The sequence below is a fragment of the Ahaetulla prasina genome, chromosome 4, assembly GCF_028640845.1.
Source record: "Ahaetulla prasina isolate Xishuangbanna chromosome 4, ASM2864084v1, whole genome shotgun sequence".
NCBI classification, from domain to species: Eukaryota; Metazoa; Chordata; class Lepidosauria; order Squamata; family Colubridae; genus Ahaetulla; species Ahaetulla prasina.
Genome location: NC_080542.1, coordinates 29,701,559 through 29,845,737, shown reverse-complemented (window position 1 = coordinate 29,845,737; position 144,179 = coordinate 29,701,559). Strand labels below are relative to the sequence as shown.

Below are 144,179 nucleotides of genomic sequence, written 5' to 3'. Positions count from 1 at the left end.
TAAGGATTGCCAGCAACAAAGTTACAGTCATACAGTCATAAGTAGAAAGAGATTGGTGATGGGAACGATGAGAAGATTAATAGTAGTGCAGATTTAGTAAATAGTTTGACAGTGTTGAGGGAATTATTTGTTTAGCAGAGTGATGGCCTTCAGGAAAAAAACTGTTCTTGTGTCTAGTTGTTCTGGTGTGCAGTGCTCTATAGCATCGTTTTGAGTGTAGGAGTTGAAGCAGTCCTGGATGTGAGGGATCTATAATATATAGAGTGATTTTGGATAAAGGACACATAATTATGCTTAATATGAATAAAAGGACCTCAGAGTAGATACATTCTGCCACACATTTAAATTTTTCAAGTAAAAAGATTGAGATCACATAGTTCTATACATTAACCATTTTTTTCATTCTTTTTTCATATTCAGCTTCACTTCTTTTTGAAAAAGGTATCATTTAACAATAGTGTTGGAGATAAAATTTCTTTTGATAAGTATAGAAAACTGATTACAGGACTAGAGATTGAGAATTGGGTCACTTTCCCTAACCAGTCCTTCCATCGAGTGAAAGTTGGGAAGCTGGATCCCTGGGCTGCTGAAGACCAAAAGTTCACCATTCATGAGAAAGCCATCAGCTGGCCCAGCACTTTCAACCAAGTAGGTTCTGCATGTAGGTTATTTTATTTGAAACAATTGGGATGATATTCTAAGAGTTAGTGTACACAGACAGTACTTCAAATACCAGGAAGAATTTTCAACAACGTAAAAATACAAAATCTCTGAAAAAAACATTAATTACATGAATTAGTATTGTTTTTCCAAGCATATTTTGGTGTTAAACTTTAAAAGACAAGAAAGATATATAAAATTTTTACACCAATATTATTTTAAAGGATGAAGGCCAGTTTAGTTTAATAACTAAGCCACAAGGGTAGAGTCCTGTCTTGGACACAAAGACAGTGGCAGGCCTGAAACCATCTTTTACATTGGATCTTCAGGCCTGCCAGACAGGGCCTGTTGTTTTCTCTCAACCAGGAAGAAGGTAATGATAAGGCAAAATTGTGTGTGTGTGTGAGAGAGTGTGAGTGTGTGTGTATTCTCCAACACTTCACTTTTAATTTATCACATTTTTAACTTCTCATCTCCCATAGGAAGACTGTTAAGAACAGGCAAAGCTTAAAAATATGCTTTTACCTAATTAATATTTTAAAGTATTTTATTAAATTTCAGAAATGTATAAAATGTAAATAACAAGAAAATTATCTTTAAGAGGAAAGAAAGAATGATATAGGGAAAGAAACCAAAATAGGTGGTACAGACCAGAGGAAAAGAAAGCTCTAAAGAAAAAAAAAACTATTGACTTTCTTCAATACAGATATAAGCAAAAAAAATATACTAACTCTTTAAATTACAGTAGACCATAACACAAAGTACTTTTATAGTCATAAAGAGTCTTAATCATCAAATACCAAGGTTAAATTTGATTTTTTCATTTCAAGCAAAAAATCAAAAGTGTTTTCAATGTAGCAAAAATGTTAGTCTTTGGTTTGAGCAGAGCAATCAATTTTATCATTTCTGCCAACTCCAGTAACTTTATTATCCATTCTATGGACATTTGTAAGTCTTTCTATTTTTAGTTGTAAAGAAGCTTTTCTGTTTTTAATCATGTATAAGAACAAAGTTCCAGATTTTTTTTAAAAATACTTTTTGTCCACCAAACCTAAAAAAAGTTATTCATATTAGAATATGTTGTAAATCTCATTATTCCAGAGATCAAGCATTATATTATATTTCAAATTTTATTACACATTTAATCATATACACTTTGACATTCATTTACATATTCATTTTCAACAATACTTTATACACTTTGCAATAAAATATTCATCATAAATTCAATTCAAATTCAGTCAGTGATGAGTCCCACTAAAATAATTTCAGTATTGGGGAATGGTCTAAGCGTGACATATTTTGCAGTTTCAAAGAGAAATACTACCTATATAATTGGTAGAACTGAAAAAAAAGAATTCAGTCTTCTGTAGTTTTGATGATTCGGTTGAAGAAAAAATCCCAAATCATTACAATTAGCATGCACGATTGGTCAACAATGATTTTTATTTTATTTTTTTGAAATACATGATTAAACATCTTCCTTCTTTAATTTATTGGATAGACCTTACCTGTTTCCCTGTGTACTGAGAGCTGCCCCCCTGGTAATTTCAGGAGAAAGCAGGAGGAAAAACCATTTTGCTGCTATGATTGTCTTCCATGTCCCAAAGAGAAAATGTCAAGTCAGAAAGGTAAGCAAGCTTGTGAACAAGCTGAAAAACATTTGTGCAGATCACTCGAGACAGATCCATGAACATAAAAGTAAAGGAGCTGAATTATATTCTTTGTGCATTAACAAGTTTGGATGGTCCAGTACATACTAGCACATAATAAGCACATTAACTTATTTTGAAAACACCTGAATTTTTTTACATTATTTCCCATTAAAATTTTGATGCAGTTTACAAAAACTCCAAGGTATTAACAGAATTGATTAAAAAAGAACCACTACAGGTCATCACTGAGTGGGCAGAATTGGACTGGCCACTCAGTTATTTAGTGAAACAACTGTGTTTGCAATGTTACTTCACCTTTCTATTTCTCTACATATCAGTAGCAAAGGACACGATGGCTCAGTGACTAAGATGCTGAGCTTGTCGATCGAAAGGTTGGCAGTTCAGTGGTTCAAATCCCTAGTGTTGCATAACGGGGTGAGCTTCCGTTACTTGTCCCAGCTTCTGCCAATCTAGCAGTTCAAAAGCACGTAAACATGAAAGTAGAAAAATAGGGACCACCTTTAGTGGGAAGGTAACAGTGTTCCATGCACCTTCAATGTTTAGTCATGCCATCCACATGACCATGGAGATGTCTTTGGACAGTGCTGGCTCTTCGGTTTTGAAACAGTGATGAGCACTGCCCCCTAGATTCGGGAACTACTAGCACACGTGTGAGGGGAACCTTTACCTTTACCTTACACATCTGTAAAGCCTAAAATGAAGAAATTGGTTGCAAAGTTCCTTTCTCATTAGTTTTGTAATTGTGAATGTTAATAAAACCAGAAAATCACTTAGAAAAAGTACATATGTACATTTTGCCCCACTTCCCTACCCTTTGGAATGCTTATCCCGGTGCTAGGATACTTAGCTAGAAGAGAACTGATGTTTGCATTTACATTCATTGAAGAGGAACAGATTACAAGAGGGTGAGAAATTATACAATGAGATATATGCTATATATAGTGGGTCTATCTCACTTAGGAATCATTTAGGAGGCAAAAAAAATGGCTAGCATGTTGTCATTGAAGGGCTGCAGAGTCATCCCGCTGGAGGGTTTTAATAAATTAATTAAGATCACAGAAGAGAGCTTGTTATTTTGCAATCAGCACTTTTAGGGAAGTGCTGGGTTGTAGAAAAAAGGAACTGAGGAAAAGTTTGGCAATCTCTGTGCTGTGTATGGAAGGCTAACAAAAATAGTTAGGCACAGTAAATTGACTGTAAGGTATGAGAAGAAATACTGCAATAGTCATAAACATCGGTATTGGTCAAAAAGTTACTTTTTTATCACTGACATAATTCTGAAGTGACATTGCCTGAATCAATTACTAAATATGAAGACTACCTGTAGAATATTCAATTTCTCTTACATCGGGATTATGGTTTCCTTTTAAATGATATATTACACTAACTTTCACAAAATCTATTCCACGTGATTCAGAAAGCGTCCACAATTTTTCTTATAAGGAGAAGACCTTTGAGCCTTTATTTTCAGCAAAATATTTATTTATTTATTTATTTATTTATTTATTTATTTATTTATAAAAAAGTTTTATTTTTACATTCATATCCAACAACTCATACAGTCATATACAATTAGTCGGGCTTGCCCAGTCACTACCCCCTCCTTTTAACTCTCTTCCCTCTACTACCTTCTTCTACTTTCCAGACCTTCCTCCCCTTCTCTTATCTACATCCTCTCCTCCCTCCACCCTATACCTTCCTTCTCCCTCTTCTACCCCTCTTCCTTCCTCTTCTCCCTCTTTTACCCCTCTTCTCCTCTTTCCTACCTCCTACTCTCTCCTCCTTTCTCCCTCCCCACCATTCTAAAATGGTAGCTGGGCAAACCCGACCCTACATTAATTATATTTATACATCTTCAATAATCCCTGTACATTAACCATCACTCCATCCTCTACCCTTAACCTCCCCAGTTTCCCCCCTCCCCCCCCCCTCAACTTCCCAGAACAAAATGGAGAGTATCAAAACTAACAATCATAATCCAAAATAAATCTTAAATTATAATCTCTAGTCACTCCACACATAATCACAATCTCAATTCCCCTCTCCTTCAAAAATATATCTAATACAAAATATTTCCTAAATTTACTCATATGCTATCATATTTTTTTATCTGATACTTATTTTGAATATAATCAATCCACATTTTCCATTCTAAAATATATTTTTCTTGTGTATAGTCTTTCAAATAAGCAGAAATTTTTGCCATTTCTGCCAGATTTGATACTTTGAGTGCCCATTCTTCAATTGTAGGTAATTCTTCTTTTTTCCAATATTGAGCAATCAAAAGTCTTGCGGCTGTTATTAAGTTCAAAATCAATTTAGTCTCTCTAGCTGTACAATCCATAATTATTCCTAGTAGAAAGAACTGTGGAGTAAACTTAATCTTCTTTTTCAGAATGTTCTGCATGATCAACCATACTTTAATCCAAAATGCTTTAACTTTTTGACAAGTCCACCATATATGGTAATAAGTGGCATCTTATTACCAGCAAAATATTTATTAATGGATCTATTAGTTTGATATTTTCATACAGAAAAACAAAAATGTAAAATATTAAACAATGACAGTGTTGTTATTTTTATTTTTTATTCATATTTTCAACAATAGTTTTTGAGTTCCTTGTTAAAAATTGATGTAACAATAAAACTAAAGAAATACGTAGCATAATTCAGAAATAAGTATCATGAAACAAAATCATGAATTAGTAACATTATCTTCTATAGCACAGAATTCCCATATTCCCCTATGCTCTCTTATGTGCCAAATATGAGAGAAGAAATTCAGATGGATAATATCAAGACCAGTTTTGCTTTCAGAAAAAAAAATCTTTTGAATGATACTAATAGGATGGATATAGAACAAATGTATATAAGTTTATATATTTAAATTCTAGATATGGATGACTGTCTGAAATGCCCAGAAGATCAATATCCAAATAAGGATCAAGATTCATGTCTTCCCAAGAAAATATCTTTCTTATCCTATAACGAACTAATGGGAATAAGTTTAGCTGCTCTGGCAATTTTCTTTTCTCTCTGCACACTTATGGTGCTGGCAACATTTTTGAAGTATCACCATACTCCCATTGTCAAGGCAAATAATCGAAATCTCACCTACCTTCTACTCATCTCCCTATTTCTCTGCTTCCTTTGCTCACTGCAGTTCCTTGTTGCACCAAGTAATACAATATGTCTCCTCCGACAAATTAGCTTTGGCATCATCTTCTCAGTGGCTGTGTCTTCTGTGCTGGCAAAAACCATCACTGTGGTTTTAGCTTTCATGGCCACCAAGCCAGGATCCAGGATGAGGAAATGGGTGGGAAGAGGACTAACTATCTCCATTGTATTCTGTTGTTCCTTGATTCAAGTAGGCATCTGTTTGGTGTGGCTGTTCACATTTCCTCCTTTCACTGATGTTGACATCCATTCAGAAAATGAGATGATTGTATTGCAGTGCAATGAAGGCTCAGCTACCATGTTTTACTGTGTTCTTGGATATATGGGCTTTCTGGCAGCTGCCAGTTTTACAGTAGCCTTTTTCTCCAGGAATCTTCCCAGCAGTTTCAATGAGGCCAAATGTCTCACTTTCAGCATGCTGATCTTCTGCAGTGTGTGGATCTCCTTTGTCCCATCCTATTTGAGCACCAAAGGCAAATACATGGTAGCTGTGGAGATTTTCTCCATTTTGGCATCTAGTGCTGGGTTGTTGGTCTGCATATATTTCCCCAAATGTTATATAATAATTGTTAGGCCAGAGCTAAATAACAAGGAACAACTAACAAAGAGAAAATATTTGTAATCCATGCACAAACATTCCCTATTTTCAATATTCCTCATTTTAAGTCTCTACACATTTAATCACTGAATTTGGGACTGTGGGAGAAATTATTAGTATAGTTTTTTGGTATGTTAGTAAAGATGGGTAAAATTAGTCCTTTTTCAATTAAAATTTAAAATTGGAGAACTGAAGAGAGTATAGGTCTATTTAGGAATGCAGCTTGATTTTTGAGGAATACTTGATTAGATTAAAGTTACTTAAAAAAATTAAGATTCAGTCTCAGAAAAAAAGAAAAGCTTGTTCCTAGTCTAGAAAGTATGGGCATTAAGAATCTTGTTTTGGACTGCTGTTCTCTGAGTCTGCACTAAATAGCAAGGGACAGATAAAAAAAGAAGTGTATTTTTAAAGTGTTTTATTCTGATTGTATATATTTGTTGTGTTGTTTTATTTTTTTTTAACACTGTAAGCTGGCCAGAGTCACCTTGCGAATGAGATGGGTTACAAATAAATAAATTAAACAAATAAGTAAATAATAAAGGAATAGTTAAGAAAAAATAAGACTATTCATTAAAAGGAATTTCTCGATCTTATTTATACTGCTCTGATGAAGCAAAGCACATACAGATACAGTAGTTCTTGATTTACAACAGTTTATTTAGTGACTGTTCAAAGTTACGATGGCCCTGAAAAATGTGACTTATGACCACTTTTCACAGTTATGACTTTTGCACCATTCCCATGGTTATGTGATCAAAATTCAGATGCTTGGCAACTGATTCAGATTTATGACCGTTGCTGTTTCCCAAAGCCATGTGATCATCTTTTACAACCTTCTCACAGGCAAAGTCAATGGGGAAGCCAGATTAATTTAACAACTGAGTTGCTAATTTATCAACTGCAGCAATTCATTTAACAATTGTGGCAAGAAAGATTGCAAAATGGAGCAAAACTCACTCAACAAATTTCCCACTTAACAGAAAATGTGGGCTCAATGGTGGTCATAAGTCAAGGACCACCTGTACTGCATATTGGTTCTACAGGGATATAGTATCAACCCTGGAAACAGAGGAATATTGTTCTGTTGTCAAAGTACTTGGCTGTCCTGCAGGTACATTTTAAAAGTTTGAATAGGCATGGACTTATGTTTCTGCTTTAGGAAATCCATGTGAAAATATAGCAGCAAACATCTCTGATGTATAGATTGTGCTGGATTGTGATGCAGACAATTACAGCTATTTATTAATTTTAATTCCTAAGCAAGCTAATGACTATACAATGTGTTACTGGCTCAGATTTCAAGCCATTTGCCATTGTTCCAAATTCTGGAGGTCTGTATGGTCTCTGATAGGGTGCAAATATGCTTTCCAGAATATGTCACCACATTTCAAAAAGCACATAAGAAAAAAAAATGGATGAGTGCCAATTAGTTAATGTCACACTTCCCTAATTGTGATATTTATATTATCATTTCCGAAACAAATAGTTGTATGGCATCTGGATGCAAAGGTAGTATTCAAAGATTTTAATGACTTTTTTTTTATTCAAAAAGTTTTACAAACATTTTTACCCATACTTCCCACCTCTGCCTCCAACCCTCACCCTGTCCCCTCTCTCCTCCCACATTCACCCAATCCCACCACACCTGAATCCCGGACTACCCAGAGCAAAATACAGGATATGTCACCTAACAATCATAAACTAGAATAAGCAAACAATCCATAAACTTCCATCCCTCCCCTAGTACCTTAACTCCCCTTATCTATTCAAAAAAAGAAAAAGAAAAAGAAAAGAAAAGAGAGCAAACTATTACAATTACATTCTATCCATTCTTAGCTTTTCAGTCCTTCTTTTCCATTCCAATATTCTTTTGTAGACAGTCTTTTAAATACACTAAAGTTTCTGCTTTCTCTTTTAAGTTCATTAATTTTAGTATCCAATCTTCAACAGTATACAATATTTCATCTTCCAATATTTCAGTAGCGAAAGTCCAATTGCTGATATTAAAATTAAAATCAATTTACTCCCTATTATTCTTCGAAGTAATATCTTGTATAGTCCACCAGATTTATAGATCCATGACACATAATAATAAATAATATCATTTTTATCCAATCCTCAATACTCCATTTCTTATTCTATTATTATCATTACTATTTTGATTATCAAAAATCATTACATTATTTTTTATCCAAATTAATTTAGATTTTAACAAATCCACATATAATCAACTAGCATTACTACAATCACTCCAACATTTAGAATATAAATTCAAACAATACCATTTACATTTAATCCCACTTCTCCCCCATATATCCAACACTATAAATTACCAAATAATTTATAGCCATTTTCATACATTCCTTAATTAAGTCCATTTCTTGTTCTGTTTTTATCAAATAAAATAATCAAATAATTCAGTTGTTGACAATTCAACAATATATAAATAAATAACATCACTACAATCACATCTCCAACATTTAAATTATAAATTCGAACAGATACAAATAAGTTTTACAAATTCCAAATAACTATTCTTACAAACATGTATAAGTTAACGAAAGTTAATTATAATTTAACCTTTTCCATAAAGAGAAACTCTGTTCACTTGAAATTGTTGCTTCTTTACTCCTTATTCTTTACATTTAATAACCACTTGACTCAATCTTTTCTCCTTTACATCCCCTACTTTTTCCAATGTTTCTTCTGCATCAGTTTTATTCCCAACTATTTAATATGGACTTCCAGCCTTTAATACATTAGTATAAAAATCTCTTGCTTTAGGTACTGTATTAAGACAATATCTTCTTCCTGTATGATTTACTGTTAAACCAGCTGGAACATCCCATCTAAACCATATCTGATGATTTCTAAGCTCATCCACCAAAAAAGCAAAATCCTTTCTACTTCTTAACATTTTAACAGGAATTTCTTTCAAAATTAATATCTCTTGTCCTAATATTTGGATTTTATTTTTATAAGATGCTTGTAAAATTTCATTCCTCATCCTCTGGTTGTAAAATAAATCACAATAACTCTTGGAAGCTGTTTCTGTCTGGCAACCTTAGAATTAACACGATATTTTTTTCCCCAATTTGAATTACAACATCTTCTGGTTGCTCTCCAGTCACCTGTGCAAAATCCTCTGCAAAAATTTCTTTTAAATTCTCTTGCTTATTTTTTTTAGTCCTCTAACTCTCAGAGCAAACTCCATTGATTTAAATTGCAACACCACCAATTCATCCTCTACCTTCTCCACCTTTGTCTGAACTTCCTCTATTTTATTTTCCAAATTCAAATTAACTTGATTAATTTCTTCTACTCTTTCATCCAACTGAATCACACATTCACACAGTCGTTTAAATGCTGCCAACATATCATTTTTTATATCCTCATTCTGATCTTTAATTTCCAGAATTTCCTCTTGAATCTGCTTAAATTTTTGATCTATAATTAAAAATTATGACTCCAAGGCTTCCTTTAAAAGTCCCTTTAAATTTTTTTTCATATCTTCCTGTAGCTTATGTATTTGAAATGATGAGACTGCTCCGTCTTTAACATTAAACTTTGTATCTTTAAGATCCATTTCTCAGTTTAATTTTATATTTTGCAACAATTTCAGTAAGTCTGTAATCTTTTCAAAAAAAAGGAGAATATCTTATTTCACTCCTTATAAAATCTTCGTGTAAGTGTAAATTCCAACAAGTTTAAAAGGAACTAAGAGCGCTAGCCTTGTTAATGAGAACTTCCTTAACTTTCGCTTTCACGCCCTTTTAGATAGAAACACCATTTTCTTATTCTTCTTAAGTACTCTTCTCAAGTACTATTTAAAAATGGAGTTAAGGTCTGGTACTTGCATTTATCCACCTTCCTGACATTGCTCTGTCTGCATTGCCATTTATCAATATAAATTATCATATTGATCGCAGAGTTGGTTGCGGTGATTTGGTCTGCTAAAAAGCAGACTCGTCCCGGATCAGGAGCTCTCAGTCTTAAACAGGGAGCTCTCACCCTCAAGCCACTAGAATCACTCCTGGGGCTTTCTGGGGAGCTCTACCTCCGCCCGTACCCTCACCTTTCCCTCTTCTCCCGAGGGAAAGGTTTCCGAGCCATCAGAGAGCTGATTTGCGCTGTCTAGACAACTCTAACGTGATCTCAGGGCTGGTGGTCTAAAAAGACCATCTCCATCACCAACAGAGCGAACCAGAAGCTGAAGATTTTAATGACTTTTGAGCACATCACCCTAAAGAAATATTTTTATTGTGTAGTAAGTAGTTCAATGGTATAACAAGGTCTATAAAATTTAGTATGAAATTTAGTATGAATTTTCCGTAATTGCCAAGCTGTTATAGAAATTTTTATGACTGAGAAGCAACCAGGTTTTTAGACATATGTGGAGGACATTTACCTTGTTATGGTGCAGGATAATGCCAGTAGGGGATATATAGTGGCCCAAAAGAGCTATGGCTCTATTTGCCCTGTCTGATGCTTTCAAAAGTATTGTAATAAAGCCTGAATGTGTTTTTCATGTTTAGAGTAGAATAGAGTATGTCAACCAGATAATTATAATATGCTGGTCATGTAAAAAATCATTCATAAAATTTTGAAAGATGTTAGCAGCATTACATAGATTAAATGTTGAAACGTGTTGTAAGTGTTGTACCTTGATGAAGGTATCTTTTCTTTTACGTACACTGAGAGCATATGCACCAAGACAAATTCCTTGTGTGTCCAATCACACTTGGCCAATAAAAAATTCTATTCTATTCTATTCTAAATGTTGAAACCATGTATTCAGAATAATCAAATCTGATATAAAATGTAGCCTTTTTTATATATCCTTTCTGAATATGCACTGTAGTGTATGCCCTATGTATTCTGCTATTCATTGCATGTATTCTACATCAGGTCAGTTTCTCCAGCTTTGGTTTCACTGACAGTGGGTGCACCTGGTCCTGATGAATGCTGTGTATATCAACCTCAGCTGTCTGAATGATTGGAGATTTCATTCTTGGAATGGGGTTTTTGCAGTTCTCCCTGAATATTTTCCATGGTCTCAGATCCCTCTGAACTGTAGTTAGCTGTGACAATTACTAGTTGTAAGTAGTTTGAAAATAATATCTGTCTACAGGTCAGTATGCCTACTACAGAAGGTCAAAGTCAAGGATGACATTTCTGTTAAATCTAAAATAATTCTTTTAGGATAAGTTATGTTTATTAACCTTTAACAATGTTAAACATCCAAAATGTCCCTCCCGTGTTGAGTCTCCAAAATTATACAAAGTCAGTTTTGGGAAATTCTAACTGAGCACAAGTTTGTTAATATAGCAACATTTCTCAGATTTTTACATTTGAACACTTACAGCCTTGAAAGAACAAATCACAAAGATGTGACTTTTACATTACATTTTCCAGGATTGAAGTAATACTTTCATGGTATTTGACTTAAGTAAAGTGGTAGAAAGAAATGTCATAAACTGAATGTCACTGCTCTGCTTTGAGTTGCTCAAAAAGAGGCAGAGTGAAATTTATTTGGATAGCTTTAATAACCTCGTCCATTATTGGCAGGCTGTGTAGAAAATTGCAGTGATGATATAGAGAAGTGAACAGGAGTAACAAAATTGATATTTTATTCATGTATCACAACAGAGTTTTTTCCCCAATCACAGTATTTCACATTTTTTCTGGTCATGATTTGGACGACTATCGGATAGATTCGAGTTGCTACCACTCATCTTGGGATGATTTGGGAATGGGTTTCTCAGTCAATCTCTGGGATATGGGATATCAAAAGTCTTCCAAAGATCCAAACAGCCCTTCTTATCATTCTTCTTAATAATATTAATTACATTAGATCAATCCTAATATTGATAAGACTTAATTTTAATTTCATTTGTTTGCTTTGTTTGAATGTGTTTAAGAAGAGAGGCATTTAAGTGTAAGCATTTAAGTGAGGCATTTAGAAAGCAATCTTTTCAGAAACCTAAAAACCAACCAATCAAACAAACAAACAAACAAACAAACAAACAAACAGAGTTCTTAAATGTTATCACTCAGCCCTGTTCAGGGTTTTTTCCTAATTATATCATAATCCCAGTGAGGCAAGAATTAAACAAACAAGAGCACCTCTTAAATTTATAAGCAGACATGCTCAAAATAAAGGAATGGTAATCTAAATTTAAATTTTCTACTTCAAAATCCTGTTTGTTGGCAACATTAAGCATTTTAATTGAGTTATAGGTAAGGACTTTATTAAAGAATAGCAATAGCAATTCGGTTCGGTTCGGGAGAACCAGTAGCGGCGGCAGAAGGAGGCTTTGCCCACCTGTCTGGACACTTCTGTACAAGCGTCGTGAGAGCAAACTGGTAGCAGACTACATTGAAAGCCACTACTCCTTCACAGTGCTTTTACGGACCTCTCTTAGTGGTTTAAACAGTCAGCATATTTCCCCCAACAATCTGGGTCCTCATTTTATAACCTCAAGTCAACCCTGAGCCAGTGAGATTCGAACTGCCAAATTGTAGTCAGCTGGCAGTCAGCCAAGTATTCTGCAGTAGTGCATTCTAATTACTGTGCCACCGTGGCATTCTAAGAATGAGAACTTTTCTTAGAATCTCATTGTACCTGTTAAAGAAACTGCAAGGGGAAATGTACCTTGTTGCAGAAAGATACTATATTTATGCCCCCACATTCTGTGAAACATATATTTTTTCATCTAAATACTTTTGGCTTTAATTTATAATGCAGCAGGAATTTCTCCATCTTTGCCAAGTTTAACTACTCATCTGTAAAGCTTTTTCTTCATTCTGTGAGGATTGTGACTCATTCCACAGTTACCATTCATTAAAAGTTAAACTTGAACTTGAAATTTAAAGTTTACAATTGTTTTCCCCTTATAATTATCAAAAAGACTATTATTAACTTTGCTGTGTCTCAAAGTCCTGAGAAGCAAATGATTATGCTTGGAAGAACAATGACTTTAATACTGCTGGACAATTAAACATTTTACAATTTAGGGACAGGTAAAATAGTCAGAAAGGATAATTAGAATTGTAAGATTCAGCATCAAATGAAGATCATGTGAAGAACAAAGGGAGATCTGGTTCAAGCTTGTATAATACTCAGGATTTCAAAGCATTAAATGAAAATTAGAGAAACTTTGTTAAACCTGGATTAATATTTATCATGATGTTATTGCTTCTACTGCTATTGCCATATATGACTTGCAAGATTCAGCCAATAAAATGCAACATCCAAGATCCTATTCCGATTGATCATAAATATTTTCAACCCGGTGACCTAATCGTTGGAGGCATGACTTCTTTTGTCTTCATAAATAGAGATGTAGGAAGCTTTGAGAAAGATCCCCATTATTCTACTGTGGGTGAATCTCTGTAAGACATCACTTTTTTCAATAGTTTATATTGCTCTAGATAAAATTATTTAGTATATCGTTTCTATATGCCATAATTAGCTATTGTGATTTTTAAAAAAATTCTAACCATTGAATGATTGAAGGAAACTAACTGCTAGAACTTGTGTTACTTAAATAAAATTAGAGGAAAATTAAGCTAATCATTGCTAGTAGATTTGGACAAGAAAGTGTCCCTTCTTTTCCCTCCAGTCCCTTTCCTTGACATAGGAATTACAGCATCACCCTCTAAACCAGACTTTGCTGATGATGCAAAATTGCATTGAACCATAGGAATAATAACTCTTCAAACAGAATTGCATACATTTTACATCAGCAAATGAGACAAAATGCAGGATTTTGCAGGAATAATATTCTTTTTGAACTCATTTTTCCCCCCAGAATATTAAAAGGAACCAACTCAAGTGCATAGAAAGATACACTTGAATATTTTGGACTGGATTCAATTAATTGGATTAATTGAATAATTAATCCAATTTTATTTCCCAGTTATTCAATGCTAATGTCCATGTTACAGGCTTGATAATGATTCTGGTGAATTTCACATAATTAGAATTCATTACAAACAGCAAAGAGATTAAAAAAAAAAAAAGCCTGTGATTATTCCTTTCAAATATATTTCTGCCATTTTTATAGGTAGTAACAGTATAATGGGAAGTGGAGTCTATTACTTTCTAAAATCATTTTAATGGAGCTAAATCTATTAATTAGATAACATGAAAAAGTAATTATTGGTTTCTTTTTTTTTTCAAGGAGTATAGTCATATTGCCCTTTTTAGTTGCAGAATTCCATTTGATACATTATCTAATTTTCTTTGCAGAGTCCTGACTAAATATTATCAGCATATTTTGACTATGATATTTGCTGTGAAAAAGATCAATGAAGAGCACCAACTCTTACCTAATGTCACCCTGGGCTTTAGAATCTGTGAAAGATATGCTGGCTATCATGCCAAAATGGAATTTTTCTCCAGTCAGAATCGATTTATTCCAAATTACAAGTGTGGCATCCTGAACAAACTCACCTCAGTTGTTGGGACTATTGATCCTGGAATCTCTTTGATAGATATTTTAGACACTTATAAAGTCTCACAGGTAAGATTAATTGGATTTTTCTTTTCAGATTGCAGTGGAAGGCAAGACAATAAGACATAATTAACTGCCCTGAACATTTCTGTATTTTTAAGTAAAGATATAGAATATATCATAAAATAAAATAATATATCTTTGAGTTTCAAAGATTAGTCATAAATGATCATTACAAGCCGATTTGCTGAGAAAAAAACAACTATACAATGTTTATGAATATTATTTATTTATATTTTATGATGACATTAGATTTATATCTTGTTTTCATTCAGTGGTTAAAGTTGCATAGCTAGCATTTTATTATTTTAGAGGTAGTCACTTATTGATTACAATTGGGATTGGCAGCTTTATCACTAAGTTCCAGAACTGCTGACTGGAACAACACTTGATCATGTCAGATTTAAAACCTCAGCTCTAATTCCATCATTAAGTGAATCAACAGAAAGACATCATTTCATGTCACTATTATTACTTGGGATTTCATATCTGTGTTCTCCATGAAACCCGGTTGTTAATTTTGTGAAATGACAATTATGTGACTTTTGATGGTCATAAATGTGCACTAGTTCTGAAGTTCCCGATTGGTGATCATATGACTGCAAGCCACTGTGATATTTGTAAATACAATGATTTGCAGAACTTTTAGAATGCCAAAGAGTGGCTAAATGAGACAGTCAATAAGTGAGACTGTATATAAATTTATCTATAACTATGTGATGAGTTAGTAGTTAAGTTAAGAAAGTGGGATTGGCTAGAACAGAACAGAACAGAATAGAATGGAATGGAATTATTTATTGGCCAAGTGTGATTGGACACACAAGGAATTTGTCTTTGGTGTATATGCTCCCAATGTACATAAGGAGAATAAAATACATTCATCAAGAATAAAAAGATACAACACTTAGTGATAGTCATGGTTACTAATAAGCTATCAAATTGTACTAGGAAACAAATAAAAACAATATAAATTGAAAGATTCAAGCAACATGGTTATCCAAACATGGTTATAATAATAAGTGGGAAAAGTTAGATACTAGTAAGGAAGAGAAGAATAATAGTTATAACAATCTTAGTAAATTATTTGACAGTATTGTGGGAATTAGTTGTTAAGCAGAGTGATGGCATTCGGGAAAACAACTGTCCTTGTGTCTAGTTGTTCTATAGCATTGTTCTGAGGGTAGAAGTTGAAACAATTTATGTCCAGGATTTGAGGGGCCTGTAGATATTTTCACAGCCCTCTTTTTGACTCGTGCAGTATACAGATCCTCAATGGAAGGCAGGTTGGTAGCAATTGTTTTTTCTACAGTTCTAATTATCTGTTGAAGTCTGTTTTTGCATTGTTTGGTTGCAAAGCCAAAACAGACAGTTATGGAGGTGCAGATGACAGACTCAATAATTCCTCTGTAGAACTGGATCAGCAGTTTTTTTAAAGTTATCCAATGAACAATCATGGTAGAAAACAAGTAACAGGGTCTTCTTAATCTTTATCCAAAGTTTACTCATATTTCTTTGAAGCTGGGGTCATCATGATAGGGGTTAACAAAGAATATACCATTCAGTCAGGGAGAAAGTTCTTGTGAGAAATGAACAAAGAGAGGTATTCAATCTCTAAACCTTGATGAATGATACATTTTAGTAAAAAAAAAGAAGAAGAAGAAGAAGAAGAAGAAGAAGAAGAAGAAGAAGAAGAAGAAGTAGTAGTAGTAGTAGAAGAAGAAGAAGAAGAAGAAGAAGAAGAAGAAGAAGAAGAAGAAGAAGAAGAAGAAGAAGAAGAAGAAGAAGAAGAAGAAGATATCCTTGAATTTAGAACCATGCTGAATTATTACAGGAGATGCCATGAAAGCAGAATCAGAAGCCTCATTACTATTAACAGTGAAGAATAAAACTATTTCTTCTCCCTAGTAATTCCTCCTTCATGTTTTGTCTCTTTCCTCCAATATCTCCTCTTAATTTGAGTTGATGAGATACGTGAAGAGGAATTGACAGGACTATTCTTCAGAATGCAGTTATACTGCATCTTGAAGCTGTGAAGGCTGGGAAGGAAGGAAGGAAGGAAGGAAGGAAGGAAGGAAGGAAGGAAGGAAGGAAGGAAGGAAGGAAGGAAAGACATATATAAATAATAAGCCAAAGTAGGGATTCTTTATGGAGGTAAATTTAGGGGATGAATTCACAAGATAAGATTGTAGTTTTCAAAGGGAAAATAAGTATCATCCAATCCCACAATAGTCTCATTAGCATAGAAATTATGTGAAAGCATATGATGATGTATTTCAGAACTCTAAACTTAAAGTGGATACATATTTTACTTTGTCAATCATATTCCCCCCAACTAGTTTTTTAAAATTTGTTTATGTATCTAATTTTCATTTCCTAGTTCTCAACTGGCTCTTCTCCAAATGAAAGCCCTTTCTACTACCACATGGTTCCAGGTGAAGAACTGCATTATATGGGAATTGTTCAACTACTTTTGCACTTCAGATGGACTTGGGTTGGGATACTTGTTTATGGACTTGGGGGAAGAACATTTCAGCACCTAATCTTTTCATTATTTGCTCTCCATAAAATCTGTGTTGCCTTCTTGGAGCAATTCAGACCAGTGTATTTCACCAATGCTTTAGAAGGCATGGAATTGCTTGCTGAAACTTTTCACCTTCTTGTTAAGAGCAAAGCCCAAACTGTCGTAATCAGTGATAATAATCTTTCAAATTTAAGGTGGTTGTTGTATCTACCTGAAATGGAAATAGTTTCTATAAAGCTCAAAGGTAAGGTGTGGATCATGGCTTCTCAAATGGGTCTTGCATCATTCTTTTATCAGAAAAGCTGGAATATCCAAGTCCTCCATGGTGCTCTGAACTTTGCAGCTTATTCAAATGAAGTTGCAGGATTTCAACATTTTCTTCAGACAAGAGATCATATGTCCTCCAAAGAGGATGGTTTCTTCAGAGAAGTATGGGAACAAGCATTTGGCTGTGTGTATCCAGATCCATCTGCGAATGAGGAAATGGAGGATGTTTGTACAGGGAGGGAGAAGCTGGAGAGCCTTCCTGGGACCTTTTTTGAAATGAGGATGAGCAGTCATAGTTACAGTATATACAATGCAGTGTATGCCGTGGCACATGCTTTACATGTGAAGTTGAGCCAAAAACATAGGCAAAAATTGAGTGGCAAAAAGTTTGATCTTCAGAATCTTCAGCCATGGCAGGTAATTTGATGAATAATCAAATATGTTGGACATCAGATTTGAGTTCTACTGACTTGCCAACATCTCTCAAATTTATGAACACAAAGAGTAGTGAGATGTAGATGGAAAGTTAGTAAAGTTTTTTTACATTTCCTCTTTATCTCTTTTTTCCCCCTTTATGGTGGTAATCTTGGTACACTTTCTTTGAACATTCCATCTCACTTACTCTCTGCCTCTTTCTTGAAGGCTGTATCTGTTGGGATATGTCCTTTGCCTATTCTCTCCCCAAACCCCACATCCATATCGCATAGACAGGAAATATTTATTGTAACAAGCTTTATTTTTTGTAGCATTATAAGAATTGTTTGATTAGGTTAAATCTCAATTGTAAGAAACATCCTCAGAAGCATTTCAATCAATAAGATTATGGGCTTAAAATAGTGAATACAATAGGAAAGTTTCAGGATGTGTAGAAGCTGGAAAAATTAGAAAATTCTATTTGGTGTTTCATAACGAAAATACTCCTGAGACCACAGGTGACTGATCCATGCATGCAGAATGGACACTATAAATGACACAACAGCAGGAATTCTCTGTCTGGGGTGTATGATTCAATATTTATTCATCTATGAATTGAAATCAATCCATGACTATTTCAAAATCCTTACCGCACTGTGTGAGAAAAGATATGTTCTCAAAAAGATATGTTTTCAGAAGAGTACGAAATGAGAGTATAGGATAAGGTCAACTGAATTAGTATGTGAATTAAATACAAGAAACAAGAAAACATCTTAAAGGTCAGTTTATATACATATAACAGAAATATTTATTGTTATTATTATTATTTTTATTATTTATTTTTTTGAAAAAAATTATTTATTTTTAAACATAAAATAAAAAAACCTCATCAAATCAATTCCATTACAACGTGCTGTAAGGGTGTTAACATATCTTCCTGTGCATTCACAAAATAATCATCTCTTCCATACATATATCTTATATTCATTTTTCTTAACATATCTTTCCATTTAACCAATTATAGAATAAATCCCATATTTTATAATATTGTTTATCATCTTGTTCTCTAATTTCAAATGTTAATTTACTCATCTCTGCACATTCCAACATTTTTCTAATTATTTCATCTTGCAAAGGTGACTTTTCATTTTTCCAATTTTTTGCAAATACAATCCTAGCTGCTGTGATAATATTCACAATCAAATATTTTATATCTCTAGTATATATCTCCGGTATAATTCCCAACAGAAAGATTTCTGGCTTAAAGTCAATATGCTTTTTGATCATTTTTTCCAACCACGTGTGTATTTTAGTCCAATATCTTTTAGCTTCAATGCATGTCCACCATATGTGGTAATATGATCCAGGCATCTGATGACCTTTCCAACATTTTTCAGATTTGTCCTTAGACATTCTAGCAATTCTTGTCGGGGGTAGATGCCACCTGTAAAACACCTTATACAAATTCTCTTTAAATGATGTTGACATCGTCATTTTATAATTATACATCCACAATTTCTGCCAGTCATCTAGGTCTATCCCATGAACAAAATTCCTCCCCCATCAATCATTGTCTCTTTAACCTGTTCTTCCTCCACCTCTAGTAAGTATCCATACAGTTTATTTATCAAGTGGTCATCTGAACCTGTTAAAATCTCATCAAAACTCGTTAGGTTATTATAAAAGCCTTCTATTTTAACATCATTATCATATCTGGATTGTATTTGCAAGTATGCAAACCAATTCATTGTTATATCATCTGCCTCTAATTCTAATTTGGATTTTAACTCACCCTTTTCATTCAACAATTCATTATATCTAATAATATGTTCCTTTTTAAATGTTATTGAGTAAGAGAATGCCTCAATGGGTGAAACCTACATTGGAATTTTTAAGAAGTGATTATTATTATTTATTAATCAACAGCTTTTTTCCATTTGTTCTTAGGAGTTTAACCATGGTAGAGAAGGTAGATAAACTAACCAGCTTCCATCTAAATTGTATTTCTCATGCAATTGAAAGCAGACAGTTGTGTATTGTGCAGAGATTTATTATTTATCTATTACATTTTTATCCCATATTTACTGCCTTATAGTTCTATACGTTAATCTTGCTTTCTTTTCACATATTTGTTTCATATTCAGCTTCACTTCTTTTTGAAAAGAGTCTCATTTAACAACAGTGCTGGGGATGAAATTTCTTTTGACCAGAATGGAAAATTGATTACAGGTCTGGAGATTGAGAACTGGGTCACCTTTCCCAACCAGTCCTTCCATCGAGTGAAAGTTGGGAAGCTGGATCCCTGGGCTGCAGAAGACAAAATGTTCACCATTCATGAGGAAGCCATCAGCTGGCCCCAAACTTTCAATCAAGTGGGTTCAATCTGAAATGTGTGAGATGATATCCTAAAAGTAGTGCTAAACCTAAATCTCTGGAGTTGTTCCTCCTGTTATTAAATCCAATTTTCTAGTACCATTTAGGAAGTGACTTCAGAAACATTTCCCTACATAAATTTGTTTTCACTTCAAATTATTATGTAATTCAATATTTTTTAAAAATTGTAACCATTTTAAAATAATCAAAAGTACATGTAGGTAAACACATATGTAACTTAGACATTGTGTTGCATTTTGACTGTAGAGTTTTTCAGGTTTTTGGTCTCAACATTCCTTTAAACCTGAGATATTTTGTGATAATATTTATAACTGATGAAGTCTATTAAAATGCATTTTTTTCTATATTATGAACCATCATTTCCAACTTAAGAAGAAGGAATCAATTAATAAGGTCCTATAATGGTTTTCTTTTGACACTTCTTTACTTCTTAAGATATTAAAAATAGTAAAGAATGTTGAGCTAATAATCATCATATGTTTTATAAATGATTTGAAAATTTAACGATACATTGACATTTATCAGGTTTACCCTTCATTAAATTTATCAGATGTAATAAAGACTTTACAAAAGTCATTTTACTGTTGAGCAATGTTAGTTAAAATTTAATTATTAAATTCATTGATGGGATTCAATAGAGCTTTATTAAAGTCTGAAAAACAGATTTCCCTATCTCTGTATCACTCCACTTTCTAAAACCTTAAAACATATTTTTTAAATACTGCAAACTATTTCTCATTAGCAAATTAAAGAAAAAGAATCTTTTATCTTTCCTTTTTTAATTTGTTAAGTTAACTATTAAGAATTCCCACTTAAAAATCCAAGTTGTACTTATGGTTTTAATTGCTCACCATTGGGTATAAATTTGACTATTGCCAGTAGGCTATTGTTAATTTCCACAAATTCAGTTTTATTCAACATTTGGCATCTCTTTTCAATATGATGCCTACTATCTTTAGAACTATCACCTTCTTATAGATTTTTTTCAAATATTTAATTGTATTCTGCGTTACATTGTTTTTCATTTAAATAAAAGAATTCTTAAATAATTCTGAAAAATGTATTTCTCTTTAATTACGGTATATTTAAGTATTTGTGTTATGCAACAGTAAGAATAGATATTTTCCAGATATTTCCCTTTTTCTTTTAGTTCCACTGAAATAATTTCAGTACTAGGGAATGGTCTGAGTGTAACATTTTCCAATTAAGGTTACCTATATAATTCATAGAACTGAAAAAAAATTCAGTTCTGAGTAGTTTTGGTAATGCAACTCATGAAAAAAATAATCTCAGATTCTTGCAATTGAAACTTTATTTATAGAATTTCAATTGTGATTTTCAACTTTTTTTCCAAAATATTGATTAACATTTTCCTTCTTTCATTTATTGGGCAGACTATACCTGTTTCAGTGTGTACCGAGAGCTGCCTACCGGGATATTTTAAGAAAAAGCAGGAGGAGAAGCCTTTTTGCTGCTATGATTGCCTCCCATGTCCCAAAGAGAAAATGTCCAGGCAGAAGGGTAAGAGACATTGTAAACCAAATTTCCTTATTGTTCTCCAGGTCACTCCAAGCAGATCCATGAACATATGAGTACGGGACATGAATTATATTTTTATCAATTAAGATATTTTGCCCTTTTGATAAAGAGAAATTTTCCAACTTTTTCAAAGAAAGACTGCCCACAGAATTAAGAATTTAAGGGATTTCACTGGTGTAAACTGTGAAAACTTCATATAAATTTGGCACGTAGGTGACTCAGCATATATCATTTCCAGGGCATATTGATTAGTTTTCGGATTTATCTAAAACATTTGTATACAATTTTCCATTTAAAAAAACCTTGATAAATTTTACAAAATCCCAAGCACTTAACAGAATTTATTTTTTTTAAAAATGCATGTTGTCATTTAGTGGCCACAATTGGAACTTGCCAGTTAAATGAAACAACTGTTGTTAATTTTTTATTTCAGTTTTCCTTTTCTCTACAGATCTTTAAATACAGATCTTCAATGTAAGGATTGGTGATGATGATCCTTTTTTTATTATTATTTATTACTATTGTAACTAGGAATGGTTGCTAACCAAGGCAGTCACTTAACAAGGACTATCTCTGTCCTCTTTTACTCATTCTCTAATTTTAAGAATAATTATGAGCTGTGGTGGCACAGTGGTTAGAGTGCAATTGCAGACTACTTCTGCTGACTGCTAGGTGCCTGCAATTTGGTAATTCAAATCTCACCAGGCTCAAGGTGGACTCAGCCTCCCATCCTTCCTAGGTCAGTAAAATGAGGACACAGATTGTTGGGGGAAATATGCTGACTCTGTAAACTGCTTAGAGAGGGCTATAAATTATTATGAGGCACTATATAAGTCTAAGTGCTATTGCTATTCCAGAACTGGGATAATTAGCAAGAAAATACTTGATGTTTGCACTTATATTCATTGGAGAAGAAGTGAATGCAAGAGCATAAGCAGGCACACAATGAGCAATGTGCTTTGGAAAAGGAAGATAGTTTGTCCAGTTAGAAGGAAAATAAAAGCCTTTAATATCAAACTGATTTAAGGTTTATTGGTGTAAAGCAGCAGTGTGAGCCATGTGGATGCTTCTAATCAACTAATTAATGTCCAGAGATGTATTTCTTAATAGTGGTTAGCACTTTTGTAGGACCTCAGGAAACAACAGCTTCTTCAAACAATTCTGCTCTGAGATGGGATCAACTTTCTCAAAATCTCCAAATAATCTCCAACTTTCACAAAATCTTTTCTATTTTATTCAGAAAGCTTCAGAAATTTTTCATGTAGGGAGAATTTCATTTCATTTCATTTCATTTATTAAATTTCTATACCGCCCTTCTCCCGAAGGACTCAGGGCAGTTTACAGCCTACGTAAAACAGAATTCATACAATATATATAGATAAATTAAAAACACTGTAAAAATCTGATTAAATTTTGGCTAACAATTAAAATTAAGTTATAAAAATCAAATAATAAAACCCCAGTTAAAACACAACACATTAGGCTAGCCCTGCGTGATGAAACAAGAGAGTCTTGAGCTCACGTCGGAAGGTCTGGAAGTCGGGGAGAGATCGTAACCCCGGAGGAAGTTCATTCCAGAGGGTATGAGCCCCCACAGAGAAAGGTCTCCCCCTGGGTTTGCCAGCTGACATTGTTTGGCTGACGGCACCCTGAGGAGACTCTCCCAGTGGGAGCGCACAGGTCGATGGGAGGCTACCGGTGGCAGCAGGCAGTCCTGTAAATACCCCGGTCCTAAGCCCTGGAGCACTTTAAAGGTGGTTACCAACACCTTGAATTGCACCTGGAAGACCATCGGCAACCAGTGCAGCCTGCGCAGGAGAGGTGTTATATGGGAGCCATGAGTGAATCAGGGACACCTTTCCTTCTGAGCATTAATTTTGCTTTATCATACAGAAATATAAGAATTGAACATCTGAAAGCAAGAAAACTCTGATATATTTATATTTAGTAATATTTTATTCAAGACTTTGTTGAAGATAGAAGTAAAATTAAATAAATAAATAGAAAATGAACAGAACAAGGGCCTCTGGTGGCTCAGACTGCTAAGTCTGTCTGTTATTAACACAGCTGCTTGCAATTACTGCAGGTTCAAGTCCCACCAGGTCCAAGGTTGACTCAGCCTTCCATCCTTTATAAGGTAGGTAAAATGAAGACCCAGATTGTTGGGGGCAATAAGTTGACTTTGGATATAATATACAAATGGATGAAGACTATTGCTTAACATAGTGTAAGCCGCCCTGAGTCTTCAGAGAAGGGCGGGATATAAATGCAAATAAAAAAAACACAATAAAGTTGGAAGAGACCTTGAAGATTTAATTAAATAAAAGTTTAATAAAAGTTTAATTAAATAAATAAATAAATAAGATTTGAAGCATGAAAACAAAATAAGCAACATGAAATAAACCTAGGAAGAACTGATATTTTCCTATATTCTCCTATATTCCCTTATGTCCCAAATACAAGAGAAAAAGTAAGATAGCAAGAGCACTTATATACTGCTTCACAGTGCTTTACAGCCCTCTCTCAGCAGTTTACAGTGTCAGCATATTGCCCCCAACAATGTGGGTCCTCATTTTATCAACCTCAGAAGGACGGAAAGCTGAGTCAACCATGAGCCTGGTGAGATTCAAACTGCCAAATTGCCGGCAGCTGGCAAGCAGCAGAAGTAGCTTGCAATACTGTATTCTAACCACTGAGTCAATACTGCTTCTAGAAATAACCTGTGTGATAATTCTAATAATAGTATGATTAATAAACAAATATTTATACATTTATACTTTTATATTTGTAGATATGTATGACTGTTCAAAATGCCCTGAAGATCAATATCCAAATAAGGAACAAGATTCATGTATTTCAAAGAAAATATCTTTCTTGTCCTATGAAGAGCCAATGGGAATAACTTTACTTACTCTTGCACTTTTCTTTACTCTCTGCACAATTATGGTACTCGCAATATTTTTGAAGTACCACAATACTCCCATTGTCAAGGCCAATAACCGAAACCTCACCTACCTTCTACTCATTTCCCTCATCCTCTGCTTCCTTTGCTCACTGCAGTTTCTTGTTGCACCTGGCAATATAGTATGTCTTTTCAGACAAATTAGCTTTGGCATCATCTTCTCAGTGGCTGTGTCTTCTGTGCTGGCAAAAACCATCACTGTAGTTCTGGCTTTCATGGCCACCAAGCCAGGATCAAGGATGCGGAACTGGGTGGGAAGAGGACTGGCCACCTCCATTGTTCTTTCTGGTTCCCTTATTCAAATAAGCATTTGCGTGGTGTGGCTCTTCACTTTTCCCCCTTTTCCTGACATCGATACCCATTCAGAAATGGAGGAAATCATTCTACTGTGCAATGAAGGCTCAGCTGTCATATTTTACTGTGTCCTGGGCTACATGGGCCTTCTGGCAACTGCCAGTTTCACAGTAGCCTTTTTCTCCAGGAATCTCCCCAGCAGTTTCAATGAGGCCAAATGTCTCACTTTTAGCATGCTGATCTTCTGCAGTGTGTGGCTCACTTTTGTTCCATCCTACCTGAGCACCAAAGGCAAATATATGGTAGCTGTGGAGGTTTTTTCCATTTTGGCTTCTAGTGCTGGATTGCTTATCTGTCTATATTTCCCCAAATGCTACATAATTATTTTTAGGCCAAAACTAAACAACAGAGACCAATTAATAAAGAAAAAAATATTTTAATATCCCATAGGAACCTGGGTGTTAGCAAACAATTATGTGAATATGCTGTGTATACATTTGTGCTGTGTCATTGTACAGACAATTGTGGCAATTCGTTAAGTTTAAAATCTAGGTGGGCTTAGACTAAGAATAATTGCCATAGAATCTGGTAATTTTCAAGGACTCAGCAGACAGAAAAGGCTCTGCAGATTTTTTCTAGGCATTCAATAATTAGGATTTCATCAGCTAAAGCTGATGATTACCATGGACCACATAATGCAGTGCTTCTCAAATAGTGGGGCGGGCCCCCCCGGGGGGGGCGCGAGGCTCCGTAAAGGGGGGCGCGTTTGACCTCGGCAAACATACTAACATAACAAACATGATACTATTTACAGTCGCACGGGGGGCGCGAAAAATGTTTTCTTCTTCCTAGGGGGGCATGACAGAAAATAATTGAGAAGCACTGACATAATGTGAGGTTTGTGATCGTAGATATACTCAAACCTCAGCAAAATGGGAATACGAGATATGGAACTGAAGCGATAATAAGTTGAATTTGCAATTCATTTTTCACTCAGCCAGAGTTAGAGACTGTTGGGATTGGCCATCCATGATTTCAACAACCAATGATGATTGAATGGCACATGAATAACTGATAGACCATTTGTCTCTAATTGTTTTTCTCCACCCAATATGTTCCATCAGAGTAGGTTTTATGTTGCCTCCATTAAATATTGCCATCATGTGTCATCTAGGATTCATGCATTCTTTTTTTTTATTTATGTTGTCATATCAGCATATATAGGCATTAACATGAAATGAAATAGCTATATAATATATAAGCATATATATATGAGCATAAGTATGTTATAACTATATTAATTGGATATAATGAAAAGAAACAATAGGACAGGAAGGGTAGGCACTTTTGTGCTCTTATGCATTATTATCTTATGCATTATTCTGTCTTGTGGTCCCTCAACATGACTCCTAAGTTGATGATGATGCCCCCTTTCCTAGGGTTCTTTGAAAACTTGGCCTTGTCCAAGACCTGGGTTTATGTTTATTTGATTAAGGCCCCAGAGTTTGTTTGATGGATTTTGATAGAGCACTGTAGATCAGCCTATTGATTTAATGTCTTTATTTTCATGCTTCTTTTTTTTTTAGTTTTGTGCACCATCAGGGTCTACTGCAGAAAGTCAGTCAATAATCTTAAATACATCTATCAATAAAACAATTAATAAAAAATGTGAGATTCCTTGCTTTTCTGAAAATCTTCGCAGTAGCTTCTAAGCTCAACCTAGCCTGGGATTGAAAGATTGATCTCCTAAGTATTTTCATTAGGATGAAGACCCAAATGCTTGGGGAGAATTGCTCTTCAGATATGAACTTGAGTTGCAAATATTTAAGCCCAGTCCTGTAGCCTATCTATGTAGGGCAGGGATATCAAACTCAATTTCACTGAGGGCCTCATCAGGTTTATTTTTGACCTCAGGGGCAGATGGGCATGGTCAGGGGGCATGGCCAACTCAACATTACTCATGTCGGGGTTGTCTGTGGTGGTCCAAGCACTATGCCAATGAAAATGGAGCTTAGGAGGGCTGCACAAATTCCATTTTCATTGGCAGAGGGTTGCAGGAGGCCATGACAGCCAAAATCAGAGCTCAGGAGGGCTGTGCATGTCCCTCCTAAGTGCTGCTTTTGCTGGCAGAGGCACCGCAGGCTGGTCCTTTGGTGCTTTCAGGGTGACCCTGCTGGCCACATCTAAGCACCCTATAGGCTGGATCCAGTCCAAGGGTCTTGAGTTTGACACTCAGGTGTAGGGCAATGCTGATTTCCTGATAGAGTTGGGTTTCAGCAAGCAATATGATACTTAAACATAGGCCATTGTTTAGTCTTCTTAGCAAGAGTATTGGGTGGCTGGACACTTCCACTTGCATTGACAGGATGTGATGGACAGTAGTTTTGTGTTTGTGAAAGAGAGGCACCTTAAAGAAGCATCTTTGGGAGAAATAGAATATGTAAAAAAAGTCAGTGATCATATGAAGAAGTAAACATAGGTAACCCTAAAGCTGATTTCAAAGATTAATTTCCCATTTCATTAATTAATATATTGCTATTTAAACTAAGGTTATGGAACAGAAAGGGTTTTTTTTCATTCTAGCCTCATAATGAAGAACAAATTAAGGGCACCAAGAAGAAAACATCTAAATATATCCCAGAGTAGACCTTCCATCTTGTATTATATGCTCTCAGATAGTAAGCTATTCCAAGGAAATTGAGCTTTAATGTACAAAAGTAATTTATTGGATTAGATAGATGGCAATCCTAATGAAAGGCTCCTACGGATATTAAATGAAAATAAATCTTAGAAGATAATAATGACAAACAACATATATAATTGCAATGGTTTTATTGAGGGACATATTTCCAGTGAGAACTGACTACTTTCTGCTTAAAAATGTGTGTGTAAGAATAATTGATCAGCATTATGTATCTGCCTTATACGATCATAGAATATACAGCACTTAACACTTAGACTTATACATCACTTCACAGTACTTTTGCAGCCCTCATTAAGCAGTTTGCAGAGTCAGACTATTGCCCCCAACAAGCTGGGTCCTCACTTTATTGACCTTGGAAGGATGGAAGGCTGAGTCAACAATGAGCCAATGAGACCTGAACTGCCAAACTGGTGGCAGACGGTGATCGGCAGAAGTAGCCTGCAGTATATTCTGTCCATTGCGCCACCACAGTGATTCGTATATTACCATACTTTCTTAATAATATTAATGAGTTCCCCACAATATTTGATGACAGAGTCCATGTAGGAATGGATAGAGGTGCTGGCAATGGAGGAGGGTAGAGAGCCCTGAGGCAATTGGGGAACCCAATCCTAGGGCGGGAGTCTGGATGTATTGTGTGTTTGGAGGCAGATTTTTGCTGCTCTCCACAGAGTGAGAGTTGGATACAGAAGGTGAGTGAGTGTGTTCTCTCCACTGTTGGCCAGTGAGAAAGACCAGCTTAGAAGACAGTAGAATGTGTGGCAGGGTTTGGAGGGTGGACTTTCTTCTGGCAGTGAAAATATGAATTGAAGGGCCTCGGGGCCTCTTTTTCTCCTTTCTCCTCTCCCTTGTAATATTAAATGAGGGGATGGCCAAGCCTCTGCTTCATAGAGAATGGTCAGGGCTGGAGAAGGAGGATCACTTAGGGGGATCAAGGGCAGAATAATATATTCAGATGTTGATAAGCAAAGGTTGTTAGGGGAGCCTGAAGGCAGACTGTTATAGGGAAAGTTGCCTCAAATGTTTAATACCAATGTCATGTTCTGGCCCCCTGAACTCACACCCAGCTCCTGCCCAGCAGACTATCAGAAGCTTGGGTGTTCAAATGCTGCTGGTAAATGCAGTTCTCTTTATTCACGGCCACCTTGGAGAAATGCAAGCTGACCTGGCATTCATCACCAAGTTCTGGCTGACTCTGGAATCCTCCTCTTGGATGGTTTAGGGTTTGACACTATCTAAGACCCAAAGACAGTGGGAGGGAGTAGCAGCTGACATCCAGAAATCTCTTTTGGCCTTCAGAGAGCAAGCTTTAGTTGGGATTCTTGATTATACCAGCCTAGCAATCTCCATCCCTGATATGCTGAAGGACATCTTGGAGGGTGGGGCATAGAGTTCTCCAGGCCCTAGAATAATTCAATCTTCTATTCCTAGAGTTGGTCTCAGATGTGACTCAGGAGTCTATGGCTACCAAGGCAGCCATGAACCTATCCCAGATCATCCATGGTCTGATTCAGGACAGTAACTACATTCAAGATATGATTTTCTTGTCAGAGCAATGCAATGTAATGGGGAGTTCCTGTATCCTTCTGTCTTGTTCAGCTCATGCTCTGATGTTGTCTTATGTTGATCTCCTCTGCAGAAGGGTTGGACTCATTTGGTGAGTCCTGGTAACTGATGGTTCCCAAGGATACTGGGGGATATGGGATATCCTTGAAGGTTTTTTGGGTTTTTTTGGCAGCAATCTCTTGCTGCAACCTGGAATCAGAAGACATCTGAGACACTGAATCAAATTGCACATATGGTGGTCTCTTTTGATCCATCTCTGTGACTTAAGGAAGAGTTCTGGACCATGAGAATCCTAGAGTGCTGCTGGAGGAAAATGAGGGATGAATCTGACTGGACAAGGGTCAGAGTTACAATTAAGCCTTACCTCATGGCAGTAAGTAATGAAATATTTTCTCCATTCTTATGCAAGAATTCTTCATTCATGCAATGGCCCTGTTCAAAGTCAACTGGTTTCTCCTTGGAAAAGACAGCTTGAATGTCATTTTAATATTGTGCAGAGGATTACATGAAACACTTGGCAGACAAAGTTTCTGTTCCCAGTTGGAGTCCAAGTTTGGATCAAATCCATTTGAGATGCTCAGGGAGTGACCTTAATGAGTTATCTGGGAACAGTAAGATCCAGTTGGACATGCTGAGGTTGAGAAGGTGCCTAATGCTACCTTTCAATAGATCTGTCTATGTCATGGTTGGTGAAAGCCTCCATGATAGTGAACTCCAGGTGGTTTCAGGCAATATGATAAATTGATCACTGCACTACCATCCAGGGGTGAAATCTAAAAATTTTCCCTACCGGTTTTTTGGGCGTGGCTTAACTGGTGGGCATGGCTTGGTGGTCAGATGACTGGGTGGGCATGGCCAATAACAATAAATAATAAAAATAATAAACAAAGTATACAAAACAATAAGAGGTACCAAAAACCAACTTTCACCCTTTACACACAAAACACAACTAACTCACAGACAATGTAAAAGCAGCTGCACTTCACCCAAAATGACCCCTGCAACAAGCAGGAACCTCACACAGCCACAAAAAGCTCAAAACTTTCACACTTTACACAAACATAACGCAACACAACACAACTGACTCCCACACAATGTAAAAGCAGCTGCATGTCACCCAAAATGGCGCCTGCAACAAGCAGGAACCTCACATAGCCACAAAAAGCTCAAAAACCAACTTTTACACTTTACACACACACACCACAATACAACACAACTGACTCTCTCTCACACACACACAATGCCACATAGAGCTTTGTGAGATTTTTTGTGTTTGTGTAGTTAGAGTGAAACACTACATAAACACACCAAATCTCAGAAAGCTGCACAAATATTTTATTTTATTATTTTATTTTATTTATATTTTTTAGATCAGGGGGTCTCCAACCTTAGTAATTTTAAGTTTTGTGGACTTCAATTCCCAGAGCTCCTCAGCCAGCAAAGCAGGCAGATTAAGTTGCTGAGTGAGGAGATGGATTTCAGGCAGATGGAGATGGATTTCAGGCAGACAAATTCAGTTGCTAGCTGATGCAAGCATGGCTTTCCCAGCCGGAAAGGAGCAGTAATAAGATAAGTGCTTTGTTGCAGCCCAGAACCTCTTAAAAGGAGGTTTTCTACAAGCTCTTTGGCTGAAGAGCTTGTAGAAAACATGTTTTTTAAGGTTCTGGTGATGAGGAACTCAGCTGGGATAAGCAAACAATCCATAAACTTCCATCCCTCCCCTAGTACCTTTACCCCTCTTATCTATTCAAAAAAAAAAAAAAGAGAGAGAGAAAAAGAAAGAAAGAAAAGTAAAGAGAACAAACTTATTACAATTACATTCTATCCATTCTTAGCTTTTCAGTCCTTCTTCTCCATTCCAATATTATTTCGTAGACAGTCTTTAAGTACACTAAAGTTTCTGCTTTCCCTTTTAAGTTCATTAAATTTAGTATCCAATCATCAACAGTATACAATATTCCATCTTCCAATATTTCAGTAGCGAAAATCCAATTGCTGATATTAAAATTAAAATCAATTTACTCCCTATTATTCTTCAAAGTAATATCTTGTATAGTCCATCAGATTTATAGATCCATCATACATAATAATAAATAATATCATTTTTATCCAATCCTTAATACTCCATTTCTTATTCTATTATCATTACCTTATTTTTTATCCAAATTAATTTAGATTTTAACAAATCCACATATAATCAACTAGCATTACTACAATCACTCCAACATTTAGAATATAAATTCAAACAATACCATTTACATTTAATCCCACTTCTCCCCCATATATCCAACATTATAAATTACCAAATAATTTATAGCCATTTTCATACATTCCTTAATTAGGTCCATTTCTTGTTCTGTTTTTATCAAGACTTTTATCAAGACTCCCCAAATCAAATAATTCAACCATATATAAACAAATAACATCACTACAGTCACATCTCCAACATTTAAATTATAAATTCAGATACAAATAAGTTTTACAAATTCCAAATAACTATTCTTACAAACATATATAAGTTAACGAAAGTTAATTATAATTTAATCTTTCCCATAAAGAGAAACTCTGTTCACTTGAAATTGTTGCTTCTTTACACTTGACTCAATCTTTTCTCCTTTACATCCCCCACTTTTTCCAATGTTTCTTCTGCATCAGTTTTAATCTTAGCCATTTGATATGGACTTCAAGCCTTTAATACATTAGTATAAAAATCTCTTGCTTTAGATACAGTATTAAGACAGTATCTTCTTCCTGTATGATTTACTGTTAAACCAGCTGGAACATCTCATCTAAACCATATCTGACGATTTCTAAGCTCATCCACCAAAAAAGCAAAATCCTTTCTACTTCTTAACATTTTAATAGGAATTTCTTTCAAAATTAATATCTCTTGCCCTAATATTTGAAATTTATTTTTATAAAATGCTTGTAAAATTTCATTCCTAATCCTCCTGGTTGTAAAATAAATCACAATATCTCTGTTTCTGTCTGGCAACCTTAGAATTAACACGATATATTTTTTTCAATTTGAGTTACATCTTCTTGCTCTCCCATCTCCTGTGCAAAAACCTCTGCAAAAATTTCTTTTAAATTCTCTTGCTTACTTTTTTTAAGTCCTCTAACTCTCAAGGCAAACTCCATTGATTTAAATTGCAACACCACCAATTCATCCTCTACCTTCTCCACCTTTGTCTGAACTTCCTCTATTTTATTTTCCAAATTCAAATTAACTTGATTAATTTCTTCTACTCTTTCATCCAACTGAATCACACATTCACACAGTCATTTAAATGCTGCCAACACATCATTTCTTATATCCTCATTCTGATCTTTAATTTCCAGGATTTCCTCTGCTAAAATTTTTGATCTATAACCGAAAATTGTGACTCCAAGGCTTCCTTTAAAAGTCCCTTTAAATTTTTTTTCATATCTTCCTGTAGCTTATGTATTTGAAATGATGAGACTCCTCCATCCTTAACATTAAACTTTGTATCTTTAAGATCCATTTCTCATTTTATACTTTGCAACAATTTTAGTAAGTAAGGCTTTTAGTAAGTAAGGCTTCCTTTAAAAGTCCCTTTAATTTTTTTTTCATATCTTCCTGTAGCTTATGTATTTGAAATGATGAGACTCCTCCATCCTTAACATTAAACTTTGTATCTTTAAGATCCATTTCTCATTTTATACTTTGCAACAATTTTAGTAAGTCTGTACTCTTTTCAAAAAAAGGAGAATATCTTATTTCACTCCTTATAAAATGGTATCTTGCTGCGCCGGTTGGAGGGATTGGGAGTGGGAGGCACCGTTTATCGGTGGTTCTCCTCCTATCTCTCCGACCGGTCGCAGATGGTGTTGACAGGGGGGCAGAGGTCGTCCCCGAGGCGCCTCACTTGTGGGGTGCCTCAGGGGTCGATTCTCTCACCTACCCTACCTTCATCTATATGAAGCCGCTGGGTGAGGTCATCCATGGTTTCGGGGTGAGTTATCATCTGTATGCTGATGATACTCAGCTGTACTTTTCCACCCCGGACCACCCCAACGAAGCAGTCAAAGTGCTGTCCCGGTGCCTGGAAGCTGTACGGGTCTAGATGGGGAGAAACAGACTCAAGTTCAATCCCTCCAAGACGGAGTGGCTGTGGATGCCGGCATCCCGGTACAGTCAGCTGCATCTGCAGCTGACTGTTGGGGGCGAGTTAGTGGCCCCAAAGGAGGTGGTTCGCAACTTGGGCGTCCTCCTGGATGGACGGCTGTCCTTTGATGAACATCTGGCAGGAGGGCCTTTTACCAAGTCCGCTTGGTCCGCCAGTTGCATCCCTTCCTTGACCGGGATGCCTTATGCACAGTCACTCACGCTCTGGTTACGTCTTGGTTGGATTACTGCAATGCTCTCTACATGGGGCTGCCCTTGAGGTGCACCCGGAGGCTGCAGTTAGTCCAGAATGCGGCTGCGCGAGTAGTAATGGGAGCCGCTCGTGGCTCCCACGTAACACCACTGCTCCGTAGTCTGCACTGGCTTCCTGTGGTCTTTCGGGTGCGCTTCAAGATTTTGGTTACCATCTTTAAAGCGCTCCATGGCTTAGGACCCGGGTACTTACAAGACCACCTGCTGTTACCCTATGCCTCCCACCGACCCGTACGCTCTCATAGAGAGGGTCTCCTCAGAGTGCCATCTGCCAAACAGTGTCGGCTGGCGGCCCCCAGGGGTAGGGCCTTCTCTGTGGGAGCATCGACGCTCTGGAATGAACTCCCCCCTGGCCTACGTCAAGTGCCTGATCTTCGGACCTTCCGTCGTGAGCTAAAAACATACTTATTTATTCAAGCGGGACTGGCATAATAGTTTGATTTTAAATTGGGGTTTTATTAATATTCTTAAATATTTTAAATTAATTTTAATTATTAGCCGTTTTTGTAATTTTGCTATGTTTTAATTTGTTTTAATTGTACATATTTTGTATTTTATCTCCAGCTGTACACCGCCCTGAGTCCTTCGGGAGAAGGGCGGTATAAAAATTCAATAAATAATAATAATAATAATAAATAATAAAATCTTCATGTAAGTGTAAATTCCAACAAGTTTAAACAGAACTAAAAGCGCTAGCCTTGTTAATGAGAACTTTCTTAACTTTCACTTTCATGCCCTTTTAGATAGAAATGCCATTTTCTTATTCTTCTTAAGTACTCTTCTCAAGTACTTGAGCTCTCGGGTTTAAACCGGGAGCTCTCACCCTCAAGCCCCTAGAATCACTCCTGGGGCTTTTTGGGGAGCTCTACCTGTGCCGTATGCTCACCTTTCCCTCTTCTCCTGAGCGAAAGGTTTCTGAGCTGTCTGATAGCTGATTTGCGCTGTCTTGATGGCTCTAACGTGATCTCAGGGCTGGCAGTCTAAAAAGACTCTCTCCATCACCAACGGAGCCAACCGGAAATCCTTTTCTTTATTTGATGACAGATAAATAAATTAACAACAACAAGAACAACAACAACAATGACAACAACAACAACTATAATAATAATGATGATGATGATGATGATGATGATAATAATAATAGTAATAGTAATAATAATGGTAGTTGGTGGTAGAGTCAATGGAATTCAAAGTGAGCTAGATCTTTTGTGGACATGAAAGGACTCAAAACTGATGACTCTGTTGAGTCTTCCATTGGGCTCTGCCTGGGAATTTCTTACAAAGCCTTGAAGAAAGGAGTCAAACCAGGCAAGACTATTCCACCCAGCCAAGATCCCACAGCAGCCCAAAAGATCACTTTAAAGGTCCAGGGCATGTCACCTCTTGCAGTGATGAATTTATCACTGCGTGAACCCATCTAGAGGTCACTATCTTTTCAACAACCAGGAGGGAGAAGGATCTAATTGACAGGTAATTTGTGCCAACAGCATCAAAGACTCCCTAAACTTTATCAATCCCAACAGGATCAAACTGTTTACTCCCTGGGAATATCAGATGGATGTGCCTGGATTCCAACTGAACAAATTCACCAGGTGACACACTATGGCTGCAATAAAAGTGGCAAAAATACTTTGTTTTGGCACTTAGTGCCATAAAGTAGAACTTTGTTGTAGCTCTGACCCATGTCAGAATCATCTGTCATTTCCTCAAGTAGCAGTCTCTTGGCCCTTTTGAACTCCTCCAATAACCACAGGGAGTGCTGGGTTAAGAGAGCCACATAAGTATATTCTGATTCAGATCCTGAGATTCTCTCTGTTTCCTTCCAGTTGCAGCAAGAAATTTGGTTGCTTCCAGTGGCAGAAATTCTGGGATATCTCCCATTCTTTTTGGAACATGTTTGGCTCCATTAATCACCAGGAATAAACTATTGAAATCAATTCAGCCTCTCTGCAGAGTAGGACAGTAAAAGAGAACCTCAGGGACACCAGGGCATGATCTGACCAAGATGGGGGGAGAAGGGATAAAGACAGTTCTTTTATTAGATCATATTGCCATTGTTCTAACAAGAAAAAACATATATGGAGTGTGGCTGTTCTCCTTGAAACGTTATGGATGATCTTGGATAGGTCTATGGCTGTAATGGTGGCCATGACCTCCTGAGCCATTTCTGAGACCAACATCAGGATGTCAATTTGAAGTGTCCTAGGGCCTGGGGATCTCCACTTCCACTCCTGAGATGACATCCAGCAAGATCAGGATTATTATTAACAGAGTTGGCATTTACCTGCGGTAGTTGTACACTCAGATTTCTGAGAGTTTTCTAGGCAAGAACTGGGTGTGATTTTAGAGCTGGAACATGACATTCTTATCAGGCATTGGAGGCATCTTCCCCTATAATGGCCTGCCCTTAGGCTCCCCTAACAATGTTTGCTCATCACTACTTGAATATATTATCCTGCCTTCAGTTCCCCTAGGTGATCCTTCTTCTCCAACCCTGACTTCTGTCTTGTAGATAGTTAGCCTGCAATGAACTTGTAGTCATTTGAACTGACTTGCTTCCTGATTTCTTGTGCCTGACAAGTCAGTCCCAGTTGGTCCTGGTTAATGATTTAACATTTTTATATCTGTAAATCTGCCAAGACTCACTTGACAGTGCAATGGACAGTATATGTTTAATTAATTACAAGTTCAACATATTCATTGACAATGTCTAGGTCTCAAAAAGATCTTTAAATTAGAAGTTGGCAAGTTCCTGACAATGAAAGTTCAATAGATTGATCTAAATGTTTCAATGTATAATAGAGAATTAGAGAGAAATATTAATGGAAATAAATAAAATGTAGATCAGTAAATTTCAATAATTGAAATTATTTATGTATTTATATAAACACATAAAAATATGTGTGCACATGTGTGAAATTTTTGGGGTGGGGGCAGTAAAAATGACCTGGCTTTTGAAGTCAGCAGGAATTTCTCCATCTTTGCCATGAGTAACTTCAGCTCATCTCAAAAATTTTTCCATTGTTATAGAATGAAACATTAATATATTCCACCCTTACTGTTTCATGAAAAAAAAATCACTTATAATTATCAAAAAGACTATCATTAACTTTGTTTTCCTCAAAGACCTACCTGATGAAATATTATACTTGGAAGAATAGGGGCTAAATGTTAGTGGACAATTAAATATTCTAGAAACAGGTGAAACAATTTAAATTGTCTCTCAGAACCATCTCTGTGTTAAGATTCATTATAGAATGGAAGCCATGTGACAGAGATTCAGTTCAAGTTTGGCGATTCTTAAGAATTTCATGGCAATGAGAGAAGACTTATTGAACTGGGGTTATTAAGATGATGTTGAATCTTCTACTGCTATTGCCTTTTCTTACTGCTATGGATTGCAAGATTCAACCAATAAAATGCAGCATTCAAGATCCTATCCCCATTGACCACAAATATTTCCAACCAGGTGACCTAATCATTGGTGGAATGACTTCTTTTGTCTTCATAACTAGGGATGTAGGAAGCTTTGAAAAAGATCCCCATCATTCTACTGTGGGTGAATCTCTGTAAGACATATTTTTTATTTCCTTAATCTATATAAATCTAGATAAAATATTTAGTACATCCCTTCTCTATGTCTTAATTAGTTATTGGGATTAAAATAAGCTTTTCCAGCTAAAGCTTAAATGAGATCAGATTTTCTTGCTTAAAAATTCTTTTCTTGCAGTGTTCTGAAGGAAACCAACAGATTGGCCTATGTCTAATTTTTTTTTTAAAAAAATCATTCAATACCTCATAGCTCTTGACAAGACAAAAACCTCTCGCACCCCAGCCCAAATTCTTCCAAGGGAATTGCAGCATAAGCTAAACAGCCTCTAAAGCTGTTTCTACAGAAGATGTGACATTGTTTGAACCAAAAGAATACTAATGTTCAGTCAGAGATACACTATTTTTATCTCAGTTCATGCAGTTTTCTTTCACTAGTAATATTCTTATGAACTATAAGATTTTTTTTCTGAGGAGAAGGGGAGGCTAGACAGGAGAACCATGTACTCTCAATGTTTCTTTATGGGTAAAATGCTCACTTTGTCTTTCTTAGACAACTTAATTATTTTCTTCCCAATTTTTTCATTACAGCAGGTTCTTACATTGAATATTATCATAGCCATAGATATCATGTTAGTACCACCTATTTTTACAGATGCTATTAGGGAAGAAAAAAGTCTAAATTTTGGTTAAGTTGTAGTAGTGCTCCTAATATTCAGGAAGTTTGAATATTTTTCAATGTAACAGAAAAAAATACAATTCATGCATTACTGAAGAAGCATTTATACTTCTATAAAATTCATTGTTCCTTGTAGTCTTTCACACATATTTTTAAAAATCAGATTAAATTTTATATGTAGGCCATTTTTGCAGTGACTTAAATTGAAACGAAAACATTTATTTTATGAAAAAGTGATTAATTCAATATTTCTTCCCAGATGTATAAAACTAATAATACTGTTTTATGCTTGGGAAGATGCTTGTCAGTTTCACGTAATTATGATTGCTTAAAAATGGCAGAGAGAGAGAAAACTGACTATTCCCCTAAAAGTAATTCCAGAATATTTATACTGGGTAAAAATATATAAATCAATTAACATAAAACTGAATATTATTTTCAAAATGATTAATTTGATGGAGCTTAATCTTGAATCACTTAACATGAAATAATTATTATTAATTTGTCATGGAGTTAGATTTATTGTCCTTTATAAATACAGAATTCATTTGATTGATTTCTGTTGCAGAGTGCTGACTAAATATTATCAGCATATCCTGTCCATGATATTTGCTGTGAAGAAGATCAATGAAGACATCCAGCTCTTACCAAATATCACCCTGGGTTTCAGAATCTATGAGAGTTATGGTGGTGACTACATATTTTATGCCTCAATGGAACTTTCCTCCAGTCAGAAACGACTCATTCCCAACTACAAGTGTGGACTGCTGAACAAACTTATATCAGTTATTGGGACCATTGATCCAGCAACTGCAAGTGATATGGCAGATATTTTAGAGACTTACAAAGTTCCAGAGGTAGATAAATGGCTTTACTTTCCAGTTGTACAGTATTACAAGACCTCAAAATATAATTAATTTTCATCTATAATTCTCCAATGATCATATTTAAGGAAGTACATTTAATATGTCATAAAATAAAACATCAGTTTCAGAATTTGGTGTTCCTATTAATAAGTTATTGATCATTAAAAGTTAGCTATTAATCAAAAATTTTGGATTCCTGTAGTCTTTTCATATAAGTTTTGAATATGATGGGGAAAACTATATACAGTAATGTTACTGCTTTTTATTAATTAATTAATAAATTAATTAATTAGTCCTTCGGGAGAAGGGCGGTATACAAATTTAAATAATAAATAAATAAATAAATAAATAAATAAATAAATAATTATTTTGTCACACAGTATATATAAGCATAAGCATGAAATAACTATACAATCAGCAATGGGTTGCTACCGGTTCTCCCCAGTTTGCAAGAACCGGTAGTAAACATTTTGAGTAGTTCGGAGAACCGGTAGTAAAAATTCTGCCTGGCCCCACCCCTAATCTATTGCTGCCTCCCAACTCCCAGCTGATCAGCTAGAAGGACAAAATCAAGACTCACTTGTCAAAGAAGAGAAAAAAAAACAAGACACCGTCCCTTTAAATTGAGAAGCCAAGAAGCCTCCCAACTGATCAGCTCGCTTCTCAGCCAGGAAATTGCTTGGTAAAGAAGAAGCGGTGGTGGGGAAACGCTGTTGTTTTAAATTGACAGAGCGGCTAGAAGCTCCTTTCTGGATCAGCTGAACAACAAATTGAATAAGTGGAGGAATTCTTATATGGTTCAATGTTTTTGAAGTTTTGGGGTTTGTGCAACATGGGCTTTGTGTTTCTAAAAAGGTTTGGGCAATTTCCATTGTGACGTATTCTTTCTTGAATGAGTTTTCTGCCTGCTTGTAAATGGAGCCAAACTTCTGGCTTTTGGATTTTGGATTTTGGATTTTGGAAAGAGATCACAGAGTCAGGTAGTTTATTCTAAGCATTAACAACTCTGTTACTGAAGTCATATTTTCTGCAGTCAAGATTGGAGCGGTTAACTTTAAAGCTTAAATCTATTGTGTGCTTGTATATTGTTGCAATAGAAGCTGAACTAGTCTTTGACAGGAAGGACATTGTAATAGATTATTCTATGAGTTAAACTCAGGTCATGTCGAAGGCGGCAGAGTTCTAAGTTTTCTAAACCCAGGATTTCAAGTCTGGTGGCATAAGGTATTTTGCTGTATTCAGAGGAGTGGAGAACTCTTCTTCTAAAATATTTCTGGACATGTTCAATTGTATTAATGTCAGAAATGTGGTATGGGTTTCAGACAGTCGATCTGTATTCAAGAATTGGTCTAACAAATGTTTTATATGCTCTGGTTAATAGTGTAGTGTTTTTGGAGAAGAAGCTACGCAAGATTAGATTTACATCTCTTAAAGCCTTTTGTGCGATGTAGTTGCGGTGGGCTTTGGCACTTAGATAATTGGATATGAAAACTCCAAGGTCTTTAACAGGGTGGCGGTCATCTGTAAGGTAATGTCCATCAAGCTTGTACTTAGTGTTTAGGTTCTTTTTTCTAATATGTAAGACTGAGCATTTGCTGGTTGAGATATGGAGTTGCCAAGTTTTAGACCATTCAGATAATTTCATTATTATATGTATGTTCTGTTTTTCATTCAGGTTCTCAAGGTGTCATAGGTAGGGTTTTCTTCTAGTACAGGTAGTCCTCAATTAGAGATTACAGTTGGGATTGGCAACTCCATCACTAAGCAGGTGGCCTTTAATTGAAATAATATGTGACAATGGGAGACTAATAGCCTCACCTGAATATTAATCTACAACTATCCACTGAAGAAGGTTTAGTTTTGCAAGTGGCTGATAATTAACCACTGAGCAATCATGACTGATTTTCACTAAGGTCTTTTCACTTCATCCAGAACTTTGGATGAAGGTTGTTGTGAGATATGAAGAAGTAAAGAATCCATATTTGAAAAGTATTCAGATAATAAATTGTAATGAACAATATATTTCAGTAAAAGAAAAAGCTATTCTTGAATTTAAGCAAAAGTGGATGATACTCTACCCAATTATAATCTCATAACTATTTTCTACCCAGAAATTATGTGAAAGTTTATGATGACATACAGTATTTCAAAATATTAATTTAGAAAATATACTTATTTCCTTATCTTTATTTTTCTATGTACCTATCTAATATTTTCCATAGTTCCCAATTGATGCCTTTTCAAATGAAAGCCCATTCTACTACAGCATGCTTCCAGATGAAGAACTTCATTACAATGGGATTATTCGACTACTCTTGCATTTTAGATGGACTTGGGTTGGCGTACTTGTTTATGGACTTGGTGGAAGAACATTTCAGCACCTAATCTTCTCAAAATTTTCACTTCATGGTATCTGCATCGACTTCTTAGAAGAATTGAGAGCAAGTCATATCAACACATTTTTTGACAATTTGAAATCACTTGTTGAAACCTTTCACCTTCTTGTTAAAAGCAAAGCCAATGTTGTCATAATCAATAATAACCATCTTTTAAATTTTAGATGGTTATTACGCCTACCTGAAATAGAAATGGTTTCTATAAAGCCAAAAGGTAAGGTATGGATCATGGCTTCCCAAATGGGTCTTGCATCATTCTTTTATCAGAAGAGCTGGGATATTCAATTCCTTCATGGTGCTATGAGCTTTGCAGCTTATTCAAATGAAATTGAAGGATTCCAGCATTTTCTTCAGACAAGAAATCATTTCTCATCAAAAGAGGACAATTTTGTCAAATATGTGTGGGAGCAAGCATTCGGCTGTGTGTTTCCAAATCCATCTGAGAACAAGCAAATAGAAAATGTCTGTACAGGGAAGGAGAAATTGGAGAGCCTTCCTGGGACCTTTTTTGAAATGAGGATGACTAGTCACAGTTACAGTATATACAATTCAGTGTATGCTGTGGCACATGCTTTAAATGCCATGAAGTTGAGCCAACAAAGCAGGGGAAATTTGAGTGGCAGAAAACTCAGTGTTCAAGATTTCCAGCCATGGAGGGTAATTCTATTAATGACCAAGTATATTGGAAATGGGATTTGAATTGCACCGAATCTCTAGCATCTCATAACCTTCTGATCCCAAAGAATAGTAAGATGTATATGGAAAGTTAATAAAGGAAATCCTTGATTTACAAGCATTTGTTTAACATCTATTTGAAGTTATGACAACACTGAAAACAGTAGCTTCCTAACAGTTATTGCATTTACCACAGCAGTAGCATCCCAGTTGTCCTATGATCACAACTAAATGAGATAAATTATTGTAAAATTACATTAACAGCATCTTGCAAGGATGAAATACAAATATCATTCCTGTCATTTTTAAATGACAGGAATGATACAGTTACGTTCTTTCTAAGTTTACTTCTTTGGCTGTTAAACAATTGTGGGTTCTTCTCTCTCTTGTCTGATATTTAGGAGTCATTTACTTAATAACTATATTGCTTAGGTATAAAACTTCTGTTCCCATTTGTAGTCTTAAAATGAGGACTAACTGTAAAGTATCACAAGTTTCTGCTTTATCTCTTTTTTTCCATTTCTGGAATTGGAATTGTCAAAGTATTTTCCTTTCACTTTAAAATTCCCAGCTCATTAACTTTTTAGGTCTCTTCCTGATAATCTATAGCTAGTATAGAGATGTTTTTCCTAGTGCCTTTCTCACATATATAAGGGCTATCAGAAGCCTTATTCTTGTCAACGTGTCAAAATTTTCTAAACCCAGGATTTCAAGTCTAGTGGCATACGGTATTTTGTTGTATTCAGAGGAGTGGAGAACTCTTCTTCTAAAATATTTCTGGACACGTTCAATTGTATTGATGTCAGAAATGTGGTATGGGTTCCAGACAGTCGAGCTGTATTCAAAAATTGGTCTAGCAAATGTTTTATATGCTTTGGTTAGTAGTATAGTGTTTTTGGAGAAGAAGCTATGTAAGATTAGGTTTACAACTCATAAAGCTTTTTTTGCGATGTAGTTGCAGTGGGCTTTGGTACTTAGATCATTTGATGTGAATACTCCAAGGTCTTTAACAGGGTGAGGGTCATCTGTAAGGTAATGTCCATCAAGCTTGTACTTAGTGTTTAGATTCTTTTTTCCAATATGTAAGACTGATCATTTGCTGGTTGAGATTTGGCGTTGCCAAGTTTTAGACCAAGTGGTTAGATGATCAAGGTCTTTTTGAAGGGTAGCTGTATTGTTGGTGATGTTAAATAGTTTGACATTGTCAGCAAAGAGAACACAATTACTTGTAATTTGGTCACAGAGATCATTAATGTATAATATGAAGAGTGTTGGTCTAAAAACACTGCCTGCCACTTTTGACAGGAACAGGATTTGATATAGCATTGCCAATTTTGACCACTTGTTGTCTGTTTGACAGGAAAGTTGTTATCCAATTGTGGAGGGGTCCTGAAATGCCGTAGGATTTTAGTTTTAGGAGAAGTTTGTCATGTACTAATGAGTCAAAAGCTTTACCGAAGTCTATGTAGATTGCATCTATTGCTTTGCCCTGATCAAGATTTGTAGTCCATATATTTTTACAGTGAAGAAGTTGTAAATTACATGATAATTTTTTTCTGAAACCAAATTGTTTAATAAAGAATAGAGTAGGTTATTTGTTTCTAGGTGGAGGGTAATGGATTGGTTGATGATAGATTCCATTACTTTGCAGGTGACACAGCATAGAGAGATTGTTCTGTAATTTTCAACTAGGCTGGGGTCACCTTTTTTGAAGACAGGGATGCCGTGGCTAGTGAACAAAGTTTGGGAAGGGAACTGGTCGTGAAAGCTTTTTCAAAGATTATACTTAGGGGTTCTGCTATATTAGTGGAAAGCTTTTTTAAGAAGTATGCACATAGTCCATCAGGTCCAATAGATAGGGATGGTTTCAGTTTGTGAAGAGCTTTTTCAACATTATCTTCTGTGAAATCTATATGTGTTAGGTCATTGTACTCATTGTTGGTACGATTGGGGAATGTCAGGTATAAGCCATTACTGTTAACAAAGACTAAGCCAAAGAATGTGTTAAAGAGGTTTGTTTTAACTGTTTCATCATTATATTCTTTGTCGTTAGATTCTTTTAGTGGTGGGATGAATCTTTAGTCTTTAAGTTTGTTGTTCACAAAATTATAAAAAGCACGATTGGAATTTGTGCACAAAAGGTCTTCTTCTTGCTTGGTGTGATAATTGGTGCATTCAGTTTTTATTTGGTTGCATATATTCCTGTAGGGTTTTTGAAATTTGCTACATAGCCCTTTTTGTTTCTTCTCCAGAGGGATTTTTTTTTTTGGATTGCAGCTTATTTTTTGGTATGGGTAATTTGTTTTTTCTGATTTTGGTGGTGGTTTGTGGTATGTAAAGATTAATGATTCCATTGACTTCAAGTAGCAAAACTCTATAATGGTCTTCTGCAGTGATACAGAAAATCTTCCTTTATTTCATCTACATTTTACCTTAATATTCATCCTTCTTATTTTTCCTATTTTCTAGCCATTCATACCATCTACACCACACTTTGTACTTTTCTATATCCTCTCTCTCCTTGAGTTCTTTTGTTAATTTGTCCATCTCTGCGCATTCTAATTTTTTTAATTAAATCTTCTTCTGTTGATGGATTCTCCTTCTTCCAATTTTGTGCATAGACGATACAGGCTGCTGTTAATATGTATAATGTTAAATATTGTATTTCCTTTGTATAATTTTATTTGGGGATCCTTAGTAGGAATTGTTCTGGCTCACCCTTAATTTATTTCTGTTTTATCTCCTCTAACCACTTTTTAACTTTGGCCCAGAATTGCTTTGCCACTGGGCAGGTCCACCAGAGATGGTAGTATGTTCCATAGTTACTCTTGCATTTCAAACAATTCGGTGAGTTACTATCTTATCGGTATAATCTGGAAGAGGAACAGAATTTTGGGCAGGATGTTCATTTTTATTGCTGCCACTCTTCCCATCCATAAAATTTGTAAGTTTTTCCAATTTTCCAAATCTTTTTCAATTTGCAGTATTAATTTATCATAATTATCCTTTTTGATTGAGGAACCTCTTGCTGCTAGCCAAATCCCTAGATATTTTTTTTTTGTTGTTGTCTGAATATTCATACTGTTCTCTAATTTGGTCTCTTGTTTTTTTGTAAGATTTTTTGTTAGTAATTTGGATTTCTTCCTATTAATTTTTAAACCTGCCACTACATCAAATTCTTCTATTTTTTTTATCAATTTGGGGCCTGATTTTAGAGGTTCCTCAATTATAAAAAACATATCATCTGCAAAAGCTTGGAATTTATACTCTTCATTTTTTATCTTCAATCCTTTTATCTCTCTATCTTCCCTAATTTTTTTTAGGAGTGGCTCCAATGATAATATAAAGAGAAGTGGAAAAAGTGGGCATCCTTGTCTTACACCTGTTTTTATTTCAAATCTATCTGTCGTGTCCTGGTTCATAATAACCCTTACGGTTTGTTTTGAATATATTTTTCCAATCATTTTTTTCAGATTTTGGTCCGAATTCCATTTTTTTTATTTGTTGTATCATAAATCTCCAATTCAGATTGTCAAAGATTTTTTGGGCATCAAGGAAAACCAGTGAAACTTGTTTCTCTGGGTGTACTTCATAAAACTCTAATATGTCAATTATAGTCCGTGTATTGTTGACCAGGCAGGAAACTATTTTGATCTGGATGTATATATTTGTCTAAAAATATTTTAACCTTTCAGCGATAATTGACATATATATTTTATAATCAGAATTCAATAAAGAGATAGCCCTATAGTTTTGCACTAATTGCTGGTCTGAGTCTTCCTTGGGTATAAGTGTGATTAATGCTTCTGTCCATGTTTGGGGTATGTTTGTTTGCTATAGTGCTTCATTAAATATTTCCAGCATTAGTCCTCCTATTTGTTTTTGTATACTCCTATATAATCATTTTATCATTTTTTTTGCCTTTTTATTGCAATTCTGTTTCAGAGATTGGTTGGTTTAATGCTTCTTTCCGTTCCTCTGTAAGTTTACATACAGTTGTTTCCTCTAAATAGTTTTTAATTTCTGCTTCTGTCATTTCTTCCTGTGTATATAGTTTGTATAAAGTTTAATCCCTTTCATGGATTACTGCCTTGTCATGGCGAAGGGGCTTGCGTAGCTCAATGAAGCTATGAGCTATGCCGTGCAGGGATACTCAAGACAGACAGGTCATAGCAGAGAGTTCTGACAAAACATAATCCACTGGAGAAGGAAATGGCAACCCACTCCAGTATCTTTGCCATGAAAACCCCATGGACAGTACAAAAAGGAAAAAAGATATGACACCGGAAGATGAGCCCCTCAGATTGGAAGGTGTCCAATATGCTACTGGGGAAGAGCAGAGGGCTAGTACTAGTAATGCCAGAAAGAATGAAGCGACAGGGCCAAAGCCAAAAGGACGCTCAGTGTGATAAAGGTATCTCCCCTGCCAGGTAAAGGTGAAGATAATCATTGGAGAGATTTAGAGTTAAGGGATATAGAGAAATTTGGATCAAGGTGGTTTTTAGATAAAGCAAACTCAAAATGTGTAATAAGAAGTTATTGGTTAAAGGGATTAAGTAAAATGTGGAATAAATTTGTTAAAATTTTAATTCCGGATATAATCTTTTTGGGGAAGACAATTGGAAATAATATAAGACGTAATGAAGTGATTAAAGATGAAAATATAGAAACTATTAGAGATTGGTTAAAAGTTTTAGAAAATGAAAGGAGGAATAAAGAAATTATTGAAAAATTAGGGTTAAGTTGGTTTGAAAAAATACAGATAGAAAAATGGACAAAAAAATTAAGGGAAAACTATCTGATAAATAGATGTGAAACTGAATTTGAATATTTAGTATCTCGGATTATGAAAGATGAAATTGGGCTAAAAGGACTTGTTAGCAGGGTTTATAAGATTATAAACTCTGATGAAAAATTACAAAGAGTGATGAGGACAAATTGGGAAAAAGATCTTAATATTGAAGTACCAGAGTCAGATTGGAATGTGAATTGGAATAGTAGAATTATGAGAACCTTATCTATAAGGATTAAAGAGCATAATTATAAAGTTGTTTGGAAATGGTATTTGACTCCAGTAAGATTGTCACAAATGGATAAAAAAATTAGTAAAAAATGTTGGAGATGTGAAAAGGAATTGGGGACTTATGAACATATGTGGTATAAATGTGATAAGGTTAAAAAGTTTTGGCAACAATTGGAGAAAATGATATTTGAAATGATGGGGAAAGTAATAACATTGAGAGTGGAAACTATATTATTGTTGGTAATTAAGGAAATAGAATTAACAAAATATGAAAAAGAATTGATTAGAATTATGATTATAATAAGTAGAATTATAATAGCTAGATATTGGAAACTAGATGTGATTTTTAGAATAGAGAGTGGAATTCTGAAATGTGGAAATTAGCTCTAAATGATAAAATGACATGTGATATTAAAATTAGAAGTGGTGTGTATAAAGAAGATATTTTCTGGAAGACTTGGAAACCATTTGTGAACTATGCGCTTGGAACATTGGACGCTTCGGTACCTGTACCTCGAGAACGTGGATTTTGGCAATCATGAGGATATATCCGAAGACCCAAATCTTCCTTTTTTTAATGTATAGCACAAGGGTGGAAAATGTATTTTCTTTTTCTTTTTTTTTGTAATGTTAAAAAAATAAAAAATAAAAAAAGGACGCTCAGCTGTGGATGTATCTGGTGGTGAAAGGAAAGTCCGATGCTGTAAAGATTTTTCTCCATAGGAACCTCGAATGTAAGATCCATGAATCAAGGCAACCTGGATGTGGTCCAACAAGAGATGACAAGACTGAACATCGACATCTTAGGAATCAGCGAACTGAAGTGGACAGGAATGAGCAAATTTAATTCAGATGACCATCAGGTATACTACTGTGGGCAAGAATCCCTCAGAAGAAATGGAGTAGCCTTCATAATCAATAAAAAGTAGGAAAAGCAATACTGGGATACAATCCCCAAAATGACAGAATGATCTCAATCCAAATCCAAGGCAAACCATTCAATATCACAGTAGTTCAAGTCTATGCCCCAACCACTGGTGCTGAAGAAGATGAAATTGACCAGTTCTATGAAGCCCTACAGCACCTGATAGAATTAACACCAAAAAATGATGTCCTTATCATCATGGGAGATTGGAATACTAAAGTAGGAAGCTAAAAGATAACTGGAAGAACAGACAAGTATGGCCTTGGAGTACAAAATGAAGCAGGGCACAGGCTGATCGAATTCTGTCAAGATAATACAATGGTCATAGCAAACACTCTTTTCCAACAACCTAAGAGACGACTCTACACATGGACATCACCAGATGGTCAACACAGAAATCAGATTGACTATGTGCTCTGCAACCAAAGATGGAGAAGCTTTATACAGTCAGTAAAAACAAGACCAGGAGCTGATTGTGACTCAGTGAGCTTCTTCTTGCAAAATTTAGGCTTAAACTAAAGAAAGTAGGGAAAAGCACCAGGCCACTCAGGTATGAACTAAATAATATCCCTGATGAATATATAGTAGAGGTGACAAATAGATTTAAAGAATTAGATCTGATAGGCAGAGTGCCTGATGAACTATGAATGGAGATTCGCGACATTGTACAAGAGGTAGCAACTAAAATCATTCCAAAGAAAAAGAAATGCAAGAAAGCAAAATGGCTGTCTGAGGAAACTCTGCAAATAGCTGAGGAAAGAAGGGAAGCAAAAGGCAAGGGAAAAAGAGAAAGATATACCCAGCTGAATGCAAAATTCCAGAGAATAGCTAGAAGGGATAAGAATGCCGACGACACTCAGCTGTACATCTCCACCCCGAACCACCCCAACAAAGCCATCGATGTGATGACTCAGTGTCTTGAAGCTGTTCGAGTCTGGATGGGGACGAACAGGCTCCGACTCAACCCATCCAAGACAGAGTGGCTGTGGATGCCAGCAGCCCGGCACAGTCAGCTTACCCCATTGCTGACTGTGGGGGGCAAATCGTTGGCCCCCAGGGAATCGGTGCGGAATTTAGGTGTTCTCCTGGACGTACGGCTGTCTTTAGAAGATCATTTGACGGCCGTCGCCAGGGGAGCTTTCTGTCAGGTTCGCCTGATTCGCCAATTGCGCCCTTTCCTTGACCGGGACTCGTTATGCACAGTTTTGTGTTTTTTTTTTTGTTTACATTTATACCCCGCCCTTCTCCGAAGACTCAGGGCGGCTTACAATGTATAGGGCAATAGTCTCATTCTATTTGTATATATTTACAAAGTCAACTTATTGCCCCCCCAACAATCTGGGTCCTCATTTTACCTACCTTATAAAGGATGGAAGGCTGAGTCAACCTTGGGCCGGGCTCGAACCTGCAGTAATTGCAGGCTTTGTGTTCTTAATAACAGGCCTTACCAGGCAGAGCTAAACCGGCCCTTGTCACTCATGCCCTCATCACTTCCTGCCTGGATTACTGCAATGCTCTCTACATGGGGCTCCCCTTGAAGAGCATCCGGAGGCTCCAACTGGTACAGAATGCGGCCGCGCGGGGGATTGAGGGAGCTCCTCGTAGCTCCCATGTAACACCTCTCCTGCGCGGGCTGCATTGGTTGCCGATAGTCTTCCGGGTGCGCTTCAAGGTGTTGGTTATCATCTTTAAAGCGCTCCATGGCATCGGACCGGGATATTTACGGGACCACCTACTGCCGCCAGTTCCCTCGCATTGTCCAGTGTGTCCAGTGCGCTCTCACAGGGAGGGCCTCCTTATGTTGGCTGGCGGCCCCCAAGGGAAGAGCGTTCTCTGTGGGGGCCCCAGCTCTGTGGAACGAGCTGCCGGTGGGACTCCGTCTTCTCCCTGATCTTCGGACTGTTAAACGCGAGCTCAAGACTTTCTTTTTTCATCAAGCGGGGCTGGCCTGATTGATTGATTTTAATAATTGGGGATTTTAGCGGGCTTTTAACAGGGGTTTTATCTTTGTATTTTTATCTAATAACTTTAAGTATACAGCAGTTTAATTAGATTTTTAACTTTGTTATGGTATTTTAAATGGTTTTTGTATTATTGTCGTTTTATTTGCTGTACACCACCTTGAATCTTTGGAGAAGGGCAGTATAAAAATGTGAATAATAAATAAATAAATAAATGCATTCTTAAATGAACAGTGCAAAGAAATAGAAGAAAACAATAGAATAGGGAGGACCAGAGATCTCTTCAAGAAAATTGGAGATATGAAGGGAACGTTTCATGCAAAGATGGGCATGATAAAGGACCAAAATGGCACGGACCTAACAGAGACAGAAGAGATTAAGAAAAGGTGGCAAAATTACACAGAAGAACTACACAAAAGTGAGCTTAACATCTCTGATAATCACGATGGGGTGGTCACTGACCTTGAGCCAGACATCCTAGAATGTGAAGTCAAATGGGTCTTAGGAAATCTGAGCAACAACAAAGCTAATGGAGGGCACAGTATTCCAGCTGAGCTATTCAAAATCTTAAAAGACGACACAGTAAAGTGCTATACCCAATTTGTCAGCAAATTTGGACAACTCAACAATGGCCATAGGATTGGAAAAGGTCAGTTTACATTCCAATTCCAAAGAAAGGCAATGCCAAAGACTGTTCAAACTATTGCACCATTGCACTAATTTCAAATGCTAGTAAGGTTATGCTTAAAATCCTACAAGCTAGGCTCCAGCAGTATGTGGATCGAGAACTACCAGATATATAGGCAGGATTTTGTAGAGGCAGAGGAACTAGAGATCAAATTACCAACATATACTGGATCATGGAGAAAGCTAGGGAGTTCCAGAAAAACATCTACTTCTGCTTCATTGACTATGCTAAAGCCTTTGATTGAGTGGATCACAACAAATTGTGGAAAGTTTAAAGAGATGGGAGTACCAGACCATCTTATTTGTCTCTTGAGAAACCTGTATGCGGGTCAAGAAGCAACAGTGAGAACTGGACACGGAACCACTTCAAAATTGGGTAAGGAGTCTGGCAAGGCTGTATACTATCACCCTGCCTATTTAACTTATATGCAGAACACATATAAGGCGGGCCTAGATGAATCAAAAATTGGAATTAAGATTGCCGGAAGAAATATCAACAACCTCAGATATGCAGATGATACCACTCTAATGACAGAAAGCGAAGAGGAACTAAAGAGCCTCTTGATGCGGGTGAAGGAGAGTTCAAAAGTTGGCTTGAAACTCAACATTAAGAAAACTAAAATCATGGCATCAGGCCCTCTCAATTCCTGACAGATAGATGGGGAAGAAATGGAGGTAGTGACAGATTTTATTTTCCTGGGCTCCAAGATCACTGCAGATGGGGACTGCAGCCAAGAAATTAAAAGACGCTTGCTCCTGGGGAGGAAAGCTATGGCAAATCTAGACAGCATACTAAAAAGCAGAGACATCACCCTGCCAACAAAAGTGCATATAGTCAAGGCTATGGTTTTCCCAGTTGCAATGTATGACTGTGAAGGCTGGACCATAAGAAAGGCTGAGCGCCAAAGAATTGAGGCTTTTGAACTCTAGTGCTGGAGAAGACTCCTGCGAGTCCCTTGGACTGCAAGACGAACAAAAAAGTCAGTTCTAGAGGAGATCAACCCTGACTGCTCTTTAGAAGGCCAGATCCTGAAGATGAAACTGAAATACTTTGGCCACCTAATGAGAAAGAAGGACTCACTGGAAAAGAGCCTAATGCTGGGAAAGATTGAAGGCAAAAAAAGAAGGGGATGACGGAAAATGAGGTGGCTGGATGGAGTCACTGAAGCAGTAGGCATGAGTTTAATTGGACTCCAGAGGATGGTAGAGGACAGGAAGGCCTGGAGGAACGTTGTCCATGGGGTCACAATGGGTCGGACACGACTTCGCAACTAACAACAACAGCAAATATAGTTTGGAGAAGAAAGTATGTATTATTTGATCTTCTATGTGTTCTTAATCTGATTTAAATTGCTCTCAATTTATTTACTCTCTCTTCAATTGCTGACCTAATTATTCTACACATCCTTGTATGATTTAATAACCTGACTGTATATCAATCTCATTTGAGAAGAAATCTTCAATAATATCTTTACCTTCCTTTTCCATCATGACAAGCTATAGAAACAATGAAAATGGACCCTTTCATTTTTATTGATTTATTGAGTAAAAATACATCAATGGTAGACTTTTTAGAATTACCTTTGCCTTTAATGTTGACAAATTAGTGCAAGGCTTGACTACGTCTTTGTGAGTTGATTAATTTGAAAAATTACTTTAGATATTAAAGTGATCTGTTCTTCCCTGATCACTTAGTCTCTAATAACAAGAGACAAGTTTGTTAAGACTACAGCAAAAATAATGGAGGCTTGATTATATTTGTTCATTGAATAATATATTTTTCCTAATAATTTATATTTTTGCATACTAAAATGGGCTGACTTTCTTGAACTGCATTATTTTAATGATTGAAAATTAGTAGAACATAAGAATGATTTTGGATCAAGTATCACAGATAATTATGATTGAAAGTCTACCACTTTGTAAAAGAAACAGTCTTTCAGTTATGTAACATGTTTGAAGTAAAAATGATGGATATGCTATTTATTTATGTATTACATTTTTCTCTCACCTTTATTAGTTTAAAGTTCTATACATTAATCTTGATTTTTTCCCCATATATTTGTTTTATATTCAGCTTCACTTCTTTTTGAAAAGAGTCTCATTTAACAACAGTGTTGGGGATGAAATTTTCTTTGATCAGAATGGCAAATTTATTACAGGACTGGATATTGAGAACTGGGTCACTTTCCCCAACCAGTCCTTCCATCGAGTCAAAGTTGGGAAGCTGGATCCCCGGGTTGCTGAAGATAAAATGTTCACCATTCATGAGGAAGCAATTAGCTGGCCCCAAATTTTCAACCAAGTAGGTTCTGCATGGAGATTATTTTATTTGAAATTATCTAAGAGTATTTTACACCCTTTAACATAGAAATAATTTCAAAAATGGTGATGAATTGTCAGTAAGTAAAGAATTCAAAATTTCTGAAAATCAGAGATATCTAATTGATTATTTAAATTGATATAGATTTTCCTAAAACGTGTTGCTTAAAAAAATCAGATGAGATACAGTATATATTGTTTTGTATATAAACAGTATGTAAAGGATGAGAGCCAGTTAGATACAGTTTTTAAGCCACAAAGTTAGAATCCTGCCTTAGAAATGAAGCCAACTGGGTGACCTTGGGCCAATCACCTTCACTCAGCCTAATAAGAAAACCATATCAAAACATTTCCAAGAATATTTGCAAGGGACTAGTTTAGGCAGTTAAAGGCAATATTCCTTCTGCCCTTAATTTTGGCCAGCAACAGTTAATATAAGGCAGTTGGAACAGAGTTCTTTTCAGGTGGGGGAGGGGGAGTAGAATGTCTAGCTCCTTAGCATCAGAGTGTGTGAATATAATACTGTATATGAAATACTAATGATCTGATGGTCATTTTGAAAAATCCTTTACACATACACACATATGTTGTGTGTGTGTAATACATTTATGTGTGTGTGTATATATTTATTTATACAAAAAAAACCCACACATACTGTCTACTTCAATACTTCAATACTTCACATATATATTAATGAGAAGTAAAGGTTGAAATGGATGCATGGTTCTAATCTAATCTAGAGGTTTTTATTATTATTTTTATTTACTATCAATTATTTGAGAACCAAAATGCCGGATGGTCAGAAGTCATGGATTCTGGCTACTACTCCAGCTATCCCTGTAATAATTCTTTTGCCATCCATGATTTAATCTTTCATGAAAATACTGAGGACCAATACTTTAGATTTGTTCCTGCTATTACTAAAATCAGTCTTCTAGCTGTTAAGTACAATTTAGGAAGCTACTACAGGAATATTTTCCTACGTTCAATTGTTACTTAAAAGTTTTTTTCCCAATTCCAGTGTCTGAAAATTCCAATGTTATTGCTAATCTCCACATAGGCAGGGTTTTTTTTTAATACTTGCTATCTCTTTTCAGTATGACATTTATTTACTAGCTCTAGAATCACCAGGTTCTTGAAGAACTACTTCATTTTATTCTCCATTAGATTCTTTTTGTACTTAAACAATTCTGAAAAAAATTCTCTTTAATTATTTGTATTATCAAGTAGTAAGATACCTTTCAGTGTCTTGAAATTATCTAAGAGTATTTTACACCCTTTAACATAGAAATAATTTCAAAAATGGTGATGAATTGTCAGTAAGTAAAGAATTCAAAATTTCTGAAAATCAGAGATATCTAATTGATTATTTAAATTGATATAGATTTTCCTAAAACGTGTTGCTTAAAAAAATCAGATGAGATACAGTATATATTGTTTTGTATATAAACAGTATGTAAAGGATGAGAGCCAGTTAGATACAGTTTTTAAGCCACAAAGTTAGAATCCTGCCTTAGAAATGAAGCCAACTGGGTGACCTTGGGCCAATCACCTTCACTCAGCCTAATAAGAAAACCATATCAAAACATTTCCAAGAATATTTGCAAGGGACTAGTTTAGGCAGTTAAAGGCAATATTCCTTCTGCCCTTAATTTTGGCCAGCAACAGTTAATATAAGGCAGTTGGAACAGAGTTCTTTTCAGGTGGGGGAGGGGGAGTAGAATGTCTAGCTCCTTAGCATCAGAGTGTGTGAATATAATACTGTATATGAAATACTAATGATCTGATGGTCATTTTGAAAAATCCTTTACACATACACACATATGTTGTGTGTGTGTAATACATTTATGTGTGTGTGTATATATTTATTTATACAAAAAAAACCCACACATACTGTCTACTTCAATACTTCACATATATATTAATGAGAAGTAAAGGTTGAAATGGATGCATGGTTCTAATCTAATCTAGAGGTTTTTATTATTATTTTTATTTACTATCAATTATTTGAGAACCAAAATGCCGGATGGTCAGAAGTCATGGATTCTGGCTACTACTCCAGCTATCCCTGTAATAATTCTTTTGCCATCCATGATTTAATCTTTCATGAAAATACTGAGGACCAATACTTTAGATTTGTTCCTGCTATTACTAAAATCAGTCTTCTAGCTGTTAAGTACAATTTAGGAAGCTACTACAGGAATATTTTCCTACGTTCAATTGTTACTTAAAAGTTTTTTTCCCAATTCCAGTGTCTGAAAATTCCAATGTTATTGCTAATCTCCACATAGGCAGGGTTTTTTTTTAATACTTGCTATCTCTTTTCAGTATGACATTTATTTACTAGCTCTAGAATCACCAGGTTCTTGAAGAACTACTTCATTTTATTCTCCATTAGATTCTTTTTGTACTTAAACAATTCTGAAAAAAATTCTCTTTAATTATTTGTATTATCAAGTAGTAAGATACCTTTCAGTGTCTTGAAATAAAAACTAAAGTATTTTTTTGATTTCCACAAAAAATATTTCAACTCTAGGGAATGGCCTGACTGTAACATATTTCCCACTTGAAAAGAAATAATAATTGGTAGAATTGAACAAAGAATTAAATTTTGAGTAGTTTTGATGATGAGACTGATAAAAAAATTCTCAAATTCGAATAATTGGAACTCTTTATTTGTTGAATATTGATCAACCATGATTTTTCAACTTGTTTTCCAAAATAAATTATTAACATTTTACTTCCTTCATTTATTGGCCAGACCATACCTGTTTCAGTTTGTAGCAAGAGTTGCCTCCCTGGATATTTCAAGAAAAAGCTAGAAGAAAAGCCATTTTGCTGCTACGATTGCCTTCCATGTCCCAGAGAGAAAATGTCAAGCCAAGAGGGTAAGAGATATTGTGAGCTAAGTTGAATTATAGTTACACAGATCACCTGAAACAGACCTGTGGGTATATAAATACAGGAACTGAATTATATTTTTATCAATTAAGTTGTTTTACCCTTTCTACAAAGAAATAAACTACAACACTTTGGAAGGAAAACTTCTCGCACAGTTAAGGGTTTAAAACTGGCTGAAGTCTTCATATGATTTTGGGGCCTAGATGACCCAGCATCTTTTCCAGGGTACTTTTTTTAAATTCATCTGAAATCTTTGTTCATTATTTCCAATGAAAAAAGCTCCTGATGTGGCTCACAAAAATGCGATCAATTAACAGATTTGATGAAAATCAATAAAGGTTCTTCCCATGTAGTGGACACAAATAGTATTGGCCATTTTGGTCATTAAGTGAGGCAACTTTGCTTATGATGTTCTTTCAAGTTTTGGTTTCTCTACAGGTCTCCAAAGGATTGGTGCCACAGTCCATGCTGTAATTGTGAATAGATACTAAATAAGGCAGTCACTTTTTCCTCACTTCTCCATTATTTTGAATGCTCATCCCACAGCTAGAATAATTAGCAATAAGGGAATTAATATTTGCATTTACATTCGCTGCAAGGTAATCAGAAGGCATACAATGGAAAAAGTGATTTGATAGAAAGATGGTAGCTCTGGCTATTTGGTGGTTTTAGAGAAAAGCAGTTCAGGAAGAGGTTCTTCTTCAGGCAATCTTTCTGCTTTGAAATTTGGGGGAGGGGGAATTAGTCAATAGATAACATCTACTAACTAGACGTGGGTTTCAGCAGGTTCTGAACAGTTCTGAAGAACTGGTAGTGGAAATTTTGACTAGTTCAGAAAACCGGTAGTAAAAATTCTGACTGGCCCTGCCAGATATTCTCTTCCTCCCAAGTCCCAGCTGACGGGGAGGAAATGTGGATTTTGCAGTAACCTTCCCCTGGCTTGGGGAGGGAATGGAGATTTTACAGTATCCTTTCCTTGCCATGCCCACCAAGCCACACCCACCAACCCATTCCATGCCCACCAAGCCACACCCATAGAACCAGTAGTAAAAAGATTTGCAACCCATCACTGCTACTAACTCAATACAAATAGAATAGAATAGAATAGGCCACACTTGGAATATTGCATCCAGTTTTGGTCGCCACGATGTAAAAAAGATGTTGAGACTCTAGAAAGAGTGCAGAGAAGAGCAACAAAGATGATTAGGGGACTGGAGGATAAAACATATGAAGAACGGTTGCAGGAACTGGGTATGTCTAGTTTAACAAAAAGAAGGACTAGGGGAGACATGATAGCAGTGTTCCAATATCTCAGGGGCTGCCACAGAGAAGTGGGAGTTGGGCTGTTCTCCAGAGCACCTGAGGGTAGAACAAGAAGCAATGGGTGGAAACTGATCAAGGAAAGAAGCAACTTAGAACTAAGGAGAAATTTCCTGACAGTTAGAACAATTAATAAGTGGAACGACTTGCCTTCAGAAGTTGTGAATGCTCCAACACTGGAAATTTTTAAGAAAATGTTGGATAACCATCTGACTGAGATGGTGTAGGGTTTCCTGCCTGGGCAGGGGGTTGGACTAGAAGGCCTCCAAGGTCCCTTCCAACTCTGATGTTATGTTATGTTAAGAATAGAATAGAATAGAATTTTATTGGCCAAGTGTGATTGGACACACAAGGAATTTTTCTTGGTGCATATGCTCTCAGTGTACATAAAAGAAAAGATACGTTCATCAAGGTACAACATTTACAACACAATTGATGATCAATATATCAATATAAATCATAAGGATTGCCAGCAACAAGTTATAGTCATACAGTCATAAGTGGAAAGAGATTGGTGATGGGAACTATGAAACGATTAATAGTAGTGCAGATTCAGTAAATAGTCTGACAGTGTTGAGGGAATTATTTGTTTAGCAGAGTGATGGCCTTCGGGAAAAAACTGTTCTTGTGTCTAGTTGTTCTGGTGTGCAGTGCTCTATAGCTTCGTTTTGAGGGTAGGAGTTGAAACAGTTTATGTCCAGGATGCGAGGGATCTGCAAATATTTTCACGGCCCTCTTCTTGATTCGTGCAGTATACAGGTCATCAATGGAAGGCAGGTTGGTAGCAATTATTTTTTCTGCAGTTCTAATTATCCTCTGAAGTCTGTGTTTTCTTGTTGGGTTGCAGAACCGAACCAGACAGTTATAGAGGTGCAGATGACAGACACAATAATTCCTCTGTAGAATTGGATCAGCAGCTCCTTGGGCAGTTTGAGCTTACTGAGTTGGCGCAGAAAGAACATTCTTTGTTGTGCTTTTGTAATGATGTTTTGATGTTAGCTGTCCATTTGAGATCTTGCGATATGATAGAACCCAGAAATTTGAAGGTTTCTACTGTTGATACTGTGTTGTCAAGTATTGTGAGAGGTGGAAGTATGGAAGGGTTTTTCCTAAAGTCTACCACCATTTCTACGGTTTTGAGTGTGTTCAGTTCCAGATTGTTTTGGTTGCACCACAAGGCTAGTCGTTCGACCTCTCGCCTATATGCGGATTCGTCATTGTCTCGAATGAGACCAATCACTGTTGTGTCATCTGCGAACTTCAGTAGCTTAACAGATGCATCATTGGAGATGCAGTCATTGGTATACAGAGAGAAGAGAAGTGGGGAGAGCACACAGCCTTGGGGGGCCCCTGTGCTAATTGTACAGGTATTTGATGTGATCTTGCTTAGCTTCACCTGCTGCTTCCTGTTTGTTAGGAAGCTTGTGATCCACTTACAAGTCTGTTCCGGTACCTGTAGCTGGTTTAGCTTAGTTAGAAGAATGTCTGGAATGATGGTATTGAATGCTGAACTAAAGTCTACAAAAAGGACCCTTGCATAGGTCTTTGGAGACTCAAGATGTTGTAGGATGTAGTGCAGAGCCATATTAACAGCATCATCTGTTGATCTATTTGCTCGGTATGCAAATTGCAAGGGGTGGTGCAATTGCAAATGGCAAACATGAGAGAGAGAGGGGGGAGGGGGGAGGGAGGGAGGAGGAGGGAGAGAGAAAGAAGTTTGTAAATTCAAGTATGGGTCAAATTTTATTCTTTATCACAATCATGATGATGAATAGTCCCTGGGTGGGGAGAGGTCAATAACAGAAATTTAGTTGTACCACAGTCAGCTTCTAATACCTTCAGATTATTGCCTCCAGTTTAACAACATAATTTTCCAACATTCTGTTCTGCTTTATTAAGAAAGCTTCAGAAATGTTTAATATAAGGAGAATAGGAAACACTTTTTCTCCAGTTCCTTCAGCAAAGTTCATATTTATGGATGCTGTTATTAGTTTAATTTTATCATACAGAAATATAAAAACTGAAGAATATTAAACATCAATTATCTGATATGAGAACAATTCTAATCAATTTATTTCCAGAGATATTATTTTTAATAATGCTCCCTAAAATGATTTAATACTGATGTAGCAAAATACAAACACACACACACACACACACACACACACACACACACACACCCCTGTACAAGTAATACATAAGTATCATGAAATGAACTCATGAGTAAAATTTCCTCCCTTAGCATAGAATCCCTAAATTCTCCTATATTGAAATTCAAATGGATAATGACAGGGTAACATAGTATGACAATAGAACTAACATATATGATTTTTTTAATTTAAATTCTAGACATGACTGACTGTTCAAAATGTCCAGCAGATCAATATCCAAATAAAAACCAAGATTCATGTATTCAGAAGAAAATATCATTCCTGACTTATGAAGAACCAATGGGAACAAGTTTAGTTACTCTGGCACTTTTCTTTTTTCTCTGCACAACTGTGGTGCTCGCAATATTTCTGAAATACCATAATACACCTATTGTCAAGGCCAATAACCGAAATCTCACCTATGTTTTACTTATCTCCCTCCTCCTTTGCTTCCTTTGCTCGCTGCAGTTCCTTGTTGCACCAGGAAATATAATATGTCTCCTCCGACAAATTAGCTTTGGCATCATCTTCTCAGTGGCTGTGTCTTCGGTGCTGGCAAAAACCATCATTGTGGTTCTGGCTTTCATGGCCAACAAGCCAGGATCCAGGCTGAGGAATTGGGTGGGAAGAAGATTGACCGCCTCCATTGTTCTTTCTGGTTCTCTGATTCAAACAAGCATCTGTATGGCATGGTTGTTCACATTTCCCCCTTTTCCTGAAATGGACACCCATTCAGAAATTGAGGAAATGATAATGCAATGCAATGAAGGTTCAGCTACTATGTTTTACTGTGTCCTGGGCTATATGGGCTTTTTGGCAGCTGCCAGTTACACAGTAGCATTTTTCTCCAGGAATCTCCCCAGCAGTTTCAATGAGGCCAAATGTCTCACATTCAGCATGTTGATCTTCTGCAGTGTGTGGATCTCTTTTGTTCCATCTTACCTGAGCACAAAAGGCAAATACATGGTGGCTGTGGAGGTTTTCTCTATTTTGGCTTCCAGTGCTGGATTGCTGGCCTGCATATATTTTCCCAAATGTTACATAATCATTATTAGGCCAGAGCTAAATAACAAGGAACAATTAATAAAGAGGAAATAATAATCACACACACAAATCCTTTTTCCACTGTTTTTATTTCAGTATCCTTCCTGTTAAATCTCCAAATTTAAATCAGTGACTTTTGGAAGGACACATAAATTTTTAGAAGAGTTTTTGATATATGAGTAAAGGCTGATAAAATTACCCCTAATTGACTTAAAAGTGAAGGGAAGAGGGCATGGGTTTATTTAAAAATGCAGCCTGGATTTTGAGGGGAAAAATTATTTGATTGAAGTTGCTTAAAGAATCTAGACTGAATCCCAGAAATGAAGAAAGATTTGCTTCTATTTTATAGTTTGAAGTTATGAAGGTGCCTGATAACGGATCACTTATTGGAGTGATGTTGTTTAGGCCTAAGCAAAACAACAATGGCAGTATAAGAGATTCAATAATACAGAAATAATTAAAGGCTATAATACTGAATGTTCAAAATGCCTGTCATACTTTCTAGCTTGGTTAGATGAGAATGACAATATAGCAACGGTATATATATTAGACAATAGTTAGCTGTCAGAACTTAGAATGAGAGGATTTTAGTGAAAAAAGAATGGAATTTTTTTTCTGTACCCAGATATCAGAGATGAAGGATAAAACAACATTGTCCAAATTGATATGAAAGGTCTTGAATTTCACCGATCCAATAATGTGAACCACCATTCTCCACAATGGTTATGCAAGGACATAGATCAACCCTGGAAGTAGAGTAACATATTTTCTCTAGATCAAGCAGTTGTTTGGGCAGGAGGTGTATTTGAAGGGCTTGAGTAGGCATGGGAATAACAAGGTCTTGTTCCTGTCAATGGGAACTGACAGGAACAAATGGATGAACAAACAAATGGATGCCAGCTGACCTGTATAATATTATCCCAATTTCTATGTTGGAAGCATACAGTGTATATCACGTACAAATGATGAAAAGGCCAGTGTTATCATGAAGTTCAATATGTGGCTAAAGGAGTGATGTGAAGTAGAAGATTTTGTTTATGTTAGTCGTGATATTTGCAGCTGGTCTGATAAAAAGCTGTACAAAAGAGATGGTTTGCATCCATAACAGAAAGGAACCAAGATACTTAGTACTAAATTCAGGAGTTTTTCTGGAGAAACTTTTAAACTAAACAGGAGGACAGAGAGTTAATTGATACAGAATATTTATTTCCCCAGCAAGCTGAAACTAATTCTAATAGGTTATTAGCACTTCCAACATAGATGTTTGTGTGGTTAAGAATATCAACTATGCTATCAAGAAAAATCAAGTTTTTGATAGTGTGTGCTATAGCATGTGCACTAATCAAACATGTGGTAAAATTGAAAGGGAACTCAGACACAAAACAGGTTATGTAAATGTATACACAGGGTCAGTCAAAAAAGACTCAAATGTGTATACACCAACATGCTAGCTATGAGGAAGAAACAGGGTGAACTAGAAATTCAAGTACATGAGGATAGATATGATATTGTTGCCCTTACAGAAACTTGGTGGGATTAAATCCATGAATGAAATGTATAGTTAGAGGGATTTAAATTATTTGAAAGAAACAGACCTCTTAAAAGAGGAGGTGGAGTTGCACTATAGATAAGAAATAACTACATCTCTACAGAAATGCAGCAGAACAATGATGAAAACCATCTTGAATGCATTTGGGTTAATATAAAAGGAAAAAAAAGAATGACATTGCCATAGGTATATATTACAGGCCACTTAACCAATCAGAGGAAATAGATGAACTTTTTGCTAGTCATTAAATTAAAGTATGTAGGAAGCACACCGCAATAGTATAGTAATGGGGGACTAACTATCCTAGCATCAACTGGGAGACAAACTCTGCACAGAGTGGAATATCAAACAGCTTCCTGACAAATCTAGCAGACAACTTTGTCTTCCAAAAAGTAGTGAAGAGAACTAGAGGGCATTGATATTGGATTGAATTCTCAATTGCAGAGAGGAAATTATAGAAGGAGTTGAAGTTAGGAACCTTGGTGGTGGGGGAAGTGATAATGCAATATTGGAATTCAACATTATGCAAGCACAAGCAATAGAACAAAGTCAAACTAGAATCTTGGACTTTGAGAGACCTTGGGAAGGATTCCATGGATGAGAATCCTCAAGGGAAGAACAACCCAAGAACCTTGGGAATTTTTGAAAAGTGAGATTATAAAAACCCAGTCTAGTGCAATTTCAATGAGGAAGAAAACTAAAACATCTCAAAAGAAAAGAGCATGTCTCTACAAAGATAATTTATTTCTGATAAATTTATCTCCGATAAATAAAAAGGTATAAAAAGTGGAAAGATGGGCACAAAACTAAGGCAGAATATCAGCAAAAACAAAATCAGGAAAGCTAAGGCTCAAAATAAATTAAGGCTGATGAAAAAATTAAAAAATAACCAAAAAAAGGCTTCTTTCAACATGTAAAAAACAAGAAAAAATGAATGTGACAAGCAATAGAGAAAAAGCAGAACTAACTCATTGTTTTGCATTTGACTTTACATAAAAGGAAAAAATAGTCCTACCTATCAAAAACAGATTAGGAAAATAAATTAAAATAGGCAAGAAAATGGTAAGAGAGCACCCATCCACTCTAGACAAATTCAAATCACCAGGACCAGATGAATTATACCTCCATGTTCTGAAGAAACTGGCAAATGTGATTCAGGGGTGAAATTCATTAGGTTCTTTCAGTGAAAATTTTAAGCAGGTCAGAGAACTGGCAAATACCACCTCTGGCAGTATCCTTCCCCTGGAGTTGATTGGGAATGGAGATTTTGCAGTATCCTTCCCCTGTGACCCCCCACCAAGCCATGCCCACTAAGCTATACCATGCCCACCAAGCCATGCCCACAGAGTCAATGGAGTCCTAGGCTGCATTACAAAGGGATAGAATCAAGATCTTGTGAAATGTTAGTACCACTTTATAATGCCTTGTTAAGACCACACTTGGAATATTGCATCCAATGTTGTTTGCCATGATATAAAAAAAGACGTTGAGACTGTAGAACAAGTGCAGAGAAGAGCAACAGAGATGATTAATGGACTGGAGACATATGAAGAATGGTTGCAGGAATTGGGTATATTTAGTTTAATAAAAAGGACTAAAGGTAACATGATAGCAGTGTTCCAAAATGTAAGGGGCTGCCACAAAGAAGAGAATGTCAACATATTCTCCAAAGCACCTGAAGGTACTACAAGGAAGCAATGGATGAAACTAATCAAGGGGAGATCCAACCTAGAACTAAGGAGAAATTTCCTGACAGAACAATTCATCAGTGGAACGAGTTGCCTCCAGAAGTTGTTCATGCTCCAAAACTGGACATTTTTTAGAAGAGATTGGACATCAATTTGTCTGAAATGGTATAGGATTTCCTCCCTGAATACTGGGTTGGACTAGAGAACCTCCAAGATCCCTTCCAACGTTATGATTCTATGAAATTGCATGGGGAATAATGTAACAAGGAATTATGTTTATGCCCTCATATTCACTGAAACATGATTGTTGCCGGATGGGGGGGAGGACTAAATACTTTTATCTGTAATTCAGAAAGCAGCAAGAATGTCTCCATATTTGCCATGTTTAACTTCCTCTCATCTGAAAAACTTTTTCTTCATTCTATGATGATTGTGATTCATTCCACCTTTACTATTTCATTAAAAGAGTGAAACTTGAAATTTAAAGGTTACAATTTCCTCTTACCCTTATAATTATCAAAAAGACTATTATTAATTTTGTTGTGCCTTGACATCTAGACAAAAAAATTATTATACTTGGAAGAATGATAACTAATTGCTGATGGACAATGAAATATTCCAGAATTTAGGGATAGGTAAAATAATCAGAAATCATAAGATTCAGTTCAGAATGAAAGTCATGTGAGGAAGAGAAAGAGATTCAGTTCAAGCTTATGCAGTTTTGGAGAATCTAATTACATTACACTGAAATTAGAGAAGCTTTGTCAAACTGGTATTAATATTTATTATATTGATTCTTCTACTTCTATTGCCATATATGACTTGCAAGACTCAACCAATAAAATGCAGCATTCAAGATCCTATCCCGATTGATCACAAATATTTCCAACCAGGTGATCTAATCATTGGTGCCATCACCTCTTTTGTCTTCACAACTAGAAATGCAGAAAGCTTTGAGGAAGATCCACATCATTCTCTTGTTACTGAATCCCTGTAAGACATAACTTCATTTCAATAGCCATTAGCAATCAAGATAAAATTATTTAGTATATCCATTCTATGTGCCATAATGAACTACTATGATTAAAAAATATATTTCTAATATTGAATGGTGGAAAGAAGCCAACGGCTAGAACCTTAGTTCCTTAAATAAAATTAGAAATTAGAAATTAAACTAATCTAATGCTAGTAGATTCTGATAAGAAAGAATCCCTCCAGTCCCTTTGCTTGAGATAGAAATTACAGTCTCTAAAACAGACTATACAGATAATGTGATTGAACCATAGGAATAATATCTCTCTTTAGTCAGAGACACAGCATATTTTATCTCAGTAAATTAGACATGCAGTTTTCTTGCAGGGATAATATTCTTCTGAACTGAATTTTTTTGCCAAACTATTAAAAAAAACCCCACGTCATGTGTAAATGTAGCAGTAAATCCTGTCACCAATTCAGGACACAAAACCACGAAGGGTTGGAGAATTCAGGTTTATTTGGGCAAATGGTCCAGTCCATTCACATCGTAAAGTCTGAAGTCCGAGTTATGCTCAGGATGTGACTTTTATATGTTTTGCAACTCTAGCCTCACTGGAGGCGTTTCTCTTACGGAGTGAAGCATTACAAAAAGGAGAGCTCATATTATTACATTTCCATATATGGGAGATATCTTCCACCATCTGTTACTTTCGGTACATACGTCTTACAATATTTTCTGTTACAGGAATATTCTAACACATAGGTCAAGAGACACATCATAACATTTAGCAAGTTCTGTGTACTTTCCAAAAACTTGCAACATAGTGCTTCTACAAAACAACATCACTTCTGCTTATACATGATAAGTACATTTCTATAAGCCCTTTAGATTTATAAGTATTATCTTGAGGGGTATAGGGGTACCCCTTAACTTTAGGAGGTCTACTTCATAAGAAAAAATAATGAAAGTTTATTTCCCAGTTACTATATACAATGCTAATGCCTATGTTACATGTCTGACAATGATTCTGGACAGCTTCACATAATTAGAATTCATTGCAAATAGCAAAGAGATAAAAAATAACAACCCTGTGATTATTCCTCTGACATTTCTGACATTTTTATAATGAGTAATAATATATCAATCAATTAGTGTGAAGGGGTGACTATTACTTTCTACAATAATTTTTAATGGAGCTAAATCTATTAATCAGATAACATGAAAGAGTCATTACTAGTTTCTAAGCCCTTTTTAAGCAGTGTAGCCATATTGCCCTTTTTAGGTGGACAATTCCATTTGATAGAGTACGTAATTCTCTTTGCAGTTTCCTGACTAAGTATTATCAGCATATTTTGACTATGATATTTGCTATGAAAAAGATCAGTGATCAACTCTTACCTAATATCACCCTGGGCTTTAGAATATGTGATAGATACGCTGGCTATCATGCCAAAATTGATTTTTTTCTCCAGTCAGAACCGATTTGTTCCAAATTATATGTGTGGCTTTGTGAACAAACTCATAGCAGTTGTTGGTATTATTGACCCTGGAATCTCTTTGGTAGATTTTTTAGACACATACAAAATCCCTCAGGTAAGATGAATTGGATTTTTCTTTTCAGATTGTAATGGAAGAGAAGGCAATAACATATAATTAACTTTCATGTACATTTATATATGGAGTTTATTTCTTTATTTAAGAAAATATATTTAACATTACATAAATTAAAATATCTTTGAGTATCAAAGATTAACTAGGATTGATCATTTAAAATTACATGTAAAGTGCTGATGTGATGAGAAAAACAATTCAATATTTCTGAATTTTATATATTTATATTTTATTATATCATTACATTGATATCTTGCTTTTATTCACTGCTCAAGAAGGCATTTTGTTCTCTTACAGGTAGTCATTGCTTATTGATTATAATTGGGATGGACAACTTCATCACTAAGTTCCAGAGACACCTAAAAAAATACATGCTAGTGGTGGGTTTCTACTAGTTCACCCCAGTTCGGGTGATCCCAGTAGCAGCAGCGGTGGGAGGCTCCACCCACCTGCTCAGACATCATCAAAAATGTTCTGTGTATGTGCACTCACAAAGTGAGCACGGACGTCCACGTGCTACCGATAGTGAACTGATAGTGCCGGGATTTGAATCCCATTACTGGTCCATGCTAGACTTACAACCTCATCTCTACTTCCATCATTAACTGAATTGCCATGAGTATTAAGAAATACAACATTTCATGTCACTATTGTTTGGGACAAAAACATTTGTGTTCTCTTTACGCTTGTTGGAATCTGGCTATTAATTTTGTGAAATAGAAATTAAGTGACCTTTGGATGCTCTGAGGGCCATAAAGGGTCCTTTTTGTAGACTTTAGTTCAGCATTCAATACCATCATTCCAGACATTCTTCTAACTAAGCTAAACCAGCTACAGGTACCGGAACAGACTTGTAAGTGGATCACAAGCTTCCTAACAAACAGGAAGCAACAGGTGAAGCTAAGCAAGATCACATCAAATACCTGTACAATTAGCACAGGGGCCCCCCAAGGCTGTGTGCTCTCTCCACTTCTCTTCTCTCTGTATACCAATGACTGCATCTCCAATGATCCATTTGTTAAGCTACTGAAGTTCGCAGATGACACAACAGTGATTGGTCTTATTCGAGACAATGACGAATCCGCATATAGACGAGAGGTCGAACGACTAGCCTTGTGGTGCAACCAAAACAATCTGGAACTGAACACACTCAAAACCGTAGAAATGGTGGTAGACTTTAGGAAAAACCCTTCCATACTTCCACCTCTCACAATACTTGACAACACAGTATCAACAGTAGAAACCTTCAAATTTCTGGGTTCTATCATATCGCAAGATCTCAAATGGACAGCTAACATCAAAAACATCATTAAAAGAGGACAACAAAGAATGTTCTTTCTGCGCCAACTCAGTAAGCTCAAACTGCCCAAGGAGCTGCTGATCCAATTCTACAGAGGAATTATTGAGTCTGTCATTTGCACCTCTATAACTGTCTGGTTCGGTTCTGCAACCCAACAAGAAAACACAGACTTCAGAGGATAATTAGAACTGCAGAAAAATAATTGCTACCAACTTGCCTTCCATTGAGGACCTGTATACTGCACGAATCAAGAAGAGGGCCGTGAAAATATTTGCAGATCCCTCGCATCCTGGACATAAACTGTTTCAACTCCTACCCTCAAAACGACGCTATAGAGCACTGCACACCAGAACAACTAGACACAAGAACAGTTTTTTCCCGAAGGCCATCACTCTGCTAAACAAATAATTCCCTCAACACTGTCAGACTAATTACTGAATCTGCACTACTATTAATCGTTTCATAGTTCCCATCACCAATCTCTTTCCACTTATGACTGTATGACTATAACTTGTTGCTGGCAATCCTTATGATTTATATTGCTATATTGATCATCAATTGTGTTGTAAATGTTGTACCTTGATGAACGTATCTTTTCTTTTATGTACACTGAGAGCATATGCACCAAGACAAATTCCTTGTGTGTCCAATCACACTTGGCCAATAAAAAAAAAAAAATTCTATTCTATAAATGTGCACTAATTGTGAAATTCTTCAACGATGAACATATGATTTAAAAGAGAACACAAAAGAACAGCGGATTTAAAAGAGAACACAAATGTTGTTCATTGTTATATTTAAAAATAACAAGAATTTACAGAAAAACCATTATAATGCCAAACAGTGGCTGAGAAAATGATAAGTGACAAAATTAAATTTGTCTATGGCTATTATATGAATTAGTTTTAGTTAAGTATTAGTTTAATATTCAAATACTAAATCTTGGTGAATGATACATTTTAGTAAAAGAAAAAGATATCCTTGAATCTGGAACTATGCTGAATCATTACAAGAGATGCCATGTGAGCAGAATTAGAAGCCTCATTAGACAGAAGAAAAAATCTTCCTCTCCCTAGTAATTCCTCTTTGATGTCTTCGCTTTCCTCCAAAATCTCTTCTGAACTTGAGCTAATCAAATACTTGAAGAGGAATTGACAAGACAAGATGGAGTATAACAGGTGACAAGGAAGAAAGGAAGGAAGGAAGGAAGGAAGGAAGGAAGGAAGGAAGGAAGGAAGGAAGGAAGGAAGGAAGGAAGGACAAGTAAATAATATGACAAAGCATCAATTCTTTACAGAAGCAAATTTGTAGGATAAATTCAAATAATCATAGGATTGTAAATTTCAAAGAAAACATAAAGATCATCCAGTCCCACAATGCAGGGAAATGATGTAAAAACGTATGTTGACATATTTCAGAACTCTAAACTTAGAGTGAATACACAGTTTCTTTTGTCAATCATATTTTCCCCACACATACTAGTTTTTTTTATTTATGTGTCTAATTTTCATTTCCTAGTTCTCAACTGGCTCTTCTCCAAATGAAAGCCCTTTCTACTACCACATGGTTCCAGGTGAAGAACTGCATTATATGGGGATTATTCAACTACTTTTGCACTTCAGATAGACTTGGGTTGGCATACTTGTTTATGGACTTGGGGGAAGAACATTTCAGCACCTAATCTTTTCATTGTTTGCTCTCCATAAAATCTGTGTTGCCTTTTTGGACCAGTTCAGACCGGTATATTTTACTAATTCTTTAGAGGGTTTAGAATTGCTTTTTGAAACTTTTTGCCTTCTTGTTAATAGCAAAGCCCAAACAATCATAATCAATGATAATAATCTTTCAAATTTAAGGTGGTTGTTGTATCTACCTGAAATGGAAACAGTTTCTATAAAGCCAAAAGGTAAGGTGTGGATCATGGCTTCCCAAATAGGTCTTGCATCATTCTTTTATCAGGAAAGCTGGGATATTCAAGTCCACCATGGTGCTCTAAGCTTTGCACCTTACTCAAATGAAGTTGCAGGATTCCAACATTTTATTCAGACAAGAAACCATTTCTCCTCCAAAGAGGATTTCCTCAAAGATGTGTGGGAGCAATCATTTGGTTGTGTGTTTCCAAATCCACCTGTGAATAATGAAACAGAGAATGTCTGTACAGGGAGGGAGAAACTGGAAATCCTTCCTGGGGTCTTTTTTGAAATGAGAATGACCAGTCATAGTTACAGTATATACAATGCAGTATATGCTGTGGCACATGCTTTACATGCCATGAAGCTGGGCCAACAAAATAGGCGAAAGTTGAGTGACAAGAAGTTTGGTCTTCAAGATCTCCAGTCATGGCAGGTAATTTTATGTTGGACATCAATTTAAATTCTACTGACTCTCCAGCATCTCATGAGCTCCTGACCACAAAGAACTGTGATATATAGATGGAAAGTTAGTAAAGTCATCTAGGTTTTTTCTTTATTCTGTTCTCTCCTTTTGTGGAATTGGTAATAGCAGATGTTTTAGCATTACAAAATGATAATATTTTTTTTTGTTTTGTTTTGTTTTTTGTTTACATTTATATCCCGCCCTTCTCCGAAGACTCAGGGCGGCTTACAGTGTATAAGGCAATATTGAGTTCCAGTCTTGACTATTATTTTGTGTAGTTGATTGATTTTAAAAATTATTTTAGATATTAAGTGATCTGATCTTCCCTGATCAGTTTATCTTTAATAACATCAGAAGATAAGTTTTTAAGTTATTGCAAAAATAATGGAAGCTTGATTTTATTTGTTGAATAACATATTTTCCCAAATAAAATACATTTTCGCATATTAAAGTATGTATGGTTTTCTTGGATTTTGGATCAAGAATCACAGATAATTATGCTTGAGAGAAAATATAGCAGTTTAGAATAGGAACAGTCTTTCAATTATGTAACATGTTTCAAATAAAAGAATGTATATGTTATTTATTTATCTATTACATTTTTATCTCACCTTTATTACTTTAAAATTCTGTACATTAATCTTGCTTCCTTCTCATATGTTTGTTTCATATTCAGCTTCATTTCTTTTTGAAAAGAGTCTCATTTAACAACAGTGCTGGGGAAGAAATTTCATTTGACCAGAATGGAAAACTGATTACAGGACTGGAGATTGAAAACTGGGTCATTGTCCCCAACCGGTCTTTCCATTGAGTGAAAGTTGGAAAGCTAGATCCCCAGGCTGCGGAAGACAAAATGTTTACCATTCATGAGGAAGCCATCAGTTGGCCCAGCACTTTTAACCAAGTAGGTATAATAGTTTTGGGGAAAAATTTTCTTAGCATATGTTTGTTTTATTTTTAACTATACCTTGTGCTTGATCCGGGAAGTCAGGGGGGAGGGGGGAGGGTATTAGTGAAGGGAGGGGGGTTGGGGGGAAAGGAGGGGGGAATTTTTTTTTGGTAAAACTTTTTGAATTAAAAAAAAAGAAAAAAAAGAAAAAAAGAGAAAAAAAACAAAACAAAAAAAAGTAAAATAATAAAAAAAAAAACAGTGCTGGGGAAGAAATTTCATTTGACCAGAATGGAAAACTGATTACAGGACTGGAGATTGAGAACTGGGTCATTGTCCCCAACCAGTCTTTCCATTGAGTGAAAGTTGGAAAGCTAGATCCCCAGGCTGCAGAAGACAAAATGTTCACCATTCATGAGGAAGCCATCAGTTGGCCCAGCACTTTTAAGCAAGTAGGTTATGCATGGAGGTTCTTTTATTTGAAAATATTGATATGATATCCTAAAGGATATTCTATATTATATTCTATATTCTGTAACATTAGAAAGAACTTAAATACTGGAAAGAATTGTGAGCAAGTGAAGGATGCAAGATTTCTGAACATAAGGGATGCCTAATTGGTTACATAAATTAGTATAGATTATTATATAAACTAGTATAGATTTTCAAATCATGTTATTTTTTCAGCTTAAAAGTCAATGGAGATATATAGTTAATAAGTCTAAATTATTGTAACTATGAAGGAAAATGTGTTATAGTTTTTAAGCCACAAAGCTAGAGGCCTCTCTTAGGACATTGGGCTAGTCACTTTCTCTCAGTCCTAGAAAGACCAAGTTAAACATTTCCAAAAATATTTCAAATAAAACTTCAGTGATTAATCTAGGCGATGGTTTGTGGTTAAGAGTCACTAGAAGGCAGACAGCTGTAGTACTGTAATGGATATGTGTGTATATAATTACACTATATAGTTTATACATATTACATTTTATTTGTAAAATTATGCTGCTAGGATTCATTATACAAGTATATATAGGAAAAGTTTGTTAATTTCAAATTTTTATTTTTCCAATAAATACATATTTATTTCTCTAGTGCAATACATATACAGTATATTAAGAAGAAGTAAATTTTAAAAGGGATGCTTTGTCCTAAGGAAATGTTGACTGAATTCAATTTTTGAAGTAAATGAATAAATGATGGTGAACCGTACTTACTTTATATTACTAATGAGATCTGAGGGCTGCAAAAACCTTCACATATTCAATATTTTGAACACTGTTTTTAGGGTTATTTTAAGATGTTAAAATTGCAGGAGAACAGGGTTTGTAAGTCTATTTACACTGAATGATAGAGATGGTTAAACAAGTGATAAAAATAATTAGGAAATTTTTGTATGCTGCTTTTTAGAATTTGGGGGAGATAATATTTTTATTTCAGCAATAAAGCAAAAAAGATTGGAAAATGATTCGCATTTTAATACAGAAAATTTTGAAAATGGAGATAAAAAGGAAACCAGAACTTTTCCTTTTGGGCTTAATGGAAAAAGAAGTGGAGAAAAAAATGTGGAACTTTGTTCCTATGTATGTTGACAGCAGCAAGTCTATTGTATGCAGAAAAATGGAAAGACACTTTGATACCTACTATGGATGAACGGTTGCAGAAGTTGATGGAGTTGGCTGAAATGGCAAAATTGACTACTTTGATGAAAGAAAAGAACATAAGTACTTTTGTTTCCACTTGGAGACCACTTCTGAACTTCATGCTGAAGTGGAAAAGAATGAAACTTTGATTTTGGGTTTTACCGATTAGATTGATAGATCTTTACAGAAATGACTTGTTCATATTATTATGAAAAAGCAAACAGTTGTGATTTGATGTTAATGCCTTATTTTACTGCAAGAAAGAGAGTTGGAAGTCAATGTTTCTTTTTCTTTCTTTTTTCTTATCCTTCCTCACTTCTCTTCCCCCTTTTTCTCCCCACTGCTTTTTTATTTACTTTTGTATTTTGTATTTTACAATATTTTATAACTTAATAAAAATGTTAAACTTAGGAAATTAAAGAAAAAGAATTGAATTACTCCTTATCTTTCCTTTTTTAATTTGTTAGTTAACTATTTAGAATTCATATTTAAAAATATAAGTTGTACTGACGATTTTAATAATTTTAACATTGTGTGTACATTCGATTATTGACAGTTTTTAATATTGACATTTGTAGTTTTATTCAACATTTGTCATCTCTTTTCAATATAGCTACTAGCTCTAGAATCATCACTTACTATACTTATCAATCTCTTTCAACCATCACCTACTTATAGATCTCTTTCAAATGTTTCATTCTATTCTATAATAATTTTTGTTTTATTTAAATAACTCTGAAAAATATATTTCTCTGTAATTATAGTATATTTAATTACAGAACATTGATCAACCTTGTTTTTCAACTCCCCACCCCCCAAAAAATATGTGATTAATATTTTCCTTCTTTCATTTATTGTTTCAGTGTGTACCAAGAGCTGTCTACCGGGATATTTTAAGAAAAAGCAGGAGGAGAAGCCTTTTTGCTGCTATGATTGCCTCCCATGTCCCAAAGAGAAAATGTCCAGCCAGAAGGGTAAGAGACATTGTAAATCAAATTTCCTTATTGTTCTCCAGGTCACCCCAAGCAGATCCATGAACACATAAGTACAGGTCATGAATTATATTTTTATCAATTAAGGTATTTTTCCTTTCTATAAGGATGTAATCCTCAACCCTTTCAAAGAAAGATCTCAGGCAGAGTTAAGGGTTTAAGTCACTGGTGAAATCAATTTTTTTTACTACCAGTTCTGTGGGCGTGGCTCGGTGGATGTGGTGTTGTTTGGTGGGCATGGCTTGGTTGGTGTGGCAGGGGAAGGATACTGCAAAATCTCCATTCCCACCCCACTCCAGGGGAAGGATACTGCAAAATCCCCATTCCCTGCCCACTTCTGTGGGAAGGATATTGCAAAATCTCCATTCCCACCTCACTCTGGGGCCAGCCAGAGGTAGTATTTGCCAGTTCTCTGAACTACACAAAATTTCCTTTACCGGTTCACCAAACTGCTCAAAATTTCTACAAGTTCTCCAGAACCTGTCAGAACCTGGTGGATTTCACCCCTGGTTTAAGTGTTTTTGCGGATGTAAATTGGAAAGTCTTCATATGAATTGGGGACCTAGGTCACCCAGAATATATCATTTCCAAGATACATTGATTTGTTTTTGAATTTATCTAAAATTTTTATATAGAACTTCCCATTAGGAATATCTTTATATGCTTTACAAAACTCCAAACAATTAAGACTTGATTTTTTAAAAAAAATCATGTTCTTCTCATTTAATGGCCACAATTGGGACTTGTTAGTCAGTCATTAAATTAAGAAACTCTTCTTGCAATGTTATTTCAAGTTTCCTTTTCTCTATAGACCTGCAAATGTAGATCGTCAATGAAAGAATTATTGACAAAATTCCTTTTAGAATAGAATAGAATTTTTATTGGCCAAGTGTGATTGGATACACAAGGAATCTGTCTTGGTGCATATGCTCTCAGTGTACATAAAAGAAAAGATAGGTTCAACGTTGAACATTAATTTTGTTGTATTATACAGATTTTAAAAACTGACATAGTCTCAAAGGAAGGCAACGTTGAAGGTTGATGTAGCAATAAAACTAAACAAACAAATAGAAACCTCACAATTTCAAGCATAAGTACTAAATAAGCAACATGAAATAAACTCATGAGGAAATAACATTTTTCCATCTTATGTCCAAAATACAAGAGAAAAAGTAGGATAGATAATATCAGGATCAGTGCTATTTCCATAAACACAGTGTGATGATTCTAATAATAGTATGATTAATAAAAAATGGTTATAAATTTATACATTTAAATTGTAGATATGAATGACTGATGACTGCATCTCCAACGATCCATCTGTTAAGCTACTGAAGTTCGCAGATGACACAACAGTGATTGGTCTCATTCGAGACAACGACGAATCCGCATATAGACGAGAGGTCGAACGACTAGCCTTGTAGTGCAACCAAAACAATCTGGAACTGAACACACTCAAAACCGTAGAAATGGTGGTAGCCTTTAGGAGAAACCCTTCCATATTTCCACCTCTCACAATACTAGACAACACAGTATCAACAGTAGAATCCTTTAAATTTCTAGGACAACAAAGAATGTTCTTTCTGCGCCAACTCAGTAAGCTCAAACTGCCCAAGGAGCTGCTGATTCAGTTCTACAGAGGAATTATTGAGTCTGTCATTTGCACCTCTATAACTGTCTGGTTCGGTTCTGCAACCCAACAAGAAAAACACAGACTTCAGAGGATAATTAGAACTGCAGAAAAAATAATTGCTACCAACTTGCCTTCCATTGAGGACCTGTATACTGCACGAATCAAGAAGAGGGCCGTGAAAATATTTGCAGACCCCTCGCATCCTGGACATAAACTGTTTCAACTCCTACCCTCAAAACGACGCTATAGAGCACTGCACACCAGAATAACTAGACACAAGAACAGTTTTTTCCGGAAGGCCATCACTCTGCTAAACAAATAATTCCATCAACACTGTCAAACTATCTACTAAATCTGCACTACTATTAATCTTCTCATCGTTCCCATCACCAATCTCCTTCCACTTATGACTGTATGACTGTAACTTTGTTGCTGGCAATCCTTATGATTTATATTGATATATTGACCATCAATTATGTTGTAAATGTTGTACCTTGATGAACGTATCTTTTCTTTTATGCACATTGAGAGCATATGCACCAAGACAAATTCCTTGTGTGTCCAATCACACTTGGCCAATAAAAATTCTATTCTATTCTATTCTATTCTATTCTATTCTATTCTATTCTATTCTATTCTATTCTATTCTATTCTATTCTAAATGCCCTGAAGATCAATAAGGACCAAGATTCATGTATTTTGAAGAAAATATCTTTCTTGTCCTATGAAGAACCAATGGGAGTATGCTTAATTACTCTTGCAGTTTTCTTTATTCTCTGCACAGGTGTGGTACTCACAACATTTTTGAAGTACCACAATGCTCCCATCGTCAAGGCCAATAACTGAAACCTCACCTACCTTCTATTCATCTCCCTCATCCTCTGCTTCCTTTGCTCACTGCAGTTTTTTGTTGTACCAGGCAATATAATATGTCTCTTCAGACAAATGAGCTTTAGCATCATCTTTTCAGTGGCTGTGTTTTCTGTTCTGGCAAAAACCATCATTGTGGTTCTGGCTTTCTTGGCCACCAAACCAGGATCCAGGATGAGGACATGGGTGGGAAGAAGACTGGCTACCTGTATTGTTGTTTCTGGTTCCCTGATTCAAGCAGGCATCTGCATGGTATGGCTGTTCACATTTCCCCCTTTCCCTGACATTGACACCCATTCAGAAATTGAGGAAATCATACTGCAATGCAATGAAGGCTCAGCTGCCATGTTCTACTGTGTGCTAGGCTACATGGGCTTTCTGGCAACTGCCAGTTTCACAGTAGCCTTTTTCACCAGGAATCTCCCTAGCAGTTTCAATGAGGCCAAATGTCTCATTTTTAGCATGTTGATTTTCTGCAGTGTGTGGCTGTCTTTTATTCCATCCTACCTGAGTACCAAAGGCAAATATATGGTGGCTGTGGAGGTTTTCTCCATTTTGACTTCTACTGCTGGATTGTTGGTCTGCATATATTTCCCCAAATGTTACATAATTATTGTTAGGCCAGAGTTGAACAACAAAGAACAATTAATAAAGAGAAGATAATAAACAAAAATATTTTCCTTTATTTCTTACAGATGATGATATAGATAGATGGATGGATGGATAGATAGATGGATAGATGGATGGATGGATGGGTGGATAGATAGATAGATAGATAGATAGATAGATAGATAGATAGATAGATAGATAGATAGATAGACAGACAGACAGAGGTAGCTCAGATTATGAACAAAATTGACATTACTTAAAAATCCCAGATAAAAGAAAAAAAGTTCTTTGTAGTCTATAATGGAATGACATGCCTAGACATGGATCATCAAAATATGACCATTTTGCATATACCTGCCGGAGCTAAACAAGTAGGAACAATTAATAAAGAGAAAATATTAATAATACACAAACAAAAGAATCCTATTTCTATTATTTCTGTCTTATAGCATCCATTCTTTTAAGTTCCTAAACTTTAAGTCACTGTCTCTGGGAAGGCAACAGAAATTTGGAGTATTTTTCATTTATGAGTAAAGGTTGGTTAGCCCTTTAATTTTCAATTAAAATTGAAATTCTGAGAGTTTCAAGGAGTTCCAAGGAGCACGTGTTCTCTTGAGAAAGCATTTGGTTGGTCAGCAGGTGCATTTGAAAGGTTTGAGTAGAAATGGGTATACGGATCTTGATGAAGTTGCTCTTGTGTCTGTTGTAGGATATTCATGGGCCTCTAGGTAAGAACAAACATCTGGTAGCAAACTCTCCAGGAATATAATCGTGTAGGGCCATTGAAAATTAACAAATGACCAAAATTTGTGTAGAGCCAACAAATTTTGGTCATTTGTTAATTTTCAACTATACTACTGGTTCAATTTTCAATCAATCTACTGGCATTCTACATTCTGATCAGGGGTGGTATTGACTTGCCTTTGCTACTCGTTCGCAAATGTGAGCACATGGACAATACAGAAGGAGAAAGTGAAGTGAAAAGTATGGAGCAAAGGGCGGGGGGGAAGAAAGAAAAAACATTGACATCCAACTCCCTTTGGTGTAATAGAATAAGATAATAACATCAAACCTCAACCTTTTACTTTCACATAATAATATAAACTAGTCATTTCTAGAACAACAAACCTATTAATCAGTAAAACCCAAAATCAAAGTTTCATTTTTTTTCCCATCTCAAGCACAACGTCAAGAAGCAGTTTCCAAGTAGTTTTGTGGTATAAATATTGAGCAGAAAAGTCTTGGAAACGTTGGAAAGGGTTTGTATAGGCATGGGCCTACCGTTGATTCTGTTGATGCTGTTGCTTCCTGCTTTAGGAAATCTATGTGAGACTAAATAGCAGCAAACATCTCTAAGAATATGTGTACATTATGCTGTATCATTATGCAGATAATTATAGCTATTTATTAATTTTAATATTTAAGAAATCTAAGAAAAATGCCTATAAAAATGGCTACTGGTTCAATTTTCAAACCATTTGCCATTATTCTAGGTATGGGTGATCTGTATGGTCTCTGAGAGGGTGCAATGTGCTTTCCAGAAGATATCACCATATTTTAAAAAGCACAAATGGAAACAAAAAGACTGAGTGTCAACTAGCTTGAATAGCACTTCCCTAAATGTGATATTGGAGGTATCTGTCTCCACTGCAAATAATTGGAAATGCTCAGGAATTTTAATAGCTTTTGTGCAGACTCATCCCTGTCAACAATGATTCACCTTTCATCTATATTCTCCTTCATTCATATCTTGACAAAGAAAGGGGCCAGTGGTGGAATGGAATGCAAAAGTAGCAAGGATGGTATCAAGCTAACTGAGGTATCTCTAGAAGTGTTCAAGGACTCCAAGCATGGTTAACTAAGTTATCGATGGGCATAATAGACTGTAGATGATTCAGAGGAAAAGGGGGAAATAACTATGTTCACATTTGTGTGGGAAATCCAAAGCTGGTTTTGCTTCTTCTGTGTCAATGTAGTTTTTTTCAGTAAAGTATTATACTCTTGGAAAAAAATGTCCCTGGAGTTTCTTTTCTTAGAAATGCCAGTTTGATAATCCCAAAGAAATGTAGCCTCTTTTTGCACAGCAGGTGGAGCATTCTATAATGACGTTCATAAAACTTATTAGGAAATTTCTAAAACTGTCAGGCAAGCAGGCCTTTGATATTCTTGTGTGGAGGATTTTCACCTTCTCAGAGCCCAGATTAATGCCAGTAGAGGAAATGTGGTGGTCCAAAAAATCTATATAGCTCCATTTGCCATGTCTGGCAAAAAGTTGATTCTTTCAGAAGAATTGTAATAAAGTCTGAACCTATTTTTCATGTTTGGATTATAACAGAATATATGAGTATATCAGCCAAATAAATTATGATATACTGGTCATGGAAAATATCATTCATAAAATATTGAAAGATGTAAGCAGCATTAAATTGAATAAGTTTTTTAAGGGGTGTTCTTAATATTATATATATTGTTTCTCTTTGTATTTTTATTCTGGCTGTGCACCGCCCTGAGTCCTTCGGGAGAAGGGCGGTATACAAATTAAAATAGACCAAAAATGAAAACAAGATAGATAGATAGATAGATAGATAGATAGATAGATAGATAGATAGATAGATAGATAGATAGATAGATAGATAGAAAGACTAGACTAGGCTAGACTAGAAGAATAGAATAGAATTTTTTATTGGCCAAGTGTGATTCGACACATAAGAAAATTATTTTGGTGCATATGTTTTCAGTGTACATAAAAGTAAAGATACGTTCATCAAAAATTCTAAGGCACAACACTTAATGTTAGTTATAGGTACAAATAAGCAATCAGGAAACAATCAATAAGGATACAAAAGTTATCACATCAGGTAAAATATGTGTTCTTATTTATATCTCTTCTCTGAATATGCACTAGGGTACTTTCCCATGCATTCTGTTCTCAGTTGCTGATGTTCAAGGGCAGAACAGTTTCTATAGCTCTTTTTCCTTTGACAGTGGGGTATCTGGTCCTGATGAATGCTGGGAATATCAGAGATGGAGCTAGCTGTGAAAATTACTAATTGCAGATAGTTAAAAAACAATGTTTGTCTATAAGTATTTTGGGCCTACTTTGTCTATAAGTGCTATGGGCCTACTACAGAAGGTCACAGTTGAAGATGACATTTCTAACAAATCTAAAAGGTTTCTTTTAGGATGAACTCTTTATAACAACTTTTAACAATGTTACATATCCAAAGTTCCCCACAAGTGTTAAGCCTTTATATGTGCAAACTTTGCTCTGAAATTTCACCAGTCCATTTTTGGAAATTAAAATTGAATATTCAATATATTATAAATTTGTTAATGCAAGAACCTTTCTCTGACTCTTTGACTATCTTGAAAGAAAATTAAGTCAGAGAATGCAGACATTGGTACTACATGACTGCTAGCTTTTTCCAGAATTAAAGGAATACCTTCATGGGCATCCTATTGACTCAGATAATATGGTAAAAGGCAGTGGTGGGATTCAGCCAGTTCGCACCACTTCGGGAGAACCGGTTGTTAACTTTCTGAGAGGTTTGGCAAACTGGTTGTTGGAAGAAATCATTAGGGCAGAGAACCGGTTGTTAAATTACTTGAATCCCACCACTGGTAAAAGGGAATGTTGGCTGAGGAAGAGACAAAGTGTATATTTTATCTTTGTTGTGTGTGTGTGTGTGTGTGTGTGAAAGAGAGAGAGAGAGAGACAGCATTAAACACTCATCCATTGTTGGCAGAAATATGCAAGGAAGATTTTCTCAGTCATCTTTCCTAGTTTATAGAAATGGGATATCAGAAATCTTCCTTCTTTAGAAGTCTTAAAAAAAGAGCCCTGTTTTCACATTTTAAAATAATATTTATTCATTCTAGATAATTGTAATTTTCTCTTACCATTGTAATTACCAGAAAGGCTACTATTAACTTTCCTTCTCTTCAAAGTCCTGATTGGCCAATTATACTTGGAAGAATGAGGGCCAAGTACTATTGGTCAGCTACATATTTGTGTGTTTAAGGGCAGATACAATTATCAGAATATCTTTCAGATCATTTATGTTTTAAGATTCATTACAGAAAGAAAGTCATGTGAGGAAGAGAAAGATTCAATTCAAGCTTAGTCCACATTTGGGAACTCTTAACCTTTATATCGAAATGGAAAACTTTTTCAAACTGGGATTATTATTAATTACGATGATATTGATTCTATTTGCACTACAATTGTTATGTGTAGCTTGTAAAACTCAGTTAAGGAAATGCAGAATCCAAGATCCTATCCCGATTGTTCACAATTATTTACAACCAGGTGATCTTACAATTGGTGCCATTACTTCTTTGGTCTTCATAAACAAAGATATAAAAGGTTTTGAGGAAGATCCTCGTCTTTTTCTTGCCTTTGATTCCTTGTAAGACATTATTTTATATATCAATCTATGTAAATTCTTTGGTATAGGTATTCTAGGCATCACAATGGGCTACTGTAATTTTTTTTAAAAATTCTTTCCCAGCAAAAGTTTAAATGATGCTATGTTATTTTTCAGATTATAAAGTATTTTCTTGTACTTGATAAAGAAAAAAACCCCAGGTACACTATGTACTTAAATTAAATTTTAAAAAATCAAACTAATCATTCAGTTTTTCATGACTAGCAGACATGATTTAGACAAGACAGGAATCCCTCTCCCAATCCTCCAGTCCCTTACCTTAGGATAAGAATTACAGTCCCTTACCTTAGGATAGGAATTACAGCATTAGCCTGTAAAGTAACTGCACAGGAGATTGTATTGTTGAACATAGGAATAATAATGTACAGTTGGAAATGCATCATATTTTATATCAGTAAAAAAGATATGCAGTTTTCTTCATGAATAATCATCTTATGAAGGGAAAGAGTTGTTTTCAGGAGCAGAGGAGCAGAAGCAGAATCATATGCTGTCAATATACTTTTTTGGGTAAAATTTTCACTTTGCTTGATAGTCCTTTTAATTATTTTCTTTCATTTTTTTCATTGCAACAGGTTCTTATAACAATGATTATTGAGCCATAAACACCAATTTTTACGGATGTTGTTAGGGAATAAAATTCTGAGTTTTGATTGAATTGTGGTACAGTATTTTACTCTACTCTTACAGAATTTAATTCTTTTAATTAACATAATAGAAAAAGCTACAGTTCATCCATTACTTAGCAAAGTTTGTGGTGCTATGAAAGCATTACTGCTTGTGCTTCAATAATATATATTTATTTTTCTAAATATAATGTGTTGAAGTTAGACTAAATTCTAAATGTATGGAATTTATGCCATTTTTTGTAATCACTTAAATTAAAATAAAACAGTCTCTAGTGTAATAAAATTTCCCCAATTTTACTTTCTAGTTGTATAATGTTATATACTAACAATACTGGTCATCTTCATAAAGCTAGAATTTGATAGAAATAGCAAAGAGAGTTAAAAAAACCTGTCATTACTCCCATCAAAATTAATTCCATAATGTTTATACTTAATAATAATATGTAATTCAATTAATATGAAACAATGAATTTCATTTTGATAGAGCTTAATCTATTCATTTGTATGACAGTTTTTTCAAGGTAATTAATTTCCCTACCTCATGGAGATTTTTATTTGATTCAGTACATTATTTCCTTTCCAGAGTCTTGATTAAATATTATCAGCATATCTTGACTATGATATTTGCCGTGAAAATGATCAATGAAAACCTCCAGCTCTTACCTAATATCACTTTGGGATTTAATATCTATGAGAGTTATGGTGGGGAACGCACATATCATGCCTCAATAGAACTTTCCTCCAGTCAGAAACAATTCATTCCCAACTACAAGTGTGGCATCCTGAATAAACTCATATCAGTTGTTGGGACTCTTGATCCTGCAATTTCTGATGATATGGCAGATATTTTAATTCCGTACAAAATTCCACTGGTGAGATGCATTAATGATACGTCATGCATGCTTTCCTTTGTATTTTCAGATGGGGGAAATTGTAAGACCTTAAGATATTTTTAATTTCATGTACATTTCTCTATGAAGTATATTTAAGAAAACTTATTTATACTTGATAAAGAAATGTGAATTCATTTCAAAATTCGTAGAAATGAATTTTATTTATTTTATTTTCTGACATTATTAGATTTATATCCTCCTTTATTTCTGGTGCTCAAGGAGGCATAGGCAGTGCCTTCTCCTACTATTGGTCCTTACTGAATAGAGTTGGTTCCAGTATCATGTTTTGTCTCTTTCTCCCAATAGCTCACATTAACTGGAGAAAAAAGAGGTATTTGAAGAGGAATTTATAAGACTTTCGTTGAAGATATAGTACCAGGAAGCTCATAAGTAATAGCAGTTCATATACTGTATTTTTCAGAGTATAATTTCTTCTAATTTTCTGGAAACCCCAAGAATTTATTATCACTAGTGTCAGAATTTAGGAAGCTCAGTTGCTCAAAATAACTGATATCACTTTCTTCGCTACCTTCTTATATGATATCATTTTCAGTTCCATCTAAGGCATTGCTAATGGCACATTTTTTTGAATAACCGTGCAATTGTTTCGTCCTTCACTGAATGCCAGGATGTTTGCATCCATTCACAAAGCTGAGTGATAGTGGGCCTCCTCATTCGTCCAGTAGATGTCAGATCATGATAACCAGCAGCCATCCATTTTGTTCCATTCTTCTCGCAGATATAGTGTTTAAATGGTTTGTAGATGGAAACGTCAAGAGGTTCCAATTTGCTGGTAAGACCCCCCAGGAATTACAGCTAGATGAATCTTCACTTCTTTGAATATTTTCTTTGTGGTTTCGCTAATATGTGCTCTAAATTGAATGGGGCACTAAGAAAGCAGGTTTTTTCAGAAGCCCTCTAGGATGTTTGGACCTGTACTCTCATTCATTTTCATCCATCCATCCATCCTTTCTCATGGACATGCACAACAACATCTTTTGGAAGCATTTCTTTTGGGAAGGTTTTCTTTTTAAATATTAACATCAGTGGCAATTTAGTGCCATCTGCACAGTAGGACAACACAACCATGTAATGTGTTTTCTCATGTCCTGAGGTTTTCACAGTTATGCTTTTGGCACCTTTCAGGTCAACAGTCTTATTAGATGGTACACCAAAAGTTAGAGGGACTTCATCCATATTCCCAATCTGGCCAATTTGAAAATTATTTTTCTCCCTACCATCTATTACAAATGTATGAAAAGACCTTAGATTCATATTCTTTTGGCATTTTTTGTGCAATTCTAATTTTGGTGCACATAGGAAGGCCATATCGCCTCATAAATCTGAAGCACCATGATAGTGTGAATGCCTCTCTGTAAAGCAATGCATTTGGCTTCATATACTACCATTTTTGTGGAAACTGCAAAGCCATTATTCTGAAGATGTGTTATCCAGTTTTTCATGTCCACCTCTAACTGTTGCTACTTTTCAAGAAGCCCATGAAAGTTCTGCTTTTATCTTTTACTTTTTGTAGCTGATCCACCTGTTTCCTCCACTTTCTTACCATTATTTCAGTTAGAGGTGGTCCACAATGTTTATCCACTGTTCTGTTTCCATGTTCCTCAGCATATTTCACTACTTTCAGTTTATAAGAAATTTTATATACTTGCCTTTTCTGTTCTGGCATCCTTGTACCGGTATGTAGTGTCAGGAAGTTCCGTAGTATTTTTCTGCAAGAAAGAACAGTAATGTGTTCTTTATAAAAATGCTGAAACCATATTCATGCATTCATACACAAGATACCAGTATACTGTATATAGTATGTGCCACACTAGCTCATTATGCCCCCATCCTAAACAAACAATAGCAAGCTGAGAATTATAGAACATTGGGAAGTCTTTTCCTCCCCCCTACAAAAAAAATCTAGCCATGTTATCTTTACAAAGACAAACAGCCTGTGCTAATAAAACATAGTCTGCCACTCCCAAATTGCACTGAAGTCTGTGGTGGGGAAGTATGTCCAGCAATGAGGGGAAAATGGACAGCAAGAGGAGCCCTTCTTGCCACGCTCACCGTAATGACACTAATCCTAACCCTAACCCTTTGTAAAGCAGAATGTAGATTGTAAAGTTTCTTTTCTAGAAAGACAATTAATTTTTTAATAAAACTTAGAATACAGTTTAAAAGAGTATAGTTGCTTAACTTATAATTCATGTATATAAAGTTGTTGTTCTTATTTGAAATTGTATTATTTATTTATCATTTCATTGTTATGCTTTATTTCAGTTTTCCAAGTAGTATGCTGACCACGGTCTTTTGAACTTGGGGCCAAGTAAAAGTGTCCTAATTGAGCAGGGACTCAGATATCAGGCCCTTTAATAAAATCAAATTCAGGGAACAAAATTTAGATAGTCATAGAATTACAAATTTGGAAGGAAATAAATGGAACATGTAGTCCAGTTATAGGGTCCTAAGTATTTCTTTATAGAAATTATGTGAAAAATATGCTGACATACTTCAGAGCTTTTAATTTACAGGAATACACATTTCTTTGTCTTTCTATTATTTTAAGCTATATAATTTTTATTTCCATAGTTTCCAACTGGCTCTTCCCCATATGAAAGCCCTTTTTACTACAACATGGTTCCAAGTGAAAACATATTCTTCATGGGGATTATTCGACTACTCTTGTATTGCAGGTGGACATGGGTTGGGCTTTTTATGAAAAGCTTTGAGGCATTCTTGCAACACCTAATTGTTTCAATTTTTCCTTTCTATGGCATTTGCGTTGCCTTCTTGGAGCAATTCAGACTGATTTATATTGACCAGTTTTTTGATGGTTTGAAATGGCTTGTCAAAAGCTTTCACATTTATGTTAACAGCAGAGCCAATGCTATAATAGTCAGTGATAAATATCTTATACATTTAAGATGGTTGTTACGTCTACCTGAAATTGAAATGATTTCTACAAAGCCTAAAGGTAAGGTTTGGATTATGACTTCCAGAGTGGATCTTGCATCATTCCTTTATCAGAAGAGCTGGGATATCCAAGTCCTGCATGGTGCATTGACATTTGCAGCTTATTCAAATGAAGTTGAGGAATTCCAAAATTTTATCCAGACAAGAAACCATTTCTCCTCAAAAGAGGATGGTTTTCTCAAAAATGTGTGGGAGCAAGCATTTGGCTGTGCATTTCCAAATCCATCTAGGAATGAGAAAAATGATGATGTTTGTACAGGGAATGAGAAATTGGAGAATCTTCCTGGGGCTTTTTTTGAAATGAAAATGACCAGTCATAGTTACAGTATATACAATGCAGTACATGCTGTGTCACATGCTTTACATGACATGGAGTTGTACCATCAATGTAGGAGAAAGTTAAATGGCAGAAAACACAGTCTTCAGGATCTCCAGCCATGGCAGGTAATTTTATGAATAATCAAATATATTGGAAAAGGAATTTGAATTGCACTGGTTTTCTATCATCTCACAGCCTCTTCATCACAGAAAGCAGTAGCTGCATATGTTGGGTAGTGTTTTTCTTTTATCTCTTTTTTTTAATTTTTAATTTTTAATGTTTTTTATGCTTCGAACATCCCATCTCAATTACTGTGTAGCTGCCTTTCTGGTAGGCTAAAGGTTGTAGGCATATTCTGTATGTGTTGCCTATATATTCTCCCCCACCCAGACAAATCCAAGAATTATTTATTGCAGAAGGTTTTTTTTTTTTTTTTTTAGAATTTTCTGCCAATAAGGGTATGGGTTTAAAATAATGAATACATTGAGAAATGTTTATTCTTGGGATACATGGCTTGATATTTATTCATCTTTAGATCAGTTTCCCCCAACCTTTTGGGCATCAGGGATCAGTTCCATGGAGAGAGGTTTTTCCACGGACTGGAAGCTATATGATTTTGTGTTCTGCATCCTACAGATGGGGCTTTGCTTGTATGCATGACCCAGTCTCTGGCATGCCATGAACCAGTGCCCATCCATGGACTAGAGGTTGGGGACCCCTGGTTTAGATGAGTCAAAGAATATTTGGCAATCCCATCCATACTCTATGAAAGAAGGATCTTGCTTTCAAAAATCCATAGTTTAAGAGGCTGTGGAATCAGAGCCCAAAAGATCAACTAAATTAGCACATCAATGAAATGTAAGAAATTATAAGGCATCTGAAAGGGCAAGATAAATGTCTAGAAACAATATTTAGTATTCTGTTTCTAAGTGACAGTTTTTGCCCGTTCAAGCCTACCCATGGTAGACAAGATAAACTAACCAGTCCATGACCAAATGGTATTTCTCTTTTTACACACAAGAAAATAGAAATGAGAGCCAATATAATATAATTGAAAAGAGACTTATAAATGGATTGTGGGAAGAATTAGACCACAGAAACAAAAGACATGCACTCACCTTTTTAAAAAAACATTTAGAAAAATAGATTATGCATAAGATCTAGGATGTGGTTCTCAAGTGACAAAATTTAACAAACAGATTTTGCAGGCAACAGTATGCAGCCCAACCAAATGTCTCTTGCTGTTTAAAAGCAAATGAAGGAGACACTGAATGTGAGTGAGGAAGAAAAAAGACATAGAAAAGAAAGGGGGAGAAAAGAAACAAATATAACAATTGTCAATCACACTATTTTTAATCTCTCAATCTAAAGATTTATTATGCTCAAGCCATAATTGCACTATTTCTCAAAATCCATGTTCACCTATGTGGTGTCAATTTGATTTAAACTGCTCTCAATTATTTTTTGCCATCCTTCATTTCCCTTCCCCCCAATTATTTGAGTAGAAATGCATGAATTGAGCAATTTTACTGTTAAAGATTGCTGACATTCTTAAAAGTTATTTCAACTTTTGCCTATTTCTTTTTATAGCTCCTTAATTTTAAATATTAAACTGGTCTAATGTTCTCTGCTCAGTTTGTCTCTAATAACAACAGGGAAGAAGATTCTTAAAGTTCTTGGAAACTAATGCAAGCTGATTATTTCTGGCATATTAATATATATTCTTGGGCTGAGTTACTTTTAATTATTGAAAGTTAGAATATAACAGATTGATTTTGGATCAAGGTTGGCAGATATACAGTAGATTCTTGAGGGAGATGCTAGCATATTAGAATATTTATTTATTTATTTATTTATTTATTTGTGACAACAATATATATAAGCATAAGCATGAAATAACTATACGATATATAAGCATAAATACAATCATAAGTATGTAATAACTATATGAATTTGGATATAATCAAAGGGAACATTAGGACAGGAATGGTAGGAACGTTGGTGCTCTTATGCATGCCCCTTACAGATCTCTTAGGAATGGGATGAGGTCAATAGTAGATAGTTTTTGGTTAAAGTTTTGGGGATTTTGGGAAGAGACCACAGAGTCTGGTAGTGCATTCCAGGCATTAACAATTCTGTTACTGAAGTCATATTTTCTGCAATCAAAATTGGAGCGGTTCACATTAAGCTTAAATCTATTGTGTGCTCGTGTATTGTTGTGATTGAAGCTGAAGTAGTCTTCAACAGGAATGACGTTGTAACAGATGATTCTATGAGTTAAACTCAGGTCATGTCGAAGGTGGTGGAGTTCTAAATTTTCTAAACCCAGGATTTCAAGTCTGGTGGCATACGGTATTTTGTTGTAATCAGAGGAGTGGAGAACTTTTCTCGTAAAATATTTCTGGACATGCTCAATTGTATTAATGTCCGAAACGAGGTATGGGTTCCAGACAGGCGGGCTGTATTCAAGAATTGGTCTAGCAAATGTTTTATATGCTCTGGTTAGTAGTGTAGTGTTTTTTGGAACAGAAGCTACGTAAGATTACGTTTACAACTCTTAGAGCCTTTTTTGTGATGTAGTTGCAGTGGGCTCTGGCACTTAGATCATGTGATATTAAAACTCCAAGGTCTTTAACAGGGTGGGGTGTCATCTGTAAGGTCCATCAAGCTTGTACTTAGTGTTTTGGTTCTTTTTCCAATATGTAAGACTGAGCATTTGCTGGTTGAGATTTGGAGTTGCCAAGTTTTAGACCATTCAGTTACAAAGTCAAGGTCTTTTTGAAGGGTAGCTATATTGTTGGTAGTTTTAAATAGTTTAACATTGTCAGCGAAGAGAACACAATTACTTATAATATGGTCACAGAGATCATTAATGTATAATATGAAGAGTGTTGGTCCAACAACGCTGCCTTGGGGAACGCCTCTATTGACAGGAACAGGATTTGATAGGGGACTGCCTATTTTGACCACTTGTTGTCTGTTTGACAGGAATGCTCAGTTGTGGAGGGATCCAGAGATGCCATAGGATTTTAGTTTTAGGAGAAGTTTGTTATGTACCACAGAGTCAAAAACTTTATAGAAGTCTATGTAAATTGCATCTATTGCTTTGCCCTGATCAAGATTTGTAGTCCATATGTTTTTGCAGTCTGCCACATATGAAAAATAGTTCAAATAAAAAGATGGATATGATATCACATAGTACTGTACCATGTATAGAACTTTGAGAGTTTTTGCATATTTTTCCATATTCAGCTTCACTTCTTTTTGGAAAGAGTCTCATTTAATAACAATGTTGGCGATGAAATTTCTTTTAATGAAAATGGAGAATTGGTTACAGGACTGGATCTTGAGAACTGGGTCACATTCCCCAACCAGTCCTTACACCGAGTAAAAGTTGGGAAGCTGGATCCCTGGGCTGCTGAAGACCAAATGTTCACCATTCATGAGGAAGCCATCATCTGGCCTAGCACTTTCAATCAAGTATGTTCTGAAGATAGTTGATTTTGTTTGAAATGATTGGATATGAAAATAGCTCTGTCTCATTTAATATTTAGAGAGAAATTATCAATAAGATAAGAATTGAAAAGGATATCTAACTGATTACATAAAGCAGTATTTGTTTTCCATGAATATGTTGCTATCAAGCTTAAAAAAAGACAAAGAATACGTATGAAGTTTTCATACCTTCATTATTGTAGAGAAGCCATTCTGAAGTGAAAACAGTTGAGCCAGAAATCCTGTTTCAGATATGAAGCCAATTGGGTGATGTTGGATCAATAACTTTACAGTATGTATATACTACTAAATATATTAAGATTCTTGTTATCATGACCTATTTGTGAGGTCATGATAACAAGAAAACAGAACATCATAGAACAACTATTTTTGAACCAAGCTACCACAAATGGGCTAAGTTATTGAACATGTGCAAAACCTGGGAACCATATGTCCTGAGGAATTGAAATATTGAAATATTGGAATTAATGAACTACTGCTGCACATGATCCTCATCTTCAAATATTCAGTAACACTTTTGCAGCGAGTTTCACAATTAGTCATTTTTTCCCAACCCAGCAGCAGTCACTTACTTGCCTGTTCGGAAGGGAAAGGAAGGGGATGGGAGGGGGGAGGGGAGGGGAAGAAGGAAGGAAACTGGAAGGAAGTTCCTGCCAGTTTCCACAGAGAAAAAACAATCACTCCCACTGCTTTTTTGCCCTTTAATGTCCTTTTTTGTGGTCATTCTTTGTTTAGGAAATGAAATATATTTGAATAATGACCCAATGGGCTACTGGCTGTCTAATTCCTCTCTCATATTATATAAATTTTTGCATTGTCCAACAATAAGAGTAATAATAATAATAATATCAGAGTTGAAAGGGACCTTGGAGGTCTTCTAGTCCAACCACCTGCCCAGGCAGGAAACCCTACACCATTTCAGACAAATGGCTATCCAGCATTTTCTTAAAAATTTCCAGTGTTGGAGCATTTACAACTTCTGTAGGCAAGTTGTTCCACTGATTAATTGTTCTAACTGTCAGGAAATTTCTCCTTAGTTCTAGGTTGCTTCTCTCCTTGATTAGTTTCCACCCATTGCTTCTTGTTCTACCCTCAGGTGCATTGGAGAATAGTTTGACTCCCTCTTCTTTGTGGCAACCCCTGGTATATTGGAACACTGCTATCATGTCTCCCCTAGTCCTTCTTTTCATTAAACTAGGCATACCGAGTTCCTGCAACTGTTCTTCATATGTTTTAGCCTCCAGTCCCCTAATCATCTTTGTTGCTCTTCTCAGCACTCTTTCTAGAGTCTCAACATCCTTTTTACATCGTGGCAACCAAAACTGAATGCAATATTCCAAGTGTGGCCTTATCAAGGCATTATAAAGTGGTATTAACACTTCATGTGATCTTGATTCTATCCCTCTGTTTATGCAGCCCAGAACTGTGTTGGCTTTTTTGGCAGCTACTGCACACTGCTGGCTCATATCTAAATGGTTGTCCACTAGGACTCCAAGATCCCTCTCACAGTTACTACTATTGAGCAAGGTACCACATATACGGTATCTGTACATTTTGTTTTTTTGGCCTAAATGTAGAACCTTACTTTTTTCACTGTTGAATTTCATCTTGTTAGATAGTGCCCAATGTTCAAGTCTGTCAAGATCTTTCTGTATCTGCTGGAGTGTTGGCTATTCCTGCCAGCTTGGTGTCATCTGCAAATTTGATGAGTTCCCCATCTATCCCCTCGTGCAAGTCATTGATTTATTTATTTATTTTTATTTATTTTATTAAATTTTTATACCGCCCTTCTCCTGAAGGACTCAGGGCGGTGTACAGCCAGAATAAAAACAAAATATATACAATTTAAAACAACATTTAAAAAGAGCAAATTTTAAAGGCTGATTATTAAAATTTAGATTTAAAAATTTAAAAATATTAAGAATACCCAATTTAAAATTCAACACAAATTATGCCAGTCCTGCTTTAATAAATAGATATGTTTTGAGCTCACGACGGAAGGTCCGAAGATCAGGCACTTGACGCAGGCCAGGGGGAAGTTCGTTCCAGAGCGTCACTGCCCCCACAGAGAAGGCCCTACTCCTGGGGGCCACCAGCCGACACTGTTTGGCGGACGGCACCCTGAGAAGACCCTCTCTGTGAGAGCGTATGGGTCGGTGGGAGGCAAAGGGTAACAGCAGGCGGTCTCGTAAGTACCCGGGTTCTAAGCCATGGAGCACTTTAAAGATAGTTACCAAAATCTTGAAGCGCACCCGAAAGACCACAGGAAGCCAGTGCAAGCTACGGAGCAGCGATGTCACGTGGGAGCCACGAGTGTCTCCCGTTACTACTCGCGCAGCCGCATTCTGGACTAACTGCAGCCTCCGGGTGCACCTCAAGGGCAGCCCTATGTAGAGAGCATTGCAATAATCCAGCCTAGACGTAACCAGAGCGTGAGTGACCGTGCATAAGGCATCCCGGTCAAGGAAGGGACGCAACTGGCGAACCAAGCGAACTTGGTAAAAGGCCCTCCTGGCGACGGCCGCCAGGTGTTCATCAAAAGACAGCCGTCCATCCAGGAGGACGCCCAAGTTGCGAACCACCTCCTTTGGGGCCACTAACTGCTTCAACAGTCAGCTGCGGGTGCACCTAACTATACCGGGATGCCGGCATCCACAGCCACTCCGTCTTGGAGGGATTGAGCTTGAGTCTGTTTCTCCCCATCCAGACCCGTACAGCTTCCAGGCACCGGGACAGCACTTGACCGCCGTTGGGGTGGTCCGGGTGAAAAGTACAGCTGAGTATCATCAGCGTACAGATGATAACTCACCCCGAAACCACTGATGACCTCACCCAGCGGCTTCATATAGATGTTGAACAGGGTAGGCGAGAGAATCGACCCCTGAGGCACCCCACAAGTGAGGCGCCTCGAGGACGACCTCTGCCCCCCTGTCAACACCGTCTGCGACCGGTCAGAGAGATAGGAGGAGAACCACCGATAAACGGTGCCCCCCACTCCCAATCCCTCCAACCGGCGCAGCAGGATACCATGGTCAATGGTATCGAAGGCCACTGAGAGATCTAATAGGACCAAGGCAGAGGAACAACCCCTGTCCCTGGCCCTCCAGAGGTCATCCACCAACGCGACCAAAGCCGTCTCCGTGCTATAACCGGGTCGGAAGCCAGACTGGAACGGGTCTAGATAGATAGTTTCCTCCAGGTGCCGAGGGAGCTGCCATGCAACCACACTCTCTACAACCTTCGCCACAAAGCGAAGGTTGGAGACTGGACGGTAATTACCCAAAATAGCTGGGTCCAGGGAAGGCTTCTTGAGGAGAGGTCTCACCACCGCCTCTTTCAAGGCGGCGGGGAAAACCCCTTCCATCAAAGAAGCATTTATAATCCCCTGGAGCCAGCCTCGTGTCACTTCCTGAGCAGCCAGCACTAACCAGGAAGGGCACGGGTCCAGTAAACATGTAGTTGCATGTAACCTCCCCAGCAACCTGTCCATGTCCTCGGGAGCCACAGACTCAAACTCATCCCAAATAACCTCAACAAGACGTGTCTCTGTCATCTCAGCTGGATCATCGCAATCTTGGTCCAAACTATCCCGAAGCTGAACAATTTTATCGTATAGATAACCGTTAAACTCCTCAGCTCGTCCCTGTAAGGGGTCATCCCGTCCCTCTTGATGGAGGAGGGAATGGGTCACCCGAAACAGGGCGGCCGGGCAGTTATCTGCCGATGCAATGAGAGTGGAAACGTAGGAACGTTTCGCCTCCCTCATTGCCACTAGGTAGGTCCTAGTAAAGGACCTCACTAGTATCCGATCAGCCTCGGAACAGCTAGACCTCCAAGTACTCTCTAGGCGTCTTCTCCGGCGTTTCATCTCTCTCAGCTCCTCGGAAAACCAGGGAGCCAATTGAGATCTACGCCGGGTCAGAGGCCGCAAAGGCACGACACGGTCCAAAGCCCCAGCCGCGGCCCGTTCCCAGGCCGCAACCAGTTCTTCAGTCGTGCCGTGGGTAAGATCCTCAGGGAACGGCCCAAGCTCCGTCCGGAACCTCTCCGGGTCCATCAGGCGCCTGGGACGGAACCAACGCATTGGCTCCGTCTCCCTGCGGTGGTGAGCGGCGGTCCGAAAGTCTAGGCGAAGAAGAAAATGATCTGACCATGACACTGGCTCTTTAACTATATCTCCTAAATCCAGATCATTAACCCACTGACCAGAGATAAAAATCAGGTCTAGCGCGCCTCCCCCAATGTGTGTAGGGCCATCAGTTACTTGAATCAGGTCCAAGGCCGTCATGGAGGCCTGGAACTCCTGAACCACCGTTGATGACAAGCCGGCTGATGGCAGGTTGAAATCCCCCAAGACCAAAAGTCTGGGAATCTCCACCGCCACGCCAGCAAGCACCTCTAGTAGCTCAGGTAGGGCTGTAGTCACGCAGCAAGGAGCCAGGTACGTGATCAACAGCCCCATCTGATTCCGGTGGCCCCACTTCACAAGGAGGGATTCACAGCCAGCTATCTGAGGAACAGTGGATGAAGATGTTGAAGAGTACTGGGCCTAAAACAGAGCCTTGGGGTACTCCACTGCATACTTCCCTCCATGTGGATGTAGTTCCATTGAGGACTACACTTGAGTGCAGTTGGTCAGCCAGTTACGAATCCATCTTGTGGTGGTGCTGTCTAACCCACATTTTTCTACTTTATCTAGTAGTAGGTTATGGTCTACTTTATCAAACGCTTTACTGAAGTCCAAGTAAATTATATCGACAGCATTCCTCTGGTCCACTAATTTTGTCACTTTGTCAAAGAATACAATAAGATTAGTCTGGCATGATCTGTTTTTGACAAACCCATGTTGGCTTTTGGTTATTACTTTGTTTGCTTCTAGATGTTCGGTGATTCGTTGCTTGATTATCTTTTCCAGAATCTTCCCTGGTATTGAGGTTAGGCTGATAGGTCTGTTTCCTAGATCTGTTTTTTTTCCCTTTTTTGAAGATGGGAACTACATCAGCTCTTTTTCAGTCCTCTGGCAGTTCTCCTGTGCTCCAGGATCTTTGAAAGATATAGTTCAGTGGTTCTGAGATTTCATCTGCCAGTTCCTTCAGAACCCTGGGGTGTAATCCTGGTGACCAGGAATCCTGATCCTGGTGATTTCAACTCATCTAGGGTAGACAGATGCTCACTTACCATTTTCCCCTCTATTTTAACTTGTGTTCCTAATCTGTTTCTTGTGGTGCTGTTTTTGATAGGTTGGATTGTTGTTTCCTTTTGTGTAAAGACAGATGCAAAAAATGAATTAAGTAGATCTGCTTTCTTCCTGTTGCTTGTCACCTTCTTGCCACTTTCTCCCAGCAATGGGCCAATTGTTTCCTTGACTTTTTTCTTGTTTTTAACATGTTGGAAGAAACTTTTTTTGTTATTTTTTACTTTTGTCGCTAGCCTTTGTTCATTGTGAGCCTTAGCTTTCCTCACTTCATCTTTACAGGCTCAGGCTATTTGCTGATATTCTACCTTAGTTATTTGCCCCTCTTTCCACTTTTTATATGTGTCCTTTTTGTATTTCAATTTGTCAGATAGTTCTTTATGCATCCATGCTGGTTTCTTTTGAGATCTATTATTTTTCCTCCTCATTGGTATTGTACTAGACTGGGCTTTTATAATCTAACTTTTCAAAATTTCCCAACCTTCTTGAGTTGGTTTCCCCTTGAAGATTCTCATCCATGGAATCCTTCTCAAGCTCTTTCTGAGTTTACTGAAATTAGCTCTCTTAAAGTCCAAGACTCTAGTTTGACTTTGTTCTACTACTTGTGTTTGCATTATGTTGAATTCCAATATTGCGTGATCACTTTTTTAAAAAAAAAAATTTATTTGCATTTATATCCTGCCCTTCTCCGAAGACTCAGGGTGGCTTACACTATGTCAAGCAATAGTCTTCATCCTATTTGTATATTTATATACAAAGTCAACTTATTGCCCCCCCAACAATCTGGGTCCTCATTTTACCTACCTTATAAAGGATGGAAGGCTGAGTCAACCTTGGACCTGGTGGGACTAGAACCTGCAGTAATTGCAGGCAGCTGCTGTTAATAACAGACTGTCTTAGCAGTCTGAGCCACAGAGGCCCTTGCCCCCAAGGTTCCTGTAGCTTGAACACCTTCTATCATTTCATCTCTGTTAGTGAGAATTAAGTCCAATATGGCTGATCCCCTTGTTGCCTTCTCTACTTTTGGGAAACAAAGTTGTCTGCTAGGTTTGTTAGGAACCTGTTGGATTTTCCACTTAGTGCAGAGTTTGTCTCCCAGTTGATGTCACGGTAGTTAAAATCCCCCATTACTACTGTAATGTGCTTCCTACATACCTTAGTTAGCTGACTAGCAAAAAGTTCATCTACTTCCTCTGTTTGGTTGGGTGGCCTATAGTATATGCCTATGGCAATATCATTTTCCCTCCCTTTAATATTGACCCAAATGCATTCAAGATAATTTTCATCATTGTTGTGCTCTATTTCTATAGAGATGTAGTTATTTCTTATATATAGTGCAACTCCACCTCCTCTTTTATTTGGTCCATTACTTTTAAATAATTTATATCCCTCTAGCTGTAAGTTCCATTTGTCAGTTTCATCCTACCAAGTTTCCGTAAGGGCAACAATATCATATCTGCCCTCATTTACTTGAATTTCTAATTCACCCTGTTTATTCCTCATACTCTGTGCATTGGTGTATAGACAGTTGAGTCCATTTTGATTGACCTTGTGTTTACTATCTACATAACCTGTGTGGTGCATGACTGCCCCTACATAAGTATATATATGGTCTTATGTAAAATATCTCCAAATTTGGAATACACACGGATACCTATAAAATTGGTAAAATGTAAAAAAATATTCATTATTCAGTGGTTTTGATGATGAAGTTGATGGGGAAAAAATCCTATATCCTTACAATTTGCATTCTTTATTTGCAAAATGTTGGTCAACCATGATTTTCCATTTGTTTCAAAATCCATGACTGAATGCTAATATTTTCCTTCTTTCATTTATTGGGCAGACTCTACCTATTTCAGTGTGTACTGACAGCTGCCCCCCTGGTTATTTCAAGAGAAAGCAGGAGGAGAAACCATTTTGCTGCTATGATTGCCTTCGATGTCCCAAAGAAAAAATGTCAAGCCAGAAGGGTAAGAGACCTTGTGAACCAAATTGACTTGTTTTCTTTACTTGTTAATAGATTTCAAACCTTTCAACAAAGACTTCCTCAACCAATTGAAAGGAAGACTTTTGACAGAGTTAAGGGTTTTAAAAATCTTAAATGCAAGTTTTGATCACAAAGTTGTGTTTTCATTACTCTTATAATTGTGAACAATTGTTAAAGTAGGCAGTCACTGAAAAAGGATTACTTGTGGCCCTTTTTCTCAATTTCCCATCTCTTTGAAATGCTTATCAGAGTGCTGGGATATTTGGCAAGAAAATTGATGTATGTATTTATGTTCATTGGACAACAAGTGATAGCAAGACATAAGGCAGTACACAATGGGGAATTCACTTTGAAAGGAAGACAGTATTGGCCACAGAGCTCAGTTTGTTGTGGTTAGCATTTCTTAGGGAAGTGCTACACTGTGGAGAAAAATAAAACCCCAGAATCTTGAGGCAATCTTTTTGCTCTGTGATGGAAGGACTTGTCAGGCACAGGACAACCAGTACTAACTGACAGTGATGTCCAATAAATGACTGAAAGAGATTCTTCAAAGGTTGTTAATATGGGATTTAGTCACAAACATAGTTTTTATCACCATGGTAACGATGAGCAAATACTGTATTTTTTGGAGTATAAGACTCACTGGAGTATAAGACAGAATTTTTGGGGAGGAAAATAAGAAAAAAAATCTGCCTATCAGGTATTCATTTGGCTAGTGTCCTTAGTCTGGTCAGCTTCAGCACATTAATTTGCTGGTTTTTGATCCCCTGCTTGTAGATAAAAAACAGCTTTTAAGGAACAGCTGAGCTGAAGCAGCAGTGAGAAAATGAGGCAAAATGCAGAGACATTGCTTCACTCGCTAGTGCCTCGTTAGAGCTGAAAAAAGCTTTGAAAAAGCTACATATGGAGTATAAGACACCCAAATTTTCATCCTCTTTTTTGGGGGAGGGAAGGTGAATCTTATACTCCGAAAAATATGGTATTATCCAATGCAGTGGTTAAATGAGGGCCATCTGTAAAAAATTTAGTTTCTCTTACATTGCAATTGCAATCTCATCTTCTAAACAGTTAATCTCCCAATCTTCCTACCCCATTTGATTCAGAAAGCTTCAGAAATGTTTAATGTAAGGAAAATAAGGAATACCTTTCCTCCTTTACTTCAATAAACATTGTATTCATGAACATGACCTTTATTTTTATTTTATCATACAGAAATATAAACATTGAAGAATATTAGAGATAAACTATTGGAGTATCTGACTTCTCTTATATTTAGTTTTATTCATATTAACTTTATTAATGTTCTCTAGAACACCTTGTAAAATATTGGCATAATAATAAAAATAAAGAAATACACAAAGACACCTCATTGGTCTGCATATATTTTCCCAAATGTTACATAAATTTCCCCAATGTAATGCATGAATTATAAATAAGCAACTTGAAGTGAAGTCATAAATAAATACATCCAGTAACATAGAATTCCCATATAATCGTGTGTTCCCTTATGTACCAAATACAATAATAGAAAGTCAGTTGGATGATATCAGAGCCAGACTTGCTTCCAGAAACAAACTATGTAGTCAAACTAAGAATACTATCGTTATTAACATATATAAATGTATATCCTTAATTTCTAGATATGGCTGACTGTTCAAAGTGCCCAGAAGATCAATATCCAAATAAGCTCCAAGATTCGTGTCTTCCAAAGAAAGTGGTTTTTTTGTCCTATGAAGAACCAATGGGAATAGCTTTAGTCACTCTGGTATTTTTTCTCTCTCTCTGTACACTTGTGGTGCTGGCAACATTTTTGAAGTATCACCATACTCCCATCGTCAAGGCTAATAATCGAAATCTCTCCTATGTTCTGCTCATCTCCCTCCTTCTCTGCTTCCTTTGCTCACTGCAGTTCCTTGTTGCACCTGGAAATATTATATGTCTCTTTCGACAAATTAGCTTTGGCATCATCTTCTCAGTGGCTGTGTCTTCTGTGCTGGCAAAAACCATCACTGTGGTTCTGGCTTTCATGGCCACCAAGCCAGGATCCAGGATGAGGAAATGGGTGGGAAGAGGACTGGCCACATCCATTGTTCTTTCTGGTTCCCTGATTCAAGCAGCCATCTGCATTATATGGCTCTTCACATTTCCTCCTTTCCTTGATACTGACACTCATTCAGAAATTGAGGAAATCATACTGCAGTGCAATGAAGGCTCATCTACCATGTTCTACTGTGTCCTGGGCTACATGGGCTTTTTGGCAGCTGCCAGTTTCACAGTAGCATTTTTCTCCAGGAATCTCCCCAGCAGTTTCAATGAGGCCAAATGTCTCACTTTCAGCATGTTGATCTTCTGCAGTGTGTGGCTCTCTTTTGTTCCATCCTATCTGAGCACCAAAGGCAAATACATGGTGGCTGTGGAGATTTTTTCCATTTTGGCCTCTAGTGCTGGATTGTTGGTCTGCATTTATTTCCCCAAATGTTACATAATTATTGTTAGGCCAGAGTTGAACAATAAAGAACAATTAATAAAGAGAAGATAGTAATAAACAAAAAAAATATTTTCCTTTATTTCTTACAGATGATGATGATGAAAAGGAGGAGGGGGAGATAGAGATGTAGCTCAGATTATGAACAAAATTTGATTGGATTCACATTACTTAAAAATCAAGACTGAATCCCAGATAAAAGAAAAAAGGTTGTTTGTAGTCTAGAAATGTTTGGAATGACATTCCTGGACATGGGTCATTAAAATAGGAACATTATGCATTATATTGGATGCTGGATTGTTGGTCTGTATATATTTCCCCAAATGTTATATAATTATTGTTCTGCCAGAGCTAAAAAGTAGGAACAATAATAAAGAGAAAATATTAATAATACACAAACAAAAGAATCATATTTCTATTATTTCTGTCTTTTAGCATCCTTTCTTTAAAGTTCCTAAACTTTAAGTCACTGACTCTGGGAAGGAAACAGAAATTTGGGGTATTTTTGGTTTATGAGTAAAGGCTGGTTGGTTAGTCCTTTTTCAATAAAAATTGAAATTCTGAGAAATGAAGAGGGCATATGTTTATTTAAGGAAGCAGCTTGGGTTTTGAGGAAAAAATGACTTAGTTGAAGATCACATTTTATAATGCTTTTGTTTAGGAATGAGCTAAACCTTACGGAAACCTTAAGAAACAAAAAATAATAACAGTATAAACCTAAACACTTCATTTCCATTATTTCACTTTTGTAATATTTCTTCTTTTAAATTTCCATTATCTTTAGCACTGATATTCATACTCTATGGACTTTTTTGTGGCATACATCTTGAAAAGAAAATTCCTGGAAATGTTCTAATGTAGAATTAGTATAGAAAGTCCATCATTAGCGATATAAATAGTTTTATTACATTTTACAGGTCATGCACTTAAAAAACAACAAAGTAACAATCAATAGAAGGAATAAAGAGTAAAAAAAGCATAAAATAGAAGTATAAAAAAGTATAACAAAAAAGAAAGAAAAACACAAATATATATTGGGAGAAACTTTCAACTTCTATTTCTAAGGATATAACAAATTCTTACTATAGATTCTTAGTTTAAAGCTGTAATAAAATGTCAATTTCCCTTCTAAATAGAAAGGAGGAAATAATTTTTTTAAAGTATTTTTTTCACTTTTTAAATTTTAACAGTCATCAAATCCATAAATCAAAATTTGACTTTTCTCCATCTCATGAAAAAAGTCCACAAAGGCTTCCAGTTACAGATGAATTTCTTCGGTGATTTTCTCTGACAAGGGCATTAGTCTGGTCATTGTTACCAGGTCTGTCATCTTTATTAAGCATTCCTATATTGCAGGTATCATAGATCTTTCCAATGTTGTGTGTATAAAAGTTGTGCTGCTCTTATCATACTTAACAATAAAATACCACATTATTTTTCAACTGTTTTATCCATAAACCCTAACCAAAAGGTTTCTGGTCTAAACTGAATATTGATTTTAAAAAAAATGAACTACTTTACTTGTCCAACATTGTTTAGGTCTTTTACAAGTCCTCCAAAGATGATGAAAGTTCCCTATTTGAGTCTTACATTTTCAGCAATTGGTTGGAGATCCTTTATATGTTTTATCCAATTAATATGGGGACAAATACCATCTATACATCATTTTATAGAAATTCTCTTTGAGGTTATAGCATAAGGTAAATTTTACTCCTGTTATCCACATATCTTCCACTGATCAATTGGTATTATTCTGTTTACTCTTTTGTGACATGTGTGTTGAACAGAAAATTATTGGAAGTATTCTAGTTTAAAATAAATAAGTGTAGTAAATGTTTATCAATCAGTCATAACCAAGCTTTTTTGAAATTGATTGATTTAAGGGACTCAATATATAAGTTTATCGTGTACTACTGAGTCAAAAGCTTTGCAGAAGTCTATGTAGATTGCATCTGTTGCTTTGCCTTGATCAAGATTAGTAGTCCATATGTTTTTGCAGTGGAGAAGTTGTAAGTTACATGATAATTTTTTTCTGAAACCAAATTTTTTATTAGAGAGTATGTTGTTTGTTTCAAGGTGGAGGGTAATGGACTAGTTGATGATAGATTCCATTACTTTACAGGTGACGCAGCATAGAGAGATTGGTCTGTAGTTTTCAACTAGGCTGAGATCTCCTTTTTTGAAGATAGGGATGACTGTGGCTAGAGACCAAAGTTTGGGAAGGGAACCAGTCGTGAAAGCTTTATCAAAGATTATGCTTAGGGGTTCTGCTATATTAGTGGAGAGTTTTTTTTAAGAAGTATGCACATATTCCATCAGGCCCAATAGATAAAGATGGTTTCAGTCTGCGAAGAGCTTTTTCAACATTATCTTCTATGAAGTCTATATATGTTAAGTCATTGTAATCATTGTTGGTACGGTTGGGGAATGTTGGATATGTGCCATCACTGTTAATGAAGACTGAGCCAAAGAATGTGTTAAAGAGGTTTGCTTTAACTGTTTCATCATTACATTCTTTGCCGTTAGATTCTTTTAGTGGTGGGATGAATCTTGTTTCTTTAAGTTTATTGTTCACAAAATTATAAAAAGCATGATTGGAATTTGTACGCAGAAGGTCTTCTTCTTGCTTTGTGTGGTAAATGGTGCATTCAGTTTTTATCTGATATTTTGCAAATATTTCTATAGAGGTTTTTGAAGTTTGCTACATGGCCCTTTTTGTTTTTTCTCCAGAGGACTTTTTTTTGGATTGAAGTTTTTTTATTGATATGGGTAATTTTATTTTTTTTTGGTGGTGATTTGTGGTACGTATAGTTTGATGATTCTATTGATTTCAAGTAGGAAAACTCTGTAGTGGTCTTCAGCAGTGATACAGGATAAGAATAGATTTTGCCAGTCAAGCGATGAGAGGTTGTTGTTTATAAGGTCATAGTTGGCTTTTTTGAAATTGTAGTTAGGAGTACTATTATTATGACGATTTATGTGGGGGTGTATATTGAGACAAAAGTCTATCATGCAGTGGTCACTGTTGGAAAAGGGTTCTTTTATTTGAGTTTGTGTTGTTGCAAAAGATGAGGTCAAGGCGGTTGTTGAGTCTTGTATTGTTAGTTACTAGTTGTTCAAGACCTAGGTCTGTAAAGGCGTTATATAGAGTAGTATGGATTGGTTCAGTCGTACATTAATTTGTTACCCAGTTAATAAAAGGTAGATTTAGGTCACCCAGGAAGATGAGACGATATGGGCAAGAGGTTATCAGCAGGCATAATAGACTGTAGATGATTCAGAGGAAAAGGGGAAAATAACTATATTCATATTTGTGTGGGAAATCCAAAGCTGGTTTTGCTTCTTATGTATCAATTTAGTTTTTTTCAGTAAAGTATTATACTCTTGGGAAAAAAATGTCCCAGGAGTTTCTTTTTCTAGAAATACCAATTTGACAATCCTGAAGAAATGTAGTTTCTTTTTGCACAGCAGGTGATTCATTCTATAATGATGTCCATAAAACTTAGTAGGAAATTTCAAAAACCGTCAGGCAAGCAGGCCTTTGATGTTCTTGGACTTGTGTGGAGATTGTCACTTCTGGAGGATTTTCACCTTCTCAGAGCCCAGATTAATGCCAGTAGGGGAAATGTGGTGGTCCAAAAAATCTATATAGATCCATTTGCCATGTCTGGCAACAAGATGATGCTTTCAGAAGAATTGTAATAAAGTCTGAACATGTTTTTCATGTTTGGATTAGAATAGAGCATGAGTTTTAGAACAGAGAACAGAATGCTGGGCATATCAGCTTCAGCTGCTTGAATGATTGGAGTTTACCTTCTTGAAATGGGTTCTCCCTGAGAAGGTACCATGTTCTCCCTGAGAAGGTACCATGATCTCAGATTCCTCTGAGATGAAGCTAGCTGTGACAATTACTAATTACAAATAGTTTAAAAACAACATTTGTCTATAAGTACTTTGGGCCTACTTTGTCTATAAGTGCTATGGGCCTACTACAGAAGGTCAAAGTTGAAGATGACATTTCTAACAAATCTAAAAGGTTACTTTAGGATGAACTCTTTATAGCAACTTTTAACAATGTTACATATCCAAAGTGTCCCATCAGTATTAAGCCTTCATATGTTCAAACATTGCTCTGACATTTCACCAGTCCATTTTGGAAAATTAAAACTGAATGTTCAGTATATTATAAATTTGTTAATGCAACAACCTTGCTTTTACTCTTTACCTATCTTGAAAGGAAATTAAGTCAGAGAGTGCAGACATAGGTACTACATGACTGCTGGGTTTTTCCAGAATTGAAGGAATACCTTCATGGGCATCCTATTGGCTCAGACAATATGGTAAAAGGGAATGTCATAAGTTGGCTGAGGAAGAGACAAAATGTATAAATGTTCTTTGTTGTGTGTGTGTGAGAGAGAGAGACAGCTTTAAACTCTCATCCATTGTTGGCAGAAATATGCAAGGAATAGCAATGATCATGTATGAGATTGACTAAGATGGAAATAAACTGAAAAAGGTACAATAGTGTAATATATAATTCACTCTCATTAATATAAGACTTATAGGAGATAGACAAAATAGGAAACAGACAAAAAAACATGTTTGTCAGAAGAATCCGCATGAGCAAAAAGTCACACATAGCCTAACCACCGCACGATAGGAAATTTACTTTGATGGAAATTTATATAGCTTTGCGAGTAATAGGACACAAGATATTTAGCTTCTGAGAACAGCAGCAAGGGGGGCAAAGGGGGGCAACAAGGGGACAGCAGGGGGCTGTCAATAATATAACCAATCATGATATGTTAAGTGTCTGTACAACCATATATAGCAACTTGTTTTTCTCTTACCTGTTTCCGGTACCTGAAAGAGTATAAGAATGTCTGTGTCTGTTCTCACCATTGTTCAGTATTGCTTATCTTACATGCCACTGAACCTTGCGTAATAAACCAGTTCTGCTCACCCAGGAATTCTCTGTGAATCCCTAAATTCCATAACATGTAGAAAAGAAAACACAAATAATAAAGAGCTCATTTTGTTTATGTATGCTAATATATATTTCTTCCCAGTTCGGATATTGTACATTTTTCCAGGCAATGGAAAATCACCAGGATTGTTCCGTTTGCACGTGCTACCAGAAGATCTGGTGATTTGGAATCAGATTTTCTCAGTCATTTTTCCTAGTTTATAGAAATGGGATATCAGAAATCTTCCTTCTTTAGAAGTCTTTAAAAGAGAAAGATCCTTTTTTTCACATTTTTAAATAATATTTAGTCATTCTAGATAATTGTAATGGTCATTGTAATTAATGTTAGTTCCATCTGTTTGATTTGATTGAAGGACTTTAAATGGATATTAAGTGGATATTTAAATGTAAATTGTCTTGAGATGTTTAACCAAGCATTCTGCTCACAAGTCAATGTCCAATTTTCCTAAAATGCCACTAATGGGTCTTGTTTAGAACTTTCTTTTAGTTAGATTATAATCTTACAGTGCCAAGGATTAAACAAACCAAAACATTTCCTCAATTTAAAAAGAAACTGGAACTCAAAACTGTCATCTCAAGAGCACAGTTTCTGCTTTAAGATCCTGTTTATATGAACATTGGCAATAGTTTATATTTTCACCCTTGGAAATAGGCAAGAACCTCATTAATCTAAAGAGAACTTTTCCTAGGAACTCACTGCAGCTGTGAAGGCAACTGCAAGAGCAAAAAAATGTTGCGAAAAGGTGACATGATTATACCTTCTTATTGTTTGAAACATATTTTTTGGTTATTTTTTTCCTGACTTTAGAATGAAGCCTGAATTTTCTCATATTTGCCATGTCTATTTTCCTTTCCTGACAAAAACTTTCTTTCATTATAAAATGGCTTACTGACACATCCACCATTAGTATTTCATTAACCATTTGAAACTTGCAATTTTCTCTTACCATTGTAATTACCAAAAAGACTACTATTAACTTTCCTTCTCCTCAAAGTCTTGATTGGCCAATTATACTTGGAAGAATGAGAGCCAAGTACTATTGGTCAGCTACATATTTTTCAGAACCATTTATGTTTTAAGATTCATTACAGAATAAAAGTCATGTGAGGAAGAGAGAGATTCAATTCAAGCTTAGTCCACATTTGGGAACTCTTAATCATTATATCGAAATGAGAAACTTTTTCAAACTGGGGTTATTATTAATTATGATGATATTGATTCTCTTTGTGCTACAATTGTCACGTATAGCTTGTAAAACTCAGTTAAGGAACTGCAGAATCCAAGATCCTATCCCAATTGTTCACAATTATTTACAACCAGGTGATCTTACAATTGGTGCCGTTACTTCTTTTGTCTTCATAAACAGAGATATAAAAGGTTTTGAGGAAGATCCTCATCATTTGCTTGCCTTTGATTCCTTGTAAGACATTATTTTATATATCAATCTATGTAAATTCTTTGGTATAGCTATTCTAGGCATCACAATGGGCTACTGTGATAAAAAAAAATTCTTTCCCAGCAAAAGTTTAAATGATGCTATGTTATTTTACAGATTATAAAGTATTTTCTTGTACTTGATAAAGAAAAAAAAAAACCCCAGATACACTACGTACTTAAATTAAATTTTAAAAAATCAAACTAATCATTCAGTTTTTCATGACTAGTAGATTTAGACAAGACAGGAATCCCTCTCCCAATCCTCCAGTTCCTTCCCTTAGGATAGGAATTACAGCATTAGCCTGTAAAATGACTGCACAGAAGGTTGTATTGAACCAAAGGAATAATAATGTACAGTTGGAAATGCATCATATTTTATATCAGTAAATAAGACATACAGTTTTCTTCTGTTTTTTCATGATATTTAATTTCCCTGATTCATGCAAATTTTTATTTGATACACAACCTTATTTCCTTTCCAGAGTCTTAATTAAATATTATCAGCATATCTTGACTATGATATTTGCCGTGAAAATGATCAATGAAAACCTCCAGCTCTTACCTAATATCACTTTGGGATTTAATATCTATGAGAGTTATGGTGGAGAATACACCTATCATGCCTCAATGGAACTTTCCTCTAGTCAGAAACAATTCATTCCCAACTACAAGTGTGGCATCCTGAATAAACTCATATCAGTTGTTGGGACTCCTGATCCTGCAATTTCTTATGATATGGCAAATATTTTAGTTCCATGCAAATTCCCATTGGTGAGATGCATTAATGATATGTTGTTCACACTTTCCTTTGTCTTTTCAGATGGGGGGAATTATACGACCTTAAGATATTTTTAATTTTATGTACTCTATGAAGTATACTTAAGAAAATGTATTTAAACCTGATAAAGCAATGTGAACTCATTTAAGAATTTATTATAATGATAGGGAAATTTCAAAAATTGACGGTTAATAAGCTTTAAAAATAGTGTATTAGGTAGGAGCTTGGAGCTCTGTAGTTTCTCAGGAAAGATGCCCATGTGATGAGAAAATATGTATATTTCTGAATTTTATTTATTTTGTTTTCTGACATTATTAGATTTATATCTACCTTTGATTCAGTTATTCAAGGAGGCATAGGCAATGCCTTCTTCCACTGTTGGTCCTTACTTACTGAGTAGAGTTGGATCCACTATCATGTTTTGTCTCCCCCCCCCCAATAGCTCACATAAACTGGAGAAAAAAGAGATATTTGAAGAGGAATTGATAGGACTTTCCTTGGAGATATAGTACCAGGAAGCGCATAAGTAATACCAGTTCATACAAGTGTGAAATAGGGTAAAGCAAAATATAGATTGTACAGTTTCTTTTTTAGAAAGGCAGCTAATTTTTTTAAAAAACTTGAACTTTTTAAAAGAGTATAGTTTCTTAACATATAATCCATGTATATAAACTCGTTCTTATTTGAAATTGTATTATTTATTATTTCGTTATAATGCTTTATTTCAGTTTTCCAAGTAGTATGCTGACCATGGTCTTTTGAACTTGGTATCAAGTAAAAGATTCCTAACTAAGGAAGTACATATAATAATAAGAACAAAGCAGGGATTCAGATATCACTCTCTTTAATAAAATCAAATTCAGGGAACAAAATTTAGATAGTCATAGTATTAAAGATTTGGAAGGAAATAAATGGAACATGTAGTCCAGTTATAGGGTCCTAAGTATTTCTTTATAGAAATTATGTGAAAAATATGCTGACATACTTCAGAGGATTTAATTTGCAGAGAATACACATTTTCTTTGTGTTTCTATTTTTTTTAACCTACATAATTTTAATTTCCATAGTTTCCAACTGGCTTTTCCCCTTTCTACTACAACATGGTTCCAAGTGAAAAAATATTTTACATGGGGATTATTCGATTACTCTTGTATTGCAGATGGACATGGGTTGGGGTACTTACAAAAGGCTTTGAGGCATTGTTTCAACACCTAATTGTTTCAATTTTTCCTTTCTACGGCATTTGCGTTGCCTTCTTGGAACAATTCAGACTGCTTTATTTTGACCATTTTTTTGATGGTTTGAAATGGCTTGTCAAAAGCTTTCACATTTATGTTAACAGCAAAGCCAATGCTATAGTAGTCAGTGATAAGAATCTTCTACACTTAAGATGGTTGTTACGTCTACCTGAAATAGAAATGATTTCTACAAAGCCTAAAGGTAAGGTGTGGATTATGGCTTTCAAAGAGGATCTTGCATCATTCTTTTATCATAAGAGCTGGGATATCCAAGGCTTCCATGGTGCATTGACATTTGCAGCTTATTCAAATGAAGTTGAGGGATTCCAAAATTTTCTCCGAACAAGAAACCATTTCTCCTCAAAAGAGGATGGTTTTCTCAAAAATGTGTGGGAGCAAGCATTTGGCTGTGCATTTCCAAATCCATCTAGGAATGAGAAAAATGATGATGTTTGTACAGGGAATGAGAAATTGGAGAATCTTCCTGGGGATTTTTTTGAAATGAAAATGACCAGTCATAGTTATAGTATATACAATGCAGTACATACTGTGGCACATGCTTTACATGACATGGAGTTGTACCATCAATGTAGGAGAAAGTTAAATGGCAGAAAACACAGTCTTCAGGATCTCCAGCCATGGCAGGTAATTTTATGAATAATCAAATATGTTGGAAAAAGAATTTGAATTGCACTGGTTTTCTAACAGCCTCTTCATCACAGAGAGCAGTAGATGCATATGTTGGGTAGGTTTTGTCTTTTACAACTCTCTTTTTTTAAATTTTTAAATTTTAATGTTTTTCATGCTTCGAACATCCCAGCTCAATTACTGTGTAGCTGCCTTTCTGGTAGGTTATACATTGTAAACATACTGTGTATGTGTTACCTATATCTTCTTGCCCACCAAGACATATATAAGAATTATTTACTGCAGAGTTTTTTTTTAGAGTTACAAAATCTGCTTGATCAACTTAAAAACATCTTTAGATCAGCTTCCCCCAACCTTTTGGGCACCAGGGACCAGTTCCATGGAGAGAGGTTTTTCCACGGACTGGAAGGGCATGATTTTGTGTGCTGACTGCATCCTATAGATAGGGCTTTGCTTGTACACATGGTGCAGTTTCTGGCATGCTGTGAATCAGTGCCAGTCCATGGACTATGGGTTGAGGATCCCTGATTTAGATGAGTCAAAGAATATTTGGCAATCCCATCCATACTATATAAGACAAGGATCATGCTTTCAAAAATCCATACTTTAAGAGGAATCAGAGCCAAAAAGATCAATTAAATTCACCTATGAATGAAATGTATAACATTATAAGGCATCAATATTTATTATTCTGTTTCTAAGTCACAGTTTTTAATATATGTATATTCTTGGGCTGGGTTACTTTTAATTATTGAAAGTTAGTGTATAACAGATTTCTTTTTGGATCAAGGTTGACAGATATACAATAAATTCTTGAGCGAGACACTAGCATATTAGAGTAGGAGCAGTCTGTCACATATGAAAAATAGTTCAAATAAAAAGATGGATATGATACCCCATAGTACTGTACCATATATAGAACTTTGAGAGTTTTTGCATATTTTTCCATATTCAGCTTCACTTCTTTTTGAAGAGAGTCTCATTTAATAACAGTGTTGGCGATGAAATTTCTTTTAATGAAAATCGAGAATTAGTTACAGGACTGGATCTTGAGAACTGGGTCATATTCCCCAACCAGTCCTTACATCGAATAAAAGTTGGAAAGCTGGATCCCTGGGCTGCTGAAGACCAAATGTTCACCATTCATGAGGAAGCCATCACCTGGCCTAGCACTTTCAATCAAGTATGTTCTGAAGATAGTTAATTTTGTTTGAAATGATTGGATGATATGAAAATAGCTCTGTCTCATTTAATATTTAAAGAGAAATTATCAGTAAGGTAAGAACTGAAAATTTCTGAAAAGTGGATATCTAACTGATTACATAAAGCAGTATTTGTTTTGCAAGAATATGTTGCTATCAAGCTTAAAAAACGACAAAGAATATGTATGAAGTTTTCATACCTATATTATTGTAGAGAAGCCATTCTGGTGAAAAGAGTTAAGCCAGAAGTCCTGTTTTAGAAATGAAGCCAATTGGGTGATGTTGGGTCAGAAACTTTGCAGTATGTATAATGTATGTATAAGAATACTAAGATTCTTGTTATCATGACATCATGTATCATGTGAGGCAAAACAGACCATCATAGTGCAACAATTTTTGAACCAAGCTACCACAAATGGGCTAAGTTACAGAATATGTGCAAAACCTGGAAACCATGTGTCCTGAGGAACTGAAATATTGGAAAGTTGTGGCAGCTTTAGTCCTACTGGCTGCTGCTACATTGCTGAATACTGCTGCAGTCACACTAGCCTCATCTTCAAATATTCAGTGACACTTTCCCAGCCAGTTTCACAATTAGTCATTCCTTTCCCAACCTAGCAGCAGTCACTTACTTGCCTGCTAGGAAAGGAGGGGGAGAGGAGGGGAGAAATGAAGGAAACAAGGGAGATTTTTGATGGTCCCTACCAGTTTTCACAAGAAAAAGCAATCACTCCCACTGCTTTTTTTTGCCCTTTGATTTGATTTAATTTTATATTTATTTATTTTATTTATCAAACACAACAGTATATATAAGTATAAGCATGAAATAACTATACTAATTGGATACAATCAAAGGGAACATTAGGACAGGAACGGTAGGCATGCTGGTGCTCTTATGCATGCCCCTTACAGACCTCTTAGGAATGGGGTGAGGTCAACAGTAGACAGTTTTAGGTTAAAGCTTTGAGGTTTTTGGGATGAGACCACTGAGTCTGGTAGTGCATTCCAGGCATTAACAACTCTGTTTCTGAAGTCATATTTTCTGCAATCAAGATTGGAGCGGTTCACTTTAAGTTTAAATCTATTGTGTGCTCGTGTCTTGTTGCGATTGAAGCTGAAGTAGTCTTTGACAGGAAGGATGCCCCTTTTTGTGGTCATTCTTTGTTTAGGAAATGAAATATATCTGAATAATGACCCAATGGGCTACTGGCTGCCTAATTCCTTCTTCATTTTATATAAAAGTTTTGCATTGTCCAACAATAAGAGTATATATGTTTCAGTGTCTTCAAAAAAGTTTTCACTTTTTCTGGAGTTCTGTTGAAGTACTTTCACCTTTGGAGAATGGTCTTATGTAACATATCTCCCAATTTGGAATTACACAAGTATACCTATAAAACTGGTAAAATGTAAAAAATTATTCAATATTTAGTAGTTTTAATGATGGAGTTGATGAAAAAATATCCCAAATCCTTACAATTTGCATTCTTTATTTGCAAAATATTGGTCAACCATGATTTTCCTTTATTGTTTCAAAATCCATGACTGAATGCTAACATTTTCCTTCTTTCATTTATTGGGCAGACCCTACCTATATCAGTGTGTACTGACAGCTGCCCCCCTGGTTATTTCAAGAGAAAGCAGGAAGAGAAACCATTTTGCTGCTATGATTGCCTTCGATGTCCCAAAGAGAAAATGTCAAGCCAGAAGGGTAAGAGACAGGGGTACAATGCTCCCGGTTTGGACTGGATCAGGCAATCCAGTAGCAATGGGGGCAGGTAGTTCGGAGAACCGGTAGCAAAAATCCCCCCCCCATGCCCACCCAATTGCCTGGTCCCCACTTGCCTACTTGGCAGCTTCCTGCTTCTTTCGGTCTCTATTCCAGCTTTGCTTTGGCTGCTGCAGTCAATTGCATCAGCTGGCAACTGAATTTGCCTGCCTGCAATATATCTCTTGCTGGACTCGCTTAAATTTTAAATTATCGAATTGATTTTATGGGTTTTAAATTTTCTGTAAATTTTAAAATATTTCTGTTAATATTTTATCTATAAGTAGCCATATCGAGTAGGTTTTTTAAGGGTTGTTTTTAGTTTTGGATTGTTGTTTTCTTTCTGTATTTTATTCCTGGCTGTACACCGCCCTGAGTCCTTCGGGAGAAGGGCGGTCTATAAATAAAAATATTCTATATTCTATTCTATTCTATCTCATCAGTGAGCAACTCAATCTTCCTGCCTTTTCCCTTGAAGTAAGTAGGGGGGGGGGCGCTTTAAAAAAATAGTTAATTGGGTTTTTTTTTAGGAGTTTTATTTTTTTTTTAGACATAGCAATTGAGGAAGTTTTAAAGTTAAGGAAGCTTAAAGTTAAGAATGTTTTAAATTTAGCTGCTTTTATCTAAAAATATAAATAAAATAAAATAATAAGATATTTGTGCAGCTTTCTGAAATTTGGTGTGTTTCTGTAGTGTTTCTCTAACTACATAAACACACAAAATCTCACAAAGCTGTATGTGGCATTTTGTATGTGTGTGTGAGTCAGTTGTGTTGTGTTGTGTTGTGTGTGTGTAAAGTATGAAAGTTGGTTTTGGGGCTTTTTGTGGCTGTGTGAGGTTCCAGCTTGTTGCAGGGGCCATGTAGGGTGAGGTGCAGTCGCTTATACATTGTGTGTGAGTCAGTTGTTTTGTGTTGTGTTGTGTGTGTGTGTAAAGTGTGGAAGTTGGTTTTTGGTACCTCTTATTGTTTTGTGTACTTTATTTATTGTTTTTATTATTTATTATTATTGGCCGCGCCCACCCAGTCATCTGACCACTAAGCCATGTCCACCAATTAAGCCATGTCCACAGAACTGGTAGGGAAAATTTTTAGATTTCACCCCTGGTAAGAGACCTTGTAAACCAAATTGACTGATGGTTCCACAAATTACCCTGGGCAGATCCATGAGCATATAATTATGGCACCTGACTTGTTTTCTTTACTTGTTAATATATTTCAAACCTTTCAATAAAGATAGATTCCTCAACCCATTGAAAGAAAGACTTCTGACAGAGTTAAGGTTTCTTAAATGCAAGAATTGACCACAAAGTTGCATTTTCATTATTCTAATAACTGTGAAGAATTGTTAAAGTAGGTAGTTATTAAACAAGGATTATTTGTGGCCCTTTTTCTCCATTCCCCTCTCTTTGGAATGCTTATCCGAGTGCTGGGATATTTGGGAAGAAACTTGATGTTTGTATTTATGTTCATTGGGCAATAAGTGATAGCGAGACATAAGCCAGTACATAATGGGGAATTTACTTTGAAAGGAAGATATAAAGCTCAGTTTGTTGTGGTTAGCATTTATTAGAGAAGTGCTACACTGTGAAGAAAAACAAAACAAAAAAAGCCAACACAGTTCTGGGCTGCATAAACAGAGGGATAGAATCAAGATCATGTGAAGTGTTAGTGCCACTTTATAATGCCTTGGTAAGGCCACACTTGGAATATTGCATCCAGTTTTGGTCGCCACGATGTAAAAAAGATGTTGAGACTCTAGAAAGAGTGACAGTTAGTTAGAACAATTAATCCGTGGAACAACTTGCCTCCAGAAGTTGTGAATGCTCCAATACAGGAAGTTTTTAAGAAGATGTTGGATAACCATTTGTCTGAAGTGGTGTAAGGTTTCCTGCCTGGGCAGGGGGTTGGACTAGAAGACCTCCAAGGTCCTTTCCTACTCTGTTATTATTATTATTAAAATCTCAGGATCTTCAGGCAATCTCTTTGCTCTGTGATGGCAGGACTTATTGCCAGGCACAGGACAACCAATACTAACTAACAGTGATGACTGAACAACAAATGACTGAAAGAGATTCTTCAAAGGTTGTTAATGTGGGCTTTAGTCCAGGGGTGAAATGATGCCAGCTCTATCTAGCTCATGGGAGCTGGAAGCACCAGCAGTGGGTAGTTCGAAGAACCGGTAGCGCCAGTGGTTGAACACTGCACTCTGTTGTCATGTCCCAGTTTTGACCATCTGGCATATGCAGAAGGCTTTGCGCATGCACAGATGATGGTGCGCACACAGACATGTGCACATCAGCAAACCAATAGAAAAGGTAAGTACATTTCACCCCTACGTTAGTCACAAACTTCTTTTTATCACCATGGTAACTGTGAGCAATTACTATCCAATGCAGTGGTTAAATGAGGGCCATCTGAAAAACATTTAGTTTTTCTTACATTGTAATTGCAATCTGCTCTTCTAAACAATAAATCTCTCCACCTTCTTACCCCATTTGATTCAGAAAGCTTCAGAAATGTTTAATGTAAGGAAAATAAGGAATGCCTTTCTTCCTTTACTTCAGGAAACCTTGTAGTCATGAACCTGACCTTTAATTTTATTTCATCATACAAAAATATAAACATTGAAGAGTATTACAGATAAACTATTTGAGTATCTGACTTCTCTTATATTTAGTTTTATTCATATTAACTTCATTAATGTTCTCTAGAAGACCTTGTAAAATATTGACATAATAATAAAAATAAAGAAATACACTAAGACACCTCATTGGTCTGCATATATTTTCCCAAATGTTACATAAATTTCCCCAATGTAATGCATGAATTATAAATAAGCAACTTGAAGTGAAGTCATAAATAAATACATCCAGTAACATAGAATTCCCATATAATCGTGTGTTCCCTTATGTACCAAATACAATAATAGAAAGTCAGTTGGATGATATCAGAGCCAGACTTGCTTCCAGAAACAAACTATGTAGTCAAACTAAGAATACTATCATTATATAACATATATAAATGTATATCCTTAATTTCTAGATATGGCTGACTGTTCAAAGTGCCCAGAAGATCAATATCCAAATAAGCTCCAACATTCGTGTCTTCCAAAGAAAGTGGTTTTTTTGTCCTATGAAGAACCAATGGGAATAGCTTTAGTCACTCTGGTATTTTTTCTCTCTCTCTGTACACTTGTGGTGCTGGCAACATTTTTGAAGTATCACCATACTCCCATCATCAAGGCTAATAATCGAAATCTCTCCTATGTTCTGCTCATCTCCCTCCTTCTCTGCTTCCTTTGCTCACTGCAGTTCCTTGTTGCACCTGGAAATATTATATGTCTCTTTCGACAAATTAGCTTTGGCATCATCTTCTCAGTGGCTGTGTCTTCTGTGCTGGCAAAAACCATCACTGTGGTTCTGGCTTTCATGGCCACCAAGCCAGGATCCAGGATGAGGAATTGGGTGGGAAGAAGTCTGGCCACCTCCATTATTCTTTCTGGTTCCCTGATTCAAGCAGCCATCTGCATTATATGGCTCTTCACATTTCCTCCTTTCCTTGATACTGACACTCATTCAGAAATTGAGGAAATCATACTGCAGTGCAATGAAGGCTCATCTACCATGTTCTACTGTGTCCTGGGCTACATGGGCTTTTTGGCAGCTGCCAGTTTCACAGTAGCATTTTTCTCTAGGAATCTCCCCAGCAGTTTCAATGAGGCCAAATGTCTCACATTCAGCATGTTGATCTTCTGCAGTGTATGGATCTCTTTTGTTCCATCCTATCTGAGCACTAAAGCCAAATACATGGTGGCTGTGGAGATTTTTTCCATTTTGGCCTCTAGTGCTGGATTGTTGGTCTGCATTTATTTCCCCAAATGTTACATAATTATTGTTAGGCCAGAGTTGAACAATAAAGAACAATTAATAAAGAGAAGATAGTAATAAACAAAAAAAATATTTTCCTTTATTTCTTACAGATGATGATGAGAGAGACAGACAGACAGACAGAGATAGATAGATAAATAGATAGATGGATAGATAGATAGATAGATAGATAGATAGATAGATAGATAGATAGATAGATAGATAGATAGATAGATGCAGCTCAGATTATGAACAAAATTTGATTGGATTCACATTACTTTAAAATCAAGATTGAATCCCAGATAAAAGAAAAAAGATTGTTTGTAGTCTGTAATGGGATGACATGATAGCTTTGGTCACGTTGGTGGATGATCTCTGGAGGGCCAGGGACAGGGGTTATTCCTCTGCCCTGGTCCTATTAGATCTTTTAGCGGCTTTTGATACCATCGATCATGGTATCTTGCTGCGCCGGTTGGGGGGATTGGGAGTGGGAGGCACCGTGTATCGGTGGTTCTCCTCCTATCTCTCCGACCGGTCGCAGACGGTGTTGACAGGGGGGCAGAGGTCGGCCGCGAGGTGCCTCACTTGTGGGATGCCGCAGGGGTCGATTCTCTCGCCCCTTCTGTTCAACATCTATATGAAGCCGTTGGGTGAGATCATCAGTGGCTTTGGGGTGAGATACCAGCTGTACGCTGATGATACTCAGCTGTACTTTTCCACCCCGGGCCACCCCAATGAAGCTGTTGAAGTGCTGTCCCGGTGTTTGGAAGCCGTACGGGTCTGGATGGGGAGAAACAGGCTTAAGCTTAATCCCTCCAAGACGGAGTGGCTGTGGATGCCGGCACCCCGATTCAGTCAGCTACAGCCACAGCTGACTGTTGGAGGCGAGTTATTGGCCCCAAAGGATAGGGTGCGCAACTTAGGTGTTCTCCTGGATGAACGGCTGTTGTTTGAAGATCATTTGACGGCCGTCTCCAGGAGGGCCTTCCACCAGGTTCGCCTGGTTCAGCAGTTGCGCCCCTTCCTTGATCGGGATGCCTTGTGCACAGTCACTCATGTGCTCGTTACCTCTCGCTTGGATTATTGTAATGCTCTCTACATGGGGCTCCCCTTGAGGTGCACCCGGAGGCTTCAGTTAGTCCAGAATGCAGCTGCGCTGGTGATAGAGGGAGCTTCGCGTAGCTCCCGTGTAACACCGCTCCTGCGCAGACTGCACTGGCTACCTGTGGCCTTTCGGGTGCACTTTAAGGTTTTGGTTACTACCTTTAAAGCGCTCCATGGCTTAGGGCCTGGGTACTTACGGGACCGCCTGCTGTTACCTCATGCCTCCCACCGACCCGTGTGCTCTCACAGAGAGGGACTTCTCAGGGTGCCGTCCGCCAAGCAATGTCGGCTGGCGGCCCCCAGGGGAAGATCCTTCTCTCTGGGGGCTCCCACCCTCTGGAACGAACTTCCCCTGGGTTTACACCAAATACCTGACCTTCGGACCTTCCGCCGTGAATTGAAAACACATCTATTTATTCGCGCGGGGCTGGCCTAAATTGTATTGGTTTTAAATTTATTACTAATTTTAATGGGGTTTTTAGTTTTATATATTTTTAAAGTTTTTAGGCCAACTATATAATAAGTTTTTTAATTTGTATTTTAATTGTATATTTTTGTATCGTTTTGTTTTATCTTGGCTGTACACCGCCCTGAGTCCTTTGGGAGAAGGGTGGTATAAAAATTGAATAAATAATAATAATAATAGTGCCTAGACATGGATCATCAAATATTACCACTGTGCATATACCCACATACATGCACATATATGACACAGGGAAACATCACAGTCTAGTTTGAATGTATACATATACATGACCAAAAAAATGTTGTGAATTTACAAGATGGATGGCACAAGGAACTAAGCCAGTGGTTCCCAACCTTTTCTTGTTTGAGGCACCCTTGGAAAGCCTTTCAAAAGTTCCCGGCACCCTTATAAGGAAATAGAGTCTAAGCTGTTATAGAATCTAGTTGTTCTGCTATAGATACTTCGAAACCTCCTTCCAGAGGGGAACAAAAGAAACAGATCATAGCCTGGGTGTGTGGGATCTAAAACAACACTTCAAGCTCTAAGCACATAGTGATTATAAGCAGTATTCTGAATAACGGGAAGTGAGCTTCCTATAATCTTCTCAGCTCTCCATATCACTATTTATTTATTTTAATTGTTTTTATTCAACATTTTCATCCTTAAATCATAATTACATTTTTACAGCTTTTCAATACCAGCATTTTTAGTAATATCCGCTATCTTTCGGCCAATTATATACATTATATACATATGTATTTTGTTTGTTACATATTTATATAATTAATGCATTTTATATACTACCTACTACACATTAAATATTACATTTCATTATAGTATCTTCTCTTTTACTATACACTGTCCATTATTTTTCAATTTCTTTTCCAGCCAATCATACCATATGTTCCATATTTCATAATAAATCATTTCCTCTCTGTCCTTAAGTTCCATCATTAATTTATCTGCTTCTGCATACTTCAGCACCTTTTTTATAATTATTGTGTTGTTGGAGTATATTGTTGCTTCCAGTTTTGGGCAAATGAAATTCTAGTGGCCATAATTATGTGGAGTATGAGGTATTGAATTTCTTTAGTCATTTTTTGTTTTATAATCCCTAACAAAAATAATTCCGGTTTCATATCTGTTTTTCCCCAGTCATTTCCTCCAACCATTTTTTAATTTTAAGACAGTAATCTCTTGCTTTGGGACATGCCTACCATATGTGGTAATATGTCCTTGTGCATGATTGCATTTTCAACAGTGCAGTGAATTGTTTGGAGACATTTATATGGGCATCCCATCTTAGGCACTGCTACCACCAAACCAAACAGTGATGCAGTTTGTTAAAATGCTCCCAATCATGCCTCTGTAAAAAGTCACCAGGACAGAAGGAAAAAGATGTGCTATCCTCATCTGATGCAAGAAATGCAAATGCTGGTTTGCATGCTTAATAATGTATGAAAAGACCAAGTCAGATTGACCACCTCCATAGCTGCAGCCTTGAGACAAAGTGGAGTAGGACTATGCCAGCTCTTTATAAAATCAACAATGATCTCCTCTGTTTTGTTAACATTTAAAACCAGGTTATTTTTATTGCACCTGTCCACCAGAGCCAGTGGTGGGACTTGAATAACTTAACAACCAGTTCTCTGGCTGGGTAGGCATGGGTGGTTGGTCATGTGACTGGGTGGGTGACATCATTCATCACACCTAGCCCCGCTTCCCAGCCACTCACCTCAAAAGCAAGGTAGGATTCAGCCATCATTGGCTGCCCCCACTCCCCCCATTTTCAGGCTGTTTTTTGGCCCAAAAAAATGGCCTGGAAAACAGCCTGGAAAACAGCCCAAAAAACGAGTGGGGGCGGGGCCAGCCACTGGTGGGATTTGCCAGTTCACCAAACTGTGCAGAATCTTAACAACCAGTTTGCCTGAACCAGTATGAACCAGCAGCATCCCACCTCTGACCAGAGCCTTCATCTCCTCCTTATAAGAATCTTCATTGTCATTCCCAAGAAGCCCTACCACTGCTGTGTCATCTGCATACTTCACAATACGATTCATAGCAGTCTTACCACAGCAGTTATGGTCATCAAGGTGAAAGTTAACAGGCTAAATACACATCTCCTGTGGGAGATGGAATTGGAAACTTTCCTTCTAACTTGCAAAAACTGTGGCCTATCAGTAAGGAAATCAAGTATCCAGTTACATTAAAAAAAACCCTATTAAAACCTAATAGACCCAGTTTGTTCACCAAATGCTGAGGAATAATTGTGTTCAATGCCGAACTAAAATCAACAACAGCATTTGCACATGAGTATTCATCTCCTCCAGGTGCGCCAAATTAAGATGAAACATATAAGAAAGTGAACCATCTATAGAGCGGTTATTATAAAGAAATAATAAACAAATAAGTGATAAATTATAAACAAATAAATCAATTTATATCATGTGAAAGCTTGAACATGCTTGACATGTTTTATAAATGGATACAATGAAAATAGCAACATAGGAACAAATGATTTTTTTTTAATTCAAAAAGTTTTACAGAAAATTTTCCCCCTTTCCCCCCCTCCCCTCCCCCCTCCCTTCACAACCCCCTTCCCCCCCCCCCCCGACTTCCCGGAACGAGCACAAGGTATAGTTAAAAATAAAACAAACATATGCTAAAAAATTTTCATCCCAACATAATTATACTCCTACAATTCTCATCAGTTCCTAACTTCCCCCGAAAACAATCAAGAATAATACATCATAATCATTCAAAAGCAGTCTGATAACTCTTAGTCTGATATCTACTTTGAATATAGTCAATCCATTTTTTCCATTCCTTTAAGTATCTTTCTTGCATATTGTCTTTCAAAAAGGCTGATATTTTCACCATCTCAGCCAAATTGGCAACTTTCAATATCCATTTTTCTATTGTAGGTACTTCTTTTTTCTTCCAATATTGTCCTATTAGTAATCTTGCTGCTGCTATTAGATTTAAAATCAATTTAGTCTCAATTACTGTACAATCCGTAATAATTCCCAACAGGAAAAATTGCGGCAGGAACTTTATCTTCTTTTTCAAAACATTTTGTAAAATCCACCAAATTTTTATCCAAAAGGCCTTTATATCCTTACAAGTCCACCAAATATGAAAATATGTAGCATCATCACAATTACATCTCCAACATTTTGCTTGCATATCTGGATACATACACGATAATTTCTTAGGATCTAAATGCCATCTATAAAACATTTTATAAAAATTTTCCCTCAAATTCTGTGCCTGCGTGAATTTAACATTTCTAACCCAATTTTTTCCCCAAGTTTCCAATAATATTGGAAATATTATTGGAAATAATATTGGCTCCTGAAAATTTTGTGCCCACTTTATCATACAGTCCTTTACCAAGTCCCTTTCAGAATCAGGAACAAATGATAAATTTTTAAAATAATATTAACTGTCAGCTCTAAGACTGAGAGAATTTTGATGAAAAAATAATGAAAAAAATTATGTGTCCTTTTAACGCAAAAATAGCAGCGATGAAGGCTAACACAACTTTGTCCAGATTAATCAGAAAATATTTGAATTGTACTGATCGAATGAAGCAAAGCATTATATTGCATAATGGTTGTGCAGGGACTTAAGATCAGTCACAGAATTGGAGGAACACTTATTTTCTGATGTAGACACTTGACTGGCCAGTAGGAGTATTTAAAGCATTAAATAGGCATGGGCATAAAGGCCTTGATGCAGTTACTCCTGTTATCTGCTGTAGGAGATCAATGGGACACAGGGAGATACCACATCTCTGGGAGTGTGATATATGAACATTATGTTGGATTGCAGCATAATGCAGACAATTATGGAAGTTGTTAATTCTGAAATTTCAGTGGGTTAAGATTGGGGGGGGGAGAGAATCTAACATGGATATTAAGCCCTGCAATTCTTACTTCCTAACCACTTTGGGAAGTAATTAATTTATAGATAAACAGAGATTTCTGTGGAAAAGTTAAAACCCTTTCTGATGATTCAGATTTTCTTTTTTAGGATTACAAAACAAGAAAGAGATACTGATCTAAATATTCCAGAACAAATAATAAAGAGAAAGTCAAAAAAGTTTTTTAATGGATAAAGGGCAGACTCTTCATTTTAACTTTTATTTTTATTACATTTAGTTTTGATAAAACTTTGCATTAAGCTAGTTAAAGTGAACAGAGTTGCATGGAAATACATACTACTTATTCTTACAGAGTGCATTTACTACAGATGGTCATTGTTGAGAATGACATTTCCAGCAAATCTATATATTCTAACTAAATACTCAATATGTTACAAATTTTCCAATATAGCAACTTTTCTCTCACATTTACATTTTAACAATCACAACTTTGAAATAACAATTAAACCAGACAGACTTGGGATGACATAACATCTAATTTTTTCTGGAATTTATTTACTTATTTATTTATTTAGAAAATGTATATAGCCACCGACTCACACACAATTCCAGATGGCTTGCAAGCAATAAAACACAGCATATAAAGGAACACCCCCATATCTCCCCCCCCCTGCAGTGGGCATCTGTTTACTTCAAAAAAAGTCATGGAAGAAAATGTCAAATCTGGTTGAACAAGGGACAAATATATAATTTATTTAATTACAGTTTTAAGAATCTCATCCACTGCGACAAAAATATGTAAGAAATTGCAGTGATCATGTAGATAAATAAAGAGAGATAACAAAACTACATTTTGTTCATGGATTACAACAGGGATTTCTCCCAGGCACAATATTTTACATTTTTCCAGGTCATGATCTGAAAAATTAGTTTTAACTTCATTGGTTTGAACATAGTTAAACTGTGGAAATTTCTATGTAAGCTGCTCTGATATATTTAGGAAACATTCTACTCAAAACCTTCTCTTTTTATTAGTTGTTCTTAAGTGGCACCATTAGGTCCAATTCAGAATTGTGTTTTTATTAGATCATAATCTCATGAAGGCAGAGATTAAACAAATCAGAATACCTCTTTGTTTTGAAAGAAGAGAAGTTGGAACTTAGGGACTATGGAAATCTCAATATATACCATGTTTCTCCAAAAATAAGACCTGGTCTTATATTGTTTTGGGCTCCAAAATAAGCACTAGGGCTTATTTTTGGAAAAATATGATTTCAGGGTGATCAGCCCGGCTGGGCACCCCACCCCATCCCTGATGCACACACAAAAGGCTGTGATCACATGGGGGCCAATGCTGTCTGGCAGCAGCATTGTCTGGTTGCTTGGTCAGTGCCCTCTGGAGTTCTGCAGCCTGTGCAGTGCAGGTGAGTTGATTACCTGTCCCAGTATCAGATATTGGCAGAGGCTTGGGGGAGAGGCACACAATTCAGATATGCCACATGGACCACAGGGAAGCCAAGAGACGGTGGGATGGAGTGGGCAGTTGGATGCGGAAAGCTCATCTTCATATCTATTGGCTTGCCTGCGGCTTGAGTGGAGCACCAGGATCACCTGCCTTACCCCTATACCTCTTCCTATGTCTGCTGCAGGTGTCACTGCAGGAAGAAGAGCCTCTTGTGGCTGCCTGCCTGCTCTGACCCACCATCTGTCAGCTTTCCTACAGCCCACACAGCTCATCTAGATTATGTGCCTCCCACTGCCTCTGCCTCCTTCTGTTGCTTGGACAGGTAATCAATTTACCTGTGCTGCACCATCAGGCCTCACACCCTTGCCACCTCTGGTGCTGGCCAAACCCCCTGTCTGATGACAATCCTCACTAGGGCTTATTTTGGGGAAGGTCTTATATTAGGTGCATGCTTAAAATCAGGCTATGGCTTATTTTCAGGGTAGGTCTTATTTTTGGGGAAACATGATAGTTCTTGCTTTAATATCATGTTTGTATAACAATATTTAGAAATATTTGTATTTTTTCTCATGGTAGTAGGCAATTACCTTTTAAGCCAAATAGAATTTTTCCTAGGATCTCATTGTAGCTGTTACAGTAACTACAAAGGAAAAACTGCACCTTGTTGCAAAGAAGTGCAGATATATGTCTTTACATATTCTGAAATTTTTTTTGCTAAAGTTTTTGGCTGGCTGAAGTACACCACATGAATTTTGCCCCATAAAACTTTCATTTATCTCAAATTATTTTCCTTTATTATATAATGAGTCATTTCACCCTACAATTCCATTAATAATTTGAAGATTGCAATTTTCTCTTCCCCTTATAATTATGAAAAAGACTATTATTACTTTGCTGTTTCTCAATCTCTTGGTTGATCAATTATTACACTTAGAAGCATGAGGACTAATTGTTGGTGGACACTTAAATATTTTAGAATTTAGAGACACATAGAACAATGAGAATGATTGCTCTGAGCCATTTACATTCTAAGATTTGCTACAGAAATCTTGTGAAGAACAGAAAGAGATTCAGTTCAAGTTTGTCACATTTTGGGAACTTTTAAGATATGTGAAAATGAGAGAAATTTTGTAAAATTGAGATTAATATTTATTACAATGATATTGATTCTTCTCCTATTGCTACTGCCATATAGGGCTTTCAAGACGCAACCAATAAAATGTAGCATCCAAGATCCTATCCCAATTGTTCACAAATATTTCCAGCAAGGTGACCTAATCATTGGTGACATTATTTCTCTTGTCTTCCCAACTAGAGATGCAGAAAGTTTTGAGCAAGATCCCCATCATTCTCTTATTAGTGAATCTTTGTAAGATACTGTTTTCTTTTCATCGTCTGTATCAATCTAGATAAAATTCTTTTATATGTGTCATTATTAGCTTTGTGATTAAAAACAATCTTTCTGAGCTATGTTTAAATGGGATAATTTTTTCAGCTTATAAATTATTTCTTTGTACTAGGTAAAGAAAAACAAAAGGTAGAACCTATGTACTTTAAATCAAATTAAGTAACAAATCAAACTAATTATTCAATATCTTGTGGCTAGTAGTCTCTGACAATAAATTAATTCTTCCTCCCAAGCTTCCAGCTCCTTTTCTCAGGATGGGAATTACAGCTTCTAAATTTGACTTCTTAGAAGATATGGAATGGTATAAAACCATAGGAATAATTAAGTACAGCCAGAGATATAGCATATTTTATTTCAGTAAATGAGACATTCAGTCTCCTTCCAGTACTAATTTTCATATAAGCTGAAAGAGCTTTGGAGGGTTTTTTGGGGGTGGAGGGGTTGAAGAAAAAAGGTACCACATGCTCCAGATATTTTTATTTGTAAAATCCTCATTCTGCCTTTCTCAGTTCTCTTAATTATTTTCCTTCCAACTTCTCCATTACAACCATTGCAATGAAGATTATGCAGGCTATAAACATCACATTATTACTGCGTTCCCCCAAAAATAAGACCCTGTCTTATATTTTTTTTGAATGTAAGGGGCGTGCATAAGAGCACAAGCGTGCCTACCGTTCCTATCCTATTATTTTCTTTGATTATATCCAATTAATATAGTTATTACATACTCATGCTTATGTATATGCTCATATAGTTATTTATAGTTATTTCATGCTTATGCTTATATATACTGCGTGACAAAATAAAAATAAATAAATAAAAATAAACCCTGAAATAAGCGCTTAGCCATGCGCTCAAAAGCCCAATTGGGCTTATTATCAGGGGATGTCTTGTTTTGGGGGAAAACAGGTACCATCAATTTTTTTAATAACTTATAGTTAGTAGATTCAGGCAAGATAGGTATCTCTCTCCCTACACTCTGTACCTTCCTTTGGGATGCAAATTACAGAATCAGACTCTAAAACTGACTCCACAGAAGATGTGAAATTGCACCAAACTAAAGGAATAATAATATTCAGTCAGAGATACAGCATAATTTACTTTACTAAATAAGACATGCAGTTTTCTTCCAGAGATAATATTCTAATTACCTGAAAATGCTGGGGAAGAAGCAAGACAAGAGAAATACACACTCTGAATGTTCTTTTATTGTTAATATACTCGTTCAGTTTTCTTTGTTCTCTTAACTAATTTCTACCCAATCTACCATTTTATATCAAAGATTATCAAGGCTATAAAAATTACATCATTATCACAAATGTTTACAGATGTTTCAAAGGGTGGGAAAACTCTCTTTGAATGTTGGTTGAATTGTAATAGATTCTTTGATATTCAGAGATGTTTGAATTGTTTAAGTTCTCTGTAGTCTTAATATACCTTGCTTAAGCCAGATAAAATTCTAAATGTATGCAATGTTTGCCACTTTTTGTAATCACATTAAAATGAAGCACCATATGTGTAAGAAAAAGTGATTAAACTAATTTATTTCATACCGATACAGTGCTAATGTTCATATTACATGCTTAGTAATGATTCTGGTCAGCAACTTCACATAATCAGAATTGATTATCAATAGCAAAATTAAAGAAAAATCCCCTGTTACTATTCCTCCTAAAAATAATTCTATATTTTTTATAATGACTAATAATATATTAATCAATTAACATGAATCAGTGACCATTACCTTTTAAGACCTTATATTGTGGCTTAATTTATTCAGTTAATATGAAAGAGTGATTATATCTTTGTAAGATATTTTTCTTCAAGGAGTATAATTTTTATGTAGAGAATTTTCTTTGATACAGTAGCTGTTTCTCTTTACAGAGTCCTGACTAAATATTATCAGCATATCTTGGCCATGATATTTTCTATTAAGAAGATCAACAAAGAGCTTCAATTCTTACCTAATATTACTCTGGGCTTCAGAATCTGTGATAGGTATGGTGGCTATCATGCCAAAATGGAATTTTTCTCCAGTCAGAACAGATTCATTCCCAATTACAAATGTGGTAACTTAAACAAACTTATATCAGTTGTTGGGACTATTGATCCAGGAATCTCTTTGGTAGATATTTTAGACACTTACAAAGTTCCACAGGTAAGATGAATTGGATATTTTTTTCAGGCTGTAGTGGACCTTAAGATATAATTAACTTTCATGTATATTTCTCCATGGAGCTTGTTTTAAAAAATATATTTAATAAAACAAACTGAATTTTAGAATGTGTTGTAGCTATTATTAAAGATTAACCATTGATAATAAAAGTTACATGAAAGTTGCTAATGTGATGAGAAAAAAAACTGCTTTTTTCCTGAAGTTTATTATTGTATGCTATTATTAGATTTATATCCTGCCTTTCATCCAAGTGCTCAATGAGGCATAAATGGTGCTTTATCCGCTTTTAGGTAGTCCTCACTTACATATCACAATTAGGATTAGCAACTCCACTTAAGTGCCACAGTCACTAATTGAAACAATACATGACTGTGGCAGTCTTAAAACCTCAGCTTAACTTCCATTATTAAGTGAATGGCCATGGGCATTAAGAAAGACTTCACATCACAATATTGTTATGACAAAATTAAATAAATAAATAAATAAATAATAAACATCACATCAAGATTAATTGTGATTTAACTTCTATATCCGGGATGGTGAACCAATGGCATCTGGGCCACAGGTGACATGCAGAGCCCTCTCTGTGGCCATGCATGCCGTTTTTTTTAAAATTTGAATTTATATCCCGCCTTTCTTTGAAGACTCAGGGCGGCTTACACAGTGTTAAGCAATAGTCTTCATCCATTTGTATATTATATACAAAGTCAACTTTTATCGCCCCCAACAATCTGGGTCCTCATTTCACCTACCTTATAAAGGATGGAAGGCTGAGTCAACCTTGGGGCTGGTGGGACTTGAACTTGCAGTAATTGCAAGCAGCTGCTGTTAATAACAGACAGACTTAGTCCGCTGAGCCACCAGAGTTGCCTCAGCTCAGCCCTCCGTGGCATTTTTTTCATGAACTTCTGTTTCCCTGCAAAGGACAAATCAGAAGCTCATGAAAGAAAAAGATCTTGCCTCTGGCAGAGCTACCAGTGCTGGGATGCCCTGTCTCCAGCCGGCCAGCTGTTCTTTGAGTCTTTGCTGCACATGAGCACATGTTCACGCATGCGCATGCGCCTTGCAGTTTGGGCAAGAGCGTGGGCATGCAGTTTGGTGCCTAAAAGGTTCGCCATCATTATTCTATGTTCTCCACTAAATCTTCTTACTGGAATCTGATTGTGAAGCCTTTGTAATGAGAATCATGTGATTTTTGGATGCTGTGATGATTGTAAATGCATTCTGGTTGTGAAGTGCTCAAATCATGATTACGTGATTATGGACACTGCAACATTCATTAATACAATGATCCACAGCAGAGTTGTTTTTTCCCCAAAACCATTTTAATGCCAAATAGTGGCTAAATGAGACAGTTAGTAAGTGAGAGCTACATTTAACTTCTTCTCTAACTATTAGATGAAGTAGGCTGTGTTAAGAAAGAAGGACCGGCCCCAAATTAACCAGTGAACAATCATGGCTCTTGAACTGGGGTCTTCTCACTGTTTATTCAGAGCTTATTTATATTATTGTTTTGAAGAAATCAGTATACCTATCAATACAGGAAGAAGGTTCATGTGAAATGTGAACAAGAAAAGAATACATATTGGAAAGGTATTCAAATATTAAATCTTGGTGAACAATATATTTTAATAAAGGGAAAAATATCCTTGAATTTAGAACCATACTAAACCATACTAAGCCATAAGGGATGCAATGGCACAGTGGCTAAGACACTGAGCTTGTTGATCAAAAGGTCGGCAGTTCAGCGGTTTGAATCCCTAGTGCTGCATAACAGGGTGAGCTTCCGTTACTTGTCCCAGCTTCTGCCAACCTAGCATTTTGAAAGCACATAAAAAATGCAAGTAGAAAAATAGGGACCACCTTTGGTGGGAAGGCAACAGCATTCCATGTGCCTTTGGTGTTTAGTCATGCCAGCCACATGACCAAGGAGACATCTTTGGACAGTGCTGGCTCTTTGGCTTTGAAATGGAGATGAGCACACACACACCCAGAGTCGGGAATGACTAGCACGTATGTATGAGGGCAACCTTTACCTTTAAACCATTACAGCAGATGCCATGTGAGTAGAATCAGAAGCCTTATTACCATTGATAATGTTTTTTTTTCTTTTTATGACCCTGTAATCTCTTAATTCTAGGTAGAGTCAGGGTAGCTGAATGGAGCTAAATATTTAGAGGCCAGAATGGAGCTAAATATTTAGAGGCCATTCCTGATACCTACATCGAGTTTCAGCAGATATTTTCTCTTTGCACCCTGAGAGAGAAACACCTGTTGCTACCTAGGATTGAACTCTCAACCTTCTTAGTGGGTGGCAGGCATCTTCACCACTAGACCACCATACCACTCATTACCATTAGCAATGCAGAACAAAAATGCTTCCTGACTCATTAAAGTCCCCCTCGATGTCTTGTCTCTTTTCCTCAATATCTTAACTTAAACTGAATAGATACTTAAAGATAATTTACAGGACTTCTCTTAGAGCTACAGCTGGCTGAGTTAACATTCTACATCAAGAAGTACATAAGGAATAGAAGTTCATATTAGTCTGAAATAGGGTAAAGCAAATTTAGGTTTGAATTTTTTTTAGGAAGAGAATTGGAAAACATATTTAAAATTCAAAATAAGAGGGACATTTCTTAATGTATTCTTTAATATATGTACATAAACTTCTCATGGAATTTTGTAATTTTTTCTTATTTGCTATTGCATTATTATTTTATTGTTATTAAGCTTTATTTTATATATCAAGGCATTGTGTTGTCAGGAATCCTTTGAACCTGGGTTAAGCTAACTGGAAAGGAAGGGAGGGAGGGAGGGAGGGAGGGAGGAAGGAAGGAAGGAAGGAAGGAAGGAAGGAAGGAAGGAAAGAAGGAAAGACATGTATAACAATAGGACAAACCAAGGATTCAGATGTCAGGCTCTTTATGAAAGTTAATTCAGTGCTCCTGAATTCAGATAATCATAATATTGTAGATTTTGAAGGGAACATAAGGATTCTCTAGTCCCAAAATAGTATCCTAAGTAAATAAGCCATGCTGGCATAGTGATTAGAATGCTTTATTTGCAAGCTAACTCTGCCCACTGTCTGGAGTTTGATCCTGACTTGCTCAAGGTTGACCCAATCTTCCATCATTCTGATTCTGAGTCCTCTGACTCAGATTATTGAGGGCAATATGCCAACTCTCTAAACTGCTGTAAAGCCCTGTGAAATAGTATGTTAGTCTAAGTGCTATTGCCATTGTTATTATACTAAGAAACTTCATGGGAGGATATAGTGACATATTTCAAGACTTTTAATTTAGAGTGGATACACATTTTCTTTTGTCAATCATATTTTCAGTATATTTTTCTATTATTTCTATGTTCTTCCTTATTTTTATTTCCATAGTTTTCAACAGGGTCTTCTCCCAATGAAAGCCCTTTCTACTACCACATGGTTCCAGGTGAAGAACTTTATTACAAGGGAATTATTCAACTACTTTTGCACTTCAGGTGGACTTGGGTTGGAGTATTTGTGAAAGGACTTGGTGGAAAAACTTTTGAGCACCTAATCTTCTCAATATTTGCAGTCCATAGAATTTGCATTGCTTTCTTGGAACAATTCAAACCGGTATATTTCACAAATTATGTTGCTAGTTTGAAATTTCTACTGAAAACTTTTCATCTTCTTGTTAGCAGCAAAGCCAAAGCTGTCATAATCAATGATAATGATCTTGCAAATTTACGATGGTTATTATATCTACCTGAAATGGAAATGGCTTCTATAAGGCCAAAAGATAAAGTGTGGATCATGGCTTCCCATATGGATCTTGCATCGTTCTTTTATCAGAAGAGCTGGGATATCCAAGTCCTCCAAGGTGCTCTGAGCTTTGCACCTTACTCAAATGAAATTCCAAGTTTTCAACATTTTCTCCAGACAAGAAACCATTTCTCAGCAAAAGAAGATGGTTTCCTGAAGGAAGTATGGGAGCATGCATTTGGTTGTGTGTTTCCAAATCCATCTGCGAATGAGGAAATGGAAGATGTCTGTACAGGGAAGGAGAAACTGGAGACTCTTCCTGGAACTTTTTTTGAAATGAGAATGACCAGTCATAGTTACAGTATATACAATGCTGTGTATACTGTGGCACATGCTTTACATGCCATGAAGTTGGACCAACAATATAGGCAAAAGTTCAGTGGCAAAAAGTTTGGTCTTCAGGATCTCCAGCCATGGCAGGTAATTTTTATGAATAATCAAATATATTGGAAATCAAACCTGAATTGCACTCATTTTCTAGCATCTCACAGCCTTTTGGCCACAAAGAGCAGTGATGCCGATGGAAATGTTAGTAATGCCTTCTGGGTTTGATCTATCTTTTTATTTATTTATTTATTTATTTATTTTTCAAATTTATATACCGCCCTATCTCCCTAAGGACTCAGGGCGGTTCACAGGCAGTTAAAATACATATAAATACAGATTAAAAAACAATTAAAAAACTTATTCTATTGCCCCAAATTTAAAATAGTATAAATAATAAAAACCCCTTAAAACCCATAACTTTAAAATCTAATTTAGTCCCGCGCAGATAAATGTGTTTTAAGCTCGCGACGAAAGGTTCGGAGGTCCGGAAGTTGGCGAAGTCCTGGAGGGAGTTCGTTCCAGAGGGTGGGAGCCCCCACAGAGAAGGCCCTTCCCCTGGGTGTCGCCAGACGGCACTGCCTAGCTGACGGCACCCTGAGGAGTCCCTCTCTGTGAGAGCGCACGGGTCGGTGAGAGGTATTTGGTAGCAGTAGGCGGTCCCGTAAGTAGCCCAGCCCTATGCCATGGAGCGCTTTAAAGATTGTCACCAGCACCTTGAAGCGCACCCGGAAGGCCACAGGTAGCCAGTGCAGTCTGCGCAGGATAGGTGTTTTTCTCTCTTTTTTTTGTGAAATTAGTAATTTCAATAAACTTTCTTTGTACTGTGATTTTTTTCTCAGCTCACTTACTCTCTGCCTCTCTTCCTGAGAGCTGTAGCAGATATATATGCCCCTTTCCCATATATGTGATAACTATTTCCTGTAATATGTCATTGAAGATTCTCAGTCATTCAGATAAAATTGTCTAGAAGTTGAGTCATAGTAGAGGCTTCAGACACAATCTGTCTTCCATTTGTTAGACTGTGCTTTCTACTCACCTACAGAGCCTATTAAGGTTAAGTGAGAAATAAAACCACTCTGGAGAACATATATTGGGTTCCACCAACCAACTCATATTGAAGAAGCTACTTAGATAAGCATTTTGAACCAAATTGTTATAAGAAGTTTTAATTCTGTTAGAGTTACTAGAACTGCTTGTTCAAGTTGATTGCCCCTTTTAAGAAACATCCTCAGAAGTATTTTAATCAATAACGGTATGGGCCTAAAATAGTGAATGCTTTAATATATATAAAAACTGGAAGAACTAGAAGTTTCTATTTGATTTATTAAGATGAAAATGTTTCCAAAGCCACAAACCATTGCCTTTGTGCTTGAAAAAGAAAGAATAATGAATGCAGAATGGAGTCAAATTACTGTGGACACCACTACAAATGACTGTGCAGCAGAAATTATGTGCCTGTGGTTTCATGATTGGATTTTGATTCATCTGTGATATTTAGTTCAATCCAAGCATATTTGGATCTCTTCCACATTGTATGAGAAAAGAACCATGTTTTCAAAAATATATCTTTTCAGGGAGCTATTAAATGACAACCTAAGAGAAGATAAATTAAATTAATATGTGAATAAAATGCAAGAGATGAAAAGGCATGTAAAAGGTCAAGATATATGTATATAAACAGAAATACTTATTATTCTATTTCTAAGATTACTTCCAGAAATTTCTCTAGAAGTGATAGATGGAAGACATTTTGTACATTGTCTTCACAAGACTAACAATGGAAGAGAAAATAGAGAAGCTAACCAGCTTGCATCCAAATTGTATTTCTTTCCTGCATACAAGGAAAGATAAGCAGAAAAAAGAATAGGAAACAATAAAATATAGTGAAGAGTAGACTTTTGTGGATTTTACTGAGAATAACACCAGGGAAGCAAAAACTATACACTATACATACACTAACCATGGTTTGCTTTTGAATGTTGGTTTCTTATTCAGCTTCACTTCTTCCTGAAAAGAGTTTCATTTAACAACAGTGTTGGAAATGAAATTTCCTTTGACCAGAATGGCAAACTTATTACAGGATTAGAGATTGAGAACTGGATCACATTCCACAATCAGTCCTTCCATCGAGTGAAAGTTGGAAAGCTGGATCCTTGGGCTGCTGAAGATAAAATGTTCACCATTGATGAGGAAGTCATCAACTGGCCCAGCACTTTCAACCAAGTAGGTTCTTGATGTAGGTGATATTGTTTAAATGATTGGGATAATTTCCTAAAACTAATTGTATGTAATTTAAGATAGAAAGAGGAATTGTCCACAAGTTAAAAATTCAAAATTTCTGAAGAGCAGTTATATCTAATCATTACAAAAATTAGTATAGATTTTTATAAGCTATGTTGCTGTCAAAGTCTCAAAAACACAAAGAAGATATATAAAGTATTTACACCAACATAATTGTAATGGATGAGGGCCAGTTTGGTGCAGTGGTTAAACTGCAAATCTAGAGTCCAGCCTTAGCAATGAAGCCAAATTTATTTTATTTATTTATTTCATCAAGCATGTATTTTATGACAGATACAATTGTAAATGTAATTATAAATACATGGAAAGGATACAAATAAAAGAAAACATTAGGACAGGGACGGTAGGCACACTGGTGCGTTTATGCATGCCCCTTACTCTCGGTCCTAGGAAAAAGGCTATGGCAAAATATTTCCAAAAATATTTGCAAGATAACTTGGGACTAGTTTCAGGAGCTGTTGGGATTCTCTGATTAGAGGGTACACTGTCTCACTTTAAGAGTGATTAGAAAGCACACTCTCACACAGGTAAATATACATATATTTTCTATACACAATACATTTGACTTCTAAGCTTTCTATCACTTAAAACTGCTACATCTATCACCACAACTATCTTCTGATCCTGGAGATACTTGCAATACACACACACACACACACACACACACACACACACACACACACACACACACTCAGAGAGAGATGAAATCTACCTCAGAAATTGGAGCCAAAACTTAATAACAACAAAGCAAGCTTTTAAGCTTTACTTGTTAATATGTACATGGAATATTGGAGAAATAAAAATCAACAAAGATATTCACATATACAGTATATAAAATATTCGTTTTTATTTCTCCAACCTTGCTTTGTTATTAAGTTTTGAGTATATCCAATTTCTGAAATAGATTCATAAATCATAGTGAACCCTACTTATTTTTTAAATAACTAATAATATATTAGAGTTTCAAAATGCTTCATCTATTCAGTTTTTTGAATACTATTTCTAGATTTTATTATTTGATGTTGAAATTTTACTTCATTTATGGAAAATGGAGTTTGTATCTACTGCATATTTATGTTACATGATATAGATTGTTAAAACAGAAGAAATAGTTACAATAGGACAATAGTTTGTCAACTGCTTTTTGGAATATGTTTTATTAGGAGAATAATAGAATAGAAAAAAAATCTTTATTGGCCAAGTGGGATTAGACACACAAGTAATTTGTTTCCAGTACGTAAGCTCTCAATGTATATACAACAATAGTGATAAGCAACAAAGTTATAGTCATAAAGAGATAAGGAGATAAGTAATAGGGAAGATGAGAATAGTGATGGTAATACTACCTTTTTAGATAGTTTGACAGTGTTGTGGGAATTAGTTGTTTAGCAGAGTGATAGCATGGGTGAAAAAGTGTCCTTGTGTCTAGTTGTTCTGATGTGCATCGTTTTGAGGGTAGAAGTTGAAACTGTTTATGTCCAGGATGCAAGGGGCTCTGGAGATATTTTCACAGCCCTATTTCTGACTCGTGTAGTGTACAGGTCCTCAACGGAAGGCAGATTGGTAGCAATTGTTTTTTCTGCAGTTCTAATTATCTTTTGAAATATTTGTTTGTCTTGATTGGTTGCAGAGCCAAACCAGACAGGACAGCTATAGAGGTGCAAATGACCGACTCAATAATTTTTCTGTAGAATTGTATCAGCAGCTCCTTGGGCAGCCTGATCTTTCTGATTTGGCGCAGGAAGAACATTCTGGGTGGAAACTAATCAAGGAAAGAAGCAACTTAGAACTAAGGAGAAATTTCCTGACAGTTAGAACAATTAATAAGTGGAACGACTTGCCTGCAGAAGTTGTGAATGCTCCAACACTGGAAATTTTTAAGAAAATGTTGGATAACCATCTGACTGAGATGGTGTAGGGTTTCCTGCCTGGGCAGGGGGTTGGACTAGAAGGCCTCCAAGGTCCCTTCCAACTCTTTTGTAATATATTATATATTATATGTTATATATTATATATATTATATATTATATTTATTATGCTTTTATTATGCTTTTTTTGATGATGCATTTGATGTTAGGTATCCATTTTAAGTTGGGGTATGAAAGAACCTAAAAGTTGAAGGTCTCTACTGTTGCTACTGTGTTGTCTAGTATTGTGAGTGATGGTAGTATAAGAGGACTTCTCCTAAAATCTACTATCATTTCTACAGTTTTAAGTGTGTTCAGTTTAAGACTGCTCTGGCCGCATTGCAAGACTAGTTGTTCAACACCCCCGTCTGTATGCAGATTTGTCATTGTCTCGAATAAGACCAATCACTGTTATATCATTTGCAAACTTCAGTACTTTAACAGAGGGATCCTTTGAGATGCTGTCATTGGTATATATAGAGAAGGAAAGTATAGAGAGCACATAGCCCTGGGTGGGGGGAAAGGCTTTGCTAACTGTACAAGTATCTTAATAATAATAATAATAATATCAGAGTTGGAACGGACTTTGGAGGTCTTCTAGTCCAACCCCCTGCCCAGGCAAGAAACCGTACACCATTTCAGACAAATGGCTATCCAACATTTTCTTAAAAATTTCCAGTGTTGGAGCATTTACAACTTCTGCAGGCAAGTTGTTCCACTGATTAATTGCTCTAACTGTCAGGAAATTTCTCCTTAGTTCCAGGTTGCCTCTCTCTTTGATTAGTTTCCACCCATTGCTTCTTGTTCTAACCTCAGGTGCTTTGGAGAATAGTTTGACTCCCTCTTCTCTGTGGTAACCCCTGAGATATTGGAACACTGCTATCATGTCTCCCCTAGACATTCTTTTCATTAAACTAGGCATCCTGCAACCATTCTTCATATGTTTTAGCCTCCAGTCCCCTAATCATCTTTGTTGCTCTTCTCTGCACTCTTTCTAGAGTCTCAACATCCTTTTTACATCGTGGCGATCAAAATTGAATGCAATATTCCAAGTGTGGCCTTACCAAGGCATTATAAAGTGGTATTAACACTTCACATGATCTTGATTCTATCCCTCTGTTTATGCAGCCCAGAACTGTGTTGGCTTTTTTGGCAGCTGCTGCACACTGCTGGCTCATATCTAAATGGTTGTCCACTAGGACTCCAAGATCCCTCTCACAGTTACTACTATTGAGCAAGGTACACATATATGGTACCTGTGCATTTTGTTTTTGTTTTTTTGCCTAAATGTAGAACCTTACTTTTTTCACTTTTGAATTTCATTTTCTTAGTGCCCAATGTTCAAGTCTGTCAAGATCCTTCTGTAACTTGACCCTATCTTCTGGAATGTTGGCTATTCCTGCCAGCTTGGTGTCATCTGCAAATTTAATGAGTTCCCCATCTATCCCCTCGTCCAAGTCATTGATGAAGATGTTGAAGAGTACTGGGCCTAAAACAGAGCCTTGGGGTACTCCACTGCATACTTCCCTCTATGTGGATGTAGTTCCGTTGAGGACTACACATTGAGTGCGGTTGGTCAGCCAGTTACGAATCCATCTGGTGGTGGTGCTGTCTAACCCACATTTTTCTATTTTATCTAGTAGTAGGTTATGGTCTACTTTATCAAATGCTTTACTGAAGTCCAAGTAAATTATATCGACAGCATTCCTCTGGTCTACTAATTTTGTCACTTTGTCAAAGAATGCAATAAGATTAGTCTGGCATGATCTGTTTTTGACAAACCCATGTTGGCTTTTGGTTATTACTTTGTTTGCTTCTAGGTGTTCGGTGATTTGTTGCTTGATTATCTTTTCCAGAATCTTCCCCGGTATTGAGGTCAGGCTGATAGGTCTGTAGTTTCCTGGATCTGTTTTGTTTTCCTTTTTTGAAGATGGGAACTACTTCCAGTCTTTTCCAGTCCTCTGGCAGTTCCCCTGTGCTTCAGGATCTTTGAAAGATATAGTTCAGTGGTTCTGAGATCTCATCTGCCAGTTCCTTCAGAACCTTGGGGTGTAATCCATCCGGTCCTGGTGATTTGAACTTGTCTAGAGTAGACAGGTGTTCACTTACCATTTTTCCCCCTGTTTTAACTTGTGTTCCTAATCTGTTTTTTGTGGTGCTGTTTTTGATAGGTTGGATTGCTTTTTCCTTTTGTGTAAAGACAGATGCAAAAAATGAGTTTAAGTAGATCTGCTTTCTCCCTGTTGCTTGTCACCTTCTTGCCACTTTCTCCCAGCAATGGGCCAATTGTTTCCTTGACTTTTTTCTTGTTTTTAACATGTTGGAAGAAGCTTTTTTTGTTATTTTTTACTTTTGTTGCTAGCATTTGTTCATTGTGAACCTTAGCTTTCCTCACTTCATCTTTACAGGCTCAGGCTATTTGCTGATATTCTGCCCCTCTTTCCACTTTTTATATGTGTCCTTTTTGTCTTTCAATTTGTCAGATAGTTCTTTATGCATCCATGCTGGTTTCTTTTGAGATCTATTATTTTTCTTCCTCATTGGTATTGTGCTAGACTGTGCTTTTATAATCTCACTTTTCAAAATTTCCCAAGCTTCTTCAGTTGTTTTCCCCTTGAAGATTCTCATCCATGGAATCCTTCTCAAGCTCTCTCTGAGTTTATTAAAATTAGCTCTCTTGAAGTCCAAGATTCTAGTTTGACTTTGTTCTACTACTTGTGTTTGCATAATGTTGAATTCCAATATTGTGTGATCACTTGCCCCCAAGATTCCTATAGCTTCAACACCTTCTATCATTTCATCTCTGTTAGTGAGAATTAAGTCCAATGTGGCTGATCCCCTTGTTCCCTTCTCTACTTTTTGGGAAACAAAGTTGTCTGCTAGATTTGTTAGGAACCTGTTGGATTTTCCACTTGGTGCAGAATCCTAATTGATGTCAGGGTAGTTAAAATCCCCCATTACTACTGTAATGTGCTTCCTACATACCTTAGTTAGCTGACTAGCAAAAAGTTCATCTACTTCCTCTGTTTGGTTGGGTGGTCTATAGTATAGGCCTATGGCAATATCATTTTCCCTCCCTTTAATATTGACCCAAATGCATTCAAGATAATTTTCATCATTGTTGTGCTCTATTTCTATAGAGATGTAGTTATTTCTTATATATAGTGCAACTCCACCTCCTCTTTTATTTGGTCTATTTCTTTTAAATAATTTATATCCCTCTAGCTATATGTTCCATTTCTTAATTTCATCCCACCAAGTTTCCGTAAGGGCAACAATATCATATCTGCCCTCATTTACTTGAATTTCTAATTCACCCTGTTTATTCCTCATACTCGTACATTGGTGTATAGACATTTGAATCCATTTTGATTGACCTTGTGTTTACGTATTTATCTGATGTGATTCTGCCTAGCATCACTTGCTGCTTCCTGTTTGTTAGAAAACTTATGATCCACTTACAAGTGTGGTCAGGCACATGAGTGAGAAAAAAGACAATTAACTCTCTGAAACAAATTATGAAAAAAATTAATTTCAAATAAATAGAACACAACTATATTTCCCTAAGTCTTTGGCGCAAGTATTATTAATACTTGGTTATTCATGTTATAGTTAAAATTAGATATTCTGGAAGGCCTCAAGGTTCTGCACATTTCATTCCAGTCTGCATTGTTAGCGCCAGTCTAAATTATAAGAAAAACTAACTTGTAATTATAGTTTTAATTGCTCACCATTGTCTATAAATTTGATTACTAATAGTTAACTGTAGTTACTCTCCACATCTGAAATTTAGAACAGAACAGAACAGAACAGAATAGAATAGAATAGAATAGAATAGAATTTTTTATTGGCCAAGTGTGATTGGACACACAAGGAATTTGTCTTGGTGCATATGCTCTCAGTGTACATAAAAGAAAAGATACCTTCATCAAAGTACAACACTTACAACGCTTTATGATAGTCATAGGGTACAAATTTAACACTTAATGATACAACACTTAATGATAGTCATAGGCTACAAATAAGCAATCAGGAAACAATCAATATCAGTATAAATCGTAAGGATACAAGCAACAAAGTTACAGTCATAAGTGGGAGGAGATGGGTGATGGGAACGATGAGAAGATTAATAGTAATGCAGATTTAGTAATAAGTTTGACAGTGTTGAGGGAATTTGTGTTGAGTTTCATTCAACATTTGTCATGTCTTTTCATTACTGTATTTTTCAGAGAATAAGATGCACTTTTTTCCCTCCTAAAAGAGGCTGAAAATTTGGTTGCATCTTATACATTGAATGTAGCTTTTTTGAAGCTTTTTTTGAGCCTTAAAGAGGCAGTAAAGATCAGTGTTTTGCCTGCTCCCTCCGACTCTCAGCTGTGAAGTTTTTTCAGCCCTAACGAGGCGCTAGCAAGTCAAATGATCTCCATGGTTTGCCTGCTTTTCTCATTGTTTCTCTCTCCAAAGATCAGTTGTGCTTTAGAAGCTATTTTTTATCCCCAAGTGGGGGATAAAAACCAGCAAACTAATATGCTGAAGCTGACCAGACTAAGGACGCTAGCCAGATGAATACCTGGTAGGCAGATTTTTTTCCTATTTTCCTCCCCCAAAATTAAACTGCATCTTATACTCCAAAAAATATGGTATATGGCTTTTAGCTCTAGAACAGGGGTCTCCAACCTTGGTCCCTTTAAGACTTGTGGACTTCAGCTCCCAGAGTTCCTCAGCCAGCTTTGCTGGCTAAGGGACTCTGGGAGCTGAAGTCCACAAGTCTTAAAGGGACCAAGGTTGGAGACCCCTGCTCTAGAAGCATCACAAAGATCTCCTTCAAGTGCTTCATTGTATTTTATATTAAATTTTGTTGTTTTTTAAAAAAAACTCTGAAAAATGTTTATTCTTCTTTATTTTATTTTTTTTTCATTGTATAATATTATTTTTTACATTATATAATATTAAAGGGTTTTTTATATTTTCCAGTGTCTTGAAAAGTGACTAGCATTTTCTGAGTTCCACTGAAAAAATTCACCCTAAGAAATGGCTCGAGTATAAAATATCACCTAGTATAGAAGAAAAATTTTTACCCATATAAACTTGGTAGAATTGAAAAAATAATTTACTCTTGAGCAGTTTTAATGATGAGGTTGAAGAATAAAAAAAAAAATCCTTAAATTAACACTCTTTATTTTCAGAATTTGAGTCAGTCATGATTTTTCCATTTTTCCCCCCAACTACATGAGTGAATGTTTTTCTTCTTTCATATATTGAACAGACCACACCTGATTCTGTGTGTACTGAGAGTTGTCTTCCTGGTTATTTCAAGAAAAAGCAGGAGGAGAAGCCATTTTGCTGCTATGATTGTCTTCCATGTCCCAAAGAAAAAATGTCAAGCCAGGAGGGTAAGAGATAATGTGAAACAAATCAACTTGTAATTCTGCAGGTCATCCAAGGCAGATCCATGAACATAAGTATGAGGTCTGAATTATAGTTTACAATTAATAGATTTTCCCTTTGCATAAAGAAAGATTCCCCAACTAATTGAAAGGAAGGCTTCAGGCTGAGTTAAGCATTTAAAACTGGCTCGCATGAACTGGACAGTCTTCATGTGAATTGAGTACCAAAATGATGCAGCATATGTAGCAATAGCAATAGCATTTAGATTTATATACTGCCTCACAATGCTTTACAGTCCTCTCTAAGCATATTACAGAATCAACAATATGGGTCCTCCTTTTACCATCCTTGGAAGGCTGAGTCAACCTTGAGCCTGGTGAGACTTGAACTGCCAAATTGCAGTCAGCCGGCAGTCAGCAGAAGTAGCCTGCTAAGTTAGAAGTATTGCGTTCTAACCACTGCACCACCGCAGCTTAATATATCATTTGTAAGGCACGTTAATTTATTTTTGGACTTATCTAAAACTTTTTGATACTATTTTTATTTATTAAAAAAATATTTTTACAAAATTCCAAACAATTAATTGAGGTGATAAAAAAATGTGATTCTCATTTCATGGACAAATGTGGTGAAATAACTGTCTAAAGGAAAGAGGAGAATAAAAAGGCATTCCAGCATGGAGTCACTTCATGAGAGGAAACAACAGATGCCAGGCTATTGAAGCCTTTATCTACAGTTTCCCAAGGAAATGCAGTCATGTTGGTGAGATTCTTATAAATAGGTGACCAGCAATAAAGAAACAGCTTTGCTCTATTCCTTGAGTTGTACCAGTTCCTTGCATCTGACATCACAGTTGGACCCATCACTCTGCTATTAAGAGATGGAGTCACAAAGTGAGACTGCAACTGTGCTTATAGTGTTATTTCAGTTTTTTATTTTCCATATAGACCTGAAAAGGTCTTAAATGCAAGGATTGGTCACAAAGTTTAATTACTATTGTAACTGTGAATTATTTGCCAAAGAAGGCAGGCACTAGACAAGGACCCCCTGTTGCACATTTTCTCAACTCCCTCACTCTTTGGAATGTCAGAGCTGCAATAATTTAGCAAGAAAAGAATTGATGTTTATATTTATATTAATTGGAGAGGAAAGGATTGCAAGAAAGTAAGCAGTCACAATGTAGAACATAAACTAAAATGAAGACAGTAGCACTGGCTATTTGCCTGGTGCATTGGTTGGTGTGAGCCAGAGGCCACTTAGGAAACAACCAAATGTCTTTAGTGTAAAAACTAATTAGGGTTTTATCAGTGACACCCAGCAACGTGAACCAGATATTTCTGCTCAACTATTTAAGACCACAGCTTCTTAACTTCTTAACTTCTGGTTAGCAATTTTTAGGGAATTGCTCACTGTAGAGAGAAACAACTGAAGAAGGGGTAGTTTCTTCTCTCTATTCTGCTATGAGGGGAAGAAAAAACAAATGGATCGGGCACAGGATAACACATACTGGTTTTAAATGGTAAATACATGACTGGGAAAGAAATTCACAAGGTTTGTAAAGTGAGGTTTGGACACAATGTTACCTTTTCACCAATGTCACATTGTTATCTTTTCATCACAATTATAACTGTGTGAGGACTACCTATAAAACATTCTGTTTCTCTTATATTGGGTTGTGGTCTTATTTTGTTAACAATGTATCATTCTAACTTTAATACAATCTCTTCTACTTCTTTCAGAAACCTTCAGAAATATTTAATGTAAGGAGAATAGGAAATACTTTTCCTCTTTTTCCTTCAGCAAATCTTATATTAATGGATGTGACAATTAATTTTACCTATTTAAAATTGTTCGATTTTATTTTTAAAATACAAAATATAATATTTTAAGTATACTAAATGAACAACATTAAACAAAAATGATCAGGTAGAAAGACATGTAGATAGATAGATAGATAGATAGATAGATAGATAGATAGATAGATAGATAGATAGATAGATAGATAGATAGATAGATAGATAGATAGATAGATAGATTGATTGATTTTAATAATGCTTTCTGGAGGATCATGCTGAAGATTGATGTAACAATAAAACAAAAAAAAAGGTCAAACAATATAAAGCACAAATAAAAAGTGAGAAACATGAAATGAAGTCATAAGTAACTTATGACTTCCCCCTTAGCAAAGAATTTCCATATTTTTTTATGTTCACTATGTCCTTAGTACAACAGAAGAAAGTCAAATGGATAGGGTCCATATAATGTAATCTTGCATCCAGAGGAAAAATATGATACTAAGAATTGATACCAAGAAGAGTATGATTATCAGATGTGTATACATATATTAAATATTTATCTTTAAATTCCAGACATGGATGACTGTTCCAAATGCCCAGAAGATCAATATCCAAATAAGAAACAAGATTCATGTCTTCCAAAAAAAGTATCTTTTTTGTCCTGTGAAGAACCAATGGGAATAAGTTTAGTCGCTCTGGTACTTTTGTTTTCTCTCTGCACAATTTTGGTGCTGATGACATTTTTGAAGTATCACCATACTCCCATCGTCAAGGCCAATAACCGAAATCTCACCTATGTTCTACTCGTCTCCCTCCTCCTCTGCTTCCTTTGTTCATTGCAGTTCCTTGTGGCACCTGGAAATATTATATGTCTCCTCCGACAAATTAGCTTTGGCATCATCTTCTCGGTGGCTGTGTCTTCTGTGCTGGCAAAAACCATCACTGTGATTCTGGCTTTCATGGCCACCAAGCCAGGATCCAGGATGAGGAAATGGGTGGGAAGAAGACTAGCCACCTCCATTATTCTTTCTTGTTCCTTGATTCAAGCAGCCATCTGTACATTGTGGCTGTTCTTATATCCCCCTTTCCCTGAAATTGACACCCATTCAGAAATTGAGGAAATCATATTCCAGTGCAATGAAGGCTCAGCTTCCATGTTCTACTGTGTCCTTGGCTACATGGGCTTTCTGGCAGCTGCTAGTTTCACAGTAGCCTTTTTCTCCAGGAATCTCCCCAGCAGTTTCAATGAGGCCAAATGTCTCACCTTTAGCATGCTGATCTTCTGCAGTGTGTGGCTCTCCTTTGTTCCATCCTACCTGAGCACCAAAGGCAAATTAATGGTAGCTGTGGAGGTTTTCTCCATTTTGGCTTCTAGTGCTGGATTGCTTATCTGTCTATATTTCCCCAAATGCTACATAATTATTGTTAGGCCAGAGCTCAACAAAAAAGACCAATTAATAAAGAAAAATTATTAATAATACATACAAACTGTGCTATTTTTATTATTTTTCTCTTAGAATATCCAGTCTTTTCCCAAACTTTAAAATATTATTAATGTATTTAATTATTCATTTAGTTATTTATTACTTTATTCATTTCTTTATTTATTTATCTGTGTGATTAAATACACAAAGAATCTGTCTCTAGTGCAGAAAGCCTCAGTGTGTATGCAAAACAACAGAATCATCAACCTCTATACCAATAAGACAGGGGAGTAAACAACATAATAAGAAGAAATAATGATACTACAGCATATACATAGTATATGTATATACATAGACATTAGATAGCTCTTTGAGAATTAGATATACAGCAGATTGCTGGCACAACTATTCCTGTGTCTAGTTGTTTTAGTATGCAATGCTCTATAGCAGAGTTCCCCAACCTTTCCGGGTTGATGACCCAGATTGGAGGTGAAGGGGAAAAGAAGGCATGATTTTGTGGAAAGGGCAGGTATGTCTGTGTACATGAGCACCCATTGCTCTTGTGAGTTGGGTCATGAGCATCTGTGAGTGGCGATTCAAGTGCCCATGACACTTGTGCAAGTGGGGCCTGAGCGCCCACATTGTGAGTAGTCCATGAACCGGTAGTGGGCTGTGGCCTACAGGTTGAGGACCCCTGCTCTACAGTGCTATCCCAAGGGGAGGAATTGAAACAGCTTATGTCCAGGATATGAAGGGTTTGTAGATTATCATCATTTCTCTTTTTTAGTATCTTCTTCTTTTCTCTCCACATTTTAAATTATTGACTTTGGAGAGGGGGCCCCCCCCGAATTTTTAGGAGTGTTTTTTCTTAAACAAGCCAAGGCTGGTAATTGTTGTATTAAAATTGAAAATCTGAAAAATGAGGAGGGCACGAGTCTATATAAGGATGCAGTACAGATTTTGAGAAAAAAAATGATTTTATTCAAGTTGCCTACAAAAAATCAATACTGAATCCAAGAAATAAAATATTTCTAGTATAAATACAAAGGTTTATTTATCCATTATTTCTCTTGTGTAGTATTTCTTCTTTGAAATTTCCATTATGTTCATATATTGATATTTATACTCTATGGATTATTTTATGATGTATGTATTGAAGAAAAAATTATTGAAAGTATTCTATCTTAAAATAAATGTAACAGTGTGGGGAGAGACTGCTTCCCTCCTCCAGACTTTCTGAACTGGGGCTAATTCTAATGTTATGTGCAAGTATGCCAGCAATGATGCCAGCTGCCTCACCCCCTCAAGATTGCCTGCACCGGGTTAATTGGAGCCTGAGGCAGACCCCATAGTCAGGGGCAGGGCCTTCCCTTCCAAGACTTTTAGGAGTGGCTGCTGCCACTACTCATTGCATCCTGCCTGACCCCACTCTGCATCTAGCTCCTCCTCGCAATGCCAGAGTGATCAAGAGGAGCTGGGTGTAGAGTGGGGCCAGACAGGATGCAATGGGCAGTGGCCGCAACAGAAACAGCAGGATGGAGCTGAGCACCCTCAATTTGTGCCTGGCAGAGAGGAACAATCCAGTTGCTCCACACAGCCTCCACTGCATCCCCAGGCCCTCTGGCACCCAAGGCCTCTGTCCACTTCACTCAGTGCCACCACATTCAGCCAGAAGGTAGTGGCCCATCCCTCAGCATGATGACTTGTTGCTGAGATCCACAGCTATTTGTCCCATGCAGCCAATTGGCTGGGGACAAGTGTCTTTCCATGAATTGCTCAGGACCAGCAGCAGGCAACCAGTATGTGTGTGTGGGACAAATGCTCGCAGAGGGTCAGCTAAGGATAAATGGCTTTAATTGGTCAGCTGTGGTGGGAGCCCACAGTAAAGTCATGTAGCCATGTGCCAACTGTTAAATGTCCTAATCCTCTTTGTAGATCCTAAGGTATATCTGTCCATTGTATTGATGAAGTGGATGCAGGCTATGTTCCATCTCTTCAATGTCATCATGAACAGGCAGCATACATTCTGGGT

General features: G+C 36.3%; 5 protein-coding genes and 1 pseudogene across 5 annotated transcripts in view; all 6 read left to right on the top strand.

Annotated features, from left to right (window-relative positions):
* Window positions 1-6,135, top strand: part of LOC131198135 (vomeronasal type-2 receptor 26-like) — a 19,676-nt gene extending 13,541 nt beyond the window's left edge. The window contains exons 5-7 of the mRNA XM_058182640.1: window positions 421-648; window positions 2,165-2,291; window positions 5,231-6,135. Coding sequence (XP_058038623.1) covers window positions 421-648; window positions 2,165-2,291; window positions 5,231-6,135 — 1,260 coding nt within the window. The remainder of the gene's footprint in view (window positions 1-420; window positions 649-2,164; window positions 2,292-5,230) is intronic.
* An 8,264-nt stretch (window positions 6,136-14,399) lies between these two features.
* Window positions 14,400-25,461, top strand: LOC131198134 (vomeronasal type-2 receptor 26-like). The gene is made up of 5 exons (XM_058182638.1): window positions 14,400-14,639; window positions 17,008-17,835; window positions 19,977-20,204; window positions 21,621-21,747; window positions 24,557-25,461. Exons 1-5 carry the CDS (start codon window positions 14,400-14,402, stop codon window positions 25,459-25,461), a joined length of 2,328 nt encoding a protein of 775 aa, XP_058038621.1.
* An 11,625-nt stretch (window positions 25,462-37,086) lies between these two features.
* On the top strand, window positions 37,087-60,251 carry LOC131198133 (vomeronasal type-2 receptor 26-like; annotated as a pseudogene).
* Window positions 60,252-69,235: 8,984 nt separating this feature from the next.
* Window positions 69,236-98,828, top strand: LOC131198132 (vomeronasal type-2 receptor 26-like). Its single transcript, XM_058182637.1, has 10 exons — window positions 69,236-69,661; window positions 73,084-73,194; window positions 77,034-77,052; window positions 80,562-80,733; window positions 81,982-82,270; window positions 84,887-85,714; window positions 88,842-89,069; window positions 96,146-96,272; window positions 97,930-98,054; window positions 98,199-98,828. Exons 1-10 carry the CDS (start codon window positions 69,236-69,238, stop codon window positions 98,826-98,828), a joined length of 2,955 nt encoding a protein of 984 aa, XP_058038620.1.
* Window positions 98,829-105,733: 6,905 nt separating this feature from the next.
* On the top strand, window positions 105,734-118,477 carry LOC131198130 (vomeronasal type-2 receptor 26-like). The gene is made up of 7 exons (XM_058182636.1): window positions 105,734-105,970; window positions 107,045-107,860; window positions 108,837-109,046; window positions 110,647-110,773; window positions 113,874-113,998; window positions 114,143-114,735; window positions 118,453-118,477. The coding sequence occupies exons 1-7, from the start codon at window positions 105,734-105,736 to the stop codon at window positions 118,475-118,477; spliced, it is 2,133 nt and encodes a 710-aa protein (XP_058038619.1).
* Window positions 118,478-121,494: 3,017 nt separating this feature from the next.
* Window positions 121,495-142,198, top strand: LOC131198129 (vomeronasal type-2 receptor 26-like). Its single transcript, XM_058182635.1, has 8 exons — window positions 121,495-121,577; window positions 121,803-121,940; window positions 122,814-122,987; window positions 124,911-125,184; window positions 128,594-129,424; window positions 131,327-131,554; window positions 138,806-138,932; window positions 141,297-142,198. Exons 1-8 carry the CDS (start codon window positions 121,495-121,497, stop codon window positions 142,196-142,198), a joined length of 2,757 nt encoding a protein of 918 aa, XP_058038618.1.
* The last annotated feature ends 1,981 nt before the right edge of the window (window positions 142,199-144,179 follow it).

Excerpts from the sequence above, each read along its gene's own strand:
- LOC131198134 (XM_058182638.1), top strand. The coding sequence starts at position 14,400 with ATGATATTTGCTGTGAAAAAGATCAATGAAGAGCACCAACTCTTACCT. Across the intron at positions 14,640-17,007 it reads ACACTTATAAAGTCTCACAG|TTCTCAACTGGCTCTTCTCC; the intron begins GTAAGATTAATT and ends TTCATTTCCTAG. Across the intron at positions 21,748-24,556 it reads GAAAATGTCCAGGCAGAAGG|ATATGTATGACTGTTCAAAA; the intron begins GTAAGAGACATT and ends TTATATTTGTAG.
- LOC131198132 (XM_058182637.1), top strand. The coding sequence starts at position 69,236 with ATGGCTTCCCAAATAGGTCTTGCATCATTCTTTTATCAGGAAAGCTGG. Across the intron at positions 69,662-73,083 it reads AAGATCTCCAGTCATGGCAG|TGTGTACCAAGAGCTGTCTA; the intron begins GTAATTTTATGT and ends TTATTGTTTCAG. Across the intron at positions 98,055-98,198 it reads GAATAGCTTTAGTCACTCTG|TTCCTTGTTGCACCTGGAAA; the intron begins GTATTTTTTCTC and ends TGCTCACTGCAG.
- LOC131198130 (XM_058182636.1), top strand. The coding sequence starts at position 105,734 with ATGATCAATGAAAACCTCCAGCTCTTACCTAATATCACTTTGGGATTT. Across the intron at positions 109,047-110,646 it reads GGCCTAGCACTTTCAATCAA|ACCCTACCTATATCAGTGTG; the intron begins GTATGTTCTGAA and ends TTTATTGGGCAG. Across the intron at positions 110,774-113,873 it reads GAAAATGTCAAGCCAGAAGG|ATATGGCTGACTGTTCAAAG; the intron begins GTAAGAGACAGG and ends CTTAATTTCTAG.
- LOC131198129 (XM_058182635.1), top strand. The coding sequence starts at position 121,495 with ATGGGGGCCAATGCTGTCTGGCAGCAGCATTGTCTGGTTGCTTGGTCA. Across the intron at positions 129,425-131,326 it reads AGGATCTCCAGCCATGGCAG|CTTCACTTCTTCCTGAAAAG; the intron begins GTAATTTTTATG and ends TTTCTTATTCAG. Across the intron at positions 138,933-141,296 it reads AAAAATGTCAAGCCAGGAGG|ACATGGATGACTGTTCCAAA; the intron begins GTAAGAGATAAT and ends TTTAAATTCCAG.